The sequence below is a fragment of the Chrysemys picta genome, chromosome 14 (genome assembly GCF_011386835.1).
Source record: "Chrysemys picta bellii isolate R12L10 chromosome 14, ASM1138683v2, whole genome shotgun sequence".
Taxonomy (NCBI): domain Eukaryota; kingdom Metazoa; phylum Chordata; order Testudines; family Emydidae; genus Chrysemys; species Chrysemys picta.
The window spans coordinates 12711607-12855785 of NC_088804.1; the positions used below are offsets into that span (position 1 = coordinate 12711607).

General features: G+C 42.2%; 3 protein-coding genes across 12 annotated transcripts; 1 reads left to right on the plus strand and 2 right to left on the minus strand.

Annotated features, from left to right (window-relative positions):
* Nucleotides 1-12944: 12944 nt before the first annotated feature.
* DUS2 (dihydrouridine synthase 2) lies at nucleotides 12945-61049 on the minus strand. Of its 10 annotated transcripts, XM_065567602.1 has the most exons (18): nucleotides 60813-60906; nucleotides 56778-56928; nucleotides 54346-54488; nucleotides 48814-48859; nucleotides 45652-45781; nucleotides 44360-44451; nucleotides 43291-43334; nucleotides 42161-42221; nucleotides 35159-35206; nucleotides 30551-30616; nucleotides 27193-27263; nucleotides 26552-26638; nucleotides 24886-25054; nucleotides 21956-22077; nucleotides 20143-20283; nucleotides 18321-18408; nucleotides 16378-16451; nucleotides 12945-13919 (listed from the first exon to the last, which is right to left on the minus strand). In XM_065567602.1, exons 5-18 carry the CDS (start codon nucleotides 45656-45658, stop codon nucleotides 13679-13681), a joined length of 1311 nt encoding a protein of 436 aa, XP_065423674.1. In that variant the 5' UTR covers nucleotides 45659-45781; nucleotides 48814-48859; nucleotides 54346-54488; nucleotides 56778-56928; nucleotides 60813-60906; the 3' UTR covers nucleotides 12945-13678. The 10 variants fall into 10 exon arrangements, with proteins under 10 accessions (XP_065423674.1, XP_065423673.1, XP_042708230.2 ...); XM_065567601.1 differs by lacking the exon at nucleotides 56778-56928 and having other exon boundaries at nucleotides 60813-60950; XM_042852296.2 differs by lacking the exon at nucleotides 45652-45781 and having other exon boundaries at nucleotides 60813-60909.
* Nucleotides 61004-71603, plus strand: DDX28 (DEAD-box helicase 28). Its single transcript, XM_005289950.4, has one exon. The coding sequence runs from the start codon at nucleotides 61004-61006 to the stop codon at nucleotides 62672-62674; it is 1671 nt and encodes a 556-aa protein (XP_005290007.2). The 3' UTR covers nucleotides 62675-71603.
* Nucleotides 69167-102978, minus strand: LOC101934214 (galanin receptor type 1-like). Its single transcript, XM_005289750.4, has 3 exons — nucleotides 101910-102978; nucleotides 100021-100086; nucleotides 69167-69519 (listed from the first exon to the last, which is right to left on the minus strand). Exons 1-3 carry the CDS (start codon nucleotides 102609-102611, stop codon nucleotides 69202-69204), a joined length of 1086 nt encoding a protein of 361 aa, XP_005289807.2. The 5' UTR covers nucleotides 102612-102978; the 3' UTR covers nucleotides 69167-69201.
* Nucleotides 102979-144179: the final 41201 nt, after the last annotated feature.

Below are 144179 nucleotides of genomic sequence, written 5' to 3' on the forward strand. Positions count from 1 at the left end.
AGGGTGGGGGGAGCACGCAGCCCCCTTTATGGCGCGATATGTCGGTGCCACTCCAGGGATCGCAGTGGTGCTCCCCTACTACGGATGTTGCTAAGGGGAAAAACTTCCAGCACCGGTGCACGTGGCGAGCACGCACACCTACTGTGAAATACACAGGAACAATCACTCAAAGAACTGCTGCATACAAAACTTATGGATAAGCCTCCTCCTCTATCCCAGTATTCTTTGTCCTTACATAAAGATCACAGCCCTACACCAACGACTGGAGGCCTAGCTGAGAGTTCTGGCCCTGGAATAGAAAAATTTCACACCAGCCACAGATACCTGGTTGGAGAAAGTGCAATTAGAGGATTAGAAGCTCCTTCAAGAAATCAGCCATTTTGCCACTCCTTTTTATTTTGCCTGAAGGGATGGGTTAGTGCTTTGAGCATCAGGCTTGGAACTCTGAAATTTGTTGAGAGAGAGAGAGCTTAGTATCTGTACATATATTTGTGCATGCATATTATTATACAGTCTGAGCCCTGCCAGGCCAGGTAGGATGTCAATGTGGTGAGTGTGTGTGGGGGCACCAGAGCGCAAGGGAAGTGTGAAGGGTGTGAATTGTGTGGGCGAATTGTTCTCTCCCACCAGGTAATTGGTGAGTTCATAGCCTGGGCTCAGAGGGAAATGGGTTAGAATAGTGCTGGCCTAGCACTGATAGGGGAAGATGCAAGCTGTTTTTTAACAGGATGAGGTTAACTCTTCACTTCATGGAAATGTTTCAGCTCTTTCTGGAAAGCCTCCCTTTTACCTAAACTTGCTTACATGTCCTTCTGCTTTTTAATTAAGATGTTAGGTGAAATAAATAAGCTGGCGGGAGGAAGGGAGGGGGAGGAGGAGGAGGGAGTTTCTCTTCAGATTGTTTCTCTCTGAAAGAAAGAACACAAACTCTTTTGCATCAGGCTTTGGCCTCCATATGCTTCCATAGAACTGGCATAGGTGTGGGATACCACATAAAGAACTGGATGGCAGTGTCACCATATGTCGAAGAAAAAAAGAAAAAGAAAAAAAAGGCGGGGGAGAGCCAAATCCTGCAATTGTGGCCTTCGGGGAGAGTCACGGAGAAGTCTATGCATTGGATTTGGGATGAAGATCCTTAGGCCTGGTCATACCGGAGCTCTGTAGTGCCCATCTTTAAAAAAGGGAAGGAGGAGGATCCGGGGAACTACAGGCCAGTCAGCCTCACCTCAGTCCCTGGAAAAATCATGGAGCAGGTCCTCAAGGAATCAATTATGAAACACTTAGAGGAGAGGGAAGTGATCAGGAACAGTCAGCATGGATTCACCAAGGGGAAGTCGTGCCTGACTAACCTAATTGCCTTCTATGAGGAGATAAGTAAGTAGTAAAAGGAAGAGAACTCAGGACAACATGTTCCAGGAGATCCTGTTAGCCAGTGCTGAGAACAAGCACAGAGCCTGGAGGATCACCCTTGCAGACATCAGGGAGGAGAGAGTTAGAGGAGGGTGCAGGAAAAGGAGAGGGACATGCAGCAGGAGATGCTTGTGCTTCTCAGACAACAAACAGAGATGCTGCAGATTCTGGTGGACCTGCAGGTTCAACAATCCCATGCTCGCCTCCTTCTGCAGCCCACAGAGAACTCAGTATCAGGACCTTCCCATGTCCCATTTCCACATTCCACATAACATCAGGGGTCAGTGCATGACCCCTATTACTCCACCTGAGGGGAATTAAAATCACAGCTTCACACACACTGACCTGTGAAAGCCACAGTTGGTGTATGTGTACCTGAAATGGAAATGACTGTTCTTTCCCCTTCGTAAGTTTTTTCCTTAATTTATTAAGTTTTAAATGTTTTTTTTTAAATTGCCTGGTTCATGTTACAGAATAAAATTCATCTTTACTAGTTCACAACATATGCTGGCTGGTGCTGAGCAGGACAGCGACCAATTTTCTATTATTGCACTGTGTCACACAACCCATAACATCATTCACAAATATGAATAGGTGCATTGATAATGTTATATTCCTAAATACACAGCAAATCAATACAAGATTCATAATGGGCTGAAAAAGAGCAAGGCAGGCAGATCACACTACAGCAACATACATTATTCTGTCTCACTATTCAAATGTTCTTTCAAAGCCTCCCTGAGCTGTATAGCTCCACGTTGAGCCTTGTATCTGTTCAAATTCAAAAGAGAGCCACTCCACCTCCGCCCTCCACCCCAGCAGAAACTTTTCCCCCTTTGCTTCACAAATATGCAGGACACAGCAGGACACTATAATCATTGGGATATTTTTCTCACTGAGCTCCAATCTTTTAAGTAAACACCACCAGCAACCCTTCAAATGACCACAGGCACATTCAACTGTCATTCTGCACCTGCTCAGCCTGTAGCAGAAACACTCTTTGGTGCTGTCAAGGAGGCCGGTGTACGGCTTCATGAGCCCTGGGAGCAAGGGGTAGGCGAGGTCGCCTAGGATCACTATTGGCATTTCAACATTCCCAATGGTAATCCATCTGTCAGGAAAGAAAGTCCCTACTTGCAGCTTTATCAACAGTTCTGTGTTCTTAAAGATGCCAGTGTCATGCATCTTCCCTGACCAGCCCACGCTGATGTCAATAAACTGTCCCTGCCAGCAGCCATTTCTGTTCATGTACTCTGTGGCAAGATGGTCTGGTGTTACAGTAGGGATTGGTGTGACTGGCGTGACATCTATCAACTCAGCACAGTTCATGAACCTCATTGCTGCAAAACCATCCACTATGTCCTCCTGCACATTCCCGAGAGTAACTGTGCTGTGCATCCGGAGGCGATTAATGACCCTGCATTCTTGCATGACAACAGCTCCTGCAGTAGATTTCCTGACTCCAAACTGATTCCTGACTGACTGGTAGCAATCTGGCATTGCAAGTTTCCACAGTGCAACTGCCACTTGCTTCTCAACTGCCAGTGCAGCTCTCACTTTGGTGTCCCGCTGTTGGAGGTCTGAGGCGAGTTCAGCACACAGATCCAGGAACATGGCCTTGAGCATCCAAAAGTTCTGGAGCCACTGCTCTTCATCCCACACCTTCATGATGATGCTATCCCACCTGTCAGTGCTGGTTTCTCAGGCCCAGAACTGGCGCTCCACCATCGGCAGCTGCTCCGTGAATGCCAACAACCACCTTGAATTGTTTTTTTGTCCCACAGCAATCTAGCCTCCAAGGAATCATCATGTTCCCCATGGCTCCTCTTGTGGCTCTGCAAATACTGCAGATCATGTGCCCTGTGCTCATGACAACAGCGCAGAGCTGTGCAGGCTCCATGCTTCGGTCAGAGATGGTGGACAGCGAGAAGGGATACCTGGGTTTCTGGGATTTTGAAAAGAAGGCGCAAAAATTATGGGATGAGATGAAATTATGGGATGGAAAACATTGCATAATGGGAACTTGACCCGATGCTCCCAGTCACTCCTGTGAAACTCATTTCAGCCCCATTAGGCATTGCAAGAACTTCCCAAAAGGACCCTGCACTAAATGACAGAGAGTTGTACAGTGGGATACCTACCCACGGTGCACTGCACTCTGCATTGATACCAGCGCTTCTGGTAAGGACACGCACAATCGACACAAGGAGCCAAGTGTACACATAACCGATATAACAACTGCGGCAGCAGTATGCCGACATAACTTAGGTTGACATGATTTTGTAGTGCAGATATGACTTTAGTACAACTTCAGGTAAACAGAAACCACAGGCGAATGCTAAGTCAGTTCTACTCTGTGTGACAAAATGTTGTATATAATCTTAAGAGCTTAGCAGCTATTAGCTCTCACTCTCCCTGCCCTCCTCTTCTCTTCCCCCAATCCATCATGTCCTCACACAGCCATCATTAGAAGATTTCAATTTTGCCATGCTTTGGTGCTGCCCAAAGATCATGTGACTACATGACCGTGTACCAGGTATAGTTGTGGAACTCGATGACCATGAACCCTGGCACAGTGATTTTAAAGAAACATTTTCAAGAAAGAAGGACAGAAGGGTGCATGCAGGTGCAGCAAAAGGATTAAATTAATGCAAAACAGAGTTCAGACCTCTCCCCCTCATCACCCCACCCAGAGTAACAGCATAGAAGCAATGCTCATTGATTCAATGACTTGTAGGATCAGACAGGTCAGTTATGTTTCTGCTTAAGACTTTGAGGCTTTACCCAGGCAGAAAACCAAAGGGAAAACGTGTTTCCTTTCTCTTCCTAGCGAGGAATGTGTTGTACTCATGAAAGATACACAACCTGCAGTTAAAGTTTTATCTTTAACGCTCTCTCAAGTAAATTTAGCAGATCAGGGTGGCCAGTTACTCAGAGAGATCTCACACCTTGTCCTTCCATGACATGATTCCATTCACTGCATAGTCTCAGTGGAATCTATTTGTTTCTTAAGATTTGGTCATATACAACAGATGGCTGTTGTGGAAAGAACACTGGGAGGAATGGAAAAGGTTGGGAACCACTGTTCTGGAGAATGGCATTTGGGGGCAGGCCTCCTAGGTTAAGTCTGCATCTGCCACCAAACCACCATGTGACCGTAAACAAATCACACCTTTTCTGCTGCCACTGTTTCCCCACATTAAACTGTATTCTACTACCACTTACCTTCATTACAAAGTCTTCAGTCATTAAATTATACAGTGCTACAAGCTCCTAGGGTGAATGTCAGTGAAACACATTATAAATTTATACCTGCACTCTATTTGCAACTCAAAATTGCATCATGTGTTTTCTAAATACAATTTGTTAATTAAGTTCCATCATCTCACATTGTTTAGTCTGTACATGTAATTCACCACTAGAAGGAAACTGATACTGATGTTACATTTCTCTTCAACTATGTAATCTACTTTTGACCTCTTTTGCTGGTCTGTTAATGAGTTTGCTGGAAAGAAAGTGTTTTATCAAATACCAATTAATTTAGTCTAAATTATATCTATTCTCACTAATTATTCTCTTATTAAAGTGAAGCTACGCCACAATGAATTGTTTTTAAGACCATTTTAAAACCACATGTGTTTTGTGGTTCTTACAGGTATCTAGCACCCAGCTGTTTACTTATGCTCTACATTGTGTCCAAGTTTTGGCCCAGTTCCAATATAGGGAGGGGATAATAGGGTGATTTCAACTTCTGATTTTCTTAGTTGGATGGGGAGTTACATGGGATGTAAGTGCTGCAGTTTTGTTGCAAGGGAGGTTTTCTCCAAGTTTTATGCAATGATTCAAAGAGCTATAACAGGCAGTGAACTAAATTTATAATTCACATTACTTTCTGGTACCTGAGAATGAAAAGAAAATTGAAGTGCTTAATACCTTAAAATTTAAATCCAATCCAATGCCCACTGGAGTCAATGGGAGCCTTTCTATTGACTAATGGGCTTTGGCTTAGACCCCTAAATAAACATTTACTCAAAAGAAAAACATATTTAAAATGACATTTTTCAAAACTCCTATTTAAAATATACTTGCTACTCTTTTAGTACGTCCATAATTCCAGCCATTGCTGGGGTCTCACTGAGGGACACCGTTTTACTGCTGTTTCCCAGCAGGAAGTTCAAGGTGCAGACCTATGGCCAAATATCAGTATTCCTGTCCAACACCTGTGTGGTGGCAAGGAGCCAGATGTATGTGGCCCATTCAAGATCTGCATGGCTATTCATCACAAAGTAAGCCAGCAAGATGCATGGCAGGAGCCTCTTCAGCGCTCTCATCAGTGTACTTGCTGCTAAGAGTAACAAATGTACTTGATGGATGATGGAACCACTATTCCCGCTTTGTGCATAGTGCTTACCCCATTGCAGTTTTAACTGCCAGCACATTCCTGTGTGCCATGGCAGGATGCTAGCTGGCCAACACTACTGCTTGTGCACTAATGAGCAGCTTTGTACATACTTCTGCTAACTTGTGCATCTGCACATCCAGGTGGAAAGGATTTCACCAATAACTTGTAACAAAGGAACAAAGGAAATGCTAAACAGCATTTTTACAGAGATTTTGTGAAAAAATAAAAAAACCTATTAATTACATTTTACTGTAAGTACCAGTGTCATTTATTCAATTTGCGCAATCTCTCCCTCCGGGGGTTGAATTTTAAATGTGCTTTAAATTTACACAGCTAAACATACTCCAGTAAACTGTGTCCGGCATATAGAGGTTACTCAACAGCGTATCGTGTTTTAATGCATCTCAAATTTCACTTCAGCCTCCAGGACTAACTCAGAGAGTAATCTTAATAAAAAAGCAATTTTCACTTTTTTTTTGTGCATTTAAAAAAAATTCTGAAAATATAGTATACAGACATAGAAGTATTTGGTATATATAAGAATACATACAGAAATTCTATTAATTTTATTATAATGATTGATGGCATTGGTAGACTTCAAACTTGCTTAAAAATTGTAAATATATATAAAAAAAGTCATGTTCAACTGATACCTAAATATATATATCGTGGCTAGGGAAACTAAAGTTCAGTATTGCGTTTTAAATGTGGAAAAACAGATTTTTATGATTTTTAATCAGACAATTTTTTTTTTCAATCACGGAAATCTAGGATCCCAGCTAATCACTGGACATTTCTACTACATATGTATAAAATCTCCTCTTTCACCACAATTTCTCCAATATTTTTCCCCATTCAATCTCTCTCTATATACACATTTTAAATATTAAACCAATTTTAAGTGAACTAAAAAGTTTTTAATGAATGGAGCTTACCTGAAAACCAGCTGCTCTTACTCATTCAAATGCTGGGGCACACTCTTGTCACAAATGTCAGCACAGTCAAGAGAGCAGCTTCATGCTTCTTTAGTAACTGTTACTGTAATTCATTTGTAAAACAAATACTGGCGGTAACGTGACAATTTAACAAATAAATAGCTGTTTTTCTCTAAAAATTAAGGAACTAATTTAGCTACAAATTTGTGCACCCTATATATGCCAGCACATTCTTATTATTGCTCTATTTTACTAAATCTGAACCAGGTTATGAAAGTACAGTTTATGTTGTACTTTTCACATAAATGACTTACACTAGCTGCACAGAATAGTAAATAGTACATCAAAGATTTAAAGAAAAATGTTATATTCTATTGCTTTGAGAAACGTGATAGGTAATTAAAAATCATATGTACAAGGGCAGAGTTAAGACTATGCATGCAATGTTACGTTTGTCTGACCTTAAATATGTACATGGCGTTTCTTAAGTTTGTTTTCAACAAACGAGAATTTAAAAGAAACTTCATAATCTGGAAATACTAGAGAGCACAGGGACACCATCCCAGGCACAGTATGAAGTCTTCAGAAGAGAATCCCTCTCCTATGAACTGGAGAAATTCAAAGTGCATGTCTTCTGAACCCCTTGCCCAGCCAAAGCAGAGCCCCTACACAAGCAGAGCTTACAAACTTTGTGGGATAAGCATGTACTCAAGCTGTAGACCTAACTGGGAGCCCAAAAACAGGGGGCTGGGGGGATTCCCCTTTCTATGCTCTTTAGTATATCTTTGGCTATTGAAACTCCTAGCTGACTGGGAGAGTTTGTGGGTGTAGGACACCAGGGAACCACTTACACTGGGCCCTCATAAAAAACTTTATGTACCCAAGGCATTGAAAATTCTTTGTTGAGTTATATAATTTTTGTTGTGGGAGCCGCATGCTGTTGAAAGTTACGAACTCAGTGCATAAAGGCATCATTGTGGAAAACTTCATGCAGAGGGTCAGAGTATCCCTTGTGAACTAATTTTCAAATTCTGTGGATACTCTAGCTCCAGTATTCCCTAACCACTCTTCTACCAAACACCAGCTCCCCCATCCTCAAACCTCCTTTATCTCTCAAGTTCTTCTCCTATTCTTCCAGAGAACCTTAGGAAGGCCACAGGGACCATTGCTCAACCCCTTACATAGATGTAAGGGTTGAGGTAGATTCCTTTGCTTTAGCTCATTTTCAATATGAAGTGAAATTAGCCATGCACACAAGAAAAAGAAAAATGAAAGACAACAGCCACAGTCCAGGATTAGAGTTGGGCTAAAATTACCAAATTTTGCTTCACCAACACTGGCACACAGAAATTTATATTTGGCCCAAAATTCCTACTGAAGGTAATGTGTGTGTTAATATTTTGCAAATCAACAAAGATATTATTATAAAACAGTCAGATATATGTGCACAGCTCTAATACTAGTGGTTACAGATCAAGATAGCAGATCAGTGTCCAGGTCCAGTTCCATAAGTTGCACCCAGAGCACCAATCAGTTATACATGCCCACAGTTACATGATCACTGTTTCAGTTACAATCACCAGCTAAGCGGAATCTTTTAAAGACAGTAAATCAGCAACCCCATCTTTCACATAATCACACAATCTGGAGTTGTAGCATCATTTGGTCTGGAGTGACTGAAATGGAAAACAAATTCAGAGTGAACAGTGTCACTCAGTACACAGTATTTTGTAAAATACCACAGGAATAAAATAGGAGATTTGCCAGAATAAGACAAGATCATGCTAAAAACAAGGAAAACAGACTCTCCCCCACCACCTGGGGACAGGGGGCAGGCATTAATTTATTGATCCAACAGATATTGAACAGGCAGATTCCCATTAACTGTCTGGCAGTGACATTTTCATTTGCCAGTTAAGTGAATACTATACACAGACATGAATGCCATGCATTTTTTCAGCTGCTATTTCACAGCCATTGAGCTTACTATTTTTCTGAGTAAGGATGGGTGGTCTTGACTCCCATAGCAGCTCATCAACTCCAGTCCTCAACTGACCTAAGGAACTGCTGATCAACAATACAGGCAATCCCCTCTCCTCAATGGCTTCTCATGTTGCCTTCACTATTTTCTATCAGCTCTGTCCTCAGTGAGAGAATAAGACTCAAACATAAGCTTATTCATAGCAGCAGAGGGGTCACCACTAACATTATAAGCCACATCACCAATCTAGAACAGTTCCTCTTGCCTCTGACCCCTTTTGTAAACACTATTACAAACAGCCTCCCTGTTTAACATGATATTTGGCCTCTGAAGGTATGTCTACACTGCAATAAAACACCCGTGGCTCCCCTGGGTCAGCTGACTTGGGCTCATAAGGATTAGGCTGTGGGGCTATAAAATGACACTGTAGATGTTGGGGCTAGGGCTGGAGACCGGGCTTTGAAACCTAACGGGAGGAGAGTCCCAGAGCCCAGGCTCCAGCTGAGCCCAAACGATTACACTGCAGTTTTATAGCCCCATGAGCCTGAGTCAGTTGACCTGGGCCAGCCATGGACGTTTTATTGCAATGTAGACATACCCTCAGACACAATGGGCCCATGGCTTTGACTACAAAACAAGTAACAAAACACTTTTGTGAATGAGAGCTTCTTTAACAAGCCAGCACCTGTTTGTGACCAGTTGCAGGCTTGCTGGGTAAAGCACTTTGAAAACTGTGCTCCTCTGCGGGTCACAACGGGTAAGTGAACCCTCCACTCAAAAAAAAAAAAAAAAAAAAAAAACCAAACAAACCTAAAGACATTTTTACTCTTTGAATCAGACAGCAGCTGAGCTGACACTTGCCAGCTTTCTGAAACTGCAGTACCAGGGAACTCTACAATTTAAATATTCAAACTCTGTGTTTGTACCGCCAACATTTAACCTCACATTCCAGGGCAGGGTTGGGCTTGGAGCCTGGGACATTCCAAAAAGCATTCCACCAACAAGGCCTCAGGAGGTAGTCTACAACTTGGGAGCATCCAAGATAAAAGGCTCAGAAGAACGCCTTCACATTCCCATTCATGTTACAAATAAACAGAGTAGTATTATACGCTCCCTACACACAGAGATCCTGTACAGTTAATCCTCACACGTTGCAGGGTATTGTTACCTATATTTTCTTGTCCCAGTGCCATCAATGTCAAGAATCAAGCATGGCTTCACATATTTTTTATCTTGTGACAGAAAAGAACAATTGTTCATTAAATTCCAAGGACTATTTAGTAGTGAAATTCCTTTACCAAACAAATGCTTAAAACAGAGAATGACTTCTGTCAATATTATCTGACTACCATATTCATATAGCATGGCCACATTAAATTAAGCAGACAATTTCTTATGATTGGTGTTAAATTTCTTCTTGAAATCCAAGCTATGGTCTGGATTGCCATCTTATGCAAGAATGCAGTAGTGCATAGCTGTATTGCTAAGATACATTAGTATAGGAATTGGCATTTGCACAAAAGACATCTGCCATCTTCAGTTTATACAAGGAATACGCAGAAAATAAATCCATTTTTTAGCCAAGAGAGAATGCAGAAAATATAAACGACAAATTGTATTACAGATGAGCCACAGTCTAGATATTTTTTATTTTATTTTATTTTATTTTTTTAAACAAAAGATATGGTTCCAATCCAATACCTTGAATAGAACAGTCTCTAGAAAAAAAGGCATTTTGTTCCCCAGAATAAGAACCTGTTTTAAGATCAAAAGCAAACCTCAGAACTGGTATATGCAGGTGCCACTATCACAGATGTATCTAGCATGAATTCAGTGATGTGAATGGTGCAAAAAGTTACATAGCAGAGGAAAGTGGGTTAGGAGGAATGCAGCAGAAAGAGCAATTAAGGCTGGTCTATGCTGCCCTGCAGTTTGGACTATAAGGACGCGAACAGCAGCGCACACCAAAGTGCTGCACTCTGTAACTCTCCTGTGTGGCCGTTTCAGGAGTGAACTAAAAGGTTCCCTGTTCACATTAACATAGTCCTCTGCAAACAGAAAGACATTAAAGAAAACTAAGAACCTTTTAGTTTGTGACCATGGTGTCCACATAGGGGAGATAGCGCACAGCCCTTTGATGTGCACTGCTGTTCATGCCCTCAAAGGCTGAACCATGGGGCAGTGTAATCATAGCATCAGATAAAGGATTCTCCCTCACAAACACTTACAGACTCCCATTAGTTGCTTTTCCTGACCCACATCGAGGACATCAAATGGCAGCATAAATCACACTTTGTATGCAACCATTTTTTGACCATTTTTCATTTACATCACTGCCAAATTTAGCCTGAAATATTCATTCTAGCAAAGCAGCATCTCACTTTCTTGTTTGCAGATGCTTCACTGTTTATCTTACCATAATTATATACTATTCAACTAACTGTAGTTACTTATACAAATGTCATACTAGATAAATAAAATAATGATTTGTGATCACAGTTATTTAAACACTTACCTTGCAAGCATTAGGTCTTCTAGACAATTTAACTTATTTCAATGATACTTCAGTTTGATTCAGCCAATTCACAATATACATGTTTTGTAGTTGCACACTAAAAATATTGATCATATTTTCTTTGGACATTGATATTAAATTAAGGCAGCACCTTCTCTGATCTTCTATTATTTCCCTATGTTTAATTTTTCCATTCTCTCTTCCCCACAAGAGGCCATATACCAAATAGTCCCTTTCTGACCACCCTCGAACTGGTGCACATAGATACTATAAAAGCAGGGTTAATGTGCATCTGTGTGCTGACCAGCTATGGTTCCCTTCACAATTCTATTTCCCGAGGCATACTGTTTCTGCCAAGAGTAGAGAAAGGTGTAGCTTGTGGGGGGGTGTCATGTATGGCCAGTTGCCAGGACAAGAAAATGGTGTAATAGCATTGCAACACAGGCCATGGCCCTTAGGCTTCCATCCTAGAATGCCCCATGCCTTCAATTGCTGACCTTCTGCTGAGTGACTTCTCTGGGCGCTTCAAAGGGAGTCAGAACTAGGGTACAAACATTCCATTATGCTGCTCCTCTGGTTCTTGTGTTTGAAGACCCTATTTGGCCCAAATATTCCATAAACCTTTAGTGGTGAATGCAGCACTGATACTAAGGCTCATGTGAGTATTATGCAGGCACTAAGGGCCATAAGTTCCCTGGCTTTCCAGGAAAAAAAAGTTTTTAAAAGACTATTATTTTTGACATGCAAACATAAAATGACCTCAAATTATGTCACTTATAAGAACTTTACATTTTACTTATGGAAGAGGACAAGCCTGTGTATGCAAAACCTTTGAATAAACTAAGATTCAGAGGGAGAGAGAAGCTAGGAAGCCGAATCAAAGGCTGCTCCCTTCTTTGATAGGATGCCCTCTGGCTGTCCAACCCCACGGCCTACTGAAGGGAACGCCATAGCAAATGGGACGGAACAGGCAACACTAAAGTGTGGCTGTTAAAAGTCACCTGGTCTCTACTGTCAGCCAGCATCTTCATCCAGGGATACATCACCACTCTCCAGGACACACAGCTTTATTTAAACTAAGAGAATCAAGAAATTCGAGTTTTGGTCAGACTGGGGGTTAATAAACCTTCTCCCAGAGGTGCAGGATTTGCAGTTTGCATCTTCCATTGTGGCAGTTTCCTCCCTGGCAGTAAATGATAGCATAGATGGTGATCCCGCAATATGCCTGGCCACTTCCTGCCAGGAAACTATGGATGGTGATCCAGAAGAGCTCCAGTGGATCTCCCAGGTGCTCCAGTTATGCTTTCTCTCAGAACTGGGGATGCACTGCTCAATTCTGACCTGTCCAGCAGAGCTTGATTGCAGTCTACTTGTGCTGCTTCTTATCACTGGGCCTTGCAACCTGCGTTCTGCCAGCAAAACTCAGAGAATGAATCAGATTCTGGTATAGTATTTGCATGACCATTCCTTGTGACGGTCTAAAAACGCCCTTGACAAAAGCTCCTGCCCCAGACATGAATCTCAGTGAGGAAAGGATTATTCCTGAAGTTTATGGCTTGTTAACTAGACTGCAAATTCTGTCACTGCTCTGAAGTGTTCTGTGACTAAAACCATTGTGTGAAACTGGAACATTTAGTTCTGAAAGCAGCTTTTAAAACTGTTTTAACTGCAGTCTACAAAGTAGGAAACGAATTGCAATTATTTTTCAGTTAAATGCAAACTATACAGATTTATTAAAAATTCAGAAATTTGAGTAGCTGTCACTTTTAATATACACGTACATCTTTTTGATTTAAAAACTCTAAATACAATCCCAGTTAGATATTGCTGTTCCGTTAGAAAACAATGGTTTAGCGAAGACACTTCCATTTAAAATAAAGGTGTATATTATTTTTTAAATAGGGAAGCCACTTTGATTTAGTTCACCAACAATGAATTACGTTTTGAATATCTTCTTCATACAAAATACTTTAGGGATCATGACACAACCTGCTACAGGTATTTTCAGACAAGAGCTGACAACTTCTAACATACTTATCCCTGTTAATGAAAACTACACCAAAACTACAACAGTTGGAAACAATCTATTAAGAACCTCTTTCGTGTGTGTTTAAAACTTTTTTCTACTTATAAAATATATTAAACAAAAACCTCAACACTTCAAAAGCTAAACTGAAAATAGTTTACTATTGAAACAGAATTTAATGTTGGGATCATCTTCTCATTCTTATTTAAAACCCAGGCTGCTAATTTATCCTGTTTGAAAGGCACCAAAGCAAAAAACAAAAACCATTTACCCAGTACAGTAGGTTTTCATAATCGGGCAGAGTTTACCTGTCTCCGACTGATAGAGTCTAGATGAAATATAATAGCAGGATATAAAAAAAAGCAAGTGAATTGGTAGCTGCACAGTTGTGGAATGCTTGCTTTTCATGCTATCGTGGCACCTCAGAAGAGCTGGAGTCAGAAGCTCCCTCAGTAAAATGAGCTCTTTTATGTGAAGCCTCAACAAGGTGGTCATCTTCATGTTCTTTGTTGTTCAGGAACTCCTCGTTCTCTCTCTTGCGTTTGTTAATCAGGTGGTTTTCTCCCTCGTTAAGCTTCCCCTCTGGGAGACCCAGAGTCCTAAGACAGACTATAGCTGCCGCCTGTTCTGCTAGCTTCTTTGACTTGTCCCTGAAGAGTAAGACAGAGCATAGGTAAAAGTAAAAGCAAAGCCTGCATATTGTCAAGTACAATATTTTACATGCCTGAAAGAATTAATTTCCTGTCTCTGCTGCAACACAGTGAAATAAACAGTATGCAAGACCTACGACAGCCTAACAGGTGGAAAAGAAAAGAGCTCAGTTCCAGAGGCACATTCACCTCTCTTTAGGTGCCTGTGTCACTCCAAGTAAGAGAACGCTGACTAAGAATACTGAGCCAAATCCTGCAGTCCCCACAGTCTTGACTCAGAAGGTAGGACATCAATGGGAGTTTGGCCAATTGCTGCAACCCTTACTCCTACGAACATCAAAAGCCCTGAATAAAGCACACGGAGTTTAAAAGAATTTATGGAAAGATCATCAAGTCCAAATTTATCCCTAATGTGAGTGCAATTCCACTGAAGTCAACGAAAATGGGCACAGCTCCACCAGGACTGAAACCCAACAAACTAGCTTTGAGGACAGGGTTATATGTTCTTGAAACTTAAGACATGAAAGGATTCTCTGTTTCTCTTAATTCAGCGAAGGTTGGAATGAGAATTATGGTCTAGCTGGAAGTTTGCTGAAGTCTGAGTACTTCATGGGAATGCTGATGGACAATTATAGCATTGGAAGCACAATGCTAAAATAACCTGCTGTCTGTTGTATATACGTATGAAAAGGGGATTTGTCCAACACTGATCTTCAATTGCAATTTACTAGATGCGATCCTAAGTATATCTGCCTGCGACAAACTCAAGGAATTCCATTATTAATAGATGCTTCTATAAAATATTATTGTGGAACCTTAGTGCATCAATTGAGGCAGCTACTGATTTACTATGTGACTTCCGGCAAGTTACCTAACCCCTCTCTGCCTCATTTTTTATTTGTAAAATGGGAATACTACTTATCTTTGATGGGATCTATGGATGAAGAATGCTTTTCAAGTGCTGAGTATTTATCATCATTGGCATTTCAGATTCAGTGTTTCAATAAATTAATTAGTTCAAGCTATAGACAGATTTCTTCCCAGCTTTAGGTTGTTGTTTTTTTAACATAGTCTTGGGATAAGAAACATTTTAAAAAGTTGCTACCTTCATACCTTTATGTAACATTTCACTTTATTTTATTTATTCATTGAGTTACTGAAGGTATTCACAGTACAATAAGGCAGAACATTTATAAAAATATGAATCTGTAAATATTCCTAAATTGGACTAGGGCTCCAATCTAGCTCCCACTCTAACCAATGGAAAAACTCCTCCTGTCTTCAAAGTGAGAAGGAAAGAGCAGGAAAGGGGGTTTCCAGTAAGCACATGGAAAAGTTTGTGTAGATCAGAGGACAAAATGCCACGGAGCAGTGCGGTGAAATAAAGCTGACTTGTTACACAAATACAAAGATATTTTATAGTCAATATATTTGATTACAATATGTCTGTTTCATTGTGTCTCCTATATTGCAACATACACCCATTTTTGTTAAATCTATTCTATAAAACAATTAAATTAATGTAATCTGATTTTCACTATAAGCTCGAGTATCCCAGGCCTGAACCATTATAAGACTTCGTTCAAAGAAATAGATACATAATATTCCTAAACTCTGGGATGAGTATCATCAGAATGCTGCTGATATGCAACCACCTCTTTCGCTTTATGAATCCAACAAGTTCTGTCGCTGCTCTGGAACAAAAGTTGATAATATTGCCATCTACTTCCAAAAATGTCAAATGTTAACTGATCCAAAGGAAATATTTTTAGTTTTTTATTTCAGCATGAAAAACAGAAAAAAAAATACAGTTTTGGTTAGAAACAAACCAAATTCTTCTGATCAATTATTCACTCAGCTCTAGTTGCCAACTGGATTGTATCTTGTTCTCCATCCCGAAAAAAAGAGAAGTCTTGCTGCTGGGTAAAGGTTATTGTCATGAGAATGGCCAAGTCTTCCCTCAAAAATCCCTTGCTTACTGAGGGAATGTTATGAAAACAGTGGGTAAGATTAGGAAGTATGGCATCACTTTGACAAAGTTTTCCATGCAAAGCTCATAGCTCAAATATTGGTGGGGAAATGTTTTTTCTAGTAGAACAGTTTAAAACTCTTAATGTTAGAGGCCTTTGCCTTATTTGAGGCCACCTTGAGGACTGTCCCAGTGGAAATATGGGCTCACACACTATTTACCTTTTAAGGATCCTACTACTGGAGACAGTCTTTCTGCTATGAAGGGCCCTCAGCTATGGAACTCGCTCCTCCTTGGCATGTCTCAGTTAATCATGTCCCACTTTACAGAAACATTTTAAAGTTTTTTCCTTCCCAGTTATATCTTTATAAAGTAAAGTTTACTTAGTATTTTTTCTCTCCATGTTTACATGTTGCCTTTCCAACAGTACATCACAGAAACAAATATTTTATTAAGGTCCAGTTACAAAACACATCAGAGAAGACTTACCATAAGGTTGATCTATATTTTTGTTCAGCTACTGTGACAACTGAACAGAATAATTTATCTAATGGTCTTTGAACCTAGAGAAAGGAGAGAATTACAGGTGGAACTTACTGCATTTTGTAAAACAAGCAACAACACAGAGTCCTTCCTAGTCTTGTTTTTACTCTGGGAGCATGTAACACTATTAACATTCTAAGCCTTCACACTGCAAAATTCCCCTCACATGTTCAAAATCCTCAAGGAATCTGTTGTCCAAACTAGAGTTGCTTCAAGAACTGCTTGATAGGCACATTGCACTTACCCCTATCTCCAACAACAGCTAGCACCAGATGCAACATAGGCAAGTACAAGAAACCTTGTAACAATTACATCATAACCTGTGCATACTGGAAATTTCTTCCCAACCCTAGTCAGTAACAGATTGAGGGTTTGTCTCTCATATACGTTTATGCCACCTAATAAAACTGTTGATATTATCCATGTTCACATCTAACCCTTTTGAATCCTGCTAAGCTCTTGGATTTAAATCATATCCTGCAGCAATGAATTCCACAGTAAGTTGTGTTGTATTAAAAATTGTATTTCCTTTTATCAGTTTTAAATCCGTTGCCTTTCAATTTCATTACTTGTCTAGTTTTTCTTATATAAAAGAGACTCTAAATCCAAACTTTGTAAAACTTATACTGATAAAAGTTACAGGCCCAAATCACACCACTACAGGGTTCTTTACCTTTGCTTAATCACTTAGAAACCTGATCCTGCAAACATGAACTACCTGGCATAGCACTTATGACATGGAGTAGACTGTTAGAATTTTGAAATTAAGATGTCCTTTTGCAACAGTTGTTTGCACTCATTTTATAAACATGTTTTTCTTGTTTGTCTACCACAGCAGTTGCAAAAATTGCTGCTGCCTAGACAGAAAAGAAAAAGCAGACTTGTGACATCCTAGATGACATTAGCAAGAATGAACACAATTCTAGGAATTCAGTGGTGCTGCATTCTAATATTCCATGTCTCATTTAGCTTTTCAGTATTAGATACAGTATTATTTATCATGTGTTTCCAGAGACACAAGGAAAATTCAGACAGGCAGTGCACACATTTTTTCAGGAACACAGCAAAATGGCATTTTTAAAAATGCTATTAGTGAATTTAAAAATGTTTATAATCTGGACATAACGACAGGGTGGTCCACTGAAGTAAGACACTACTTCTTTCATTTACACAGGAATGAGTTCAAATGTAGGCGCAGTGAAATATAATTAATAAATGTGATGGTTTCATCCATATCCCTTGCTCTGTGTATTACAAAATTACCTCACAATTGACCATTTCCACTTGAGGCGCCCACCGGGGGGGGGGGGGGGGGGGGGGGGGGGGGTGGCAGTGGGAAGAAGTGCAGGTCAGAATTGAGATACATAGACAGAATTGCATCTGAAGAAGTGAGGTTCTTACCCACAAAAGCTTATGCTCCCAATACTTCTGTTAGTCTTAAAGGTGCCACAGGACCCTCTGTTGCTTTTTACAGATTCAGACTAACACAGCTACCCCTCTGATAATAGACAGAATTGTAAGGGGGAAGCTAGCCCAGTACTTGAGTACTAAAACAGATCACTAGTTTCATACAGAAAAAATAATGGACATTTTCATTGGATTTTAAGGGAGGTCAAATTTCACACCTAAAGAGAAATGTTTCTATACTGCAGAAATGTGTTAATTTCATGCTATAACTCCCCGTAATCTACATGTGTGTCCATACCAAACTGTCTAGCAACTGTGTCAACAAAACTCCAGTTTAAAAATAAAAAAGAATTTTTAAACTTTGAGATCATCTTGTTTCAAACCAATCAAATCAGTTTCCTGACAGTCCCCAGTAAACTATGGCATAAATGTATTAGCTAAGGATCTGCCTTGTACTTTTGCTGAGAAATGCAGAGACTCACAGTTTCATAAACAGGTTGTGGGTGCTTCGCCTTCCTACACCATTCCAAGAGATACATTTTGGGAGTAATCTGTGGTGGATATTCTCGCCTAGACAGAAAAATGAAATACAAAATAATCCCACAATTGTAGTGAAAAGGTCTGTACAGAAAATATTTCTATAGAACAGGCCTATATTAAGTTAGACAGGTAATCTCTCTATCAATGCAGGATTAGTTACTATAATATTTTTACTAGTTTTTGTTTCCAGTCTAATTTTAAAACTCCCAAGCGATGGGTCTCCCACCCCTTTTCTCAGGGAACTGTTCAATTAATACATCTTTAAATTGGTATCTAAAAACTAATATTACATACTGTTTCCTTATTAAACACCTCCCACCTTCACTCGGTGCAGTCATACAAGCAGTGACAAGGTACTGATAGGAAAGCTGGGCCAAATTGCTTGCATTCTATTGAGTTTCGGACTGAATCTGACAAGCCACACCACAGGGTTTTTTTTTTGATAATTATCATAAACATTTTCCAATAGTGGTTTAAAAACTTTTCCAGGAATTAATTTATTACTGGGGGGGGGGGGTGGGAAGGGTAGGGAGAGAAAAGTGAGATTGGTTCTATGAGACATTGCTTCTACTATCGAACTGGGAATATGGTTCCTAGGCAGAGAATAGAAATACTGTAGAGACATCATGCTCAGTCTTTAGGGAGTCACTCCTGGTGAGTTTGAAAGCGTAGTGACTGCCTTTGAAAGGCATCTTGCACAATATTCAACCAGTGGGACAGGACCGACAGGTTCTTCAAGAGATTGGATAAACATGAAGTATAAAAAAATTATTCTGCAGGATCACTTCAAATTTAGGTGATCTTAGATCAGGGGTCCCCAACGTGGTGCCCATGGGCGCCATGGCGCCCGCCGGGGAATCCATGTGCGCCCGCCGACTGGTCACCGGACAAGCAGCCGCCGAAATGCCACCGAGAAGCGGCAACGTCATGAAGCGCTACCGCCGAAATGCCACCGAATGTAGGCGGCATTCCGGCAGCGATGCCTCTTGACGTTGCCGCTTCACGGCGGCATTTCGGCGGCTGCTTGTCCGGCAGCCGCTGTCCTCGGTGGCTAGTCATCCGGTGCCCACCCCACGGAAAAGGTTGGGGACCACGGTCTTAGATCAATAACAGAATGTTTACAAACTGTGATTCCCACAGTTCCTCAATTTAATGTCTCATGGAATGCCTGGAGACATCTTCTGAAGATTCCTGGTACATATTAAAGAAAAATTATTAATGTGCTTTCAAGCTCCTGCACAGTACATACGTTTAGGAGAACTAGTTTCAGTAGATATACTTAATATACTTATATGGTTAATATACTTAACTAATCACTAACTGTTATCCCTTAAAAAATATATTTTCTTAATAGGAAAAGCATTTTGAGGCTGCTTATTACTATGTACTTCGTAATTTCCTGCTGGAACTTCCTTGTGTCAGCAGAAAAAAAATACAGTATTTAGAAAAATATACTGAGACTTAATTAAATTTCATTAAAAAGAATTAAACTCTATGAAGTTTTAACACACAAAACAGCTTTGTTTAGATCAATGTTCACGTTCTTTTATGTGTACCTGAAATTTTTCATCATCAATTAACATATTGCACTATTTAATTAAACAGTATATGGACTGTCTCCTCTTAAAAAGTTTATCCAAGATGTTGCTGTAACATCTGAACTGCCGATTTCCACCTATAAAAGTTTTGTCAGGTACCAAAGATCAGACAAAAGTGTAACTGTAAGTTCAAAAAGATGGTGAAGAATTAACTTTGCATGCTTACTTGTCAAATCTAACAGCCATTTTTATCACATCCGTGTCTTCCATCTGCTCATCTTCATCTTGTGTCTTGGCCTTTAATGATGCCTTAGCTTCCAGAATAGCTGTTGTTTCTTCATAGAAACTGCCCATTTCAAAGACTTCACTATTAAAAAATATTACTTCTATTATTAGCATTAGGAGAGAATTTATGTGTGTTCACACACAATTTTAATAATTAAAATAAATATTAAAAATTTATTTCAAATAAGTTACATGTGCTTAGAAAACTAAGTTGAGGTACAGTTATATGCTGCAAAGTAACACTGTCCAGAGTCAAGGGGTTCTATGTTCATCATCTCTTCTTGACTTCTTTCTTGTAAACTGAGCAAGCTTTGCAAGAAGTTCATTCCTCTACCTGCTGGCCTAAAGACTCAACCTGGGATCTGAAAGCCAAGCCAGAAGCCATCACAGATTCTGCCATTTCAATTAAAATTACAACTTTACAGATGCATAAGTCAAAAAAGAACCCAACTCTCTCTCCCAGACCTGTATCAGGTCTGAAGAGCTAGTAGGAACAAGAAGTAGTTAACACTGTCAAAAGAGTAAAGAGACAAGACTCTGAATACACAGAGAGCAGATCTGTTGAGCAAGGTGACATTTTTATAGTCCTTTTTCCGATTAACATCTTATGCATTAGATAGATCATAGGTGCAACTGCACTTGCAAAATTGGAATCCATAATTCCCCACAGGTGGTAGTAACTACAAAAGCTGTAGTGTACACAATATTCAGTATTTTTTTTAAACCACTGTATCATAACATGTCTCATAGTGGGGTTAGGCAACTCAATAGTAAAAATGCATGTGTACACTGTGGTCTCCATTGTTATCAGTAGAACAATACAGGATGAATTATTATGTAAATGAGGAGGTTCCTTAGAGTGAATAAGGCCATCCATATATGCTGAGCCATGTAAACTCTTTTCTGACCTTACTATATTAGAGCACACACTAGCACTTAATCAGAATGAAAACTGTAGCATTCTAAAACTTTTACTAGGGGCAATTTAGCATCAACACCACTAGGTAGCAGTGTTAAATCATATTACTATCTACAGAGATGTTTTCTCATTTTAAAAAGAACTAAATGTTCTTCAGTTATGTAGTGATTAAATAGACTGTTCAAAACATTGCTCCAAAGGCTTATGGACCTGCTAAGACAGGCCTGTGAAACTGCTTTCTGGTCAATCTCTTTTGAGGTGTACAAAAATGCAAAAAAGCTGTGGAACGTATTTTCAAAATGGCATAACATTGCTCTTATACAGTGAAGGTCTGGGTTTAATTATTTCATTTTTATAAACTGTGCCTTTCATTTCTCTAGATGCATCCAAAATTTAACACAATCAGTTTTTGTAAGAGCACCCCTCTCCTCCCCCCACAAGCTTTCCCCTTCCTCCCCCTTCTGCTACTAGTTACACAGGGAGCCCTTAAAGAGACAACAGCCCCATTTTCTTGTGGCCAGACAGACAAGGACACCTTGCATACAGTTGCATTGAGCACATTCTGGCTAACACTGCCACTCATTGCCAGATAACCAAAAGAAAGGGAGGTAAACAGTTATCCTAAAGATGTAAAACAACATATTGCAAACACAGAATTATAGTATGACAGTGGCAGAAAAAAATCCCCTACGAATTAGCTTGAGTCAAGGAAAAGCTCATCCCTCTGGTACCAACAGAGGAAATGCTGGCACCTGCTGGAGACATGATACTGGACTAGATGAACCACAGGTCTGATCCAGTATGGCAATTTCTACTCCCTATATAAAATGCTTACCAGATTTCTTGAGTTGACTGTGCAGCATGCAGTTTCTTTCCCTCTGTGGTTTCTAACTGTTCTCTTAACATCTGACACAGACAGTACTTTGTGTTGGTATAGTGATTATCATATCTCACTGCCTGAAGGAAAGAGACATGTAATATGTAAAAATACACTAAAGAAAGTACTATTCCTATTATCTAACCTTTCACGTGTTTCTGGCTGCATTTCAACATAGTTTAAGGAATGTACAGCACAGCACACACAGTTCTCAATAAAGTAAAGTCTACTCAGTACTCTCATTTATTAACATAGTCCAGAACTCTTTTGGTGTTTTTTTCTGGAAAAAAATCTGAATTATTTTATTGGCTTTTTATACACTTGAGAAAAACAAGAAAGTAGTTGACAAGAATTTCACACCTATACTACTTTACTACTCAAATTGATGGACTTACACCTTTGAGTGCAGTGGAAGTTTGACTAATTTGATTTTTGTCCTTTTCCATTTGTCATTCCTTGATTTTACCCTCATGATTTAAACAGATCAAAGCTGTATTTGGTTGGGGGAGAGGGGAAGGTTTTGTATAAAAATAAATACAGCTTTCACTTACTGCAAATGCAGCCTTGTTAGCCAAGTCTCCAATTCAGCAAGGTACCTATGTGTGTAAGCAGTCCAACTGAAGTCAATGGGACTATTCACATTCACAAATGTCTTGCTGATATGGACATAAGTAAATGCTGTTTTAGGAATAATCTTTGGTACTTAACTGCGTAACACAGGCAACACAACAGACTGGGCCAAATTCATCTCTGGTTTAACACCAATGACAATGGAATTAATAGCACAAACGAATTGGCACACCTTTGTAGGGCTGAAAATATATTTCTTTATGATGCATTTTCGCTGCAGTACAACACTGCAGGCAGTACGGTTGAGTTGAAGAGGCTGGCGCATGTTGCCTTGTTGATTTTTCCTTGAAGGACATCCTTGATAGAATTGAATGCGCACCAACCTGCTTTCTTTCTTTGCGAGAATTCACCTTCCTGATCGTGGCACATGTTAATTTCTTAGCTCAAATAGACATATTGCTCAGCTTCTTCTATTTGTTCACACTTGATTGTTATTTGGGCTTTTGGCAAGGTATCCGACTGCATACATTTTGTTTTGGAGTGGTTAATTTTCAGTCTGACGTGGCTGCTTTTTGTGTTGAGTTCTTGCAGTATTTTCGGCGATCAACACAATACCTTCAACTCAACAGTACTGCCAGCAATGTTATACAGCAGCGAAACATGGGCGCTGACGAAGACAGAGGAGCAACAACTGTCTGCCACGGAGATGGTGATGGAAAGAAGAATTCTGGGAATTTCAATCCACAACCGAGTCCCCAATGAAGTGATCAGACAGCAGTGTGGGGAGTGCAAGACGTCGCCATTGAGAAGCAGGCATAGTAAAATGCGATGGGCCGGGAATGCAGCGAGGCTCACTGACAATCAATGGACTGCAGCTGTCGCTGAGTGGTACCCACAGGAACTGAAACAACCACTCGGCTGATCTCCAAAGAGATGGGAAGATTTTATTGTGAAAAGACATGGCTGCACAAGGAGAAGGAAGGCCAGAATACGAGCAGAATGGAAGACGTGTTGTGATCGGTGCAATCTATACGAGGACTGAAGGACTGATCTATCAAGGTGATGATGCATTTTAGGCCTTAAACTTTAACTTATTTTAAATTGAACTTTTCTAGATTTTTAGTATGTAGCTTTTTCTCATTATGGTTACAAAATTGAATAAGAAAAAAATTAAGACACTGTCAGTCACTGAAGTCCAATTCTTTTCACCTGTTTTTTTTTTTAAATATGCATTTGTGATAGGGCCTTCAGTGGCCAGGCAACCTAGTGGTTAGATCGTTGGTTAGGGGCTGGAGGAGGGAACCTGTCCTTCCTTTCCCTCAGGTCCTGGCTCAGAGTCCTGGGCGACTCACACCCCTGCACTGGGGAGACGGATCGTGCTCCCAGCCGTGAGATTTGGGGTGGGGGGGGGCACTCAGGACCTGCTGTCTGAACTGTTCCCTATGCAAGTCCTTTAGTTTGGGGCATGGCCCTGCTAGTCCAGTTTCTCCACAGTTGGGGCTTGGCGGTAGATTCCCCTTGGCAGGGGAAGACTTACTTGCTTCCAATGGCTGCGCCTTCAGGTAGACACACAGAGAGCTCCTGCCTCTTGTCAGTCAGCCAGCTCCTGACTGAGCCAGGCTCCCTTGTTTTCTCCCCCTTTTAGGCCTGGCATTGGCTGCAGGTATAAGGGGCGGGGCTAGCTGAACCCACTGCTGTACCTGGCAGCCATCTCTCTGCTCCTTCACAGCATCTCTTTGTCAACATTACAGGGTAGATGGCCCACCAATTGAACTATAACACTATAATGAAACAGCTGACTGAACAACCTTCTCTGTATTTTTCTGCCATTTGAAAAAAACCCTAACATTTTCTAGAAGAGGAATATAATTCTCTAGAGTAGTTTACATGACTTTAGAAATCCGTGAAACTCTGCAGCCTGCCTAGACAGAACTCATCTTTCTATGCCTACTTTGCTCCATTCAATATCACATTCACAACATTGGCACTCCTGGCACTAACTCTGCACAAGTGCAGAGATTTTTGAGGGAGTCCCAAAAGCCTGAGAAATCTTCCTAAAACCTGAGCATCAAGAATGAGAATAGGCAAGCACAGTATGTAACCAAAAAAAGGTAAGGCTGTCTACTAGACAAAAATTAAATGATTTATTCACTGAAAAATTGGTAAAAATTGTAATAGTTTTCATCTTATGCAATACGCAAAAATATTACAGGAGCTTTACTAATTGAAAAATAACAAGGAATTAAAGACAGCCTACAGAAACTTGGGTTAACATCTCTAAACTATGTTAATTACAGGTAAAATCTTCCCAAACGTACGTATTTGATGTATTCTTGCATGACTTCCTTCAAGGAACAAAGGCCTTCTCTTCTGAAGATGGATGGGTTCCACATGGCAGCACGAGCTATCATTACCGATGAAGCACCTGCTGCTTGTTGGAAGGCTTCAATGTCAGTATATTCTTTGATGAAGTCATGAGATCCGCCACTGAAAACGAACATCTTTGTTATGATTAACAATGATTAACGTGACACCACCATGCAGAAAATAGTGTATTCTGCACATTAATAGAGCTTGGCATGCATGATAATACAGAAGGCTTATGGACTGTCATGTTATTCATTGTTGGTATAATCTATTTAGGAAATCAGCACCACTCTGGGAGAATGGCTGGCTTAGAGCAGTGGTGTACAACCTACAGCCCATCATTGGCTTACAGGATTATTAGTAATGGGATATGAAAGCCTTCCAAAGTCAGACCAGGCCAGTAGTGCCAAAAGTTGTTAGCATCTGATGACTGATTGGTAGGCAGCCTCTGTAAAATGAGTTAGGTGGTACCAATCCAGTTTCTAGTGAACGGTTCTCCTTAACTCAAGACACCCGCCATAAGCATAAATTGGCTTAGTTTCCCTAAAGGAGACAAGCACTGATTTTGTATGTGCCACCTTCATTAGCGACACAATAGTTTTTTAAAAAGTCAGCTGTTCTGGTAAGAATATGCTGTTTGGTGGCCTGTGCAAAATGAGTTTGAAGATCTCAGTTCAATTCCCAGTGGACCAGGTGCACCTCAGAAAAAGTCCTCCAAAACTGGTACCCCTCGTTGTTAATTGTAGTAGAAAGGCCTAACATTGAATGAGCATAGGCTCAAGTTTGAGGCAAACTGGCAGGGGAACAGTGAGTAAAAGTATGCTCTGCCTCTAGCTATGCTATACCATGTTCTATGGCTAGAAAACATCATTTTCTAAAATTATCAATCTAGCTCCTTTTGTGAGCTAAAAATAATTTAAAATCCTGTTTTCCCCTCCCCACAATTTTCTAACTGTAACAGAACACGCTAACTCACTTTAAAGGTGGACTAAAACTAGTCATAAAAATTCTTCAGGGTCCCCTTAAATGAAGAGTTACTGTCAATTCTGACATATAGGAAAGTTACCCAACATTTTGATAAGAAACCAGAGCTCCCACAGCCAGTGTACTCTGGGGAAATGTATCTAGGCAACAGGGGGCTTGGGAGGGCTGTGGCACTAGTTTCAGGGCCTAGGCCATCAGAGAGCAGGGTCCTATTGCCAAGGGAGGAGTCTGCACCTGGGAGTGTGCCTGAGAAACCCAGAGTTAGGAACAGTAATCAGTCACTACCCAGATGGCTTAGAAGCACATAGAATTCAGCCGTTGGATTCAAACAAAACACTGGTGTCTCTCCAGAGAGGAGGGCTGGGCCATGTCATGACACAACACTAGTACACAGAGGAATAATTAAGGAGCCCTTTTTGCACTGAAACAAAGACAGTGACATTTCAGATGGCCAACTTCTAATACCAAAGCCTCACTCTAACCTTGTGATTTGTAATTATCTCGTTTGCCCTATATGAGGAGACCCTTAGATTCCTGCACTTAATCCCTTCTTGCTCAGTTAGATTTCCTTGGCATAATGTCTACTGCTAGACATGGATACCTTAAAATGATCACCTAACTAATCTAACTTACTTTGCTATTACAGGAACAGAGACTGCCTCAGAGATGGCTTTGATCACTTCACAGTGGACAGGATGTTGAGGCCTCTCCTCCTTCTTCCTTTGCAACACAGAAAGAAAAAGACAAGTTCAAAGATTTTTAGTGGAAATTGTACATAAGTAAACTCTTAGCAGACAATTCCAGTCCTGCAGTGACAAACCTAGTCTGTCTGAGTTTATGTTCATATGCAAGGTGTAAACCTGCTTCACACGAAACACATCTTGAAAAATATTGCTATTTTAGTTCCCTGTGCAGGTGAAGCACCTAATGTTTGGGGTGCACAGCTGTACACCTCACACACCTGAGAATTAAAATCTAGCATGAAACTATTTAATTCCTTACTGTTAGATAATTTTGCCTTTTATTTGGTCTTACCAAGGCTAAGATTTTAGAAAAACAGAAGCATAAAGTTAAGCTGCTAAATCTCTATTTACGCTCCTGAATAAGAAGCCTAATGTAGTAAAGTACTAAACACCCAGCTGCTGTCATTGAAATCAGAACCACTTCCTTGCAGCTGAACTAGACAAGGTGAAGTAAATTAACTAGTCCTAGTTTATTGCTCTCTACCTGCCAACAAACAAACAACAATAATCTTTCCACACAAACATATTTACCTTCCATGGACTGCAATGGCAGCAACACCAGTCTTTTCTATCCTCTTCACCAGGCTTATAGTGTCTTCAAGCTGAGGAGGGAAAAATGTAACACATGTTATTTTAGTTTGATGGAGGAAGAGCTCTTAATCCCATGATCATTATACGAACACATGCAGGAAATCTGTTCTCCCAAAGTGTACACAATTCCTATATTACAACAGTCATACTCAATATGAACATAACCCTTAATATAAGCTTTACTTAGAGAACTATTTATTATGGCTAAAATAGGATTCCAGTCATGCCATTTTTAATACGTCTCTTAGAAATTACAGTTTAAGAACCTGCTTGACCCAGGGAATACAACATTTGAGACTATTTCCCTTCACGCATCTCTGGGCTATCTTTTAAAAGACATAAAAACACACTTGAGTGGCAGGTACTATTGCACTGAATATACTATAAGTCATATATAGTGCTTCTTGGATGGAAGAGAGATCACTCACATTGAATTTGAATTCACCCTCACATCTATTCAGGCATGAAATATTCACAAACATTTCTCTAGGCTATACGTTGAAAAATGCCCCCATGACTGAAGAATTTGATTAGTATCCATACATTACTGGTTGTCTCATGAAATAAAGAAAAAAACCCCTTCTATTCCTTCAAAGAGAAAACATGAGCCTAATGAAAGACAGATGGAATTCAGGACATTGCCAATTTATCCTGCTATGTGCAATTATGCAGCTTTTAGAAAAAGCGAAGGATTTGCTTTCTTTTCAGAAGCTGGGCTAGTAGACTGTGGTTCATCTGAAAGTAGAGTAGAACCTCAGAGTTGCGAACAACAGAGTTACGAATTGACCAGTCAACCACGCACCTCATTTGGAACCGGAAGTACACAATCAGGCGGCAGCAGCCCCCCTCTCCCCTCCAAAAGAAGCAAATACAGTACAGTACTGTGTTAAATGTAAACTACTAAAAAAGATGGGGGGACCATCATTTTCAAAGCTGTATTAAGTCAATGTTCAGTTGTAAACTTTTGAAAGAACCATAATGTTTTGTTCAGAGTTACAAACAACCTCCATTCCCAAGGCGTTCATGTCTCTGAGGTTCTACTGTAGCACATTCAGCCTTTTGGAGATGCAGATGGCATTGAAATAGAGACAGTCACTCACTTGCTGTTCTGCTGGAAGATACATGCTAGGCAAAACCAGCTTGAAACAAGAAGGAAGAGAATCTAGGACAGTTCAAAGTGAAAAGGGAACATGCCAGTTCTTTGATCTCATGATTGTAGAGGGGGTTGTGGTGGAAAATCAGCTGAACACGAGTTCCCAGTGTGATTCTGTGGCCAAAAAGGCAAATGTGATCCCTGAATGCATAAACAGGGGAGTCTCAAGTAGGTTCTCTCTGTATTTGGCACTGGTATGACCACGGCTGGAATACAATGTCCAGTTCTGGGGTTCACAATTCAAGAAGGATGTGGTGGATAAATTGGAGATGGTTCAGAGAAGAATCACAAGAATGATTAATGGATTAGAAAGCTTGGCTTATAGTGATATACTAAAGAAGATCATTCTTTTACCTTAATAAAGAGAAGGTTAAGGGGTGACTTGATTACAGTCTGTAAATACCGACATGGGGAATAAATATTTAATCGTGAGTTCTTCAATCTAGCAGAAAAAGGTATAACATGATCCAATGGCTGGAAGTTGAAGCTAGGCAAATTCATACTGGAAATAAGGTGTACATTGTTACCACTGAGAGTAATTAACCATTAACAACATACCAAGGGTTCTGGTGGATTCTCCATCACTGAATTTTAAAATCAAGATTGGATGTTGTTCTCAACAATATGCTCTAGGAATTATTTTGGGGAAGTTCTATGGCCTGTGCTACACAAGAGGTCAGACTAGATTATCACAATGGTCCCTTCTGGCCTTGGAATCTATGCAGATTGTTGAAGATACACTGATTTTACTTTTTTAATACTTTTTATGCATGATTTTAAAGAATGTGTACATGCCTAATCTGTGCATGCAATCACTGCACATACATCAGTTTTTGCACAACTAGTTACACATTTGTCCATATATACGTGCATACATTCAATTTGCATGTGCAGTCACAATAATTATGCACATAATTAGACAGTAATTTGAAAATAACCAGATGAAATTACCAAAGAGAAGACAAATTGACTACTGGAGCTTAACAACTCTATTCTATGCAAAAGAAATTAGTGACTAAAAGGTAAATTCTAACCAACTACATCAGCGAGGACAGTGTTCTGAGTGAGATTGTTAATGCTGTGGAGTTTGTGGTGAAAGTCTGTAGTATCTTGGAGGAAGCTGGCCCTTTGTGTGGTGCGTGGTTTGAGGATGGTTTTTATGAGTCTCGATATTTCTTTAGTAAGAGTGCTAGGGCCAGATGAAATAGATCAGTCTGGGTTTCCTTGTTTGTGTATCTTGGGAAAAACACAGAAGATCCTCTGAAGTGGGTTCATGGGGATGAAGTTGTAGAGTTTCTCTCGGAATTGTTTGGGGAAGGATTTGATGACATCCTTAAATTCCTGGGTAAACTGCAGTGTAGGGTCTACTTTGAGTTCTTTATAGTAGGTGGAATCAGACAGTTGCTGGTTGGTGTTGTTAAAGAACGCATCACAATTGAGGACTACGATGGTGAACCTTTTGTCTGCTGGTTTAATCACTATCTGGTGGTTGAGTTTCAGAGACTATACAGCTATCCTCTCAGCGGTGGAGAGATTGTGGCGGAAGTGAGGTTTGTTATCCTCGTCAATTTTTTTCCTGAAGCAATCAATGTAATGAATAAGAGTGTGGTGGTCCGCTGTGAGGTGTCCAATCAGGTGATTTTTTTTCTTATGACTGCCGGTGGGGATGTGGTAATTGTGGCATCTTCATTGTTGTGAAAGAATTCTTTGAGGTTGAGTCAGCAAAATTCTTCACCATGAATGGTCCCTTGAAATATGTGTTAACTACTTATGCTAAACAATCTGTTCTACCTTGTATTTACTGTGACACTGAGTACATTACCTAGACCTAAAGAGGAGCTCTGTGTAAGGTTGATAGCTTGTCTCTCTCGCCAACTGAAGTTGGTCCAATAAAAGATATTACCGCAACCATCTTGCCTCTCTAAGAAATTCACTGTCAGTTGCTTTGGGCTTGTCTACTTATGGAATTGTTCTATTGAGTTAATGCATGGACACTCTTATTTCAGAATAAAAGTATATGTTTCTGTATATTTTAATCCATTGGGTTAAAATTATTTAAAATTTCATTCTAATGTTTATGGTATTCTAATCTGGCTACAAGGGTTAACATTAACTGGAACTAAGCATAATAAAACATGTTCTTACCGAAGGCAAGATTCGGATTTTGCAGGTCACTGGTTTACAAATTCCTTTAACCAAGGTACTCAGAATCTAAAGAAAGGAGGGGATAAATACTATTACAGAAGCAACATGAGTAAATCTTGCTCTGTTGAACATATGAAGACATTTGAACACTTCTCTAAAGAAAAATATATAAAGGTTCCTATATGGAACGTTGCTTTTTACAATACATTTAGTTAGTTAGTTAAAGTTTATATGCCAGTTGTGCACCCACCTTATAGTAATTTCATCAAGACCACATTTCTCTAGTTTGCTTATGAGAATGTCATGTGAGACTGTGTCAAAAGCCTTACTAAAAACAAAATATATCACATTTACTACTTGCACTTATTCACTAGACCAGTAATCCTGTCAAAGAAGGAAATTAGGTTGGTTTGGCATGATTTGCTCTTGAAAAATCCATGCTGGCTATTCCTTAAAATTGTTTTATCCTCTAGATGCTTACAAATTCGTTGTTTAATAATTTGTCCCAGTATCGTTCCAGGTATCAGAGTTACCTTTGACTGGTCAATAATTCCTCGGGTCCTCTTTGTCCCTCTTTTTAAAGACAGGTACTATGTTTGCCCTTCTTCAGTCTTCTGGAACTTCACTCATCCTCCATGAGTTCTCAAAAGTAATAGCTAACAGTTCCGAGACTGCTTTAGCTAGTTCCTTAAGTACACTAGGATGAATTTCATCAGGCCCTGCCAACTTACCTAAATATTTTTTATTCTGTTCTTTCTTTATTTTAGCTTGAGTTCCTTCCCCCTTTTTAATATTAGTATCTGGTCACCATTAATCTTTCTAGTGAAAACTGAAGCAAAAGAGGCATTAAAATCTTCACCCTTCATGATATCATCAGTTATTAGCGCTCTTTCCCAGTAAGCAGGAAACACTTTTGTTCGCCTCTCTTTTACTCCTAATGTATTTTAAAAAGTCTCATCTTATTGCCTTTTATGTCCCTTGCGAGGTGTAACACACTTTGTGTCTTAGCCTTTGATTTTTCCCCCTATATTCTTTTGTACTTTTTGTAAGATTCCTTTTTAATTTTCAGGTCATTAAAGCCATATTGGCCTCTACTGTTCTTCCTATCTATTGCACTGGGATAGTTTGCAGCTGTGCCTCTAATATCATCTCCTTGAGAAACTGCCAGCTCTCCTGAACTCCTTTTTCCCTTTAATTTTCTTCTCATGGGACTTTACCTACCAGCTCCCTGAGTCTGTTCAAGTCTGCTTTTTTTGAAGTCCATTGTCCTGAGGTCAAATCAAACCTCCGTAACAACAGGGTGGGAGCTATCTAGGCCAGCCTTTGGATCAAGGTCAAATATTGAGGAACAGCTTTCATTCAAATACCTGGTAAGAAGTATTGATTGCATATATTGAGGATAACAGATGCAAAGGTTATCATTTTAAATGGCAATGGCCAACGGCTACTAAGTCATCCCCTCAGTCACCCCACATGAGAAAAATGTTTTTACACTACACATTAAAAGGTAACCTGTGTGCCTAAATTGCAGACACCCAATAGCAACAAAAGTAGAAGAACTTCTTGCAACACACTTTAGAAGCAATCAACCCATCTGCCCTTCAGTAAATAAACAACATTTTTATCAGCCTATGAAACTTGCTTGCACAAACTTGCATCTTCTCTGTCAAGAAGAGTGCTCTGACTCAGATAGAGTCAAAATTATTGGATATATAAGGACTGCAACACATTTTTGTGTGAGATTAAACACTTTGGACTGAGGTCTCATCTCCTTTACACACAAAAAATACTAATCACTAAATCATAGAATCATAGAATCATAGAATATCAGAGTTGGAAGGGACCTCAAGAGGTCATCTAGTCCAACCCCCTGCTCAAAGCAGGACCAATTCCCAGCTAAATCATCCCAGCCAGGGCTTTGTCAAGCCGGGCCTTAAAAACCTCCAAGGAAGGAGACTCCACCACCTCCCTAGGTAACGCACTCCAGTGTTTCACCACCCTCCTAGTGAAATAGTTTTTCCTGATATCCAACCTGGACCTCCCCCACTGCAACTTGAGACCATTGCTCCTTGTTCTGTCGTCTGCCACCACTGAGAACAGCCGAGCTCCATCCTCTTTGGAACCCCCCTTCAGGTAGTTGAAGGCTGCTATCAAATCCCCCCTCATTCTTCTCTTCCGGAGACTAAACAATCCCAGTTCCCTCAGCCTCTCCTCATAAGTCATGTGCTCCAGACCCCTAATCATTTTTGTTGCCCTCCGCTGGACTCTTTCCAATTTTTCCACATCCTTCTTGTAGTGTGGGGCCCAAAACTGGACACAGTATTCCAGATGAGGCCTCACCAATGTCGAATAAAGGGGAACGATCACGTCCCTCGATCTGCTGGCAATGCCCCTACTTATACAGCCCAAAATGCCGTTAGCCTTCTTGGCAACAAGAGCACACTGTTGACTCATATCCAGCTTCTCGTCCACTGTGACCCCTAGGTCCTTTTCTGCAGAACTGCTACCTAGCCATTCGGTCCCTAGTCTGTAGCAGTGCATGGGATTCTTCCGTCCTAAGTGCAGGACTCTGCATTTGTCCTTGTTGAACCTCATCAGGTTTTTTTCGGCCCAATCTTCTAATTTGTCTAGGTCCCTCTGTATCCGATCCCTACCCTCTAGTGTATCTACCACGCCTCCTAGTTTAGTGTCATCTGCAAACTTGCTGAGAGTGCAGTCCACACCATCCTCCAGATCATTAATAAAGATATTAAACAAAACCGGCCCCAGGACCGACCCTTGGGGCACTCCGCTTGAAACCGGCTGCCAACTAGACATGGAGCCATCACTACCCGTTGAGCCCGACGATCTAGCCAGCTTTCTATCCACCTTACAGTCCATTCATCCAGCCCATACTTCTTTAACTTGGCGGCAAGAATACTGTGGGAGACCGTATCAAAAGCTTTGCTAAAGTCAAGGAATAACACATCCACTGCTTTCCCCTCACCCACAGAGCCAGTTATCTCATCATAGAAGGCAATTAGGTTAGTCAGGCACGACTTCCCCTTCATGAATCCATGCTGACTGTTCCTGATCACTTTCCTCTCCTCTAAATGTTTCATAATTGATTCCTTGAGGACCTGCTCCATGATTTTTCCAGGGACTGAGAAATCCTGCCAGTTTTATCTCCACATCCTCTCTATTACTATGTTAAAACCTTTGGTGGATTCTCTGTAACCTGAGGTCTTTAAATCACGATTTGAGGACTTCAGTAACTCAGCCAGAGGTCATGGGTCTCTTACAGGTGTGCAAGGGGATAAGTTCTGTGGCCCGCAATGTGCAGGAGGTCAGACTAGATGATCATGATGGTCCCTTCTGACCTTAAAGTCCATGAGTGTAAAACGTCATCTCATGCCTTACCTACTGCAACCTCTCCGGTCTTTTCCACATTCCCCCAGTGGATAGAGCACTGGACTGGAACTCAGATCTCTGTACTATTCCCAGCTCTGCCATTGCCCTGCCATCGCCTTAGGCAGGTCACTTCACCGCTCTGTGCCTCAGTGTCTCAGTTTGCAAAATGGAGATAAGGACACTGATCTCCTTCTTAAGGTGCTTTCAAATCAGTCCCCTTGCTCTGCTTCCTCTGACTGCTGGAAGAGAAAGGGATAGCCCCAGTGTACTTAATTCCCCTAACTCTTGCCTTGCATGGAAGCCACACACTTGCTTGGGAGATCTCCCTCCTATTCCACCTCCTGTTTCCTTTCTGTCACCCCACTCCTAACTAACTACTGGATGGAAGGGAACAACACACTGACTTTCAGAAGGGATCCCAGCAGCACCCGTTCTTCAGACCACCAAACCATATGCTCAGTGTGTACTCCTGTGATCTACATTCCACACATTCTGCCCGAGGCAGAGGAAAAGAGGAGTCCACTGCCCAGACCCTTACCTGACAAAAGCCACATGGAGAGCTGAACAAGAGCTCAAGAGCCATTCAATGCCACTGCTCAGAAGGTAATTTGTAACTTTTTGTTGGCATTTGGAACTATAGTCTAAACACATCAACTAAGGTTGATGGCTATCATATGGAAGCAATCTGACTGATATTTAAGGAATGTTATATTTTCACTTGAATACACTCAGTTTTGCCCACTGCTCCTCACTGAGCCAAATCTTAAGGCTATATAAGAATTCTTGCAGAGCTCTACCAACGTGTAGGCCATTGAAAACTAAACATTGTAAAGCTACTCAGGGCAGGGACTGTGTCATGTTGTTGTAAAGTGTTTGCTGTGCTTTGTGCTCGAATTAAACTAAAAATAAAACCAGAAAAATAGGAAATCCAACTACAGCACCAAAAAAAGTGCAAGTGTAAAAATTGAAAAGGAAGTCAGCAGCAATATTGTTGTTCCTGTGGTTATAAAAGAAACTAAACCAGCAGTATAATCTATGTGAATTTCATTTGAACCTGCAAAACTTTAGTCATTATTCCATCCCTTGCTCTCCCAAATCTGCTTTTCACACAATTCTCTCTCACGCCAAATAAATCCAGCAGCTCAAGAATTACTCAATTATTATACATAAGCACCTTATTTTTCTAGGCACAATAAAACCAACAAACTGGATACTTACACACTCAATTTTGTCAGGATCAGACAGCAGCGCTGCTCCCATACCTCCCTGGGGAAACACATGCCAATAGAATAAATTACAGACTGGAAACATTCAAAAAATCAACACTTGCTTCATCTCGTATCTTACCCAATGGCAAACAACAACAAAACTAAATCCTCCCATACAAGAAAAATGTTTTCACGGAAGTGTGAATTACTATATACTAATTAAAAGGTATGGCACAAAGTTATTTACACATCATTTACTGGCTTGGTTACAGAAGGATTTTCATTTAATAAAGAATCCAAATTTGAAATATATTAGGTGAAAGAGCATAGCTGCACCTACTTGGTGAAATAAGAAAACATTCTTGCTAGAATGATGTCAGCAAATGAAGCAGCAACAGCTTAGGGAACTGAATACTGAGAAGTTGTTTTGTTTTCTATTTCTCTGATGAACAGCCAGAAATTCCAAAATCTGTACCTAACCACTATGATTGCTTTGTTTCTTCCTATTAGTTGATAAATTTCATTAATATGTTCTCCCTAGCACCATTCAATTGATTGATGAGCCCTAAATGCCAATGTCTCCCATAATATGTACCTACACAAAAGGAAGTGGCAGCACGAAACAACTACTAATATTTTAAAAATATAACTTTTCCCTCCTCTAATTTGGATGTTCTTCCTCCATCACACTGTCTATATACACACAGCCACCCAGTCAGCTAGCTGTACGTGTTAAAATTAGATCGGTTCAGAAATTTTTGGATGGAATACTTTTCTGTCAGTAAAAGCTGATCTATTGAAATCAAAACTAGGAACACACTGATTGCAGCAAAACTTCCTCCAGACACCATGCAGGTTTCCTGTTGTTTTCCTGCTGTCTTGTCTGTCCACTGTGACAAGCTGTCAGAGAACATGCCAAAAAATTTCTTTTTGCATCTCCTGAAAATAATTTTTTTTCAGTATTTCCCTCCTGAAAATTTTTTAATATTTTTGTTCTTTTGTCATTAGAAAGATATTACAGGGAAAGACTGTTTTCTACCCTGTTTTCTGTAGTTAAGATACAGAAGAAAATATTAAGTAAAAGAAAGCAACACTGAAAATATTATAATGCCATTTTGTAACTCAATCATGCACCATGGCCCAAAATACTGTGCCAAGAAAATACCACCTTATTTAAAAAACACAGCAGGAATGGGCAGAGGTGGGAGTGGGAGAATTGGGCAAGGGCCAGAGATTGGTGATAAAAACAGAGACATAGAAAAGATTAGGACTGTTTAGTTTAGGGAGAAGATGAACCAAAGGGAAGGCACACAAAATAATGTATGGTATAGAGAGGTTCTGATCTACCCTCTCATAATACAAGAGCAAGGGAACAGTCAATGAAATTAAAATGCAACAAGTTTAAAAATAATAAAAACAAGTATTTGTTTGGAGAATACATAATTTACTAGTGGACCTCATTGTCACATGGTATTGTTGAAGCCAAGAGTTTAGCAGAATTCAAACACAAGGATTAGACATTTATATAGATGAGACTATCCACAGTTGCAGTAGATAAAACACACTTTTAGAAGGGCTATAAACTCTCAAGCTTCAATGGATAAGCCAACAAGTTACTGAAAGGGGTTAAGAAGGAACTTTCCCTAGGAACTGGTTACTCTATAGTTTTCCACTATACGTTTTTTTGCACGGTCTTCTGAGTCATATGATATTGACCACTGTCAGAGCCTAGATAAGGGACTAACTGGAGTATTTAAGTTAAGATGCCTTATCTCAAAGCAACTTCTACATTCTTATGTTCCTTAAGTAATCAGTGTCCACAGGGAACAATTTTCAGGATGGGAAAAAGCACTATTCTCATTAATATCCCCTGCAGAAGGTCACTATGTTTCTTTGGTTCATCTACTATAAAACAGACCCATTGCACAACTCTACCTTTCTTCCATGTCATTAAGGTCATGTGGCCTAAAATAAACACCTTTCCCTTTCAAACAGTCTGACAAAAAGAAATGTTCCATTACGGGAAAACAAGAGTCTTTTCAGACATAAGTATCCTACTCCTGTTGCTTGAAAAATAGAAAAAAGAGCTCTACCTGCATTGTAAAATAGAGTCTGTGCAATATCAATGTAATACACATTACGGGGACATGTCTGGCAACGTGAGCCTTGGCATTTTTATTATTTCCCACTTTACTGGCAATGTTTTCAAACCAGATGGAATACTAGAAGGTCTGATTTCAAACAGCTTTCTAAGACTATTCACAGGCTAGCTATAATAAAATACCACAGAAACTGGATCTTTACCTAATGCTTAAAAAATGCTTCATCGTAAACAACTACTGTATGAGCTACTTTGGTCTGCAAGTTAGAGAGCAAGAGGCAGCTGTTACAGGCTTGATGTTTTTATGCTTTTAGATGGAAATAGTTAAGGGTTTTTGTAATATGGCTCTATCTAAATGAACACTGATCAGCAGGTTAGGTCCAGATTTTATTTAATACTCCCTTAACTCAACATGATGATAATCATATGGTAAAATACTCCACATTCTAATATAAATTATACAGAATGACAATGTTTAATTATTACCTGTGAAGATGCTTTGTCTTTTCAGTCTCTGCAAGATGAAGCCTGAAAGCTACATCTCACAGGAGATTTATTAACTATGCCAACAGCATTAAGGACAGCAGGATATAGTGTTTAATACTGCAACCAGGCTCGCTCTCTCTGGAATGAAGTCATAAGTCATTTTTTATGAGTTTCAGCTCTTTGCTATGACAACTGCTGCAACATTTCTGCATTTTCTTCTGCTTGTGCACCTGACATTAAAATGGAGCAACATGGCCTGCTAAAAGCTCTATTTATACTTCAGCTGGTTTAGAAATGCCAAAAAGTTAAAAATTTAATTTAATGCAAATTAACCTTAGATGATTTAGATTATTTTAATGTTGCATGTGTAGGGGTAGTGTTTTGATTTGTTCATTCCCAACATATTTATTAAAACTAACCAGTTACACAAACTCAGGCATCCATCAAGGAATTGATTTGCCTCAATAAAGTGGGAAACTATGTTTTGTAAGGTTGATTTAACTAAAATTCTATTTAAAATGTAGTAGCCAATATTGCAGGTCACAATTTACAGAATTCTTTTATATTCAGTTATATATATATACACTTACATTTTAAAAAAGTTTAATTTCTTGGGCATGCCACCACTAAAAATCAAGGAAATCACCAGTTAAGCAACATTAAATATCCATACCAGCCTCCCTTCAAGACCATGTCCTTTAAGTAAAATATGAGAGCAGACTTGCAAAATACTTAAATTAAGAATATGCTTATGTATTTTGCTGGATCGGGTCAAAATATCCAAAGCACACAAGATTTGTCTATGTTTATAGAGTCTTTAGCGCTGGTTTCACTAAATTGGTTTAAAATCTCACCTTAAGTTGAAACACTGAAATTTTTTTATACCTACAAGAGTTCAGCCCCCACAACTCCACAACAACCTTCCCCTTCCAACATACAATCACACAAAAACACATATCCATTTCCTGAAAATAATGCAAAACCTAAATATGTCCCCAGCAAAATTAAGGTATCTTGCTGATACTCTTCAAATTACACCTGTATATTTAAAGAAGGATCTTACAATTACCATGCAATAGACCAACACAGATTATGTAATTAAAAGACTCAAAACACATGAACAAGGGAGACAAATTAAGGTTGCACCAGCAACCTGAATTTTGTAATTTCCTAACTGTTAAGTGGGCTAAATGTTCTCGTACCATAGGAAATTACACACTTTAAAAATTCAGTTTTTAAAAAAGGAAAATTGAAAAAAAGCAAATTCCATCATGTGGAACCATATCAATCATCTCACATAGATCATCAGCAGGGTTGGGACTTTTAGATTCACAGTACAGAGCTCTATCACCTGAGCTGTTGGAGCAACTGGTATCTTAATAGCAGGCTGTTATATGTGGCTACCCACTAGAAGGGGATGAGTCGTGAACTTTGCCAGCCTGCTTCACAGCTATCTGCTAAACAAGAGAGTAATGTTGGCACTCTGGAATCCTGGGCTCAATTCTGAGGGCTCAATTCTGAAAGAGAATATTTCCGAACTTATGGTCTCTCCAGCCCTGTTCTTTCCCATTTCCTCTTCTGCTCCAGTTTCACCTGCATTCAAGTGAAATATCCTTCTCCAGCCTGCCTGGGCAACAGCAGGAAAGCACTCAGAACCCAGTAGAGAGCATCTGTGCCTTCAGATCTGGGGCCTGGGATCACAGCAGCCAGAAAGAGCAACTGCAGAGAAAGTACTGCTCAGGCACCGCAGACACAATGTTCAGAAAATTTTGTTGCCCGCTACCAACAAATCCCTATCGAACATGTGCAAATGGTGATTTTCAGAGGTTTATAACTTTGCCAATTTTGGGTGAATGATCATGGGGATCCCAAGGTGACCCCTGCCAAATTTTAAGTCCCTGTTCCAAAGCATGGAACTATTGCTTCTCAACAAACTGGGTTGGGTTTTTGTTTTTGGTAGGTTAGTTTTTTTAATATTAGCAAAACACATCCTCCTAACTTTGTTCTTGGAAATAGCTGAATCTTTTTTGATGGAACTTTCCAAAAATATTCAGGTTGAGGCAGATGACCAGCATAGAACATGTCAACCTGAAAGTTCCAACTGAAGTCCTACAATTAAAAAGCATTGGAAAACCTTGACTATAGGCATTGTTACCAGCTGTGTCTCTAATCAATCAATCTTAAACATTTTCTCTGATTACAACATATTCATTTAATTCAACAACTGAATATTATTTCTTATTATAGTTTCAACATGAAATCCACTATCGTGTACAAAAAATATTGTATCTATACTTCTCTTGTAAAGAGATGTACCAATTTTGTTCTGAAATATGCTAACATGTATATCCTAAAATTATTATGATTATCAACATTTGCAATTTTATAGCAGAATGAATACTGTTCACAAATTCAACTACAAACTGCTCAAAGGTATCAAAATCTGATTTCCATATCCAAAATACATAATCTATACTTAACTCTTTTGTTACTCCTGTCCTTGATCTAATTCCAGAGGAGAACTATTACCCGGTTATAAATAACCATAAATAGATTAGCATATGAAAATGTCATATGGACAATAGGAACTGATCAAGAATTGTATTTTAATGAAATTGATCATTCTATTCATATGTTGTGGTTTTACTGTCTTTAAAATATCATTGATTTCCAGTTAATTTCTTATTTAGCAATAATTTTAATGTTAAGGATTATTTGTGTGATTTAACTAATCAGCATCATTTGGTAATAACAAATATTTGGTATTTGTTTAATATTAATGAGCTGTAAAAATAAAAATGAAATTTTCCTCCTCAATAAAATAGATTTTTGGCTCTGAGAACAACAGCATTAATTCTATTTGCTATCTCTTTATTTAATAAAATAATTGTTTTATATGTAAGCATTTTGAGGTGTTCCTTTTTCATATTCGAGTGGAATAAATATTAGTTTTTTCTTTTATAACAGTGGTAACAGCAATTAAAATGCCAGTTAATGTTAATGCTAATTCTCATATCTACAGTTAAAGGATGCTGCAAGTCAGACTCATTTGCATCACCCTGGTACAATAGAAATGATCCAAAAATCCCAATATATTTCATTTAAAGGAAGTTGAAATACCAAACTAAATTTCTTTAGCCAACAACGATAACCAGAAGGCTGAGATTTTGGTGTTTTGTAACCCTTCAATAGAAAACTGTGATGCACTGAAGTCAGGGGTCACCTTAAGCACCTCTGTCCCCAGAAACATTACATCTATTTAGAGCAAAGCTTCCCTGCTTTTCTGTTCATGCAACAAACTAGTTATTCCTGTGAATAGATTGGCCTGATGAACAGCCAGCATGTGCAGCTTTCTGAAGCCGCTGCATACCTAAAGATGAAATATTGTTTAAGCTGAAGAGAACCTTCCAATCATGATGTCATGCTGGAGAGCATTCTGGCAGCCTTTCATTCAGCCTAAGGCCTGGTCTACACGGGGGGGGGGGGGGGGGGGGGGGAAGAAACGATCTAAGATATGCAACTTCAGCTATGAGAATAACGTAGCTGAAATCGACATATCTTAGATCGAATTAGAATTACTTACTTTGCATCCTCGCCACGCAGGATCGATGGCCGCGGCTCCCCCATCGACTTTGCTTCCGCCTCTCGCACTGCTGGAGTTCAGCAGTTGACGGCGAAGAGGCGAGGTTGGGGATCAATTTATCGCATCTACATTACACGCGATAAATTGATCCCGATAGATCGATCATTACCCACCGATCCGGCGGGTAGTGTAGACGTACCCTAAGCGAGCAAGCAATGAAATTCCCTTTTGTTTAGTGATAACAGAAACAGGGGGATTGATTGGATTGCAGTGGAGAAGGGCAGGGGGCACAAAAGCAGATAAGCCAGCAGACAGCAAGAGAAGCACTTTTAATATGGCCCTAGGAGGAAGCCGACAGAGAGATTCTTTCTGAGCAGAACACTGGCTGGAAAGAGACTTGAAATTCTGTTCAAGGAAACTGCCTCCTCTTTGTTCCTACTATGTTCACGGAAAGATGATTGTGTGTACATTTTTTGTAAATAAGCAGGATTGCACCTAGGAAATACCTGATTTTCATTAATTTCTCCTGCTAATTTAAATAGCCGCAAGGCCTCAAATTTTGACTAATAAATCAGAGAAAAGGGAGCAACAATAAAATGACTGGCCTGATGCTTCTAATGATCTGGACAAATACAGTTAACAATTCAAAAATAAGGACAAGAGATCACAGTTGCAGCCAAGAATAGAATGACTCATTGAAACTACAAATAATTGAACATTCACAACATTCAGAACAGAGAAAATCAAATAACTTGCCAGAACCAGAAAAGCAGAACATGTGTTGCATCCTGTGCCTCTTAAGCAGGAAAAGAGAATATTTAAAGAGATTAAAATCAACCTGCCTTAGTAGAATATTCTTTTGGACAGCCCATGTTGACATCAATCCCAGCTACATCATTTTCTCTGAAAAGAAAAGAACAAAAAATCCCCACAAATATTTCAGACTAGAAAAAGGAAAAAAGCATCTTGCCAGAGAGCCTGTTCGAGTGAGTTTTCCATTCCCAAGAAGTTTAGATGAGAATTTGAAGTTTAGAGATTTTTTCCAAACCTCTGAATCTTTTCTTTTATCTCCTCACTAGTTTAAATTTTGTGTATACTTATACAGTGGTCTCCAAAGCCATTTCAATACGTATATAAGAATTTCATTTGCCTTTATTGAAGAATTCAAAGATTACTGAGTCTTAGGGAACAAACATAGTTAGGATGTTCTCCCCACAGACTCAAACTCTGCAACAGACTCTTTTATATCATTTTTCAAAAATAAATAAGAAAAGTGTCTTATGTGGGTTTAAAAGTTATATTCCTCACCACCACAGAAGCAAAACTTCCATTGTTTTTCTTCTATTTAACACACATCTGGTTGAGAGCTTTAAAATCACAAAGAATACAAGAAATTGGTCAATAGGGCTTTATCAGGAGATGTGCAGCACCCAGAAGAAAACACGTTGAGGACAGAGACCTGGCATGCCTATTACAAAGTTGCACAGCAGTCACTCGCATGAAAAGTAATTGCTTGAGCAGCTACTGCCTTGAAAAGAAATCATTACTGCTAATGAGAGCAGGAGTACAGCCAGTTCATGCTGCTCCCCCACTGATCTTTCTAGATGGTGAACTCTGTTGCAACTTGCTGAGCAGCTCCTTTAACACTTAGTGGTATGTGGAACTTTTGTTTACCCTAGTAGCTCTGCTAATCACACAGGACTCTTATTCCTTACTTCTGACCTTTAAAAATATTAGCTTCCCCTTGAAAGACTTATAAATAACTAATAATAATAACTAATGATAATAATAATAGTACAAATAAAGAAGACTAGGGAAAATACATCAAATTGCATCAGAAGTTTTCAATGCTTGGTTTCAAATGATAGCTGCATTTGGCTAAAACTGAAAACTAGTCTTTACAAATTAAATTACACCTCAGCAAGCCACAGGGGAAGAAATTATTTTCAGGTAAGATTCTATGAGAACTTACACAAGCTTGGCTACAGCCAATGCTCTCTCAGCATCTGCTGATCCCTGTGGGGCAAAAAGGATATAATCAATATTTATTCACTTGATTCTGTTTTATAATAAATGTTTTTGTGTAGATATACACCATTTATACACTTTTTAGAGTCGGTATATGTATAATATGACCGAGATCCACTACTAGATAGCAAAATTAGTCAGTTAAAGACATATCTGAAGTCAGCATAGCGTGTGAAGTTAAGAATGTACTTAAATCTTTACAGGATCAGGGCCCATTATATAACACAAATGTTGTCCTGCATTTTAAAAGTCAAGACTGAATTTGTTTTAATCTAATAAAAACATTATAGTCACAATAAATATTGTCCCTTTTTCTTATAAATATGGAAATCTTAGCTGAACCACCATAACAGAGACATGCCTAAACTGAGAACTGGGTGACTGTAGCTCAGTAATCCTTGCCCACCAACCCTTGCTTGCGTTGTCTAAAACTTATATTATTTGGGGCAGGAACAATGTCCTTCTTTCTTCTGTGAAGTGTATGGCATTGTGAAATGTTAAACATCACTGATATTTACAGGATTGACACATGCAAATCAACCAGTTAACTGAATGAATGAACAAGGAAAACAAAAAATGTTGATAAAAATAAGTGCTAAATGTTAGTAAAACTACTAAACACAAATGATATCTAGCTATAAGTTCTATTTAATGAAATTACAAATGATGGTAAGATCACATTTCACTGTAATTTAGTTTTGGTACTAGTATATTCGAACATATAGCTAAAATAACATGGTGTAGAAATAAGCTACATCTGTGGCCCACAATATACACATTGGTCATCTATTCTGTGTATGCTTGTATGTAATGTAGCTTGTATACAATTAGTTTAGAAATCCTGCAATGCAATCAGTGTGAAATTAGAGTCCAGAAAGATTAACCCTAGTTGAGAAATCTGGGAGCTACTTAACATCTGACACAGAGCTACACTTAGACATATCTAAACAGTACAGTGCTAGTAAAATTAATCTACTTTGATATTAGAAATGTAACTGTTCTTGGTTTCTTACCATTTGAAAGACAACACAATCTTTCTCTCTCACACACGTTCTGAAAACAACTCTTTCGTTAGGTGCTACAAAGTCCACTGTTTCAAGCACCTCTACATGAAATAGGAGAGAGACACAAAATTGGGAGAAAATAATATAGCTAAATATAATCACAAAATAAGCCAGGTGAAGCAATTAAAAATATACAGTTTGCATATAAATGAAATTCTACCAAATAAAGCTGTAGACTTCAATGTCAGAATCATAAAGTTTATCAAGAAACAATGCAGAGTTGAGTCATATATGCAAAATCAACTAGACTGAAAAGTTCATTAGGTTGTAATACAAACTAACAGAACGGACAATTAAGTGTTACAACCAATGCTTCGTCCCTCACACAGATATTTGTGAAAAAACAGTGGTTTTAGAATCGGTGTGAAATGCAAGACTTACTGTTGAATGTCCTAGTTCACGAGTCTAAACTATCAACTTGAAGTTATTTAAATTTTAACAAAACTTGTTTATGAAAGCATATATAGAAACAATTATAAATGAGTTATTTCCCTGAATGGCTAGAGCAGTTCTGCTCTGTCTGTTAGTGATGCACTTTGGCTAGCTTTTCTAAAGACAATGTTATGTTGAAATATGTATTTTTTTTAATTCCTTGGTCAATGCTCCTAACATAACTGTAAGCTACTGCAATGCACCTTAAGCCAACCAGGGGGCTGAAGGTGATGCAGAACCAGAGGCAGCCTATTTGGTAGGCTGTGCTTACCAACAGGAACGGACATGGACTCTTATCTTCTGCACTGGCTCTCCAACAGTTTCCTAGTCCAGCTTAAGGTATTTTTTAGGTTTTTAAAAGCCCTAAATGTCTTACAATCAGACTACTGAGGGACTGTCCATCTCTCTCATATGCCATACTGATCCACCCACAATTAGCGCAAGAACCTGAACTGAATCTCTCTTGATTTAGAGGAGAAGCTGATGGTACAGCCTTCATTATGAGGCGGCCTCGGCGTTAAAATCTAGCCCAGGTTCTGGCAAAAACAAAACAAAAAATAGGTCTGTTGATTTTCAGGCCATGCCAAGGCTTTTGGAGAGGGGAAGGCTTAAGGATTAAAGCCTGTGTAAAGATGTGTAGTTCCTGGAGTAAACAACAGTTACTAGTTTTATTATTTGCCTTTGTAAGCTATGTCAAAGACACTTGGAGCTTTAACATTTAGGTTAATAGGTTTAATTTTTTTCAATTTCTAATAAGAGTGAGAAGTATTTTAAAATGTGAACCTTTAATATTCATGAATTTCTCTCACCTTGCATAATGCATGTGAACTAGTCACTTTCACTCTCCAGTTCTCAATCACCAGGCATAATGCTGCAGTGTTGCTTATGGATACCCCAGGAGAATGCTGGACTCCAGACATCTCCTACCGTCACCCTATACTAGAATTAAAATGACTTCAATCCAACTGAAAAAAATTCAATTTTTTTAAACCTTGTTTTTAAAAAACATTCTGAGCCCAAGCTAACCTGATGGCATCTTAAATTTCTGTAATTTACTGGAAGCATACATTGCATTTTTCCTCTCCCCAAAACTCTGCCAGGGTCTCTGGGAAGGACTGCAGTTGAGATTACTGCAAAATCCATGGCTAAATCCAAAAGGATTACTGCAGTATTCTAAAACATTTGTGAAGAGAGGTACGTACAGCAAAACAGTGACTTGTATTAGCCTACAGAAATTACCAGATTCTAAAATCTTCTTGATAAAAGGTCTTAATGAGAATTGCACATGTGTTATGAAGCCTTGAATTTAATACAGTAAATTCATTTGAGTATAAAACAATTGAATTTAACTCCATGACAAGACGAAAACAGACAAGCTACTGAGAAGCTGTAAGTAACATTGATTCAATGTTTTATTTTTCTACTCATTCAGACTGAATATTTTTATAGCTTATTATATATCAAAATACAGTAACTAATTTTTACCTTTACAGAACTGCTGATATTCCTATATTAAAGTGGTCTGGATCAAATACCTCAAACGTCCCCTTCTCTACTCCCATCATGGGGCCAATTAAGCCATGGTTTAAGTAGGAGCAGTTCCATTTTGGTTTCAATGGGAATAACACCCACTTACGCCAAGGCTCACTTTGGCCTATGTTCATTAATGTAGGTGAGAGGTTCTAAAAACATGGCCACAAGCAAATAGCTCTCCTCATCCAGTTTTCCTTAAACACTTGAAAGCAGTCCTCAGATGCCAAACGCACCCATAAAACACTCTACTGGTTCTCATGGAAAATGGCACAAAGGATTCTGAGGTGTAACTGAGGACTGGCTGCAAGTAGTAAATATGGGATCACAGAAAAGAAAAAGTGATTCAGTGAGGGTTAGCAGAAGGATAAAAGGTTGAAAACCACAACTCCAAGTGTTCAAAGTGAAAGCTGTGACTGCATAAATGGTGGAATCTCAAGTAGGAGTAGAGGTTATTTTACCTCTGTATTCGGCACTGGTGTGACTGCTGCTGGAATACTGTGTCCAGTTCTGGTGTTCACAATTCAACAAGGATGTGGATAAATGGGAGAGGGTTTAGAGAGGAGCCACGAGAATGATTAAAGGATTACAAAACATGCTTTATAGTGATAGACTAAAGGAGCTCAACCTAGAGTTTAACAAAGAGAAGATTAAGGGGTCACTTGATTGAGGCTTATACAAGAGGAACAAACATTTAATAATGGGCTCTTCAATCTAGCAGAGAAAGGCATAACGTGATCCAATAGTTGGAAGTTGAAGCCTGACAAATTCAAAATGGAAAAAAGGCAGATTTAAAAAAAAACAAAAAAAAAAACAAAAAACACTGGGAGCAATTAACTATTGGAGCAATTTAACCAGGGGTTGTGGTGGATTCTCCATCACTGACAATTTTAAAATCAAGATTGGATATTTTTCTAAAAGAAATGCTCTAGGAATTATTTTGGGGAAGTTGTACGGCCTGTGTTATATAGGAGATTAAACTAGAGGATCACAATGGCCTTTTCTGGCTTGAATTCCATGAATCTCTAAGTTTGATGGGGGAAAAATTACAATTTTTTAGCCAATAACTTGCTAATATAAAAATTAGCAAACTGACTCCAAGGTTTAGTTGGAACATTAAAGAATTTTATTATGCAGAAGCAGTTTTCATGTGATTAAGCTGACAGATGCCACCGAGAACATCCTAATGAAACATCATTATAAATACAGATGAAATAGATTGACATCTGGTGTCAGTAACTGAGGAAAACAAATGTGGTCTCTTCGCAAAAATATGAATAATATTAGACAAAGTATACTAATACACCACACCATATACAAATTCCTTAGAAATCATAATTGCCAATGTCACCTGGCACCTTTAAGATGAATGTGCCAGTCCCTCTTTATCTCTTAAGATCCACTTTGAAGGGCAGAGAGGTGTATAGATCTTTGTGGTGATCCTTCATACTGGGACGAATCTCATTTCTTGTAGGCATATACTTGTAGACTCAAATTGTATCTGCTTTCAGAAGGGTCAGTTAAGCCCTTCTCATTCAAACTGTTAACAAACTGGGTCATCTTGTAATGATTTACACAGAAAAATTCATTATAGCCAACGGGACCATATTAACTATAAATCTATATAGAATGTGTTCCATCTGGTCCATTAATATCTATGCTCTGCCTTGTTTCTGGTCCAGTTCCTCACCCTTTTCATGCAGTCACTACTTATTATTTGAAATGTATGTTGCAGTAGCACCTAAAGGGCAACCAAGTCAGGACCCCATTGCATTAGGCACTGTACCAAAGTGGAAGCTACTATTTTAGTTGAAGATTCTGAAACCTAAAAATTGACGTACACCTTTGTCACCCCATTTTCATCTTCAAACAATTCAGGTTCATCTTTTCTTTTCAACTAACCGTTACTAAAACCTAAACATTAATAAAACAAAACAAATCAAGACCCAGTTTGCTACATGTTTACATAATGGTCAAAAATTTCAGCATGTGCTTTCTTGGGTTGTACAGCACCATTACTGTGATACTCACCATTATGTACCTTAAAACAGTCTAGAAATTGTAGGTTTTCAGCTTACGAATGGGGAGAGGGGCAAGCCAAACAGCCAAGGCAAGAGCTCAAAAAACTGACCTACGCTGAGAATAGCTCTATGTTGAAGACTACTACACTCCCTTGAGTGTCCCTCTGAGCTACCACATTAAAGAGGAAACTGCTTGGTCTAGTTATTTGTGAACATGAATGTTCTTGTGTTCCAGCGTATGTTCTAATAATTGTGTCCCTCTAACAATTCATTAAATGGAATGGGAATGTTAACACCTCTTGTAGCTACTGCTTGAGAGTCTCTGGCTACCAAATCAACAAAGTAACAGAGCATTTCTCATCATTTACTGAAACAAAAAAAGGGTACTTGAAAGCTTTTATCAAAATATATTGTACTTGCCATTTACAACTCTTTTGCACTGCACCATCTTTATGTCAATCAGCTCCTACGAATAAAGATCAGAAATATATGTAAGTGAATTAAAAAAAACTAAATAAAAATAAACTAGCAAGTTTATCAGAGTAAAATTAGTTAATTTGCCTCTTATGAGAGATACTATATTTCAGCTCTAGAGAAACAGCAGAAAAGGACATGAATGAAAATTAAAGAAACACTATAAAATAGTTTATGACCACAATTAGATTTCATAATCATATGTACAGAAATGTTATAACCGTAGACTAGATCAGTGACCCATCTAATCAACTACCCTATGGTAATTCTACAGCTTGGGATAAAAAGTGACCAGACACCTATAGCCAGGAGACTAATCCTATTACTCAGAGGCTGAAACAAAAAGAGGCAACCTCTCAACAGCAAAGTCCAGGAGCATTACCCTGATGAGAAGTCCAGGACCCACCTCTCTAGATCGGAGAAACTATGCAGTTTCCTGGAGATATTCTCAAATGCTGCAAGAATCAAATTTTACTGACAACTTTTCTCCATTTCTTCACTATCCAACAGCCATTAAACGAGGCAACAACAAAAAATATTTTTTGTCTTTGGTCAAATTATCTAGTCAAGGTCAGACTCTATATCATACAGAAAAGCAACATATTTTAGAAGCCAAAAGAAAGCTAAACAGTTAAGGAACATGGAAGACAAAATTGTATGAAGATTATAATGAACTGAGAGCCTACGTTATCTACAGATTAAAGTTCCCACTCTATTGTGATCGGTCCTTTCTTTTCTAGAAAGACGTTTTCATATCCTGTGATAATTTTGAAAACTATCACAATGGCCATTCCACAATCAACTTAAAGGGTCCGCCAGTATTTCTATTACAAAACCAATTTTTCAGGGCTTTCAATGTGTATGGTAAAGCTACAGGCTGTAACTATAAAAAGTGTCTCAGCCTGGGAATTAAAATGTATAGGTTCTTTTCTGCAGGCTTCTGTGCTGGAAACCCAAGCTTCAAGACGCCAGACAGCAGGAAGCCCAGCCTAAAAGGGCATTTTGGCAATCCACAACACAGGCAATCCACAACACTATTTTGCCAAGGAACCCAAAGCCAGCAGGTACAATCCAGAAAATGAGCATGGGCAGCCAGTAAAAGGGTATGTTTGGGCAGAGCATCTAGAGTATGAACTAATTCAGCATATTCCCCTGGACTGGGACACAAACCTGCATTCAACTCCTAACTCTACCAGACTTTCAGCATGGCCTTGGGCAAGTCATCTGTGTCTCAGTTCCTCATCTATGAACTGGAGATTATTTGTCTTCTCTGGTCTTCTCTACACAGGGACATTCAGAAGAGTGAACTACATTCACTTTTAAAGTGAACTACAGTAAATCAAATTAAGTCCACTTTAATTCTGTGCTTTGGGGGCCAGTGTACAGCACCATTACTGTGATACTCACCATTATGTACCTTAAAACAGTCTAGAAATTGTAGGTTTTCAGCTTACGAATGGGGAGAGGGGCAAGCCAAACAGCCAAGGCAAGAGCATCTGCACATGAGTTTAATGTGGTTTAACTAATCCAATTTAAATTCACACCTTTAATTAATTTGGATTAACTTTCCCAAGTGTCCCTGTGTAGACAAGGCTTCTGAAGGGTATCGTGGGGTATTATAAGGTGTGATGTAACCCTCAAGAGACAATTCTCTGTTGGTGCGACTATATCAAACCAAAGATACTTATTCCAAAATGCTATACTGGAGCATAACCCTCCAAGAATATGACATGAAAACTCTGCATATTAAGGGAAGAAAAAATATTGTGGCAGACAACTGGTCCAGGCAAGAGGGTTATGACCCAAAGCCTATGGAACAGCCAGTGGCTGACCCCGCTGCTTCACTGTAAGAGGGGATGTGTGACCCTCAGAACTTCTTAATGCCAATTGGCAAAGGGCTCACTGTTCTGTAACAGCAACTTCTATCTGGTCAGACAAGCTCACTACACCTAACATACTGCTTTCACAGTATTTATCCATCAATTACTTGTGGGGAGATTCTGCAGGACTGTGCAACCATAGGTGCAGTTTTTTTCGGGGGCTGCCCCCTCCAAACAGAGGCAAGGCATGGGGGGGCACACGGGGTAACATGCCACTGCTCCCCCGTCATTCTGCAAGCGCAGAGCTGCCCAACTGAAGGAGGCCGTCTCTCGGCTCCCACCGACTCTGCAGCTGAACGCTGCCTCCTGGGTCCTAGTGCCAGTCATGCTCCCCTTCTGCGTGCTGGGAATCTTCCTGTTTTCTATTCTGTATAACAGTGAGTGCCCACGGTGGGGCTGGGGGAAATGAGGGAAGGGGGGACAAAGGCAGTGGGGAAGGAAGGAAGGGGGGCTGGAATAGGGCAGGGGGAGGGGGAATGAGGGGAGGGTGATGGAGAGGAAAAGGGGATAGGGGAATCATGGTGGGAAGTTTGAGCCCGGCACGTGGCATCCCCTCGGCAGCAGCTGGGGCTCCCCCATTAAGCAGGCCCATCGAACCCTCACCGTGAGGAGCCCTACCCCCCTACACCTGGACCCCTCCAATGAGCCCCCCACACCCAGACTCCCACCACACTGATTCCCAACCAGCTGCACCTGGACCCCCAACCCATCAAACCCCACTGCCCTGGTACCTGGACACCCCCTGAGCCCCCACACACCCACACCCCCTGCCTAGCTCCATCTCCCCACACCCAACCCCACCCTCCTGAGCCCCAACCACCTTCACCTGGATCCCGTGCAGAGTCCCACTGCCCCTGCACCTGGAACACCCCAATAATCCTCTGTACATCCAGATCTCCACTGAGCCGCCCGCTCCCAGATTGCCACAGAGAAACCTCTCACCCCACACACTAAGCCCCTCCACACATGGATCCTGCTGGGCTGAGCCTGCCCACCCACACCTGGTGCACCCGGCGCAGAGGGACAGGGCCCTGGGGTGTTTCTGGGGCAGGCCCAGCCCTTGCACTGTGTCAGGGTCAGGTGAAGCCTCACTGCCGTGTCTCTGTAGCAGTGGAAGTGGGGGCTTCAGGGTGATCTCCCCCCTCAATGCAGCCAGTGGCCTGTGCTGCCCACTGCCATGCTGGACCCAAAGTTATTTATTGACAAATAAAATTTGCAGCATTTTGCAGAGTTTTAAAATATTGTGCGCATAATTTTTAGGCATGGAATGCCCTCAGGAGTAATCAATAGTTTCTTGTAAGGTATCAAATGAAAGCTGGTGACACACTCTTCATTAATATCACTGTGAAATGAATGTATACATGCTATATAAGGAGTTACACTTACACACTGAAAATATGTTTTAAAATCTGTAACATGGCAGAGTTCATAAACAAGTTCTTTGCCAGACAAAACATGTTTAGTCACCTCTGTTTCAGATGTAAACTAATTATTATTATTCAATACAATGGAAGCCCCATGTGCATATGCAACCAACAAGGGGATGTGAAATCATCGGGGAAGAGCAGATTAAAACCAAAGAGCATTACAAAAGGTTTACTGAACTATAAGTATGAAATTTTTGTTATCCATTCACAGAGGAAATTCCTTGAAGGGTGGGGGTATTTATGAAAGTTCAGATCCTTGTTTTACCTGAAAACAAGAAACTCTGTCAAAAACTGAATTCTTGGGAGAAAATCTACTTTATTAAATAGGAAATGGAACTACTAATAAGTATAGACCTAAGATTTCATTGTATGTTTTGTTTTATATATGTAGCCATTTCTGTTTCCATTTATCAGCCTTATTCACTATCTTTTAAAATTTAACCTTTGATAATAAACTTAGATTGTTTTACTATAAATATATTTCAGTGTTGTAATGTTATTAAGGACCTGAGTTGTACCAGTCAAGGGAGGGCTAACTCAGTGGTTTGAGCATTGGCCTGCTAAACCCAGGGTTGTGAGTTCAATCCTTGAGGGGACCATTTAGGGCTCTGGGACAAAAATCTGTCTGGGGATTGGTCCCGCTTTGAGCAGGGGGTTGGACTAGATGACCTCCTGAGGTCCCTTCCAACCCTGATATTCTGTGATTCAAGCTGTGTGTACACTATCTCTTTGGGGCCAGTTTATCTGGTAATTTCTGAGAGCGTCCAGAGATGGGGTTGGAAACTGCAACTCAAGCCAACATAGCGCAAGTCTCTCTACTCAGCCTGGAAGGCTCACTCTCAGAAGTACTATAGACAAACCCCATAAGGCTCGCCCACTTCAATCCTTTGCCTCTACGCCAAGAATGCTAGCAAGTGTGAAAATTAGAGCTAGTTCTGATGATGGCTTTTGTTCATGGAAAAATTGTCTATTTGCAACTAAAATGAAACTACCATGTTCCTTTCATTGAGGCTCCCAAACAGTGATCAAATAAACATTCATGACAAACCTGTCCTAGATTCAAATGGCAACATAATAATCAGAGGATCTATATCTACCAATATCCTGAGCCATCTATTCCCTCTTAACGTTATTTTTTTAAATTAAGGGAATGCATGTATAGCCAATTTGTCCATTTTATCATTCATTTATTGAGTGTTGTGTGGTGTTATAATTAACTCATATCATATCAATCACAGATAATCATTGTATGCTACATAGATTTAAATTGTAGAATTATAGACGTATAAGATTGATCAGTAATTAGAAGTGATAAGTATGTATTAGATATCTAAGTAGGGCTGAAATGCAAGGCCTACAGGCTGAGGCCTGTAAAATGTCAGCTTAGTTACTAGGCCACTAGCTTAAGAAATGCTTGACATAAGTAAGTGACCAAAGAATGACCCTATGACACAAGATTACAGGAAAAGATGTACCTATGGGTGATCTTGCAAAAAATTAACATTAAAAGTAATTTTTTGCTGACAAGATACCCGGTAGTCACATTTTTCTAACACATGCCCTTACCACAAGGTGCACTATTTGTGTAAATGCTAATGAAGTATAGTCCGAACATATTATAAAAAGAGGTTGTCTAGATTAGAAAAATTGAGCTTCCTATGGAAAACTCCATCAGGAACCATCCCTCTACTAGTGATCAATTGGCAAGGCAGCCATCAGACCATAAGAATATTGTTAAAGATGTGAGTATAACTATATTCGTAACTTGTGCACAGGTCTTCATAGAATTTTTATATATATGCATAATCATAACTTTAATAAAACTTGTAAAACAGGCTTATACTTGTAAAATGTATGAGTGGTCACTATCCTTGGTCTTTGTGTGTTCCTAGAGGAGCTAAATCTTGAAGCAAATAGCAGAAGTGTCTTTCACTCCGCTGAGCTTGAAACTGTAGCCACCAGAGAGACAAACCCACAGTGGTGTAATACCACATTACAAAATTCACTTTAAATAAAATAAAAGGCTACATGTGAAAGTTTGAAGACCATGCAGTAACAATGCTAAGCCCTTTAACATCTATGAGGCTATGACTACTGAGAAACCAATATTGTTCATAAAACTGCCATATCATAAGAAAACAGAGCCTCCCCCATTTCTGTAGCCTTCATACCTCACAGTACACAATATCAGCACCAAAATCCAAAGCCAAAAGACGCATGGGTAATGTTCCAACCCGCACCATGGGAGCAAGAATTTTCTTGCTTCTGAAACAGAGCGCTGGAGTGTTCACAGTCATTCCTTTTGTTGTATGCTCTGAAACAGAAAGTGAAACAAATGAGAGAAACATTCTCTCTGCCAGTGGACATATAGAATCAAGATTTCCTTTCCCCACTGCCATCAAAATTCATGGGTGTATTTTTAAAACCTACAATTTATTACTAAAAAAGTTGCCAGCTTGCTTTTTCATTTTGATAGAAAATGGATCTAGTTAAAGGGATAAATCTCACTTTCTCAGATGAGTTTCTTCAGAATCCCTGCATTTGACTGCTAAGGAGCAAAGTAGACTGTTTTATAAGACAACCATCTAACAGAAATACAGGTGAGCCTTCATTCCCAGCCTTATAAGTACTACTGTGTACTTATAACTAGAGTCCTGTGCAGAATTATATCTGCAGATGAGGATATCCATGGATATAAAGTGGATGTCCACGGAGCTGCAGGGCTCTACCAGGAACCACAGCAGCATGTCGGGCTGCTGCTCACAGGAGCCAGCACCCAGCCCGGTCAGCTCCTCCAGCACTGCTGTACCGCTCCCAGCCCTGCCCACTGGCATGGACACCAGGCTCACCAGCAGCTGTCCTTGCTCACTCTAGTGCATGCAAGTGTCTCTCACACTCCCAGAGAGGAGTCCCTTCCGTGCCGCAGTGTGCATCTCTTGTCTGGGAGCACAGTCATTGTTGATGAGGCATGGTGGCAGAGAGGGGTCAACTGGACACCAGGAGGAGGATGGAAGAAACAGACTGGACAAGGAGCTGGGGAGGGAGGAACTGAGACTGGCTGGGTAAGACAACACGGGACAAGGTGGAGGAAGGCTTTAGAGCAGGGGTCAGCAACCTTTCAGAAGTGGTGTGCCGAGTCTTCATTTATACACTCTAATTTAAGGCTTTGCGTGCCAGTAATACATTTTAATGTTTTTTAGAAGGTCTCTCTATAAGTCTATATATTATATAACCAAACTACTGTTATATGTAAAGTAAACAAGGTTTTCAAAATGTTTCAGAAGCTTTATTTAAAATTAAATTAAAATGCAGATCTTATCCGTTTAGTGTGATCCTTGCCCTTGTTTTTCCTTGCTGAGTTTTCCAATGTCTGGCACGTATTTGGATACTTTAAGCTGCACACAGGCTTCTGAGTGATCAGTTGTTAACCGGCTGGCAGGAAGTCAGCGGCTGGAACCCCAGATCGGCAGCTGAGGTGAGTGGAGTTGGCGGCTGGTAGGGCTGAGCAGGGCCGGAGGCCTGGATCCTGTCTGGCAGGGGGCCTGTGCTGGAACTCCAACCGGTAGCAAGGTGAGTGGGGCTGCAACGGGGACCCCAGCTGGCCAGGGGCCAGCAGCCGGAACCCCAGAGCAGCGACTGAGCATCTCAGCCTGCTGCCGCTCTGGGGTTCCAGCCGCCGGCTCCTGCCAGCCAGCCTGGGGTTCCTTCACCCAGGCCAGCAGTGGGAACCCCAGAACAGCAGCGGGCTGAGCAGCTCAGCCCGCCCCCGCTCTGGGGTTTCGGCCGCTGGCTCCTGCCAGCCGGGGTCTCAGCCCGCTGCCAGTCTGGGGTTCTTTCACGCAGGCCAGCAGTGGGTGCTGAGTAGGACCGACAGCGGGACCCTGGCTGGCAGGAGCCTGCTGCGGAAACCCCGGTGGAAGCCCTGGCTCAGCCTGCCACCGTGTGCCATCAAAAATCGGCTTGCGTGCCACCTTTGGCACGCGTGCCGTAGGTTGCCGGCCCCTGCTTTAGAATGTCTGGGCAAACAGACTGGGATGAGAAGCCTGAGAAGTGGAGAGTGGAAGTGGCTGTGTGAGGAGAATAGGACAGGAACAGGGAACAAGGCAAGAGGGTAAAGCTTGGGAGGCATGAGCAGAAGGGTCTGCGCCCATTGCAGCACAGACCCTTCCAGAGCCTGCAACAGGACCAAAGATTTCTGCCTGAGTCTAACCATTCTTCTGCTGTCACCAAATACTCGTGAAACCCTCTGACAAAGTGTCTTCTTCCTCTCTACTGCTAGTACACATATAGGATTACAATCAACTATCAGTTACTCCATTAGCTCAAGGGGCAGAGGTGTGTATGGTAGATCTAAAGGTTCTGACTCTACTGGTGACCCATGTAGGGGTCGATAAGATGTCACAGGATGGAATTTGTGCTTTTTTCAGTGTAGTTTTTTATAGCCTAAGAAATTACACAGAAACCCAAAAACATTAGATGAAAGCATTACAGTTGCGAAGTCAAGGTCTCAAGATTTAGGAATTGCCAGAATTAAGGTTGCCTGGGAAACCTTACTTTGACTCCTTTGAGCATATGCATTATGATACAAACTTTAATTACATACCATTTTTTCCAAAGCACTCCTGCCTCATTCAGTGTACAGGATAGACTTGCTCTGGGGATGAATCAGGGGTGTGTAATGAAGGAGACTTGTCTGTAGGAACCCTGCTTCGTTTGTTGCAGAAGCTGGAAGCTGTATAGTCACTGAACAGGGGCTTGCGGGAAGAGAAAGGATTATCTCATGGTTAAGGCAGTTGAATGCTGCCCTGGTGAACTGGATTCTCTCTGCCACAGAGTCCCTATGTGATGCAAGGCAACTCATTTAAAATCAAACCTTTCAGAGGTGGTCACTAATTATGTGTTGCTTATTTTCTGGATACTTGACTTGAGACTTTGGTATGTGATCTGCAAAAGTGATGATTACTTACAATTATAACTGAAGTCAATTGGATCTGTGAACACAGAGTCCTACATAATGTTATGGGCCCTGTAAAACTCAGTCCTAGTCTCCAATTGGGTACCCAAACTTAATGGATGCTTTTGACCATAATCTCAGTCCCCACATCCATGAAATTGGGATATAATGCCCTCTCATTTCACAGATCTCCTGTGAAAATAAATTCATTAGTGTCTGAGTGCTTCACAAACATTATAGTGATCAGGTACCACAGAAAAACCCATGCAGGAATTATTAATTCTGTCTTCAGAGGAGGATTGCAGTAATGTGCAATAAATAAGGCCTGGGCGACAGTGAACAATGAGAAAACAAAATACTGAATAGCTGCCAAGAGTACCATCCATTATGTGCATTTAATGAGGTAGGAATCATATGGGAAAAAATACCATGTGACTAATTAAAGACTATCACAACTCATATGCACAAGAGAGGGGTGAATTAAAGTTATGCAGACAACTTTAATTCCAGCATTTCCTAACTTCTGAGCGCTTCACTTTGCAACCTTAATTATATGTTATTTCAGTTTATTTTGTGTGTTTGATGTACACAGTAGAACTCAGTTTATCTGACTAAAAGAAGTGGTATGGAATTTATATGAATAAACAGTCCACGCCTTTGAGACTTCTAGACTGGAAAACTGCAACACTCTCCTGCTGGGGCTATACTTCAGGGTCACTTTCAGCTGATGCAGAAAGCATCCATTAGACATCAGCTACGGAGATCACATCACACCAATTCTTCAGCAATTGCACAGGGCTTCCTACATGATGCTGGGTGCAACAGAAGGTGCAGAGTTCAAGCTCTGAAGCCTTATCATGCTTGTGTACTGTCTGTCCTGGTGCCGTTACAGCAGCTGGGGGAGTCAGCTACATACTACTCCTGAGGGAATTCTGCACCAACAAAATTAAAAATTCCATGCACACTATTTTAAAATTCTGCAAAAATTTGCAATTTTTATTTGTCAATAAATAAATAAATGTGGAGGCTCCAGCATGGCAGTGAGGAACACAGGCCACTGACAGGGAGATCACCCTGCAGGTCCCCCCATCCCTGGTGGTGAGGCACATCCCGGGGCCTTGCCCTTCTGTGCCAGGAATACCAGGTGTGGGCAGGCAGCTCAGCAGGATCCAAGTGTGGAGGGGCTTAGTGTGGGGGGAGAGAGGGGTTCCAGGTGTGCGGTAAGAGGGTTCTGTGTGGGGCAATCTGAGTGCAAGTGGCTCAGTGGGGGGAGGATCTGGATGCACAGGGGCTTGTTGGTGGGGTTCTGGGTGCAGGGGCAATGGGACACTGCAGGGGATCCAGATGAATGTGGTTAGGGCTCAGCAGGGGAGTCTGGGTGCGGGGGGCTTGGGCCGCCAGGGGAGTGGCTCCCCCGGGGCTAACTAGTGATGGGGGCAGGAAGCAGGAGATGGGGTGCAGCATTTCCTGCAGCCAGGGAAAGTTTCTGGGGGTGGGTCTGACCCGGTCACTCCCTGCAGGGGAACTGTGCTCCTTCCCCACCCCCAGCCCAGCCGGGACTAGCAGCTGAGCCCAGCGCAGGGTATGAGCCACCAGCCAAGGCATCCCTAATGCTGGGTAAGACTCGGTGGGATGGGTGTTCGGGAGGCTCGGGGGGGGGGGGGGGGGGTTGGGTATAGGGGGCTGAGGTTTGGGAGGAGGAAGGGTCTGGTACAACAGACTGATCTATCCTAGCATTCCCTGACATTTTCCTACCATTTTGTTTCATCTTTGGATCTCACTGTTGTGAGAGTCCCTCTTTATCTTTCCTACTGGCCTCTCATTATTAAGGTTTCAGTTGTCTGTCTTGTGGGTATAAAGTCAATTTTTCACACAACTGACTGGTTAATTTTAAGTCAGTCACAGACAAAAGGTGACACATTAGCAGAGCCTGAGTGAATAACCTAAAGAAGAAAAGCACCCAAGCAGTTCCTCACCACAAAAGAAGCTACAAACGCAAGATGATAATTCATGGTAAGAGGTCTGGGGGATAGTTTTTCTTCTTTGCCTACTGGGTCAGCGTATCCTTAAGATTGATCTACAGTTGGCAACTAGAGTTTGGACTAATCACAAAAACAGCATATTTGGAATAAGGTGCTCCTTTCATATATAGTTTAAACTATCTAGGTGACCTGGCTAATTAGAAACAACTTGTAATGTATATTATAACATCTGCATCTGTTCTAACTTTTAAAGCTGCAAGTATGCCAGGAGCCAGTGTCCTAGAATAAAAACTGGGAGAAGTTGTTGCAACTGTCTTCAGCACCTTTAAAAATGATTTGCCTTCAGATATTTTGTAGCATACTTTGCTACTCTCTCAGGACCTGACTTAAAGTCCATTAAAATCAATGAGTCTTTCCATTGACTTCAATGGGCAGTGTATGAGGCCCTTATTGACCAGATCTTATTTCCGACCAATTTTAATTACAAACAAGGGACCTGCTTCTGCTACCAGATAAGTCAATAAGAGTTCTGCATAGACTTCTGTCAATACATCCAACACCCATTAGCATTATTAACACTTATCTGCGCATGCATCTGAAGAAAACAACCCTATGGTTTAAAAATTGGGCAGATATCTACTAGTTAGAGGTGACTACGAAACCTCCTAGTTAGAAGCTGATACAGCAAGATCTGGGGGTGGAGAAAGAAGCCATTAGGGAGAGAGAAAATTTTGTCTTACTGCATGAGGCAGGGAGTGACTGGAAAGTGCCTGGCACATGCTAGGCACCACTGTAATCTCTATCTCTTCAAACTATCCCCATGGTGCCCTAGGGGGCAGCTCCATCTTCTCAGTACTGGCTCCCACCCAATAACAAGGATTCCTACCAAGGGATTGGTCCCAGGATGGTGCTCAAGGACCTGCATCTTTTGTACCGACAATTCTGGCAGCTCCTTGACTAAGGAGACCAGGAGGTAGGAAGGGAGAGAAGCAGACACTGGAGCAGGTATAAGAATGGGGAGAAATAGAGCCACTGAAGCAGCCATGGAGATGGGGGTAACAGCCCAGGGGCCAGGGAAAGGAGAAGGGGACATTATAGCAGCTGTGAGGATTTAAGGATGTTAAAAGCCCAGGGGGGTATGACAGTGAGGTGGCCATAGCAAAAAAGGGGGCAAGGGGAAGGGGTACTGGGGCAGCCGCAGGAAGGGGTTGGACCTGGGAGGGAGAAGATGGGCTTGGGGGGAGAAGGGGGAAGGGAGCACGGTGAGGGCACAGAGTCCACTGTGGGTGAGCCTAGGGACGGGGGGGGGGGGGGGGAGGAGGCAGAAGGGGCTATGAGGATGGGGAAGGGGGGCCTATAGGGAAGGCCCTGGAGCAGAAGGTGGGGGAGAGAGCCTGAGGGACATGGGGTCAGCTGTGGGGGCTGGGGACCCGGGGAGGAGAAGGGACCCCTGGGCCGGCCGTGAGGGGAAGGGGACCCGGGGAGGAGAAGGGACCCCTGGGCCGGCCGTGAGGGGAAGGGGAGAGCCCTGGAGTAGGTGAGGAGGAAAGGGGAGCCTGGGGGCGGGGGAACGGGGCATTGGGGCAGCTATGAGGATGGGGCAGCGGAGGGAGCGGGCGCGCATCCCCATCCCCATCGTGGAGAACCAGCCTGCCACGGGCAGGGCGCACCTATGGAGACACCACCCCCAGCTCCCGCTCACCTGCCCAACAGATCCTGGCCAACGGCACCTCGCTCGCCCTCGCGCTGCACTGCTGCAACCACACACCTACCCTGCACCGGCTCCCACTGCGCATGCGCCTCCCCTCCCGGCACTCGTATCACACGTCATCAGGGGGCGCCCCTTCTCTTTCCCCCCACGTGGGTGTTTCTCCCGCAAGGTAGCCGCCCGGGATGGCGCTGAGCAAGGCCGGGGCGCTGATGGTGACTCCCGGGGAGCTGGTCCTGGGCGGGACTAGAACTGCCGCAGTGCGGCGACTCCTGGTGCGCTGGGTGCAGGGCCCGGCGGGCGGCGGCGGGCCGCCCCCGGAGAACGTGGTGCGGATCTCCCGGGCCATGCAGCTGCGGCTGGCTCGGGAGCCGCCCAGGCGGGGCGGGAAGGTGCCGGTGGTTCCGACCCGGGCGGGGAAGCTGGTGTTGCGGAGCCGGCGGCCGCAGCTGAGCCAGCCTCGCTGCCTGACGCTGGGGCGCTGGGAGCGGCCGCTCCTGGTTTCGGCGGGCTGGAAGCACCGGCGCTCCTGCGGGGACTACTTCCAGCTGGAGCGCTCCCAAGAGCAGGCGCCGGCCCTGCGGCCTCCCAGAGCCACGGGAAGGGACGGCTCCTTCCAGGCGCTGGGGCTGGGACCGGCGCTGGTGTCCGCCCTGCAGTCCCTCTCCATCACCCAGCCCACGGCCGTGCAGCGCCGCGCCATTCCCGCCCTGCTGCGCGGGGGCAACGCGCTCTGCGCTGCCGAGACAGGCAGCGGCAAGACCCTGGCCTATCTCCTCCCGCTGTTCCAGAAACTCCTGTCTCGGCCCTCCATGGGCCCGACCTGGCCGCCCTCCCCTCGCAGCCTGGTGCTGCTGCCCTCCCGGGAGCTGGCGGAGCAGGTGCGCACCGTGGCCTCCTCCCTGGGCCGTTCCGTGGGACTGCGGGTGCGGGAGATTGGCGGTGGCCGGGGCATGGCCAGCGTAAAAAACCAGCTCCGCTCGGATCCCGATGCCGACTTGCTGGTGTCCACGCCTGGGGCCCTGTGCAAGGCGCTGCGGAAGCGGATGGTGAGGCTGGAGCGGCTGTACTGTCTGGTGCTGGATGAGGCTGACACCTTGCTGGACCCCACTTTCCTGGATCTGGTGGAGGAGGTGCTCATGCAAGCCCCCATCGCCCACAGCCCCAAGGAGGTGGCCGACCAGTGGGACACCAAAACCCAGCTAGTGATCGTCGGAGCCACCTTCCCTGAAGGGCTAGGTCAGTTGCTGAGCAAGGTCACCAGCATGGGCCACTTCACCACCCTCACCAGCCAGAGCTTGCACCACCTCCTGCCCCATGTCCAGCAGAAATTCATCCGCATCAAAGGCAGCGACAAGGCATCTGAGCTACTGCAGCTCATCAAAGACCAGGGCCCCTCTAACGGAGCCCTTCTCATCTTCTGCAACAATGCCAGCACCGTCAACTGGCTAGGCTACATCCTAGATGATCACAAAATCAAGCACCTGAGGCTACAGGGACAGATGCCTGCAGCAATGAGAGCAGGCATTTTTAACACCTTCCAGAAGGGACAAAGCGATGTCCTCATCTGCACTGATTTAGCCTCCCGTGGACTGGATACCAGCCGTGTGGAGCTAGTAATCAACTATGACTTCCCATCCACGTTGCAAGACTATCTCCATCGGGTAGGGCGGGTTGGGCGTGTAGGCAGCAAGGTGCCTGGGACTGTGGTTAGTTTTGTAACCCATCGTTGGGATGTCGATCTGGTGCGGAAGATAGAGACTGCAGCCCGGAGAAGGACCAGTCTCCCTGGGATGGAGTCTGCCATTAAGGAGCCTTTGCCTAAAACAGACCTGACTCAGGCTAACAAACAATGAAATGCTAATGTTCAAATTGGATTTAGGGTGCTGATAATGACTTCTATTGAAGACTAAATCAGCTAAACTTCGTTTCGTGAGTCAGAATGAGGATATGGGCAAAGAAACAACATAACAAAAGTGTTAAAGTTGCCAGTTCTGCCTGGTTAGTTACTGGCAAGTGCACTGATGCATATCAGTATGACCTGCTATTTCATGCTTTTCTAAATCTAAACAAATGTAACAGACCCCACAACTAACAAATAAATGCTAAATTTTTCCTCTGTTTAGTAAGGGCTGCATTGCATTTGTTCTGTTCCTGAAATCTAGTAATTTTCATTTCAATTTAAATTGGGCATGAGTTGAAGGAATTACATATTTGATTTATTATAGTCTTGAACATGGAACAGGGTAAGGTATCCGTGCATAATTACAATATTCCCCATTATCCTCAAGTTGGCAGTGATTATTAGAGGCAACTTATTTAAAAGTTGCAGAAATAACAATTGACTTCTTTAGAGTGTTAATGTACTTTCTTTGAATGCGTTATTTCATGGGTGAAGGTGTTTGGCTTGACTGTGGAAATTAAGTCCTGTTTATCTACAGAATAGGTAAAACAGAGGTTGATGTAGTGTAGCCTTGGTCTATTTTCTTTCTCAACCCTCATGGAAATACTCAGATCTGAATGTGGTTTTGTTTTGAGATCCTTCAGAGAAGTTGAGACCAGCTATTTCTAAGGGGAAGGAGCAACATAAAATGAGAAAGGAAAACACCTTTCAAGTTTGCGTTCTACATCACTTTTAGGTTACCTTCCAGTGGGAGAGGAATGAGGGGGTGAATTTAAGTGCTACTTGTTGCACGAAGGTAAGGTGACCATATTTCCCTAAACTGAAAATGGGACAATGGTGTATTGCCACCTTTACTTATGTGCTGCTGCTGGTGTTGGCACTGCCTTCAGAGCTGGGCTGTTGGAAAGCGATGGCTGCTGGCCAGACACCTGGCTCTGAAGGTAGTGGCAACATCAGGTAGCTCAGGCCAGCCCTGCGGGGGCTGCTGACCTGGGAGGGCTGGTGTCACTACTGGCCAGAGGGGCTGCTGCAACTCTTTTTTTTGCAAAACTGGGCATTTGTCCTGTTTGCTCTTGCCCAAACATTGATCTTACCCCACAGGGGCGCAGAGGAAATAGGACAAATGCCCATATTTACCAAAAATGTCATGATGTCCGGGACAGAGCTTAAAAATGGGACTGTCCTGGCAAAAACAGGATGTATGGTCACTGTGGCAGGCCCTAATGCCCCCTGATTGAGGCCTCGCGACCCTGCCATACCTCACCCTAGAGAAGGGCTATGGAGAGGGTCCTCCAAGCTGCTTAGAGTGGTTGTGTGGGGAAACAGCCAATCAGAAAGGGGCTGCAGGGAGCAGCCCATCAGGGCCCAGCAGTCTAGTGTAAGAAGAGCTGCAGGGCCAGAGTGAGATTAGCTCCTTGCTGGAGTTGGAGGAGTGTAGATGGTGTGCTCGGCTGGCTGAAGGAGCTCCGTGCTGGTGGCTGAGACTCAACCAGGATAAGGTCCTGAGGTAAGGATGAAGAAAGTGCTGGGCCATGGGGAAGTGGCCAGGGAATCATAGCAGCAACGCATCTTAGTTAAAGGGGCATGGCGGACAGCTGCTATCTTTAGGTTCCCTGGACTGGGATCCGGAGTAGAGAATGGGCCTGGGTTCTCTCCCCCCCCCCCCCCCCGCAGAATCCACTAGGAAAGTGTCCTCGACTTTGATGCATCCCATAAGGGGAAATGAACTCTTTTAGAGCCCCAGCAGGACAGCTGGGGCCCAAAAGGGCAGAGAGGGCGAGGACATTGCCTCCAGGGAGAGCCTTAAAGCAGTGGTTCTCAGCCAGGGGTACGCAGAGATCTTCCAGGGGGTACATCAACTCATCTAGATATTTGCCTAGCTTTACAACAGGCTACATAAAACACATTAGCGAAGTCAGTACAAACTAAAATTTCATACAATGACTTGTTTATACTGTTCTACATACTATACACTGAAATGTAAGAACAATATTTTACAGTTTGATTTATTTTATAATTATATGGTAAAAATGACAGCAGTTTTTCAGTAATAGTATTGTGACATTTTTTTGTATTTTTATGTCTGATTTTGTAAGCAAGTAGTTTAACAGAGGTGAAATTTGGGGGGATTCACAAGACAAATCAGACTCCTGAAAGGGGTACAATAATCTGGAAAGGTTGAGAGTCACTGCCCTATAGTACGGCTCAATACCAGGGCCGAGGCCATTTTAAAGACTGATGGACTAATTAAGGGCCTGAGCCCAGGGAGGGCTACCAGGAAAGAGAGGCCAACTGAGGGGTACTGGGATAGGTCCCCCCGGTTGGACTGTTTCCCCAGAAGGGTTTTTTATTTCACATACAGACTGTGTGTGACTTGGCCAGAGGGCTGAGTCACCATAGACCCACCACAAACTTAGAGAGTGAATGCAGTCACATGCACTTGGACATGGGGCGTTTGCAAGAGATGAATGCGACCCCCATTACAGTCGCCCTACGTAAAGAAAGCCTATAATTCTATGTTTCATGTCACAGTCTGTAATAATAATGTGGTTCTCTAAGAAAAATAGGATACCGCGATTCAAGTTTAATGATTTTTTAGATAAGGAAAATGCAGTTAATATAGTTGGACTTCAGTAAAGCATTTGTTGTGGTATCACATGGGAAATTAGTTACATTAGAGAAGATAGAGATTAGTGAACAAAATTATAAGGTGGGTAAGAAACTGGCTAACTGGCAGAAGGGAGTGTGTTGTGCTGAAAGGTGAACTGTTGGACTGGAGGGATGTTACTAGCGGAGTTCCTCAGGGATTAATCTTAGGGCCAGTCTTATTTAATGTTTTCATTAGTGATCTTGGTACAAAAAGTAGGAGTGAGCTGAGGCATTGTCAATACAGAAGAGAATCAGAATATTGTACAGGAGGAACTGGATGACCTAGAAGACTGGAGTAACAGAAATGGGATGCAACTTAATAGGCAAATGTGATCCTAGGATGTATCGTGCAAGGCATTTTTAGTAAAGATAGGAAAGTATTAATGCTGTTGTATAAGGTACTGGTAAGACCTCATTTGGAATACTGTGTACAGTTCTGGTCACCCATGTTCAAGAAATATGAATTCAAACTGGAACAAGTGCAGAGAAGGGCTACTTATGTTCAGGGGAATGGAAGGCCTGTCTTATAAGAGGAGACTGGAAAGAGCATGGCTTGTTTAGTCTAGCAAAAAGAAGGCTGAGAGGGGATATAATTGGTCTCTATAAATACATTGGGGGATAAACCTCAGAGACAGTGAAGAACTTTTTAAGCTAAATGACAACACTGGCACAAGAACAAATAGGTATAAGCTGGTCATGAACAAATTCAGGCTGGAAATTAGTAGGTTTCTAACCATCAGAAGAGTGAGATTCTGGAGTAGCCTCCTCAGAGGAGTTGTGGGGGCAAACAACTTAACTAGTTTTGAGAGAGCTGGACAAATTTATGAGTGGGATTGTGTGATGGTGGGAGGCAGCCCTGAGGGTTCCTTCTGGTTTATGTCTGATCCTAAAAACTCATGTTTCAGGGCTTCAGCCAGTCACGCACGTGCTGGAGTTATCTCCATTCTCTGACGCATCAGATGGCCACAGCTGGCAGCGGGATTCTAGATGGGGTGGGCTGGTGTGCTGAGGTGGTAGTGAGCATTTACACTCTCAAGTGCTTAGCTGACTGGTTCTTGCTTGCATTCTCAAGATCTAATTGATCGCCATATGTGAAGTCAGGAAGTAATTTTCCTTCAGATGAGATTGGCAGTGACCTATGGGGCGTTTTCACCTTCTTCTACAGGTTGGTGTGTGGGTTGCTTGTCAGGATCATCTGAGTATATCTCATTTAATCCCTTGTTACTGCAATGCCTCCAGCATTGGTGCTCCTCGGTCCTATTCTCTGCCTGTGGTATATAATAGTTTAGTCTTCTTAGGGGTGTAATTAACTTGGTCTAAGTTTTTGTTGCTGGCTTGGTGTGCAGATGCTAGAAGGTGTTGGTGGTCTCTGATACATGGGAGATCATATTAGATGATCTGGAGGTCCTTCTGGCCTTAGATTCTATTATTTGGTTTCAAACTTCTCCTTTTCAGATTCCTGTTTCCAGTGCTTTGTGCTCTATTAAAAGATTACAAGTCCTGTTCTACAGGACCGATGTACCATCAGCATTAGAATGTCTGATGCTAAAGAGGGAGGCTGTATGTTTATTTGCTTGGACAATTACATGTCTCTGAAGGCAAAACGCTTAATTAATGCCTGATTCTCTATTACAGTCTATTGTCAGAGGTTCACTGAGAAAGGGAGCCATATTCTGAAATTCATGTAGTATCTAAATGTCTTTGATCTAATACAAGACAAGGGACAAGGCTATATTGTAGCAGCTTACTTCATTAGCCTGTATATTCAGCTGGCACCAGTCTAATGGAATGTATTGTCCCTCTTAGGTTTAATGGCTATGTCTACCAGCTGAGCAGATGAAGTAGACTTTTTACTTTTAGTAAAGGCTTTTGTTTTGGATTTGTGATACCAGAGTTTGAATCTTCTTCCCATTATGTAGATCTTGCACACAATGGACTAAACTTCTCATTGTGGAATTAAGTTCTCAGGACAAAATTCATCATTCTTCACTGTTGCAAATCTTGGTTGTGTATAGAACATCTTGTATATTAGCTAAGGCTCTTGAAATTAACCAGTTTAAGCTCCCACCAGGCACTATGGAGGTATATAGCATCCCCATTGTTACAGGGGAAAATTGAGCTACCCTGACTCTCAGTTTACATGAGTTTTGACTCTTACTTCCAGTCTCATGCTGGAACTACTAGATAATGCTCTTTTTTTCCTCATTACACACATTTCCTTGATATCAAGAGTTCTTCAAAGGAAATGAGCGAAGAAGTGTAATAAGGTATCCACTTTGTGGGTCAGAGAAGATAATTCTGCCCTCAGGTTATGATGAGGGAAAGTGAAGAGAGCCTTAGTTTTTTGGTGTGGTCTTAAGATCCCAGTAAATTTATGAAGGATGTTTTGCTCCCATATTAAGGTATAAACTGTAAAGGGTTAAGTGAGGTCCCTTCCAACCCTGATATTCTATGATTACATTTCCTCTATGATTGACAGGTATTATAACCATATTACAGACATTAGTCTATGTTATGATTATAGCAGTAGAAGCTTTTATAGGTGGTTATAAGCAACCTGTTTGGCGCACAGGTTAATTAATAAACCATTTATTAACCCTTTGAAAATCATACATGAAACCTTAATAAAGATAGTTGTTAAAATAAAATCCTTTTCATGAAACATTGCAAGTCCCTTGAGCAGAATACCCTTCTCTTGGGTCATTTCAACACAGCTCAATCTGAATTGCAGGTCACAACATTTAATGCAATAGTTTTCAAATTACATAACAATGAAAAAAATAAAATTTTCAGCCACACAGTGTAAAAAATGAACTAGCATGGCACTTGGTATATTTACAAACACCAGGTTTATACAGCAATAATGCTCAGTTCAAAGGCCTCAAAACGATGGTTGCTACGATACAGTTGATGCTTTGGCAAGGCATGCTCACAGTATGTGTACAAACAAAACCTTGTGTAAACAATACCTTTGAACAGAAAGACACTGACACTTAACAATATACTCTTTTAAGAGTTTTAGTTTTAAATCTTGCGCTCTCCCCCTCGCTGGTTCTAAACAGACCAGCATTAGAGACAATGATTGATAACGTTCTCCTGAATGTAACTGGTACTAACATTCAAACCAGGAAATATACAGGGCGATAAGAAGCAGACAAATACAAATGCTCAGACCTCTGAGACGTAATTTGTGACTTTAGTCAATTACATGAATGCACTGAGCTCTTTTACTCTGTCAAAAGAGGGCTAGGAAAACCTGTCATGAAGAATGGAGACCGAATCACAGCAAATTAATTAAAAATAAATCCAGTTCACATACACTAGAAACACTGACATCCAGATGTGATTTAAGATACAACAGTAACATTAGAGACTTTGCAACAAGACATTTTCCTAACTACTTCAAGCAATCGCTCCAAAATAAACCACACCCCAGTTTGTATTCAGCCCCATCAGTTTGACTGCTCTTCGAAGGACACAGAACTGGATTATTTTCTTATCAGATAAAACTCCACCTTCCATCTAAACTTAGGCCTCAGCCTCTTTGTGCGAATCTGGAAGTATTTAGGAGCTTGTGTGGTGTGTCTGAGCACCGCTGCTGTATAGAATCTAGTGGTTAGCAGGCTACAACTGGACCAGCTGTTCCTGTGTGAAGTATGCTAACAGCTGCATTAAGGAATGCACATGATTCCATTGACATGATGAATGAGTCACTCTTGAGGCACTCTGCTCCATAATCTCATCTATACAAGTGGGGCCCCCCTTACTCTCCCCATCTTCTGTTTTTCCAGTAGAGTCTACTGAAATGTATTTTCATTTTTTATGCCCAGGTCACACATTAGTCGTTGAGTGGGTGGTAGAAAAGTTCTCCATGCGTATTCTCACAAGCTTCTCAGCCGGAACTGGCTGCAGGAGGAACTTGCAGGTGAAGACTTGCCGGCAGGCTTTGCGGAAGTTCTCCGAGAGGAAAGCATAGATGATGGGGTTAATGCAAGAGTTCCCGTAGGCTAAGCAGTGAGAGATGATGCGAAAAGTGAAGGAGATGTTGTTCAGGGGAAACTGACCAAACTCTGCCCACATGGTGATGATGTGGTGCGGCAGCCAGGAAATCAAGAATACAGCAACCACGAGTAGCACTGTCTGCGCTGTCTGGAAAAGACAAAGCCACGTGTTAGATACAGTCAGTGCCGGAGATGATCTGTTGTGTGCATGAATTATAAGGTTTCTTTTCCCCCTGGCCTGCAGCACTGGCCAGTGATGGACCAGTGATCAAATCCAGTAGGACAAATCCTATGCTTTCAAAATGCCAAAAACAATACCACATTCAGTTCTGTTTCATTTTCTTTGAACTCCGCAGAGCATTAATGTTACCACTATGCAGATCTATAGTGCTTGCCTTTCAAAACTCAAGTGCTTACTAATAGGTATTGTACGCAGTGCACCACTTCATCCATCACTGAAATGCAGCAGCTGTGTAATGAAACACAGGAACACAATTTTGGATAGGTGGAATGGAATTGAGGTGGACCAACAGACCCAGGTTAAATAATGAGATTTTATTACCGCAGGTCAGGATCTTAGTGTTTTTTGTTTTTGTTTTTTTATTCTCTGACAGAAATTCAAGCCAACATAACCCTTAATACACTGCTGGAACTCTGGTTCAATATATTCTCAGAAGGAAGAATGCAACCTGATAGGCCACCACCTTCACATCTTTCTGTATGCTTTCAGGATGCCTCCTAAATAAGTTGTCAGGATCTTCATCCCTACTTGTGAAGGCTCACTGACAGGAAAAGGGTTGTTGTGTTTTTTAGCACCGGCTGATAATTACTGTGTATTACTATCCCTCTGTGGAAACAGGAGACAAGGCACTTGCATTTTACTGCCATGTAAACTAGGTGAGGTCAAGCCGAGATGGAGGTATAGTGCTGACCTTGTTTAGCTACCTCAAGGTAAACCCCTCCAGTGCTTTGTCTCCACCTAGCTCACTGTAAAATTCTATCACTTGTTTGTTTTTTCACTGTAAATAAAAAACAAACCTTGAATTGATGAAGACAAAGCCTTAAATGGGGAGGATGGTCTTCCAGTCCAAACACACTTGGACTTGGGTAAAGGAGGTTCTGTGTTCAGTTCTGCCACAAACTTCCCATGCAGTCTTAGAGTAAAGTTATTGGCCTAACATGAGGATCCAATCTATAAAAGTGGGAATAATACTCCAGAGACAGAGGTGTTGCAAGGATAAACTTATTTAAGTATTTTGAGATCTGTGTCGGTGAAGGTGCTGTAAAAGTGTTAAGTAATTACTGTGAAATCTGTCAGGATCATCACCCGTGCTGCTTAGAGGCAATGAATACACAATGAAATTAACAAGAAATTAAGACTTGAGGGGAGGACATAATTTGCACAGTGGCTAACCCCTGGAACTACTGCCACACGAGAGGCCAAAAGATTAGCAGGATTGAGAGGATGAGACTATGATGTTGCACTCTATGAATTTATGAAAATACGCTAATGTGTGAATATAATGTAACTGGAATATGCTTCATGCAAAAGGTCTCTTGTAAGGTATCATTACAAAGCTTATAACCTACTGAGTGTGGTCATCCTATTTGTATGAATGTATCATTCTTGTATCTGAAACTAGAAATATGAAATAACTATGAGGTCCTATTGTAATTATGCAAAGTGTGGGACATTAATGGTGCTTTGGAATCTTGATGGCTCCCATTAACCAGGACAATTGACTGTAGATGGTTTACTTATAAGTCTTCCTGTATATCTGTATTCTGGCAAGTGAGTAATGAAGTCTTACAGTGACGTGATCATGTCACCTGAACTGGAATCCATCTTTAACTGGTGCTTTTCCATTTAGAAGGAGGGTGGGAACCCAGAGAGGGACAAAGGATTCCTGCCTTGTGCAAAAGCTATATAAGGGGGTGGAACAGAACAAAGGGGGTTGCAATCATGAGAAATCCCCTAGCTACCACCTGAGCTGGAACAAGGACTGTACCAGGGGAAGGGATTGTGCCCAGACTAGGAAGGCATCCAGTCTGTGATAGAAGCTTATTGAAACGTCTCTGAGGGTGAGATTTTTATCTGTTTTCTTACTGTATTAGGCTTAGACTCATGTGTTTTATTTTATTTTGCTTGGTAATTCACTTTGTTCTGTCTGTTATTACTTGGAACCACTTAAATCCTACTTTTTGTATTTAATAAAATCACTTTTTACTTATTAATTAACCCAGACTATGTATTAATACGTGGAGGGGGCAAACAGCTGTGCATATCTCTCTATCAGTGTTATAGAGGACAAACAATTTGCATTTACCCTGTATAAGCTTTATACAGGATAAAACAGATTTTATTTGGGGTTTGGACCCCACTGAGAGTTGGGTAGCTGAGGGCTGGAGATAGGAGCACTTCTTAAGCTATTTTCAGTTAAGCCTGCAGCTTGTGGGGGACGTGGTTCAGACTTGGATCTGTGTTTGCAGCAGGCAAGCGTGTCTGGCTCAAACCAGGCAAGGGACTGAAGTTCCAAGCTGGCAGGGAAAACCGGCTCAGAGATTGCCGTCCCAAAGGGAGTTTCTGTGATCCAACCTGTCACAGAGACTTTTATATAAGTTGTAGCATGAGGAATATCCTATCCGCAGTTACATTATGTAGGATCAAAATTGAAGTGATACAAACTGTATCATAAAATAAGCCAACCACATAAACTTAGGAAGAAATATACTGCCCTAATGGACAGGTTATTCTATAAAAATGCAAAAAAACATACAAGGTGCCTTCCTAGAACACATCTAATACAAGACACTGTCAGAGACAGAATACTAGATTTGATGGAGAATTGGTCTGTTTCAGTTCAGCAGTTCATATGGTATGCCAGCCCGCAATGACCTGTACACAAAGCCATTTCTCCCCAGAACTTTGAAATATCCTTGACCTAACTGAAAACAAGATATGGATAGTAAGTTGGTTATTCTGAATTACAAATAAGATAGGGCAGAGAGAGAGATTTCCTCACTAGCTCACAGCATCATACATTAAGTAATACTAACCAAGAGAAAAAGATTACAAACAAGACCAAAGTAAAAATATGCTTTCTAGTATCTAAAACGTAGCAATTTACAATCCTGGTCTCAGGCAGCTTCTTGTCTACAACCAGTTCTCAGCATCTTTACCCCACCTGGGCTGAAGGATCTACGTTTACACAGATTCCAAGAGCGCTGGCCTCTTGTCCCTTAAGTGATGGATAACTCAGGGGTTCTCTTCGCTTCTAATAGTCCAGTAAACCTTTCAAATGTATTCTTTTGAAGTGTATCATCAGATAAAATTTTCCTATGCTCATGTGCAATGTATATTCATTGTCTCTGGCTTACAAAATTTGACCTGGTAGACTGGTGAATCCACATTTCTTCGTTTAGGACAAACCTGTTTATACGCTATACTTGCAGTGCTCAGTCTAGGGTGACCAGACAGCAAGTGTAAAAACTTGGGACGGGGTGAGGGGTAATAGGTGCCTCTATATAAGAAAAAGCCCCCCAAATGGGGACTGTGTCTCTAAAATCGGGATATCTGGTCACCCTAGCTTAGTCTGACCATATTTAAGGAACATATTTCCAGCACACTTATATAACCGTACATACATAATACAATATTGTTAATGATTAAGGCTACGATTTAGTCATGGAGGTCACGGAATCCATGGGCTCCCGTGAGGGCTGGGAAATGCAGGGGTTCCTCCACTACCCCGAGCTTGGGGGTTCCCCAACCGCCCACAGGGGCAGGGAGCTGCAGGGTACCCTGCTGCCTGCAGAAGCTTGGAGCTCTAGGGACCACCACAGGTGGCGGGGGTATTCTGCAGCTCCCTGTCCCTGTGGGCGGTTGGGGAACCCCAAAGCTCGGGGTAGTGGAGGAACCCCGCATTTCCCAGCCCTCACGGGAGCCGGTGGGTATCCCCAGAGCTGGAGGTGGCAGAGGTACCCCTAGCCCCTGTGCAACTGCCGGCTTCAGGCAGTGGGGGGGACCCACAGATCCCCATTTTGTCCCAGATATTTTTAGTAAAAGTCTACTATGGTTTTCTATATGTATTACAAAGTAGGCACACTAGTTAAATATACATTTCTTTGTTTTAAAGTTTAGTAAGTAAGAGACAGGATCTTAGTATTGTGTCTATGTTAAGGAGATTTGAGGAACATTGAAGGCCTGGGCCCCAATGTGAATTGTTTTGATTATAAGATTTAGGAAGGCTTAATTTACTATGCCTTTTGCTCAATATAAAATGCGGCTGTTTGTATTCTCAAAGGCCTCTGTAAAAGACTGTGTGAATGAGGAATGCATGCATCAGGAAAAGATAAGGTGTGAAGGCCATTGTTATAGCCAAATGGTCACGGAAGAAGGAGTGAAGAGACTTAACGACACTAGAGAACCATCAATGCGTTTCCATAATTAAGGAAGGGTAGATTGACGACCCTGAGGTGGAGGCTGGCACCCCTAAAGACAAGATAATTGATTAAATCAAAACCAGGACAGGATGACCCTCTGCGAGGTGTTTTGGAATGTTAACATCAAAAGATAACACCAATTAAGTAACCGGTCAGAAACTGACAGCAAAATCCATAGACTTCAACAGAGAAAAAGATTATAAGAACAGGGTGCTTGGCCATGGAACTTTGGGTTCGTCTTGCCACACTCCAAGAGCATCGGATCATGACGACAGAGCCGAGCTCCCCTCTGCAACCAATCTGGCTGGCCACTAGATTGATCCAGACTCTGGACTGGTAACTATAAACATCAACTGGCAGGACTGTGTGCATGGTGTGTGTAACTGAAAAGCATATGCTAACTGCTGTATTCTCAATAAATGCAGTGCTTTAGCCTTCTCCCCATAAAAGATCTTGTGTGCTTTGTATAACATAACAGGCGGTGGTGACAGAACCCCTTACCAGTCTGGGTGAACCCCCAAAGCATCACAATCCTACCACATGCTGTCTAAATTAAGTTAAAGTAACCATTTTTTTAACCCATAAAGGGAAATGTAAGGCATCTTCCCCTTCAATTGCATAATTTTAGTATTATATAATTATTTACACCTTTTAAACCACCTTAATACCTTATACAACATTGTTTCTATACACACAAACATTGAGTTGTCATAAGACACATCATTTTTTTGTGAACAGCAAAGCAATGCTTATTAAAAAGCCAGGTCAGCTAAGCCCGAGCCTTCACTTTGGCTTGATAATATTTAATGCACTGGCCTGATGCAACTTCAATATCCAGTTTCACTGTTCTTTGTTAACACAGATCCCTATTATGTGTTCAAGTGGATTACATGTAATTATTTTCCTAGAAAGGGGGTAATTTTCTAGTGAACTGATTACAAGCGGTGTCATTTACTAGCTATATCTAGTGGCTCTTTAGCACGCTGGAGCAGCATCACTATACCTTAATCTCTAGTATTTCACGTGAAACTGTGGGAGGGGCTTGCTATGTTCCTGCCATTAGTTGAAATCTTTAAATAGAAATATTTGAGGAGGCAAAAAGGAACCACAGCTTTAAACTCCACTGACATACTCTGGACTAGAGCTTTTTGGGAGAAGAAAGTGAACAATGTGTATTTTGTTAATGCTGTATAGGAGCCAAGATTTTAAGTAGTGAAGTGATTTTGGGGTGCCAATTTTCCAGACGTGCTGACCACTAACCCTCTGAAAATTAGGGCTCTTTTAAGTCTCAAGCTGCACACCTACGAATTTGGGGCACACAACAATCACTTGTTGCATCCGAAGAAGTGAGGTTTTAACTCACGAAAGCTTATGCCCAAATAAATCTGTTAGTCTTTAAGGTGCCACCAGACTCCTTGTTGTTTTTGTAGATACAGACTAACACGGCTACCCCCTGATACACAACAATCACTAGTCCTTTTTAAAAAATATGGGGGCAACTAAAGGCAATTTCTGAGGTACTAAATTTTGCAAAAAAATTTCACAACAAATGCTAGGAGTGCATTTTGCAAACCCATATAATGTCTTCCATTTCAGTAAACCTGTTATTTTCCAACTTTTCATTTCAAACTTTTTTTATAGCCACAAAATGTTCATCTAGATGTACTATTCAGAGCAGAATTTACTCTGCTTACAATTAACAGTCTAAGCTGAATGAGTATTTGATGTTATGAAATATTTGGAGCGAAGAAATAACTGAACGAGCATGGACCTTATCAACATTTTTTTTTTCTCAGAATGAATGTTAGACGTGTTCAGTGTTTTATAAGCTAGTTCAGAACACTAATTTACTTGGGGGGGGGGGGGGAAGGATCCTCCATTCTGAGAGTGGGATGTGTTGCTGTTGAGTCAGATGCTTGTGGTAATGACTGCAGCACACCTAAAGTACTTTTATTGTTTAACTATTTCATGACTTTAAAAAGTGTCACCACAAAAATGTCCCAATTTTATTTTTAAGATATGGTCATTTTACATACAGGTTGAATGCAGTTAGTTGTGCATGTAAGTTATTTCTGTAAGCTTAAGGATTCCCATTAAATCTTCCCCGAGCTGTCTATTTACGTTCCACTGAACAGCTGCTTGGAAACTAATCCCGACCACAAATGGTCTAAAAGAGCTATAATTACTGCATTATGTTCTGCAAATGTAAGTTTGATTTTAAAGCTATGCAAATCTTTCTCAGAGTCATATGCATTTATGTATTTATTAAAATGAAAGTCAAGAAGTCAAGTAAACATTCTAGCATGCCTTCTGGCAGTGACTATATCAGGGCTTGTCTATACCATGGAATAGCCTGGAATAGATGTTGTGGAATAGCTCCCTGTGTGGACACTCGTACTCCATTCTGGAAGTAGATTAAGTTTTCTGGGGTACTCATTTTATCTAAATTTCAATTCAGATGAAGACAGCAATATGTTTCAGCCAGGTTATTCGCTCTTGAATATTTGTCTGACATCACTTGAATGTAACATCTGAAACAAATAACCTCTCATTTCTGACTTATCATGAGCCAAGAAATGAAATTAAGACTCTCTCCACTCTCGTCTACCTTACAGAACAGAACCATACAAGGAAGTAAAGAACAGATGGACCCCGAGATTCCAACCCCAGGAGATTTTAAGAAATGTGGACATTCACATGGACAGCACCTCCTTTAGAAAAGTCTCACACTAAATCAATTCCCTTTCCATCTGTGGAAGGTAACTCAACTATCAATCTGTAAGTCTTACGCACACCCAATGCTTGCTATAAGAACAAAATTAGGGATGTGTTTGTGTTCAGTTCTGTTCCTAAAGCGAAAACATGAGAGAGAAGGGGCATGAGTAGATGAGTAACAAGAGTGTCACCTCCACAACATCTGTCTCCAATTCTTTAATTTTGAATCTGGAAATAGCGAATGCTGTGTGTTCTGTAATGGAAGATAATTTTTCCCTAACTTTTTTCTCTCTCTCTTTTTTTGTTTTAAACCACTGAGAAAAGTCACATGAACTCTTGGTAGAAGCTATCCTAGAAAAGGCTTTTCCCCCCCAGCATTACTAAACAATTCTCAGCTAGAGACTGTTTTGAACATTTTACTCAGCCCCGACTCACATTGTGTGCCATGATTCAATACGCTGCTTTCAGGATGAATTGCTTGAATAGGCTGCTAGGGGCAACCAAGAGCAACACAATTACAATCTTCTCCCCAGAGATGGAGAGCCTTAGGCCTTGTCTACACTGGCAAGTTTCAGCGCAGTAAAGCAGCTTTCTGCGGTGTAACTCTTGAGGTGTACATGCTGCCAAGCCACTTAGAGCACAGAAACTGAACAGTTGCAGCGCTGTAAAAACAGCACCCCAACGAGAGGCATACAGCTTCCTGCGCCGGGGCTACCGCGCCGTGGTGCCAGTGTAGGCACCCTGGTTGATTACAGTGCTGCAATTGGCCTCCGGGAGGTGTCCCACAATGCCTGTTCTTGCCTCTCTGCTCATTGGTTTGAACGCTACTGCCCTGCCCTCAGGTGACCAACCGTGAGCCCCACCCCTTAAATTCCTTGGGAATTTTGAAAGTCCCCTTCCTGTTTGCTTGGTGATGTGTGCGGTGGTCTGACCGCATCTTTCCAGGTGATCATGCCTGCTCCACGCACCAGGCAATCCCCCGCTTGGAGCAATGCCAAGCTGCTGGACCTCATCAGGATTTGGGGAGCGGAAGCTGTCCGTCTCAGCTGCACTCCAGCCATAGGAATTATCATACCAACGGACAGATTCACAATGCATGACAGAAAGGGGCCATGACCGGGACACACTGCAATGCAGGGTCAAAGCGAAGGAGCTGCGGAACGCCTGCCACAAGGCACAGAAGGCAAACCGCCGCTCTGGTGCTGCGCCCACGAGCTGCCGGTTCTACAAAGAGCTGGATGCGATACTCGGCGGTGACCCCACCTCCATTGCGAAGGCCAGTGTGGATACTTTGGTGGCTCACGTGCCAGTCTAGAATGGACCAAGCCAGGAGGGGGAAATCTTGGACAAGGATGTGGAGGGGAAGGGGGACCCAGAGGCAGAGGACGACTCAGAGGTCAGAGACGCTTGCAACCAGGAGCTCTTCTGTACCCCGGAGGAGGCTAGCCAGTCACAGCTGTCGGAGCTTGGCAAAGCGCAAACAGGAGACGAGGCCCCTGGTAAGTGGCTTTGATTTTGAGAATCGCTGAAGCAAGTTGTTGGGGGCAGGCGGGTTGCAGAAAGCAGGCTTGTGACTGTATGTTGTACATACACCACGTGCCTAGTCTGAGCGGCGGAACAGGGTGTTGATTGACTCCCTCACTTCACGGGAATCTGCCTCAGAGATCTCCACGAAACTCTCATGGAGACACTGGGCAATCCGCTGCCGCAGGTTCTTTGGCAGAGCTGCTTTGTTTCTTGCCTCATTAAGGGGTAACCTTCCCATGCCACTCTGCCGTCACTGGGGGGGAACATTGCTGCACACAGGCGAGCCGCATAAGGGCCAGGGCAGAAGCTGCAGTCTTGGAGAAGACCCTCCATTGATTCCCTGCTCACCCTCAGCAGTGAGATATCTTCCATAATGAACACATTATGTAGAAAGTGTGGGGACAGTAATGATTATAAGGCCCCCCCCTACAGTGCTGGCTCTCTCCGAGAGCCACGTGTACAGTACAGTCCTGGAACACTGATTTCCCCTGCCCCTGCAGTTACTCACCATTTTGGGGGTCTTGTGGCTCATGTGTGCTTGCCTGGGGTCAGCCAGTCAGTGACAGGTATGTGACTAGTGGCTGTGTTTTAAATCACTGAATCAGTGATCTGTGTGTTGCACACAGTACTGCTTCAGTAAAATGTTGCATTTTGGCTTTGCAGATATGACCTTGGGAGCCCAACCTCCCTCTTTATCACCGTGAGCTGAACGGCTGCGCAGAATTAGAAAGCGTCCACGAAGAACTAAAGAGGACATTCTGTGTGATGTCATGATGCACTCCACTGATGAAAAACAAGAATTGAAGGAGTGACGGAACAGCAAGAAGAGGGACTGAAAGGAGAATGTGGCGTGCCAGAATGAAGCCACGGAGCGGCTCTTAAAAGTTATGGAGCGCGAAGCGGACACGCTCCAGGCACTACTAGAACTGCAAACTGAGCAGCTCTGCCCTCACCCTCCCTAGCAGCCGCTATCACAAAACTCTTTCCCATGCGCCCCCCAGACACTGCCAACACTCTCTTATCAACCTGCTGGCTCCAGTCTGAACCCGCTGCATTCCACTCGTGCCCCATCACAGTCCAGCCCTAGGGACTCCCAGTGCAGTCAACACCTGTCCCTCTGCAGTTTAGTCCTGCTGAAGTACAGTCCCCGCTGCACTGTACTCAAAGGACAAGGCTGCATGATACCTGGACATACGCAAATGTTTAACCGTCCCAGGACCCCACCTCCTCCTGGGGCCCTCCCTTCCCCAATCCGCCACAGTGCTGATGTGTTTTTTTGTTTGTCTCTCTCCTCCGATTGTTGTTTTTTAATAAAAGAATTGTTTTGGTTTGAAAGCAATCTTTATTCCATTAATTGAAAGCAAACAGAGCCCTCCAAATCAACAGGCAGTTTTCTTAAACCTTCACAGTGCATCATCTGCACCAATCACAGTCACTTCCTAGCATTACAATCACTGCATCCTAGCATAGAAACAAATATTAGTGGCTTTCAGCTTCAAATTGCTGCCTCAAGGCATCTCTGATCCTTATGGCCCCGCCTTGCACCCCTCTAATAGCCCTGGTCTCTGGCTGTTCAAATTCAGCCTCCAGGCACTGAGCCTCAGCAGTCCAGGCCTGAGTGAAGCTTTCACCCTTCCCTTCACAAATATTATGAAGCGTACAGCACGCGGCTATAAGCATAGGAATATTGTCATCGGCCAGGTCCAGCCTCCCACATAGGCAGCACCAGCGAGCCTTTAAATGGCCAAAAGCACACTCAACAGCTATTCTGCACTTGCTCAGCCTGTTGTTGAACCACTCCTTGCTGCTGTCAAGGTGCCCCATGTATGGCTTCATAAGCCACGGCATTAACGGGTAGACAGGGTCTCCCAGGATCACAATGGGCATTTCGACTTCCCCTATGGTGATCTTCTGGTCCAGGATGGAAGTCCCTGCTTGCAGCTTCCTGAACAGGCCAGTGTTCCAAAAGATGCATGTGTCATGCACCTTTCCGGACCAGCCTGCATTAATGTCTGTGAAACAGCCACAGTGATGCACAAGCGCCTGGAGAACAATCGAGATATACCCTTTCCAATTAATGTAATCGGTGGCTAGGTGGTCTGGTACCAGAATTGGAATGCGTGTCCTCTATCGCCCCTCCACAGTTACGGAAGCCCATTTGTGCAAAGCCATCCACAATGTCATGTATGTTGCCCAGAGTCATGGTCTTTTGGAGCAGGATGCGATTAATTGCCCTGCGCACTTCTATCAATATGAGTCCAACGGTCAACTTTCCCACTCCGAACTGGTTAGCGACTGATTGCTAGCAGTCTGGAGTAGCCAGCTTCCACAGTGCAATCACCATGTGCTTCTCCAATGACTGGGCAGCTCTCATTCTTGTGTCCCTGCGCCACAGGACTGGGGCAAACTCTTCACATAATCCCATGAATGTGGCTTTCCTCATCTGAAAGTTCTGCAGCCACTGCTCGTCATCCCAGACATCCACCACGATGTGATCCCACCACTCAGGGCTTGTTTCCCGAGCCCAAAAGTAGTGTTCCACTGTGGTCAGCACTTCCGTGAATGCCACAAGCAATCTCGTGTCGTAGCTACTACACATGGCAAGATCAATGTTGAACTGCTCTTGCCTTTGTAGTTTAAGGAATAACTTCACTGCCATTCGTGGTGTGTTAGTAAGAGCAAGCAGCATATTGGTCAACAGTGCGGGATCCATTCCTGCAGACCGAAGAGGCAGAGCATGCAGTACACACCGTTGAAAGATGGTGCCAAATGCGGACAGAAGCACAGGGATTGCTGGGATGCGAAGCAGTGCATCACGGGGCATTGGGATAGGACCCCCTCCACCTTCCCAGAACTCTTTGCGGCAGAAGAGGAAGAGATGCTCTGTGGGATAGCTGGCCAGAGTGCACCGCTCCAAATACCCATGCAAGTGCCACAAGTATGAACACGCTATTGAACAGGCAGCTGACTGTGAACACACAACAGCGGTTTCCATTCAGCGCTCTCTGAGCGGCGCTGTAACTGCCAGTGCTGTAACTCTGCCAGTGTAGACGTGCTCTTAGTAGCATTTAACCCACTCTGGTATGCCTTTCTGGGAAGGCAACAAGACTTCCAATTTCATTCTTGCGATGAGACCACTGAATTTCCTAGCACTATGCTCCGACTGTTAACTTTGTGCTTCATGATTACAACACTTGATAAGAGAGAGAATATAGCATTGTGTTGTCCAAAAAAGTTGTTTCAAAGTGTTGAGGGCCTGTAGTGTGAACACCTCCTACTGCTAGTCAACACAACTATTATATTTATAAGTATGCCGGAAGCAGTGGGACACAGCACAGGCGTCAGTCTGTCAGAGAAGAGGAACACATATGGTGGTAGAAGGGCAAGTGACTGCTAACTGCTTTCACACTTAACTCTGACAAATGTGTTCCTTACAGCAAATTTATAGTGGTCACTTGGGTGATGTGCGCCGGACACGCATTTTACAAATGATGACTTGCTCATGGTTTCAGTCAAGATTGGTGGAACTAGTAAAACCCCTAGGTCATCCAGCAGGCCAATGGCCATGTTTTAAGTTTCTGAAACCCTCCCTGCTCCTACCTAGATTGTCTCACATCAGGATAGCAGGGCTAGGAAGGATGTGGCTGTTGTACGCCAGCTCACTGGTAGCCATTAGTACTGAAGAAGTATTTATTAATGTAATGAATTGTCAGATTTGACCACATCCACCGTGGTTGAATGCCCACAATCAACACTGAAACTCAAGTCCTGGCCTAGCAAGGTCTTGGGAAAAACATGGAATGGATTCTTTGGCTGGGCAGGTATCAGGGTCCAGGATAAAGACAAAGAACCAGATTTTGCTGTTGGCTGATGAAAAAGCTCCAGTGAAGTACACCATACGTTTTAAGGAAAATAATAACAATAATACCATAATTATACAGCACTTTTCATTCATAGATCTCAAAGCACTTAAAGGAGGCCAGTATCATTAACCCCATTTCACAGATTGGAAAACTGAGGCACAGAAGGAACCTGGAATCATAGAAATGCAGGACTGGAAAGAACCTCCAGATGTCATCAAGTCCAGTCTCTTGTGCTGGTGCAAATTTAGACCATTCCTGACAGGTGTTGTTCCAACCTGTTCTTAAAAAGCTCCAGTGATGATACCACAACCTGCCTTGGATGTGTGTTCCAGTGCTTAACTATCTCTTTATAGTTAGAATTTTTTGTCTAATATCTAACCAAAATCTCCCTTGCTGCAAATTAAGCCCTTCTTAATTTGCAGACTTCTTGTCCTACCTTCAGTGGATATTGGAGAACAATGGTCATAGTCCTCTTTATAATGGATATTCACATATTTGAAGACTGTTACCTGGTCCCCCATAACTCTTCTCCCACCGACATAGCTACCGTTTCTCATGGAGGCAGGAGTTATTAAGCTGACAGGAGAGCTCTCTGGTCGGCTTAGAGCGTCTCCATCCAAGCTGCGCTGTTGTAAGTGCTGTAGTGTACATGTAGCCTTCATAGGCAAAGCAAAAAAGGCCTGTTGCTGGATTTGTGTGTCTACCACAATGAGCTACTAAAATACACACCTACTTGCTACACACTGAACCGAGCCAAGTATCAGAGGGATAGCCGTGTTAGTCTGAATCTGTAAAAAGCAACAGAGGGTCCTGTGGCATCTTTAAGACTAACAGAAGTATTGGGAGCATAAGCTTTCGTGGGTAAGAACCTTACTTCTTCAAATGCATCTGAAGAAGTGAGGTTCTTACCCACGAAAGCTTATGCTCCCAATACTTCTGTTAGTCTTAAAGGTGCCACAGGACCCTCTGTTGCTTTTTACTGAACTGAGCAATGATCTTGCCTTTGGTCTAGAAGCTCTACACATCTGTACTTTGCTAAATGAAAAACAGAGGTAAATTTGAAAGATTTATTGGTAATCTGTACTGCTATATTTGTAGACTGGCTAAGAAAAATCCTCATCAGAACCTGTTCCTTCTTACAAAAAAGGAGAGAAATTAATGCAATATTTTTGGCAAGCTGCAACCATTAATACTTTGATAGAACACCAGCTGGTATATATTTTGTTGTTCCTGAACAAGGATGTGGAATCAGATACCCGTAATACTGTCTGTAAGAAAGTTTTATGCCAAGTACAGTTCTGCTGCCCTCAATTCACAGAACAAGGATAACAACCCTTTATTCCTCCTGCCCCAATGACAAGGAGACTGGAGGTCCAACACCAGCCAAAAGTGATCATTTGGGCAAGCAAGCCCATCATGCTGAGCACCTAGGCAGGGTGAGTGTGTTCATGCAAACGAGATCAGCTCCTGAAGTCGTCCTCCACAGCTCATCACTAGATGTCAGCGGAGAGCTCTGCTTACAGAGCTATAAAAGAGACAATAAGAAGAACAGGAGGACTTGTGGCACCTTAGAGACCAACAAATCTACTAGAGCACAAGCCCTCGTGGACTACAGCCCACTTCCTCGGATGCATATAAAGAGACAATGGAATCTTTGAGCACGAGGTGTCTGACATCAAGGAAGGCCAGTCATACTGGGAGAATTGCCTAATGGTAGAAACACTAAAAGTGCATCTATGGGAGTCCTGCTAGTTTTCTATACAAGGCATTGGTGTATTCATCACATGTAGTGGAAAACGGATACAACATTTAGTAAACAAACCAGAATTTGTTAGTCTCTAAGGTGCCACAAGTACTCCTGTTCTTCTTTAAACCAGAATGAGTGAGGTGAGGCTTCCTTTTCTCTTGGGCAGCAATAGCATTTGGAAAGCAGATCTGCAGTTTCAAGCAGACTCATATAGCAGCGGCAATAAGTCCTAAAAATCACATACTTCAGCAGGAAGTGTTGGAAAATGTAGTTATCAAGGGCAGTCCAACTTTCATGAGATTGAGCTTTCCTTATTGTGACAAAGTGAGAATTTTCTGTAATATTTATTATGCCTGTGTGTGCCTCAGTTTCTCTCTGTACTTAGCATTGTTACCCAGTCAGCGCAAAAGGGTTAAATTTGCTCTTGGGGCTGAACAGAGACCGAGGCGACAGAGTTTTTGTCATGTAACTGTCATGGACAGGCTGAATGGGTCCTGGCTCAAAACTGACCCATATCAATGGAGAATCCAAAAAGACAGCAGAAGCCACAATGGCCAGAGCACTCATATCTAGCAACCACGTGGAAAGAGATTTCCCCCTGATCGCTCCACAGGGAAGTTGAACTGAGGCCGCAGCTTGAGAAGAAAGGGGAAGGTGTCAGACGATGCGGTTAAATGCTTCCCTCTAGAGAGACACAGAGTTCTCACCTTGGACTGACAAAGACAGAGACAGAGCCTGAAATGGAGTCCATAGCAGCTTGGATGGCTGATTGCAGTGATTGCCCAGAATGGATTATGTCTTAACCTTTATTTCTCTGTGCTAACCTAAGGCCTTCTGATGCAGTGCTCCCGTATACTAAATCCTATTCTGTTTTGAAAATATCTGCTGAGGTGCATTGATCCCTGAAGAATGTAAAAGCCTCTGACCAGGAGTCTGTGTCAGTTGAACCCACTGGGCAGAGCTCATGATGTGAAGTAGGAGTGCTACAGCCCCTAGGCTCAGTCTTGCCGGCCACAGGCATGACCCAGTAGAACGGTGTAAACGCTTGGGGTTTTGCACATTAAGGGTTGGGGGGGGGAGGGGTCACTCCCAAGGGCCTGGTTACAGGCTGGGGCATAGACCAGACCCTGTGGATCTGTGAAACTACTCTGCTCAGGATACTTGCAAATTAACTCACTGAACTGATTTCAGGGTAGCAGCCGTGTTAGTCTGTATCCTCAAAAACAACAGGAGTACTTGTGGCACCTTAGAGACTAACAAATTTATTAGAGCATAAGCTTTCGTGGGCTACAACCCACTTCTTCGGATGCATATATATGAACTGAACTGAGATCCTTGACTTTTATTTTTTTGCTGGGACCAGGTTGTGCGACCCAATGTACAGGAGTGACTTCTCAAAGACTCCCTACTGCTGTTTGAGGGCTGCCTTTGGAATAGGAGACTGAAAACACTTGAAAATCAGTACTGTAAAGTGACTAATATCCATCATGTGAGACCCTTCAAAGTCCCCCCGTGCCTTAAATTTGAAATGAAGTATCTGAATAGAAAGACCTTGAGATGTTTCTCTTACATTATATGGATGGACTTATGCTTTCAGGTATGCTGAGCTAAAGTATTATTCAGTATGAAACACATCTTCGGGCTAATTTCAAAGTAAAACTGGAACTGAACACAAGGCCCTTACTCTAATCACTCTGTGTGTTGTGCTCCCACCTGTACATGGCAATTGTGCAGAATCAAGCACACAATTTGCTAAGCAGCCTACTTGGTGGTGCACAGACAGTGACTTGTCACGGTCTGTGTATATGTATAAATGTTCTTACAGAGTTGTAGGATTTACTTGCATTATGCAGGAGGGCAGCTGGAAAGGGACTTTCTGACATTCAACAAGATTCACAGCTAAGTCTCCAGAAGTAAAGGAAAGAATACATTTTACCATAAACTGCTGCTGTCAGACCTGACTTATATTTGAGTTTGACCTCATTCAGTCAGGATGGTTACAACAATACTATTACTTCCTGGAGAATGTTCTGTCCTGCAGAAACATGATCAGGTTTTCACAAATACCTTTCACTGGGTGGGGAAAAAAAGGCTCATGCTGATTTTGCTGCTTCATGATGTGTAAAAACTTTCTTGCTTATCTTTTACATTTAAAAAGTTGGGTCTTGCTGGCCCTGACGAACTAGTGAAATTATGAGTTTGCAAATCAAGAAGAAAAACTAAGCCTTTGAAGAGAAAGGGATTTTTATTCACTGTTTAAAACACTTCAGTTGTGGGGAATTAAACAGACGTTAAATTACTGAACTGTTAAGAGGTTTAGAATGTTTCAGTTTCAATTATGTGGGTGTTGGTGGAAGCAACACGTATCAGAAAAGCACAGTCACTGTATTAATACTGTGTGCACCTTCAGAAAGTCAGATATGAATGAAATTCCAACATAATCATAACCTGACAACTCTCTTGAATTCGAGAGCAGTCCTTCAATTATAGGGTCAGGCAAATAAAGTGAATTCCCAAATAACTTTTTGGATGGATAACTGGAGATAAATATTTGAACAATGTCAATCCAGACTGTTGTGAAAGGAATCTAATTAAAAATGATGAAGAAAAATGTAGATTTAATAGCAGTAAGATGTGTAGAGCATTTACAGCTCTGGTGAACAGTTTAAACAAAATACTAAATGGAAATAATGAAGTGGAACTGCTTCACAAACACAAAGAATTGCGTAAATAGGGGAGTTCCTATACATACCATACACAACAACGTGGTATTATCCAAACTTGGTATTATCCTTTCAAAATAATAGTAGTGCTCTCTGGTACGTCTGTACTTACGAACATAAAACGTCTTTTCTTAACTGGATTCCAAGTCCCTCTTTATTGCTTTCCCTTCCCCAGAGAGACACTCAAGCTCTCTCAAAGCTAGATTCTAAGGGTGAGTTGGTAGAATAGTGCTGCAAATACCTTGGAAAACTCTAAATTCTGGCCGTGCTGGGACTTTGCACAGTTTGCTGAAGTGTAAAAAGTTGTTTGTCTTTTGGGGAAAGAATAGCCATCCAAGATCGCCTAGTCAGAGCCATCCTGCCACCTGTAGGGAAGGTGGCCATGAACTCTGCCATCCCCAGAACCGACAGCCATCTGTGACTGGACATCGTCATTACCAATGAGGACCAGAAGAAGATCATGATAGTAGACATTACAGTGCCCTTTGAGAACAGGACCCCGGTCTTCTGCAACGCCCAAGCTCGAAAGGTGGAGAAATACGCCCTTATGGCCAAAACCTTGAGAGCTCAGGGTTACCAGGTTCAGACACATGTGCTGATTGTCAGAGCCCTGGGCACATGACCCCAGTAATGAGGGAGTGTTGAGAGAATGCGGAATCGGTCAGTGCTACATTCGACTGATGCAGCAAGTCATGGTGTTGGATGCTATCAGGTAGTTGAGGGACATCTACATAGAACACATCACTGGACATCGGCAATACCAGGAGGGATGAGCTGGAGTGCCGATGAGAAGTGCAGTGGGGAAAGTCACTGAAATACTTTTCTGAGGGAATGTATTTTCTAAATGGACAACCTACGCTATATTCTCAATTACTGAGGGACAATCTTCATTCATTGCTATATTTGCTTTCTAAAACCAACTCTCTGTATAACTTTTCATGAGTGATGTACCTGAATACTTGGATGCTAATATCTAAACTGTATACTTAAAGTTATTCACCTAAATTTGGATTATTGCTGATTATGCACTATATGTATTTTATAACTTTAAAAATAAACTTTGTATTTGTGGATAATCTAAGCACTATACCCAGATGTACAGACGCTCTTTTCTTAACATAATTTTTTAACATTAGCTTTAATCTTGCTATGATGAGGTTACAGTACTGATATGTAGTCCAAAGGTTCTGATTACGAAGGACATGATTTTCAAAAATTTACACCTAACATGGGTACATGATCATTGTAAGTACATGCGCAAAATGGGTATTTGCTCTTCAACAATGTGAATAGAGGATGGCATGGTCCACTGGTTAGCAAACTAGCCTGGGACTTTGGAGACGTAGGTTCAGTTCCCTGCTCTGCCCCCTATTTCCTATATGAACGTACACAAGTCACTTATTCTCTGTGCCTCAGTTCCCCATCAGTAAAATAGGGGTAGTAGCACTGCCCTACCTCACAGGGATGTTGTGAGTTTAAATGTGTTAAAGATTCTGTGGCCTGCGTTGTGCAGGAGGTCAGACTAGATGGTCTATGATTCTTGACTACTATGGTAATGGGGGCTATAAAAATACCGTAAATAGGATAGCTCAGTGGCCCTGTTTTATGTCTCATCCGGGGCCAATAGAACCTACTAGGAATAAGTTCCAGGGTCCGCTCCATTCCTAAATGTCCAAAATCATCATGCAGGGCCCTCATGGCCAGGGCTTTCTACTCTTACTCTGGTAGCACTAATTGCATTCGTTGCTTTTGTAAAGAGTCAGTGGTAATTCAGTGCAGCACTCCCTGAATCAGTTTTAGTTTGTTCCATTCTCTCCATAGGCAGGACAGGGTTATAAGGCTAGTAAGCCGGTTAAGTTATGATGCACCTGGGGTGACTAGTGACACTTAGTTCACAGGTTTGTGAAAGTCATAGTGGGTTTCCTGAGGCCCTTTGAGGGAACTAATGAATTTGGTATAATATGGAGTGTGATTTGTTGGGATGACAAATTCTTGGCATGTGGGAGGATGTAAGCAGAGTCCGTGAGCTCTCCACTGACATCTAGTGATGAGCTGTGGAAGAGGACTTCCAGAACTAATCTCGTTTGCATGGGCACACCCACCCTGTCTAATGCTCAGCATGATAGAATAGCTTGCCCAAATGATCACTTTTGGCTGGTGTTGGATCCCCAGTCTCCTTGTTATTCGGGCAGGAGTAATAAAGGTTGTTATCTTTGTTGTGTGAATTGAGGGCAGCAGAACTGTACGTGGCATATCCCTATGGAGGGACTCACCCTCAACTTAATGGCATTCGCTAGGCAGGGGACATGGGTTACAAAGCCCAATGAGTTGAGAGAGGTGGAGGGGATAGGTACTTGTACCTGATGGTGTGGGCCCTGCTTAAGGGTCATAGGCACCACTTGACCCTGCCTCTCTCCACTGTGTAATAAGAGAGTTAATTTAGACTCAATTGAGAGGCGTGTGACACGCTGCAGAGCTGAAATCACGGATACTCAGGTCTGACTATTAGACCTGCTGTGGGACAGTATCTCTGATGCAAGAGACTGCCCCGTGTGCACCAGCAGTGAGGCTTCCCCACTAAAAGCTGAAATCACTGAGAGCTGTGAAGTGGGGGGCCCTGAAGACATCTCGGCGAGTGGCCAGCAGGGTGGCTGATGGAGAGGCATGGCAATGTGCCAGCAAGGCATCTGGCAGAGAGGGCCAGAGCAGAGCCCTGCAGAGAGGTGTGATTGGCTGGTAGAAAGGGGCAGCGAGCGAGTGCCTGAGCAGCGGAGCGTGTAAGGTACCTCCTTACTCCCCACCCAGGGTGGGCGGTGAACTCTGCAGCTGCACCTCAGAACTCTGGCTCTGCACTGACCAAGGACAGCAACTGTGAGTGGGGTGCAGCGAAGGGACGGGAACATTAAAGGGACTTTTGGGTTGCTGGACTTAAGAACCTGATGGGAAAAAGATACTGCCCAACTTATTTGGGGGGTGGGTCTTTTGCTCATGGTTTATGTTTATGAACCCTGTTTGGGGTGTTTTCCCAAATTAATGCTGAGTTACTTCCCTCCTTTTATTAAAAGTTTTTTGCTACACTCAGACTCTGTGCTTGTGAGAGGGGAAGTATTGCCTCTTAGAGGCGCCTAGGGGGTCACAAGCCCAAGTCACAGGGTGAGGGCTCGAGCTGGTTTCGTGTTGAATTGTTGAAAAGGACCCTCTAGATACTGAACCCGGCCCTTGTTGCTGCTGGCTCCATCTGGAAGATGGGTTACAGCTCTGAATGGAAAGCCCAGTGATCCCTGTGGCATGCCCAATCCAGGTATTGCCCTCTCTGAGAACATGAGGTCACCTTAGTAGGGTTTTTGGGTTTTTTTTACAACTAAACCTAGTAATAGTTTCTGCACCTCACCCTTTGTTTTTAACCTTGCCTTTCCTCTCACTACTAGTAGATAACTGATAGGGACTCAGCACAACCTCCATTTCTCTTTTGCTGATTTGCATGCTTTCCATAGGCCTTCCCACCCAGCTCAATCTCAGTATGTTTGATTCAAGGTGTTTTAGTAAACAGTTTGCCTTCAGCTGTACACCCTGAACATCAAAGTGAATTGAAAGAGTGCTCACAAATATTACATTTGAAAACTCCTGTCTCAATTACTTCATGATTTGATGAGTGGGAGCATGCACTAATCATTTTGGAAGCTAAATGGAATAGAGGATGATGAACAAGCTTTGTACAATAAAGATCCATTTGTTATTCAGAGTACTTCATATTATGTATAGCTCTCTAGTACATTGAAATAAATTATTCTAGCTCTTTTGAATATTAGGAGTTGGCAAAAATGCTGTATGAACAGTATACATCAGAGACCCTTCAATGAGGCAAATAAAGCATAAATCTAGAGACAGAGAGGGCTTGCATCAAAGCTGCCCTCAAGTATGCAGCAGTTTTAGTTTTCAAATGATCTCCATGAATCTAAAAATAACCTGTCAAGGTTCCTTCCCCACTCTGAACTTTAGAGTAGAGATATGGGGACCTGCATGTGAACCCCTAAACTGAATTACCAGCTTAGATCTGGTTTTGCTGCCACCACTCCCAAGTACTAACTCCCTTCCCTGTGTAGCCTTGAGAGACTTCTTCACCAATTTCCCAGTGAACACCGATCCAAACCCTTGGATCTTAACACAAGGAGAATTTAACCATCCCCGCTCCTTTCCCCCACCAATTCCTGGTGAGTCCAGATCCAATCCCCTTGGATCTTAAAACAAGGAAAAATCAATCAAGTTCTTTAAAAAAAGGCTTTTAATTAAAGAAAGAAAGGTAAAAATCATCTCTGTAAAATCAGGATGGAAAATAACTTTACAGGGTAATCAGATTCAAAGAGCCCAGAGGAACCCCCTTTAGCCTTAAGTTCAAAGTTGCAGCAAACAGAGGTAAACCCTCTAGCAAAAGAGACATTTACAAGTTGAGAAAACAAAGAAAAACCTAACACGCCTTGCCTGGCTGTTACTTACAAGTTTGAAATATGAGAGACTTGTTCAGAAAGATTTGGAGAGCATGGATGGATGTCTGGTCCCTCTTAATCCCAAGAACGAACAACCCCCAAAACAAAGAGCACAAACAAAAGCCTTCCCCCCACCAAGATTTGAAAGTATCTTGTCCCCTTATTGGTCCTTTGGGTCAGGTGTCAGCCAGGTTACCTGAGCTTCTTAACTCTTTACAGGTAAAAGGATTTTGGTGTCTCTGGCCAGGAGGGATTTTATAGTATTGTACACAGGAGGGCTGTTACCCTTCCCTTTATAGTTATTACAAAACCCTAGCTATATAACTAATGCACATTTGCCACTGTGCACAGCTTTGCCCAAATATCAGGTACTATTCCTCCCCTACGATGCAGATTGCACATAATAGGCAAGATGTCAAAGACGAGAATCAATTCAAAGAGCAGCAGTGAAGGAGCAGACACAAGAAAACCACGGAACTCCACACATGACAAAGTAATGGAGGAAGAACTCAGGAAAGGTGGCAAAACAGCAGATGTAGAATCTGTAGAACAGAAAGATGTGGGATGAGCAACAAACATTTAGCAATATTGACTGCCAGAAAGTTTCTAAAGAAAAAAGCAGAATTTTTCTAAAGGACACTGATATATACTGCTACAACCATCTGCATTGTTTAAGTGATAGTGGAGGGAAAAGGCTGGTCTGCACTGATATAAGTGTCCAGCACTATTACTGTGCTTCACAACTGATATCAACTTAAATCCATTATTACATAAGAAGGGTGTAAAAAAGTTGGTGTAAAAAAAAATTAAGGAAGTCAAGTATTTACTTGCCTATTTGAAGAATATAAGCAGCATGTGATGAATAACCATTTTACAAGTGTTTAATGTCTCTATTAACAATTACCCCAGATCAAACACCTTCTTTCATTCTGATTTGTGTACATTTGCTCCATCCGGATTTAGATATTGATCTGTATTTCACTGGCAAGGCCCAGCTGAGATCTTAGGCCAAATCTCAACTCTCTTCTGACCTTTCCAGCCGTTTGGATACAGACCCAAGTTTAACAACTCAGGACCCAGCTTTTGGGTAGCTTTGAAGCGTTCCCCTCCTGCACACATTCATGCACATGAACTTCTTAAGTCAAATCGGGGGCTGATCCTTTGTTAGAGATGGAGGCAGCTATCCCCCCTAAACCTCTTCTCCTTGCTCTCCTTGCCTTCTTTTCAGGGATGATGGACACAAATTCCACTTAGGTCACCTACAGCTGCAGATATTTTCAGGGTGCTAGATAATGCCCCTGAAAAGCATGGAAAGGAGTCTCTGACCCAGCACTGAGCTCTTGGCAGCAACCACTGGAGTTCCATTGGTCAGTGCTCTGAGTGGTGTCCCTCGGCACCCACTTCTCTCCTTACATCCCTTAGGCTTATCTTCCTTAGTGTGCTTTTATGGTGTGTTGGCTGTATCCTGCCCTCAGTGTGTTCCTAATCTGAAAGAATATTACCTATGGAATCCACAGTGTTAAACATCTCATTTTGGTAAACTATTGGAATTTTACACTTATCAATGAGTTTTGTTTTAAACAGTAATTCAGGTGAAGATTTGTCCTAGTAAGCATTGCAAGGTTTTAGGCCTGATCCTGAAGCCCTTACTCATGTCTAGACTCACTGAGGTTTGTGAGACTTGCATGAGTAAAGGTTCACAAAGCCAACCCTTTGTTTTCCCACAAAATCAAAAGGGAAGGTTGGATTTTTAAAATTATTTATTTTATTTTATTTTTGCTGGTTCTGCACAAGGGAGGAAAAAACATTGAGCAAAACCACTCTAGCTAATATTGGCTGAAATTATGGTAGTGAGGCAGCAAGGCAGAAGGGAGTTGAGAGTGTTGGTTGGAGTTAAGATGATTGCACTTTGTTTTCCATCTCAATGTGCTACCGGAAAATGCAAATCGAGTCTAGTAATATGTACATAAAACTGTCACCTCATTCAAAGAGACCATGTTATTATGCTAATTTTACATTTGATAAATCAAGGCAATTAGGCTTTGATCACTGTGAAATTATAAGCATATTTTATAAAACTACAGGTTTTGCAGCTTCCAAATTATACTTAGACTTTCAGACATGCAGCAAGCAGCTTTGTGCAGACAGCATGAAACAAAATAGTAAAGTGAAAGCTGTTCATTTTTAGAGTTGTTGCTTTTTTTTTTTTTTTGCTAAGACCAGGTTTGTAATAAATCCACTTGTCGCTCTACCAGACCAATTAGTTATATAAGAGGGAAGCTAGTTTAATAAAAACTACAAGAAGTAATTCAATTTCTATCAAGGCCTTTTGTGAAGTGTTCTTTGCAATACCTACTGTGCCAGTGGCTGACACTCTACATGTTTTAAATACATTTTGAAAGAACATGCAGGAATTGAGAACGCCTGAGAGAATTGCCTAGTATCAACTGCTTATAAGGGGATAAGAGAAATGGCTGAATCAAAATGGGAAAGAAAATGACAATGCAATCCTGCTTGTGAAAAGAATAGAGATGTGAGAGCACTTGCTGAGTGAAAAGTACCAAAATGAGAAAGTAAAAGGTGTCATACCACAAGACTGGACTCACATTGAAGGGTAAGTCTGATTTCATGTTAAGTACTAATAGCATAAAAATGGGTGATCACTTTGTGACACTTTTTCAAGGTGCCCAGGACTGCGTGTCACTGTTTCCACCATCTCCTTCCCCCGCGCACACACACCATAGTGAGAGAGAGACTTGCTGGTGCTTAACTGGATATCAGCTCCCTGACCCTTTCAGTCTGTTAGCCACCTAAACAATCTCCTCAGGGATCTGCCAGCCCTTCCTTTGCCTTGCAGGTTAACACTTGTTGTGCTCCAGTCCTTAAGCACCTCTGAAGTGTCCCCTGTAATGTTCAGCCCATCACTGGACATGCACAGAAGTTATCAGGTTCGCTATTTCCAAGGGAATAGAACACATGCAGTTTGATTAGTACAATTCGGGATCAGGTCCTTTATAACATCACAGCACTGCCACACAATTAGTAACCAACCATAAGTTTATTATCAAAGGGTAAGTTTTAAGAGATATTGGGTAGGGCTAATAGTGGCAACAGAAATAATTACATCTGAAACAAAAGCAAAACACGCTTCTTAGAATCTCAATTTAACTTTGTCAGGTTAAAATCCTCGTCTAAAGTAGTTTCTCATCTAAAGCGATCTTCCATCATCACAAACCCACCTGGCTGGGATCCAGTGTTCATGGATACAAAAGCACTGTCCTTTTTGCTTCCTCAGTGATGGATAACCAAGAAGATGTATATTGCAATCACACCACGACTTTCTATAGCAGGAGCTACTGCTGCCACTCTATGGTATGGCACACGCTTTTAGAATGAGAAGTTACCACACTTGTGTGCATAGCTGAGCATTTTACATACACACGCTATCACTGCTATTTGTTCCACTCTTCACACTACATGTAGTTTAATCAGTCACTGTTTGAAACTTCAGAATAACCAGCCTTATTAGGTCCTATGAGCCTTTTCAAATTGCCATGATAGCATGGCAAATGGAACCCCTGTGGACAAAATGTAAGAAAGCAGAGGAGAAAGAAATAGGATAAAAAGGGTATTGGCAAGGTGATTTGTATATTTCCTAGGCACCCATTGAATAGCATCTGTTTACTTATGTTTCTGATTCAGCTTTCAGAGCTATGACTGAAGAGTGGAGCAGTACATTTAGAATAAGGAGAAGAGACTCATGGTCAGAGTGAAAGAAAAGGAGTCTTTTAGCTTTTAAATAGTGAAACTATACTTCAAGTCAGAAACTTGTCCAGTCACTGTTACACTAGCCACCATAGTTCACTTTTGTAAGTAAGAAGGTTCCTGACTACTTAGACAGGACTGGCTATAAAAGCACTATTAAAACAAACACTTAATTCTAAGATAGAATGGATAATAAAATGCAGTTAGCAGTATACAGGCTATTTCTAATAGTGGGAAAACAGCTTGCATCTGAAATGAGCAATTTACTTTAATGCAGCTATTAAAAGCTAATTGCGGGGGGGCCGGGGGGGAAGGGAAAGATCCCATAGAGAATTATTCTAATATAGTTACTGATCTTCCTTAGCTTCACTTTAGGGAAATTAAGATCATTACCAACCAGTAGGTAAACAGAATTCCCAGGAAACTGGTTGTGTATATTACAGTACTTCTAGAGGATAAGTTTATAAGTCATTTTATACTCAGCATTACATTTTCAAACCTGGATGCAGTTGGTACCCCTTCAAGTCTGCACAATTTTACACATAACAGGGGTAAACGTCTACACAAGTAACTTAATTCAACTTGGACTGTAAACTGTTTGGGGTAGGGATCATGTATGTACAGCACCTAGCTACACTGGGGCCCCCAGGCAATATCGCAGTGCAAATAAACACCACATATACGTAACACTGACTTGATACAAGCTTTTTCCAATTCTCAGTCTCTTTGGGCTGTGAACAGTCAGCACCTTTCCTCCTGCAAGGTGGAGGTCTATCCCTTCATACCCAGTATTCCTCCTTGACAATGGGCAGGAGATAAGCCATGGGTCTTAAGTTTTTGCTCAGATAATTTATGCAGTTTCATATCAAGAAGGAGCAAACCACAAACCTAAATCAGTGTAACTGGAGAAATCTCTCACTGCAGATGGGAGAGTGGCAATTGCTCAATTTGCGATAGGATGTGATACAATTTTAATGCCAATCCATTATGTGAAAGGAAATAGGTTGAACCATGGAGTTACACTAAGGAAGAATTTGACCTCTGATGTCCAGTCACGGCAGGCCAGAAAGTTCAGTCTTTCAGCACTTAAGCCAATCTAGCTGAACAGAGGTAAGATAAGGGGGGTGCTCTATTAAGTAGAAAGAGTTGTTTTCTAATCATGGACCAGCGTTGTCCAGTGCACATACAGTACCCAAACAGATTGAAGTTTCCCTGAAGTGAGTTTGCTACTGAAAATATGGAATACAAATACAAAATATGGAAAACAGTAGCTATATATAATGGAAATAATAAGTGCTACATATAGTTAAATGAAAATGGTTATGATGGTTGTGGATTAAAGCCCCAACTCAACAATTTATTCACATAAAAGACTGGCAGAATCTCTGCAATAGCTTCAAATTATGTACTGGTGGGACAGCGGCTGGTTTTGTTTGAATCAGTAGAAATGCCGAACTACAGGTCTAAAACTCAACTAGAATGTTGTTTTAAGCCTTCATAAACTTTGAGTTTCCACTATAATTATACCAGTGTCATAAAATGATGTAGAGGCAATATGATATTTTCTGTCTTATTCTCTATCCCTTTCTTAACGATTCCCAACATTCTGTTCGCTTTTCTGACTGCCGCTGCACATTGAGTGGATGATTTCAGAGAACTATCCATGACTCCCAGATCTCTTTCTTGAGTGGTAACAGCTAATTTAGACCCCATCAATGCCACACACTCAGATCTCTCACTGACTGATATTGGCAGCACTAATTCAGGTAAAGGGTGCTTTTATAGTACCATTTGACTTGCATTTTGAGTAATTTTCCCATTATCTCCTGAACAAATGCACTAGCAACACCAGATAGCAATGTTCTTCTCTCTATTATAAGGGAGGGACTCTAAGTTTAAAAAAAAGCTAAGGTGGGGCATGACTCAAAGGTTGACGAAAACCCTGGTGTAGACATAATGATTGCTGAGACTTCAAGCTTGTATATAAATTTATTTCTAATACAGATAATTTTGTTGATTCCTTTCTTCTCTAAAAGTGTTTAATAAAATAAGCACTCTGTGTAAACTCAGATTGCACATTCTTTTTCAAAAAATATATCAGCAACAACTGTTTGTTTTAAGGGTTGCCCATCTATAAAGAAATCCTTCCACTTATTATAGGGATATTTGTCCCAATATCTAAAATCTTCCTTATTCAACGTGGCTTTGAAAGCTCTATTTATTATTTTTGGTATTTTTGTTTGGTCAAGTGCCTCACATATGCCCAATTAGTCAGTGCACTTTTAAGTAGTGAGTGATATTTCATTGGTGCTAGAATTTTGGGATAAGAGTCCAGCACACAATTATGTGAGATTGGGTTTTGCCATTTTCTGTTCTCTCTGTATTCGTGATGGATTTTCTCTGTGAAATCATAGAATCATAGAATATCAGGGTTGGAAGGGACCTCAGAAGGTCATCTAGTCCAACCCCCTGCTCAAAGCAGGACCAATTCCCAACTAAATCATCCCAGACAGGGCTTTGTCAAGTCGGGTCTTAAAAACCTCCAAGGAAGGAGATTCCACCACCTCCTTAGGTAACGCATTCCAGTGCTTCACCACCTTCCTAGTGAAATAGTGTTTCCTAATATCCAACCTAGACCTCCCCCACTGCAACTTGAGACCATTGCTCCTTGTTCTGTCATCTGCCACCACTGAGAACAGCCGAGCTCCATCCTCTTTGGAACCCCCCTTCAGGTAGTTGAAAGCAGCTATCAAATCCCCCCTCATTCTTCTTTTCTGAAGACTAAACAATCCCAGTTCCCTCAGCCTCTCCTCCGGCTGTATCAGGCTAAATCCCTTCCCGTATCAGTCTAATGTGTGCTATAATATCTCTTGAAGTCTGATAGCACCAAGGACGTTCCAGCCATTCTATTTTGATTCTTCGTTTCCAGTTTGACGACAGGAATCTTTGAATAGGTATTTTTTTAAATTTCCTGACTAAATTTTTTTGGAGGTGTAAAGGGAACCATGGGGAAAAAAGAGACAAGACCCTGGACAGGATATTCATTTAAAATACACAATTCTACCCGTCAAAGTCAATGGTAATGCCTACCTTTTTAAGTCTTTTTAAATAATTTTCATTAATGACTCAATATTTGATTTAATACCCCCTCACTCCACTTAAGGTGATTAAAATTACATATATAGTAATTAATGTATCATCCACTACTTTTCTGTGGGAATTTATCATTTAGTGGGTATCTTCTGAAGCCCAGGAATAGTATCTGATCTGGAGTAGTTTAGTCTGTATCCTGATTCCTAACCAAAAGCTTTGATTATTTCTTGTGATACTAGCCAACTTTTATTTATATCTCATATAAAAAGCATAAGGTCATCAGCATAATGAAATTTTGTTTTCTGTTCCCAGAACACTGATTGCCTGAATTTCTTCAGTGCCCCTCAAATAATAAGAGTGGTAAGGAACACCCCTTGTCTTGTTTCTCTGTAGAATGGTATCAATAGAGCCTTTTTGATATTTCCCCAAATACATGCTATAGGATTTTTTCTAGATTTCAATCCACTTCTGAAAGTGTTTGCCAAAACCGTATTTTCTAAACAAAAAAAGGTGTTCTACCAAGTTAAAAGTCTTTTCTGCAGCCATAGTTAGAATGCAGGCATCTTTATTAGCACTCTTGGGACGCTATACCACATATAGGAATTGTCTATGTTATTTAAGGGGCTTATTCCTTTTTTATAAAGGCAGTTTTGCTTTGATGTACTAATTTAGGCATAATTGTCTCTAATCTGGATGCTAATATTTTAGTTAAAATAGTACTACCTATGTTTAAAGAAATGAGCCTGTAAAATGCTTGATCTGATAAGTTCTTATTTTGTTTAGGTATCAAAACTATATCTGCTTGATAAAAGGTATTTGATAAGCACTCTGTTGACCAAGAAGACTGAAATACATTTGCTAACAATGGAGTTACCCGTGTTTTAAACATTTTATAGAATTCAATGTGAATCTATCTGGTCCAGGATTTCCCCCCGATTTTAGTGATGAGATTACCATCTTTATTTCTTCCTGTGTTGTTGGGCCATGTAGTACTATTCTTTCATTATGTGTCAGTCTGGGCATTTTAAAATCCTGCAGTACATGCTCCCAGTTCTTCCATGTTTGCATATTTGCTAGTATTTCTCTCTTGGGAATATTCCACTAGCACTTTGTTAATAACCCTTGTTTTTTGGAGTATTCCATTTTTTGTCCTTAAGGCTGTTCTAGATCTTCTGTTGGAAACCAGTCTGACTAGTAATCTGCCAGATTTGTTCCCTCATTCATAAAACCTTTGATGGGCAAATATGAGAGCTGTCTGTATTTCTTCCCTGTTGTCAGTGCTTCTAAATCCTCCTTTTGCATTCTTCATCTCTTGGAATAAATCTGCATTATTAGTTAAATAATATTGCTTCTGCAAACTATAAATTTGCTCCTAGAAGTCTACCTGTTTTTGCTTATGTCCTTTTCTCTTACTAAATAATGTGTCCCCTTATTCTGATGTGTAAAGGCCTCCCACCTAGTTTCCAGGGATATATCCTGTAGGGGATTATCCTTAATATAATTATCAATATGGGAATGCTCCTCCAAGCAGAATGGATCTCCCAGTCACTCCATCCTCAGCTTTCTGACAGGAGAACGAAGCCTGTCTCCTGCTGCTGCAGCACCAGTGAATTCAGAAGGAAAGAGAGGGAGAGAGTCCTGTCAGGTCTGCAACTCTGCTGCTCCTTGCAATCCTCTCCAGGGACCCAGGGGGAGGATGGGGGCACCCCATTCATTTCTCCTTTCAGCTTCCCAGCAAATAAAGAGAGCTTGACTCCTGCTACTGCCTTTTCAGGGAATTCCAGGAAGGAGGGAGGCAGGTGAAGCCACAGCCTTGCACTGTGTATAGCCCAGCAGTGAGGCGTCTCATCCTCCCATTCGCCTACTGAAATGCAGGGCCGCCCGGGGGGGCGGGGGCGGGAAGGGAGCAAGTGGGGCAATTTGCCCCAGGCCCCGGGCCTCACAGGGGCCCCCACGAGAATATAGTATTCTATAGTATTGCACCTTTTTTTTATGGAAGGGGCCCCCGAAATTGCTTTGCCCCAGGCCCCCGAATCCTCTGGCCGGCCCTGCTGAAATGCTGACAGTGTCACTCTGGTGGGTGGAGCTCTGATCTTCTCTGCTCCTGCCCCTTCCATTCTTTTCTCACCTGTGCTCCTGGACTGCCCCAGTCTAATCACAGGTATAGCATATAGAGCCATTAGTCAGTTTAAAGATCTGTCCTATGTATTACACTATATTCAGGGTATGATAGAAGTAAAGTTTATAATTAATTGCTTCCACAGACTTAAGGAAGTGTTTTTATTTTACCTTTTTCTTTGATCTCTCCGACTTCTTGGAAATGTTCTTCACTTTTTTATGAAGATGATATAAAACCTAAACAAAATAAAAAGAAACTATTCAGCGGGCGACGCCACATGCACAAATGCTATTCCATGCTGTGTGTGTTTGTATATCGACTTGCAACTTGTAGAAACATTTACGAATGAAAAGAACTGATTTGTAAAGATGTTAGATTTCAACAAAAGTCTACTTCAATGCTTTATTAAGTACATTTTGAAATTTTCAGCTCCAGATTTTAACCCTTACCGTTTCTTCTAAAAGCTTGTTTCCTGGGGAAAATTATGGGAAAAAAGCTAAGTTTGGACAAGGAGTTGCTCATTATACGTAAACAGCCTGATGCAAAGCTTGTTGAAGTCCATGGCAGTGTTTCCATCAGCTTCGATGGACTTTGGATCAGGTTAACTCAACTACGTTTCTACGTCCCATCAAGATGTAACATGGTCAGTACCCCACTGTCAGTTCTGTATCCAGTCAGTCTATGCACTTACTGCAGAACTGTTAACTGGGCACTCTGAAGTGGTAACTTGAATTTAAAGTTACTTATCTAGGTCTGGTCTACACTAGAAAATAAGGTCAATTTCACTACGTTGGTCAGGGGTGTGAAAAATCCACACCCCTGAGCTGCGTTGTTAAGCCAATTTAAGTCCCCAGGCAGACGGTGCTAGGCCGATGGAAGAATTCATCCATTGACCTAGCTATTGCCTCTTGGAGAGGTGGATTACCTTCACCGAGGGGAGAACCCCTCTCGTTGGTGTAGGTAGAGTCTACACTGAAGTGCAACAGCAGCTGTAGCATTTTAAGTGTAGACATACCTGTAGGTTCTGACTTCAAAGAGATGTAGGACTATAAAAAACCAAAACAAACTATTAAGAAGATAATTTCCATTCAATGTTCTAACAGAATTTAAATTAACCTTTTAAAACACAATTACAGCACTGCTGTAACTAGGCAATTATTATACTCTGGCTATTGGAGCCAGGAGACTAACGTACCTAAATCAATTATTTATAAGAAAATCCATCTATTAAATGTCATTCACATGCCATTTGCCAGTACACACACCATAAGCAATGAACTGGAAAGAAACCAGCATCAATTTAAGCTACCATAGGGGAAGCTAAGCACTTTATTGAAATATGTTTGTATATTAGGGCTTTTTTTCCCCTCACACACACAAGGACAGAGATTAGAGATTTCAGTATAAACACAGTAGAAGAGTTAAGTACCTCTTTCTAATGTAAATCCTATTACTGAAATTTCAAGCCTACACTTTAAAAGAAGATTTGTTATACTTGTAGAATATTCAGTTAATCTTAAAGGGACATCAACTTAAGTTGCTTTTATTGGAAGCGTTACCTAATACTTTAACTTAACGGTCTGAGAAAAAGGCTTTTAACTGTATTTCCCTTTTATTGTGGGTCTCACCCAGCAACACAGGGAGGAATATTTTACAAAAGTAGGAAAACGATTGTAAAGCTACAAGAATCAGCATTGCAGTTGGGGTGGCTGGTAAGGGATGAGTCTCCATCAATCCTGGAGAAGGCAAATGCGGGGATTGTTCCAGTCCCCTCACCCATCAATCCTGGGGAGGGAATAGGCAAATAAATATTTGGAGATCTGTTATGTTACCCCAATTTTGCCCACTCCCCTCTTTTCATCCCCTCCCAACCTGGTGTGGAATTGGTATCCTCAGCTTTAGGAAAGGAACAAGGAGTGGTGGGGGTTATTTCCATCCGTCGGGAACATGGGGTGGATGGATTGATCATGAGTCCTGGTGTAGCAAGTAAGGGAAACTGGCAATTTTGGAACCCCTTATAAGACCGCCATCCACCTCCCCCTCCTCTCCCTTCACCCACCTTGGCATAGCAGCAGGTAATGAGCACCAGGGGCAGCAGGTACCCCATCACCAGGATGGTCACCTTGTAGGTTTGCTTGGCAGCTGAATCATCAGCCCACTGCTCCCAGCAGAAGGAGCTGTTGGGTGCCTGCTGGTGGCCACTCATGAGGGCCTGGTGCTGGGCCACGGGGATGGCAATGAGCAGCGACAGCAGCCAGATGATGCCCACACCCAGGGAGGCATTGCGTTTGCTGCGGATGCAGGGCGAGCGCTTGGCGTGCACCACGGCGATGTATCTGTCCACAGACATGGCCACTAGGGTGAAGATGCTGACGAGCATGGTGGCCATGGCCAGGTAATGAACCCACTTGCAGAAGAAGGCGCCGAAGACCCACTCTGGCAGGGAGTAGATGGTGGCTTGGAAGGGGACGCAGAAGAGCAGGAATGAGAAATCGGCGATGCTCAAGTTGAGGATGAAGATGTTGGTGGCGCTGCGTGAAGGGCGTCCCCCAGATCGGATTCGCCCCAGCACCACAAACACCAGTGTGTTCCCCACCATGCCCAGCAGGAAGATCAGCCCGAAGAGCACAGGCACAATCACTACCTCTGGGCCACCCCCAGACACTTGCAGCCAACACACGGGGGAGCCTGTCCAGTTAGCCCCGACGCTGCACTCAGTGCTGTTAGCCCTGGGAGACAGTACAGCCTCCTCCTCCTCCATGGAGCCAGGGTAGGTACAGGGGAGAGACTGGATCCTCTGGGGTGCCTGCTAGGGACCACTCCTGGTGCCCACAGTGGCAGGCTGTCTGAGTTATTTGGTGCTCAGTGGCCCTGCTTCAAAGAGCTCTCTCCTCCCGGGGTGTCTCTGCCTGGACCCTTTCTTCAGGGGATGAAGAGAACGGAGGTTCCTCCAGTTGCAGTGTTTGGGCTCCGGGGGGCTTCTTCTCTGGGGCTCTGACCCAGCTCCTGGTTGCTGTTGACAGTGCAGGGGTCTCAGCAGCTGGCGGTGATGTGGCAGAGGGACTAGAGAATGGAGCACATGCCAGAGGGCTGCGGATGCACTGGGAGCTTTGAGTGCAATCCGCTCTGCTCCACTCCTCCTCCCCTCTCCACCCACCCTTCTCCACAGGTCCGCTGCCGCCTCCCTCCTGTCCCCGGCTGCGCTCACAGCAATGGAGCTAAGTTAACAGGGGAGCTGTCCGGGACCTGATTCCTGTAGAGGCGAAGCCCCGATCTCCTCCACCTCAGCAGGCATGCACGTCAGGAAGGGGGAGGACAGCAAAGAGGAGTGCTGATTTAAAGAGGCTGATCCAACCGCAGTTGCTCAGGGAAAGTCTGCATGGATCTCCCAAGGAGTAGAGCTGGGGGTGGGGAGAGCACCTGTTGCAAGGACAGGGAAAGAGGTAAGAGCCGGATTTTATAGCTGTAAAACCTGGATTCTGCCAGCTATTTCTCCCCCTCACCTCCCCTTCCCCGCCGCCGCCCTTAAATTGTACTATCAAAACGGACGGGAATTACCTGATACCAGTGCACAAAATATCTGGACCTTGCTCCATCCACGTGTGCAGCAAAAACCCGCAATGAGCAGCTGGCTTCTGACAGTTCTTGGATGCTCGCAAAATTCTAACGCCTAAATAGAGCATAGGTATAACTGCTCCTAGAGCAAACACATTCAGACCTCAGTGCAACGGGGTCACAAAAATCGGGTAGCTGGAAGCATAGAGCACCTTTTGTTTGCTGGACCAAATTCTGGTTCTCCATATAGGCAGTGGAATTTGCGGTTAAAATTTTTGCTCTGTCCAAGAGGAGCCAACTTTGCCTGCACCCCATGGATAGTCCATACAGGATCTCCTGCACAATGCAACACAGACAGGCACAGACATGCGAGCGCAACAGGCTCCTGCTGGAGTTAATGGCAACTTGATTTCACTGGGAGAAGGCTGGGGGTCCCTTAGTTTCCAGGAGTGTTAACTGTTGCAGTTTAGAACTGACTTGCTTTGCTGGCTCGTCTCTAATAAGTTACTGAGCTCAGATTGGGAAACCTGGTGCCCCCACACTGACATGCCAGCATCACCTTCCCTTTCTGGGACAATAAGGAATTAAGTTCCTGATGACATTTAATCGGTATTACTCAGAACCAGGGAAACCTGTTCTTTATCCTTAATACCAATGGGAAGGGTCCATGATTAGTATGCGTTTCCCTCGAAGGAGAATCTATGCCAGAGAAGCAGATATGGAGTTTTGCAAAACGCCACTGCACCGAAGGATCAACTGACAGTGGCAGCCCATGGCATAGTCCTGCAATCTTCTGGGGCCCACTGTTAGAATCAGTATAGCAGGTTACAGGGAGCTGACAAGTAGTTTATTCTCAAGTGCATACATGAGGAGAGGCAAATGCCTGAGCAGCTATGAGGCAGTTCAACTATGTGAATGAAACTCTTTAAAAAGTGACTGTATTTAATTTGAGTGGTACGGTATTTTCCATTTATTGATTTCTAGAAGTGTGTAAAAAATCTTGAGTTTCAACATGAAGGACCCCATCCTACACTGCTTTTCTGAGCAATCAGTACAGGGGTGTGCTCATTAGCAGCACTATAATAGACAATTCCTTAATTATAAAAGGTGGTTGATGCTAATATTAGCATTTATTGTACAAGAGAAATTTGAAGTGGGTGCTAAAGCAATTGATGTTTGTTTTTAGGATGAAGGGTCCTCCGTTCAGCAGATTTAAACCTTGCAATCATTTCCTAGGAGCTAGATACCTGATACTTGCCTTTAAAACATCCCTTGTAAATCAGACATGGAAAAGACCTCAAATTACTTGTCCTGTAGTCTAGTCCACTGGATTGCTCCCTTTATATTTTAAGGCTTTGTCCATTCTAATTTTAAATCACTCAAGACCTAGGCTTTCTGCTTCTCTTCAGAATAAAAGCAGATTTTGTTAGGATATTTTTCTAATAATTCCTCAGTTTTTTGTTTGATTTCATCCCATCTGTCACAGTTACAGGGATAACTGCACCCCGTTCTGGGTTGAGTGCACCTCCTCAGGTATTACGTAAAGGAATAAGGCCCATCTTAATGGAATTTTGCAATTTCCCACTTCTAGACTGGTCCGGGGGCATCCACAGTTCTTATCCTGGAGGTCCAACTGAGTTTGGAAACCTGCGATTCTCCCCTCTGGGAGTTGGAGCAGTGGTACATGGAGATCCGACAGCTGTCTTAAAACAAAAGACTTGTTTGTTTTAGCAGTAGGAACAAAGCTTTTGGAGAAAGATGCTTTAAAAACAAGAAAAGGCTACACATGTCTATGTTACCTAAAGGTCTGTGTCCTGTGATAGTGTACTAGGGAGGCTGAATTTCTTCAGACACCCCCAACAGGGTTCTATTTCTAGGTCTGATTCCCCCAAACAACAATCCCCCTTCTCTTGAGAGAGCCCCTTTTTAAACCCTGGTATCCTTGTTAGGTTCTTCTGTGCTCCCAGGCTTTTGATCCTACCTGGTCCAAACCAGTTTTGCTGGGTGGCTCAAGATGAAGGTGAAATCAAAGCTAATCTGGCATTGTCCCTTAACTCTTCAATATTTGCTTTTTTGACCCATTCTTTTTCTCCCTGCCTTCTTTCCTCTCTAAAACGAAACCAATATATTTATACAGTAAACATCCCAATAACTAGGCCAACCATACAGTATTTGTAAGTTACAGGGCAGTTCCAAATCCATCACACCATCCTCAACTTCACTGTAAAGACTTTCAATCCCCTACTCCTTCCCCTCAAGAGGGGTCTTCCCAGACTCCCCTATTTGCTACTAACTCCTCCAAAAGTCAAGAGCCCCATGGAAGGGGCTGCCTACCGGCAGCTGTTTGCAGTGTGCAACAAGATTTATGGAGCCCACCAAACCCAAGAACTACACTACGTATTCTTGAGCGCTATCTACTGGCACTGTCTACTCCCAGGCATACCGACAGTGCTTTTTACAGTCTCCTAAAATCACCCCACCCCAAGTGTTCAGAAATGATACTTTCACTTTTCCTCCTAACTTGGGATGAGAACAAAGATTAAAGTATCAGACTATCCTGTGGGACAAAAATTCCAGTTTCCACCCAGCTGTACTTGATACAAACTCATTCCTGTGGAAAAAACAATTGGAGCCTTAAATCAGCATCCATGAAAGCTAAGACCCAATTACATACAATGCTCATTGTACCACTTTATTCTACAGTTGTGAAATGTGGGTACTGACAAAGCATCTAGAGCAAAAGCTGCAGCCATTTGAATGAGGCATTCTATGCATGGTAAGGCTAGCTGGACTAACAAATGATGACCTCAGTAGAAGGTTGAAAGCACAGTGCATGGCTTCAGTCATTAAAACGCTCCAGTGACAGTGGTTTTGCCATGTTGCCAGAATGACCAACTGCCTAAAGTTGTTCTTTATAGAAGAGTACATGGAGAGAGAGGCTATGGACATCCAAGGAGACAGTGACAGAACACACTATATGTGACAATCAGGGTCCATATACCCCAAGGGGAGAATAGAAGGTTTAAAGCCCCCCTAAAAACAGTTAAACCAGCTGATTACGTACTACTTCATTGTGTCTTTGGTAAGAAACTTTATCATGTTTAAGCATGACACAGACTCAAGATAGATGACATGGTGACGATGCCTGGCTGGTCAGTTTATGCAAAAAGTTGAATTAGTGTGTTGTAGTTAAGCTAATTTTTGTAAGTGTCTCCCTTGATATCTCCCCTACCTTATGTTTGAGCAGCCTGGTTATTACAAGCATCCAGAGATTGTTGTATTACAATGGCATCTAATGGCTCCAAATGAGATCAAGACCCCATTGTGATGAATACTTTATAAACAGTGAGAAATTCTCTACCCTCAAGACCTTACCATTTAAATAGAGGGTGGGGAAACTGAGGCACAGAGTTGAAGTGACTTGCCTCAAGTCACAGCCATTCAGTAGCAGAATCAGGAGTAGAACCCAAGTGTCTTGGCTCTTGTTTGGTTCCCTTACCACTATACTATGGTGCCTCACTAAGGCTTGTGAGTTTCAGCACTTAAGATGTTAAAGTGCATTTGAAATAAAATTTGTGAATAGTGAATCATAGCCATGTCTGTAGAATCTGGAGCAAAGGGATCACAGGATATGTCATTTTTCTTTACTGGAAAATATTAACAGCAGGATGAGATGCAATGTCTGATTTGCCGTGAGTAGCTAGAGGGTCTAATGATTTTGTAAATTGTGGCTGTTTAATCTAAAATCCACTTAGTGCAATTAATATTGCATTAGTTGCCATTGCAAATAATTACTTTATTTATCTCGTTTATGCCATTATGCTTCAGAAATTCCAAAATAACAAAACCTGTACTGGATCAAAATTATGATCTGTTATATTCATTCAATTTGAAATTGCAAAGCAAAAGGAAAAATTACCTTCCTAGGTGGGAGAATGAGAAGGTGAGCGATTGTGCAACTATCCTCTGAGACTAGATCGAGAGCATGATACTGGTTGGGAGGCAGCTGCAGCTGTATAGCTTCAGGTTGATGCCAGGGTAAATAAGACTATTAATCTAGACGGCAAGCTCCTTGAGGCAAGGATCTGTGTGCAAGGTGCGTTACAGACAAGGAAGACAATGTTGGAACTGTATAGGTCACTGTGAAGGGACATCCCCTCGCTCTGGCAGAGAAGAGGCTAATGAGTGCCTGTGGGCCTGTTCGACATCACCAAGGCATACCTGCAAGGCTTGTTCTGCCTGGATGGGGAAGCTTAAAAGGAAAAACCTGCCGCAGGAAGGGGTGATAAATAGGAACATGGTTGCTCTGCCTCAGACAGTAGAGACAGCTGTGCTGAGAGGAAGGCAGTGGCAGGCCTCACTGCTCCCAAAGTGACATGACCCAGAAGGAAGGGCTGGAAGTAGGCCCCATTTTAGACTAGGCCTAAAGGGCTAGCCCAGGAAGACTGTTACCTTTGCTTCTCTTTGTTTTTCTATGGACTCCTCTCTTTCATAAGGGAAACCAGAGGGGAAAGGACTTTTCTTTTGTTTGTTTAATTGATTGAAGACCCCCCCCCACCCTTGGGTGTCTGTTGGGGGTAGAAGACATAAAGGAGCAGAAGTGGGTTCTGGAGGGGACTTGAGGGAGCCCCTGCTGCAGGGGCACTGGAACACTTTGTATAGTGGGGGGTGCTGAGAGCCATTGAACCAAACTGTAAACCTTGTATATGATGGAAACCACGTCAAGCCAAGGAGTGCAGCATTCCCAGCAACCCTAGTTCCAGCACCTATACCCTGCCTCCAGTCACAACAATGCATACAACATTAAGAAGGGGAAAAGCAGCATGCCTGTGTTTAAAAAAGTAGTAAAAGTTGAGATCAGATTGGTAGCTTTCATGCAGCCCGTGAATAGGAGTACAGAATCATTTTCCTAGTATGTGAATGTTAATAGGAGTAACATCTCCTAATTACATTGAATATGAGGTACCTAACAAACCACTTCTTACATTGATGGCTGTGGTTAAATTGTCTGATACCTGTACGTTAGCATTTTAAACCTCTAGACTCTTGGAAAAGCACTTGTAATATAATGACAAGCGCTTGTCCTCTATGTTATACTCTACTTGCTTTCTCTGGGAAAGATAAATCCCTACTAAGGGGCCTTGATCATTTCCCCCTAGTCCTGCTAAGGGGTTATTTAATTTAAAATCCAGTTCTAAGAAAGGGGTTTTAAATTAGGAACAATTGCTGAGATTTCAACCCTTCAAGCTTTTTATTAATGACAGTTGACAGTAGAACTGATTCCCCCCCTCCCCCTTAATTATTGCAAGAGGTTATCATACAAGGGCAAGGTAAGACAGCAGAGTTACAGTACTTTTATTTTTTTACTCGACTCATATAACGTGGCCCATTTTTTCTCAAATCATTAAGTTAAGCAGACACGGACATGAAGTGTCATTAATAGTACAGCTGATTATGGAATTGAAATAAATGTATTTTGCATTGGTTCTTTGGATATGTTTATACAGCAGCTGGGAACAAGCCCCTGGCTCCCACACTGGGTAGACCGACTTCTGCTAGCTTGGCTTGAGCTAGTGCACTAAAAATATCAGTGTGGACATTGCGATTCTGGCACAGACTCAGGCTAGCCACCCAAACTCAGACCCGAGGGAATGGGTTGTCTTGAGAGCCAGAGCTGCTGCCGGAGCTGTAATGTCCACACTACTATTTTTAGCATGCTAGCTGGAGCCTGTCCATGGGGGCTAGGAGGCATGCTCCCAGCTGCAGTGCATACCCTTTGAGTTGCTTACACACTGTAGGAGTTACTGGCAGATGGCAAGTCTTACTACATCCATACACGAAGGGCAAAATACTTGCCTATTTATTGTGTAGTGCTAGAACAACCACCCTTCATTTGGGGTAGATTAAGAAACAGTTAAACTTCTTCCTGGAACCACCACCCTTCATTTGGGGTAGATTAAGAAACAGTTAAACTTCTTCCTGGAACCACCTAGCTGAAACAATAACAGCCTCTGCTCAGTACACAGGCAAATGTTACTGCCCAAAACAAAGTCCTATGCAGTGCGCCTGGAGGGTGAGGGGTTTCCCTGGGTATTGTTGTGTGAAGGTTTATGGCTGTGAAGGTGAGTTAGACCAGAGAAGCTGAGAGAAGGAAGCACCAACCAGCCACAGAAGCACTGGAAGTATGACACTGAGGGTATGTCTATACAACCCGCTGGATCGACAGGTAGTGTTCGATGTATCGGGGATCGATTTATCGCGTCTCGTCTAGACGCGATAAATCAATCCCCGAATCCACGCCTGTATTCCACCTAGGCAGGAGGAGTAAGTGGAGTCGATGGGGGAGCCGCGGTGGTCGACTCGCTGCCGTGAGGACAGCTAGGTAAGTCAAACTAGATACTTAGACTTCAGCTAAGCGAATAGCATAGGTGAAGTTGCGTATCTTAGTTCGAACCCTCCCGCTAGTGTAGCCCAGGCCTGAGAGAAACCTCAACGTGTCCTTTGATTAAGTGCTGTCTGAAAAAGTCTTGGAACTATGAACACAGAAACTCTCCTGGTTTGATTCCTCGTGCCTTAAAGGACACAGGGCTTTATACATTCTTTATTTATAAACAGGATTGCATCAAAGTAGTAACTATAATCACCCCCTAATTAGGGTGACCAAAGAGCAATTATGAAAAATTAGGATACTTTTTTTTTCTGGGGGGGTGGAGGGGGGTTGGGGTGTGTGAGGGGGAATAGTTGCTTATGTGACACACAGCCCCTAATATCTGGATGTCTGGGCACCCTACTTCTAAAGGACTTTAACTCAGAACCTATACTGTCTCAACTCTTTTGTTACCTTGCTCCTGTATGATAACCTCTTGCAATAATTAGGAAAATCAATTCTAATGTGTAACTGTGGCTGAAACCAGTTAATCTCTACACTCTGGAATGAACTTTGTGATACAGGAGGGCCAAGGAGCAGTGGGAGAGGGGAAATATTTAAGCCGTAGGCTAATTAAGGCGTGGTTCCCTATAGACTAGGGAGGGTTCCTACAGGTTAATTGGAGCTCCCGTAATCAATTAAGGCCCTGTCAGGCACCCAATAAAACCCCCTGCTTAAGGCAGTCAGGGAGGAGGAGGAGGAGAAGGAGAGAGGACTGGAGTTTGGAGGCGTATTGCGAGATTTGAAAGACCAGAGAACCAAAGTAAGGGAGCCCCTACCCTGGCAGGGCAGGGAGACTTCCTCCCCCGGCATCTAAGGACTGAGGGTAAGAAACCCGCAGGGGTTGAGAGGGACTGGGGCTCAGAGTGAGGAGCAAACCCAGACCCCTCCTCTACCACCTTCCCGGGGGCCTTGGCACTCAAGGGCAAAGGGTGATGTCTTAGCTGTCCCCTGCCCCCCAAGAAAAGCATGGGACCCACCGTATGAACATTGGCCATCTTGTCACACTTGTACAGAAAAATAATCAAAAACACCATATCATGTGTCTGGGCAAACACTTTTCACAAAGTGCTCACTCCATTTCTGATCTTTCAATGCTTGTCATCATGGGAAACCTACACCACATCTTCAAAAGGTGAGCCTGGGAACTTAAATTCATAGCTCTGCTAGACACCAAGAGTCATGGACTGAAACTGAAAGTGGTTTTATGGCTCATTACAACAATTTGTAACACACCCTGCTACCCTTAATTTGCTCTTCAAATCCTTTATGCATAATTTAATCTCCAATTGCCCACTTCATGTCAAGTGACCATCTCCAACATGTGTTACCCCTTCTACTGTCCCAACTTGTATTTAGCTCAGACACTGCTTCTTTCCCCTGTCCTGAAGAAGAGCTCTGTAGCTTGAAAGCTTGTACCTTCCTTCCACCCACAGAATTTGCTCCAATACAAGATATTACTTGTCTCTTTCATATCCTGTGACCAACACACCTCCAACAACACCGAAAACAAGAATTCCCAGTAACTAGGAGCACAATTTAACACCCTCTCTAAAACAATGCTGGGTATTCAATATTACCTGTCTAAATTCACCAGATTTGGAATAGAGGGAACAGCAGTAACCACTATAGAGAAGTATTTTCATCATCTGATTCAGCAGCTCAGCTTTATTAAGTTTATTCAACTTCTCAGGCTGAAATGGTCTAGACATGGCTTCTGCCAAATTTGAACAAAAGATGTTAGCTATTTAAGTATGAATAGTTAAAATTCTTTCTCTGTACAAAAACAAAAAACCTCTTGATAGTGTTTAAACAGCCTCAGTGTCAAAATAGCTACAGGTAGAAAACTTTCATGCCAGGTTTTAGTAATCTTTGAGCAAGTACCACTGAGTCTTGTAGTGCAGTAGTTCTCAACCGGGGTACATGTACCCCTGGAGATATGCAGAGGTCTTCTGGGGGTACATCAACTCATCTAGATATTTGCCTAGTTTTACAACAGGCTACATAAAAGCACTAGCAAAGTCAGTACAAACTAAAATTTCATACAGATGATGACTTGTTTATGCTACTCTATATACTGTATACTGAAATGTAAGTACAATATTTGTATTGCAATTGATTTATCTTGTATGGTAAAAATGAGAATAAGCAACTTTTCAGTAATAGTGTGCTGTGACACCTTTGTATTTTTATGTCTGATTGTGTAAGCAAGTAGTTTTTAAATGAGGTGTAACTTGGGGGTACGCAAGACAAAGCAGACTCCTGAAAGGGGTACAGTAGTTTGGAAAGGTTGAGAGCTACTGTTGTAGTGAAAACTGATTTTGAATTGATAGTGGTGACTGTCACGCTATCTGGAGTGGCTCATGAATATGGGTGCCAACCTTAGGGCAGATTGTTAAATCAGGGCACAAACTCAATATCAACTGTGAACTCAAGTGCTATAACGGCCTTAACATGGAGTCACAGACTGTCCCCTTGGGCACTCTGGTCTAGCTTGCCACCAAGGCAAGCCTGCCTTTGTGATAGATGGTCCCTTACACCAAAAATCATGACAATGTTCAGGTTATTCCCAGTCCCAAAGGACCAATCACTTATCCCTGGTAAATTGTACCTTAGCTTTCTCACCAAAGACAATGCTTGTAGCCAATCCTGTAATAAACTACCGAGCTATTTACAACATTAAAACAGGTTAAAATTTACACACACACACACACACACACACACACACACACACACACACACACACACACACACGAGTTACGGTCTTAGGTTTCAGAAGGTTCTAGAAGCTGCAGTAATGTGCAAGCTCTATACGTCCTTTAGGGCTAACCCAAAGTAAGCAGCTTGAGGATCCCTTGCTTAAGCTTAGAAATATCGCCCTCCCCAAATTCTAAGCAGCATCGTGGGGACTCGTCCGGGATTTCAACTGGGAAGTCTCTGAAGCTCCGGACGCACTTCCTCAGCTAGGGGAAGTATGTAACCCACACATCTCCTGGGTGTGGTGTTCTGTCCCATCTAATGGCATTGAGAGATAAAGATTAATGAGTCTGCTCTACAACCTTAGCTAACAGTCAGTTGGCTTTTAGCTCATGCATTGAGGTCCCAGGTTCGATCCCGCCCGCCCACGATCAGGGTCTGTCGGCGTTCAACTGGCACCTGATCTGCCAGCATCAGTGACCAATTACATTGTACCTGCACATGTGTAGTACATGCTGCATGGCATTCACACTAATCTGATAGCATATACATCTAAGGAAGGCTGTGCTATATTTTCATGCATAGCTATCTTCATTGCACAATGAAATTAAGTGAATTAGGGACCAGTACTGTCTTCTATTGAAGTGAACGAGCACTTTTCCATTAACTTCAATATAACAAGATTAAGCTTTCACTATCTGGTAAGGTACAAAGTCCAGTGTTGCCTACTGCACTAGAACCTCAGAGTTACAAACCCCTCAGGAATGGAGGTTGTTCGTAATTCTGAACAAAATGTTACGATTGTTCTTTCAAAAGTTTACAGCTGAACATTGACTTAATACAGCTTTGAAACTTTACTGTGCAGAAGAACCATGCTGCTTTTAACCATCTTGCTTTAAATGAAACAAGCACAGAAATATTTCCTTACCTTGTCAAAAAAAATGTTAATTTCCCCCTTTTTTAGTAGTTTACATTAACACAGTACTGTACTGTGGGTTTTTTTGTTTGTTTCTGTTGCCACCTGATTGCGTACTTCTAGTTCCATATGAGGCATGCGGTTGACGGGTCAGCTTGTAACTCTGGGGTTCGTAACTTTGAGGTTCTTGTGTATCATGTTTTTAATGTGAGACCATGTCTACCCTTACCAGGCATTGACGCTGCTGTGATCAACTGCAGAGCACACTCTGGTCAACTCCAGCACTCCATCGGAATGAGAGGAGTAAGGTAAGTTGATGGGAGAGCGTCTCCCATCGACGCAGTGGGGTATAGATACCGTGGTAAGTCGACCTAAGCTACGTCGACTCCAGCTACATTATTCACGTAGCTGGAGTAGTGTAACGTAGGTTGACTTACCCTAGTAGTGTAGACAAGGCCTGAGTCATGATACCCGGTGTGTGGGTTTTTTTTGTTTGTTTTGTTTTTTTAAACCTGCAGCTGCTGGGATCAGATAACATGTCCATTGTCTCATTTAAAAAATAAGTTTCTACCTCTCACGTTTACAGAGGGGAAAAAAGCTTGAAAACATGCAGCAAGAGTTCTCTAACATCTCAGGAATGAGAAAGCACTTCACTTCCCAACTCCTTTTCCTATTTACTTGGCGTCAGAGGTGCCCATGATTCTTGGCCACTCCTCTTGGTCCGTGCCACATGTTTGTAGTTCTTGGAGTTCTAGTCCTTTTCTCTTCAAACTTCTGACAGAACCTTTCCTTCAGATACTTGCTCTTCCATGTCTTTTCTTGCTGTCCTCTTCCTCCCATGCTATCTTTGCTTCCTTTTCCCATTCTTATCACATGTTCAGCCCTTCTCAAAACTAGAAGGCAAACGATCCACTTTTAAAACATCTCATTTTGGGGGCCTGATTTGAATTTTGAACATTTGGGGTTAACAATACTGAAAGCCCACTGGAAAGGGAACTTTTCCTTGTGACTTGCTAAGAAGTTCCCAGTACTATCTAGCAGATGATTTTTTTAGAAAGAAAATCCCAGACTTGGAATGTTATGGTTACAAAGTGAAGCACTCAATCGTCAGGAAGTCACATAGAAGGATGCAGGTGTCACCTCAGCTCTGCCCCTCAGACAAGTATATTACACTATTGCATGCTTTCAAGTACAAAATAGTGTAACATTGCACTCTATATGATTTTATGAAAATATGCTAATGAGTGTGAATATAATGTAACTGGAATATGCTTCATGCAAAAGGTATCTTGTAAGGTATCATTACAGAACTTATAATCTACTGAGTGTGGTCATCCTATTTGTATGTATGTATCATTCTTGTATCTGAAACTAGAAATATGAAATATAACTCAGAGGGCCTATTGTAATTGTGCAAAGTGTGGGCCATTAATGGTGGTTTGGAATCTTTATAGCTCCCATCAACCAGAACAATGACTGTGGATGGCTCTGTTTGCTTGCAGGCCTTCCTGTGAGTCAGGCTGGGAGGAACGAAGGCTTGGGGTCTTTCAGTGACGTGATCAAGTCACCTGAACTGGAATCTGTCTTTAACCTGGTGCTTTTCCTTTTAGAAGGAGGGGTGGGGACCCAGAGAGACAAGATTCCCGCCTTGTGCCAAAGCTATATAAGGGGGTGGAACAGAACAAAGGGGGCTGCAATCATGAGAAATCCCCTAGCTACCAACTGAGCTGGAACAGGGCTGTATTGGGGAAAGGATTGTGCCCAGACTAGGAAGGCGTCCAGTCTGTGATAGAAGCTTATTGAAACATCTGAGCAGGGCTTTGGAGCGGAGCCTGGAGCTGGAGCGCAGAGCAGCTCCGGAACAGTGGAGCTGCAGGTTTTTGCCTGGAGCTGGAGTGGAGCCAGAGCACAGCTCCAAAGCCCTGCATCTGAGGGAGAGGTTTTATCTGTATTCAGTTTTCTTACTGTACTAGGCTTATACTTGTGTGTTTTATTTTATTTTGCTTGGTAATTCACTTCGTTCTGTCTGCTATTACTTGGAACCACTTAAATCCTACTTTTTGTATTTAATAAAATCACTATTTACTTATTAATTAACCCTGAGTATGTATTAATACCTGGGGATGGGGGAGGGCAAACAGCTGTGCGTATCTCTCTCTATCAGTGTTAGAGGGCAAACAATTTATGAGTTTACCCTGTATAAGCTTTATACAGGGTAAAATGGATTTATTTGGGGTTTGGACCCCATTGGGAACTGGGCATCTGGCTGTTGGAGACAGGAACACTTCTTAAGCTGTTTTCAGTTTAGCTGGCAGCTTTTGGCGGATGTAGTTCAGACCTGGGTCTGTGCTTGTAGCAGGCTAGCGTGTCTGGCACAACCAGGCAGGGTTCTGAAGTCCCAAGCTGCCAGGGAAAACGGGCTCAGGGGTAGTCTCAGCACATCAGATGGCAGTTCCCCAGTGGTTTTCTGGGATCCAAATCCCAGACTCGGAACGTTATGGTTACAAAGTGAAGCACCCAACTGTCAGGACGTCACATAGAAGGATGCAAGTGTCACCTCAGCTCTGCCCCTCAGAAAAGTATATTACACTAATGCATGCTTTCATATACAAAATAGAACTTCTAAAATTAGGATATATGCATCATCTTGTCATGACACTTTAACTCTTGTACACTTTTTATAATCCTGGATTATTTTTCAGCAGCCTAATACTTTCTGATATTTGGTGTCAGAAGTTTTATTTTAAAAACTTGAGCAAGAACTGTTCAATAATTTTCAGTACAGTGAAGGAAATTCTCTTCAATTTAAGATTTGTGGTATAAACTCAGTTTATTAGGGACAGAATTACTAGGTTGCTGCTAAGCATCTCAATTGTCTAATAAAAGTGAGATTTGATTTGGCAGAAATAAGGTTATTGAAGTATTTATGTATATGTAGCAGTAGGTTAGTAAAACTCCTTAATTTCTAAGACCTAATGTTTTATTAAATTCTACACATGTGTGGGTAAAAGTTGAGTGCAATTTCTCATTTAGCGCCTAATCCAGCAGAGATTTATTCAAATGCAAAGCTTTAGGCACAGTGAGTAGATCTATTGACTTCAGTGGGACTGCGCAGTGCATAAAGTTAAGCACATGCTTAAGTTTTTCAATATGCTGATGTGTGGAATGATCTATGTGCAACCTGCTGAAACAGGACTCTGCCGAAGCCTTCGCATGTGGTCTCTTTCAGGCCACTAGTGTAAAATAAAGACCCCAGTGACACTTGAAGTAAATCTAATACAGGAACAGTAATCCTGTTCTGCGAATTACAGTGTTCCACTGCAAAACATTAATCTTGCAAACTTCTGCAGTTTTATGTTGACTCAATATTTAGTATTTTCCTCAAAGCTCCAGATCCTGAAATGAATTGGTGAGAATCTCTACTTTCATGTAGAAGTTTTCTAGCTCTCATGGTTGTGAAGAAAAGCATGTGAGTGTAATCCAAGGGTTTGGCTACATGGTGTATTAGTTTGCACCAGTGTAAATGCTACTGTGCACTAGCATGTCACACACTAAATGGCCCTGCTAGTGCACACTAACAGTTCCTTAGTGCGTGCTGATGTAGTATGGTGGCACTCTCTCAGTGTGCACTAGGGAATTTTTAGTGTGCACCAGCAGGGTCGCCTCAGCCAGCTAATGCGAGACATGCTAGCACACATTAGGATTTACACTGCTCTGGTCTGGACTAATGCACCATGTAGACAAATGCCAACAAGTGTATCCTAAACTCCCCAAACCCACAAGGCAAATCAAGAGCCATTTTTTAAAATGGCATTTTAAAATCTTGTGGTTTTTAAATGCTCAAGGATGGCAGTTCTAAACCATCCCTGCCAACCCAGTAAAAACAGCCCCCCCCCCTCCCGTGGATATGCACATTTATGCAAATGTGCATAAATATACCTATGTACAGCCTGGAAGAATGAAGCAAGGAGGGAGAAACCCCAGGTTTAATTTAGCGCCCCCCCCCACACACACGGTATTTAATTTTAGCACCCCAGCTGGAGTATTAGAGGTGGGAGGAGAAAAGAGACTGCTGCAGAACCAGTAGGAGCTGATGCACCCTAACCAGGCCTGTGCTGGGAGGGAAGAAGGGTCCTTTGCCTGCTGCAGCTCTGACAGCACGTCTGGACAACGGGGGAGGCAGCAGAGTGTCACTCACAAATTCCCACAGCCCATTCTGATGGGATGTCATTCATCCAGCTGGGCTTGGCACCAGCAGCAGGGTGCCAGCTGTAGTGTAGCCTGGCAGCCACCACAGGCTGAGACTTAGTGCCCAGCCCAGGAGGGTGGGGGTGCTGGGAGAGCTGGGGCTTTTGGGGAGCTGAATGGGGTTGACAGGACAGAGCTAATCTATTTATCTCTATCTAAGGGTTTATCCTGCTGCCCATCATCCTAGTATTGGGGTGTCTCCCATGTAAAATCAGCCTCAGTAGCTAGTTCCCCGGTGCCTTCACTGAGTCTCCAGCACTTCTCTCCTTATGGAGTCAGAACTCTGCTTGAGGTAAGTTTTTAGGATTTTGGGGTGGGTTTCGGAGGGGGAGGAATAAAAGGTCTGTTCATATTGTGTGTCACTTATGGTGGAAAGGCTTTCTCAGACAGGATGGCTTTGCAAGATTCCTAAAGATGATCAGGCTCTGGGTTCTTCTCATCTCCTCTGCAAGTTGGATCTAGAGCCCATCCACTCGACTGAGAACACTTTGCCCCTAGCTCACATCCTTCATCCTGGGTAGTGGTGGTGCCAGACATAAGCAGACTAAACAATTGCTTAGGGACCCAAGCTGCTCAAAGAGCCCCCGATTTAGTATTACCCCCCAAATACCATTCATCTTATTTAATGTGGATATTTTAACAGGTGTATTAGCATATATTTTGGTTTGTGGAAATAATACAATTATTGTATTAGGGTGTGTGTAAAGGTCAGAGGGGTCCCGATAATATTCTTGCATAGGGCCCCCAGTGGGCTAGCACCACCTGTGATCTGCTTTGCCCCAGAGAGCACAGCTGGCCTAAGAGGACATGGGCTGATGGGGCTACTGCCAGCCTCTGGCAATCCTAGTATGTACCCCCTGCCCAGTAACCATTCCCTCAGCCTCCCCTGGTTATCCCATCTGTAGGATGCAAGGGATAAGGTCCTGCCTCCCTTCACATGTTCCCATTGCTCTGAAAGAGAAATAGAGACTCAAAGGACAACTTTCACCAGCATGAAATACACAGTTCTACCAAAATTATTTGTGGTCATATGCAAATTTGTAAATGCTACTTTGCTAATTAAATAACTTGTTACCATCATCCTAATGAAACTGACAGAACTATTCAATGAAGTTTGGGAAAAAGAGACCCCTGCTGACCAGTGCTCAAATGATGGGTGGGAAGGGGGGAACTAGGGGGCCCTTAATAAATGTGGGCAGTCCTGGAGGTTGTGTGGAGCAAGGTGCCAGGGTCTCCCTTGGCCAGTGCCTGTGTTAACATCCTCTATGTTGCTGAGCTGAGCCGAGCTGCAGCAAGAGTGTCTTCTCCCTTCTGCCATGATCTCCCCATAGCCTTTTCCCCTATCTTCTCTCCTTCTGCACCCACCACAACATCCCTTCTACCTGCTGTAATAGAATGCTGAACTGTATTATACTGTTCGGCCACTACATGGTGCTGTGTGTAACACACCTTATTTAAGCTAACCTCAGCCATACCTGGCAGTGCATTAAAAAAAATCTTATGAAAGACATATCTCTGGTGTATCGCTCTGACAATGAAGCTCTGTAGCCAGCCCTGCATCTTACCATGTACAATGTGTATATGACATGGTGTCTAAAGTAAAACTAGTGCCAGAGGAGAACAAAAACAGAAGGAAAGCAGCAGAAAAGGATGGAACAAAGGAGCAAAATTTGCAGGATCAATCTAATCAACGTTCCACTCTTCAGTGCTCCAGAGAACTTCAGTTTTGAGACACCATCAGAGTGGATAGAATGGAAACAATATTTTACAAGATTGCACGTTGCTACTAAACTCCACAAGGATACTGGAGATATTCAGGCATCATCATTAATTTATGCTTTGGGGAAGCAGGGAGAGTATATCTTTAAATCCTTTGACTTTACTGAAGACAGTCACAAAAATGCCGGTGAAAGGATTTTGGCAATGTTTGATGCATACTTTATACCTCAGAGAAATGTGGTTAATGAAAGAGCATGTTTTCACCAGAGAATTCAGGAAACAAGAGAAAATTGTTGAATTTTTTAATAAGAGCATTACATATACTGTACTGTCAATAACTGCAGTTTTGGGAATGCAAATAATGAAAATATCTTAGGCTAATTATGGGTCTTGTAGACAAGAACCTTTCACAGCAACTACAATAGAATACAGACTTAACTCTATGCACAGCTATGCAAATATCAAATCAGTCTGAATTTAAGAAACGAAACTAGTTTAGACGTGGCAAGTGCTAAAAGTAATTATCATAACTCTAATTACGGAAGAGTAGTGTCTGCCCTTTGTGTCAACATTGGTATGGGAAAGATGCAGTAATAATAATAATTAGGAAAGGCTTGTTGTTGGGAGCTGTGGGCCTGGCGAGTTATAAGGGATTATGTGATAGTGGAGAACCAGATGGACTGTTTGCCTGAATGCCTGATAACATACGGATTTTTAAAAAACACTAGTTACTTCATAAAGTGTAAACCTGGCTTCAAAGTGTCAACTGGACTTCACTGAAAAATACTTTGTCTTCTTAATGTTTTTTGCTAAAAAATGTAACATGTTGACTGAACAACAGTGGCCACAATTTGATACTGATTTTTAGTCAAATATTTTCATTTCACTTGTAAAATTATGTCCCTAATCTTGCATAATTCCAAGTGTTTTCATCTGTTTCATGTTGATAGTTCGATGAAAGAACAGCCAGTGTTATTCAGCACTGAGAGACAGCCTTTTATGAGCCATTCAGCAACTGTAGAAAAGACAGTAATGTCTCACCATTCAGTCACTGAGCTAGCTTCAGTGCTAAGTAAGGTCACTGAGAATTAAACACCAGACTGTGGGGAAATGAGAGCTATCACTGCCATCAAATTAGCAAGACAGCCATTGCCTGAACACATTAAATTATGCCTGGAATTTATTGATGCGTTAACTGAAGCAAATAGTCTTCCTTTAATTACTGTATAAATAAATCTCATTAGACTTCCAAACTTGGAAGTGACTAATTACAGTGCTCTGTAAAAAGTCCACCTTTTCAGTGGGATGCATGTTTTAAGTGCCCAATTTAGTAGGCCCTTCCTGAGCACTCCCATTAACTCATGAAGGTACTGCTGTAGTCAAGGGATTGCAGAATCAGAACCTAAAGCAGGATGTAAGTTTTGGCCCTAAGTTTGTAGATCCTGTAAGTCATATTCATTAGTATTATCATTCAGTTCAGGGGGGCTCTCATGTGAGTAGGACTACTAGTGTGTGTAGGACTACTACCTGCGTTGTAGGTGTTAGGTCTTCATACCAATAACAAGTCATGAGCCAATAAGTTAAACTTGGATGAGGTAGGAGAAACATAAGTTCTGAGTAACTATTTTATACAAATTTTTATATGTGCCTAAGAACTAAAACTTTTTGTGGGGGGGGGGGGGGGGGAGAGGGGAGGGGAATTAATCTTTTCAGTGAGATCTGACCTGAACTCTAATTTCTCAGCTACTTCTTTGCACGATTATTACTCTTTGCTCTTCTGTCTTCCTGCATTGATGAATCCTCTTACTACGCATATAAAGAGGCCTTATCATGTCAATCCCTTGTCCTCTCTGCACACTGAATTTTCATGGGTTAGGGGAGGTAACTGTCCTGTAACTGTCCTAGAGATCTGACAGGCTGTCCAGACGTTCAAGCCCTGTGAAGAACAACCTTTTAGGCCTGTGCCTCCCTGTCTTTAGTTCTACAAGAAGAATCATTCATAGCTGTGTGAAGGTTCTGATCTACCCTGCTGATTGACCCTGGGGGCCTCCAGCTCTTAATGAAGATGAACTTTGCCTAGAACCATGATTTAACTATGCTTATCATGTATATACTGTTATTTGCATAAACACAAATTGATCATGGAAATTAGTCAGTCCCTAAATTCTGCTAAAGTGGTTGACTGTGACCCTCTGCTATAATTAATTAATTCCGCCAATTGACTGCTGGTTACTTAAAGTACCCAATCAGCTACAAGCAGTTAATTTTAAAGACTAAATCTTCTGATTTAAAACTTCTAATTTAAAACATGTAAAACTGGTTTGTTTTTGCTGGAGAAAATCATTAATTAGTCAAGGCAAAATTCAAATCTTGTTTGCATAAGTTTCTCATTTTTCAAGGAAATTAAGCCTATTGTAAAATCTATTCCCTGCTTTCCCTATTTCACCACTAATTGGTTCAAAATTCTGGTGTCACAGAATCATAGGACTGGAAGGGATCTTGAGAGGTCATCTAGTCCACTCCCCTGCACTCATGGCAGGACTAAGTATTATCTAGGCCACCCCTGCCACGTGTTTGTCTAATCCAGGGGAGGGGATTCCAGCCCCGTGGTGCAGCGGGGCTAAGGCAGGGTCACTGCCTGCCCTGGCCCTGCGCCACTCCCGGAAGCGGTCGGCACCATGTCCCTGGGGAAGGGGGCGGGCAGAGGGCTCTGTGTGCTGCAGGCACCACCCCCTGCAGTTGCCATTGGCCAGGAACGGGGAACCGCAGCCAATGGGAGTTTCGGGGGTGGTACCCACAGGCGAGGGCAGCGTGCGGTGGAGCTGCCTGCCCTCAGGAGCCAGCCCCCGGGAGCCACTGCTGGACATGCTGGCCACTTCCAGGAGCGGCATTGGGCCAGGGCAGGAAGGGAGCTTGCCTTAGCCCTGCTGCGTGCCGCTGCCACCCCGGAGCCACTCGAGGTAAGCAGCTCTGGGCTGGAGTGCACACCCCAACCCCCTGCCTTGAGCCCCCTAACCTCCTGACTTGAGCCCCCGCTGCACCCCTTCCTGCACCCCAACCGCCCGCTCTGAGCCCCCTCCCACACTCCGCATCCCCTCCTGCATCCCAACCCCCACCCTGAGCCCCATCCTGCACCCCACACCCCCTCCCACACCCCGTACTCCCTTCTGCACCCCAACCCCCTGCCCCAGCCCTGCATACAATTTCCCCTCCCAGATGTGGCCCTCAGGCCAAAAAGTTTGCTCACCCCTGGTCTAACCTGATCTTAAAAATCTCCAGTGATGGGGATTCCACAACCTCCCTAGGCAATTTATTCCAGTGCTTAACCACCCTGACAGTTAGGAAGTTTTTCCTGATATCCATCCTAAGCCTCCCTTGCTGCAATTTTAAGCCCATTGCTTCTTGTCCTATCCTCAGTGGTTAAGAACAACAATTTTTTCCCCTCCTCCTTGTAACAACTTTTTATGTACTTGAAAACTGTTATCATGTCCCCTCTCAGTCTTCTCTTTTCCGGACTAACAAACCCACATTTTTCAATCTTCCCTCATAGGTCAAGGGTAGATAAAGGTAACAGCAACTGGCAAGGTGTCATTGGGAAAAATGGTAGTGGAAAAATGAACTTGCTACTCCTAAGCAAGTGTGGCAGAACATAGTCTGACAATTACAAACACCATTTTCAGACAGGCAGACAAATATAAAACTACACAGATGCACCCCCAGATCCAAACAATGGCATCTAATAGATTACATTACCGATAATGTGACATAAGGGCTGTCAGGGTCACCAGAGCCATGCGTGGAGCAGAATATTGGATGGCTCATAAAATGATTAGGTCAATACTGAATCTACACATTGTACCCACACACCTGAAACACCCAAAAACAATCAAGACGCCCCCTGATATTGTTAAACTAAACCATGCATCCTATCGAGACAAGCTACAACGTGCACTAGAAATCAACCTTGGTGCTAACCCTGTCTCATGGGAGGAATTCAGAGAGACATTACAAAAAACTGCAACTGAAGTACTTGGATGGAAGAAAAGGGCTCACCATGACTGGTTTGAGAAAATGATGAGGAAATTGCAGTTCTCTTGAAATTAAAAAATTAGGCTTTCCAAATCTGGCAAAATTATATTCAGTCCACCTCAAAGAGAAACAGATTTAAACACCTGCAAAGCAAGGTTCAAAGATAACTATGCTTAATACAAGATTAATGGTGGAAAAAGGTAGCAAGAGACACTCAAATGTATGCAGAAACAAATGAAACAAAGAAGTTCTTTGATTCCTTGAAGCTAGTCTATGGACTTTCAAAGGGCACAGGTTTGCTCATGTTGGCTGCTGGCAGGACAGTCATCAAAGACAAACATGGCATGGAACAGAGATGGGTTGAACATTTCAGCCAACTGCTGAACAGACCATCCTCAATTGAAACAAGTGCTATTAATCAGATACCTCAAAAGCCTATTCAGCAACTCCTTGACTCATCACCCTCACCTGAAGAAACAGAAAAGGCAATCAGTTTGATGAGCTCAGGAAAGCCCTTGGGCAGAGATGGAATACTGGCAGAAATATATAAATCTGCAGGTCCAAAGGTGGGAACAATACTCCAGAAGATCCTTACTGACATCTGGAACAACAAAGAAATGCCACAAGACTTCAAAGATGCCACAATTATTCCTTTAATTAAAAATAAAGGCAGCAAAATGGTTTGTGATAACTACCATGGGCTATCTCTCCTATCTGTTGCCGGAAAAATCTTTGCTCGTGTCCTCTTGAACCGACTGATTTCATCTGTCTCAAAAGCCAATGTACCCGAGACTCTGTGCAGATTCAAACCTGGTCGCAGCACCATAGACGTGATTTTCAGTATCAGGCAAATACAAGAAAAATTTATTTAACAAAACATGAATCTGTTCAGTGTTTTCATTGATCTGACAAAATCATTTTATACAGTCAATAGAGAAGGATTATGGATGATCCTCAGCAGACTTGGTTGCCCACCAAAACTAATAAAGATCATTCATTTATTTCATGAGGGGATACAAGGTTAGGTACTTTTAAATGGAGATCTCACTGACTCCTTTCCCATTTCAAATGGAGTCAAACAAGGCTGTGTCCTTGCCCTTATACTGTTCAACCTCTTCTTCACCCAAGTTCTCAACCATGCTACAAATGGGCTCAACAGAGGCATATACATCAGATACAGACACAATAGCTCAATCTTCAATCTTACAAGGCTTAAAGCAAAAACAAAAGTAACAGAACTACTAATACGAGAAGCACTCTTTGCAGATGATTGTGCCCTCCTAGCGCACACAGAGAGATCTCTAGTGCATCTTATATCACTTCACTGAAAAATCAAAATTGTTTGGCCTCACAATCAGCCTGGAGAAAACTGTGGTGTTGCACCAATCATCTTCACCGCTCCGTGCCATATCCTCTAGCATATCCATTAGTGGAATCCAACTAAGGTAAAACTGTCAACTTGGTTATCTCGGCAGCAACATCTCCAGTGATGGATCTCTTGACAAAGAGATCACGAACAGGATATAGAAAGCGTCTCAGTCATTAGGAAAGCTACCTAACAAAATCCTGAAATCCCGCAACATAACCCTCTCAACAAAAATAAAACGTTATAATGCTTTTGTGCTCACATCTCTCCTCTACAGCTCTGAGACCTGGGCCTGGACAAATGGCATATCAAATAGCTAGAGGCCTTCCATATGTGGTCTCTGCATGCCATTATGGGGATACACTGGCAGGACAAAATTACCAACTTGGAGGTTCTCCAAAAGTCAAATGCCATAAGCATCGAGGCCATGCTGATAAAAAAAAGCCCAACTACGCTGGGTTGGACACATCATTAGGATGCCTGAATATCGACTCCCCAGAAAAATTTTCTATGGAGAATTGACACAAGGACACCAGAATAAGGGCTCCCCCAGAAAGCGCTCCAAGGACAGCATCAAGAACAGCATACACTTTGGTGCACTAAAACCGGATGATCTTGAGAAGGCTGCATTAAATAGATCAGCATGGCAACATGCAACACTCAGAGCTTTCCAAGCCTTTGAAGAGGACACAAATAACCGATTGTTAGCTGCAAGGGAAAAGCGTCATACTACTGCTATAGCTACCAAGATGCTCACCAATGACTTTATCTGCCCAATCTGCTCACGTTTTGGATTTCAGTCACTTCAGAACCTACAAAAAGAGAGCGCATGAAAACGTCATCGTCGAACTGACGGACTACACACACATACCTTGCATCTAAAATATTTGTAAATATATATACCAACTAGTTGGGTATTATTATTTATTTTATTATTGATTTGATTCAACACAAGATAGACACAAATGTTTGCTTAGATATTTCAGGAGCTATGTTGTGTTGTGGAAGTTGGAGGCAAACTTAAGACTGGAGATGTGATAATCCTTTTGTTAGATGCCCAGGTACTGTGCTGGTGTGAGCAACATAGATACCCAGATAAATAGAAGTAGTGATGCTATTTAAAGTTTCACTTAAAATGCTGAGATTTTCCCTTCACTTGTGATTCTGACTTCTGCACCAGCTTTCTGGTGTGGCCTGTCCTGAATGTTGCACTTTGGTCAGTGCAGGTGCACTTGTGCTTGAAGTAGAGGATCAGGCTTAGTCAGTATTGACTCCAGAGCAGGACTTTTTCTGATAGCTTAAGCAGTGATGAAAGCCACAGCAGGTCCATAACATCTGCTTTAGTTGAGACAGCAGCGATGGCAAAAGGTTACAAGTTTTTGTGGTAATTTGTCAGGTATATTTTTTGCTATTCACATAGTTAAAGTGTGAGCAAAAAAATCTTTCCTGCTTGTGTTCTGGGCTCCCATTCTTGGATTAATTTGGAAATCATGAAACTAAGTGCATATACTGAGTTAGGCCATAGTACTAACATTAATATATGGTACCGAAGACGAGCATCCGCTATCCCATTCCTCTGTTAAAACTTCCCTTTCTTGCAACAGGATATATCCTGGCAACTGTCTGTCTTTGAAACATAATAAAATTCTGTACTAACTCCACTAAATAAGTGACAGGCTTTTACCATGTAACTAATCCTTTTATTCAGTTTTTCCAGACAATACCACAATATACTACTTAAGGCAAAAAGATACAGATATAAGTGGTCACGCTGTGCTTTAATGGCTTCTGCACTGAAAAGTTACCATGGTGACTATCTCGGCTACATTTAAGAGGGAGCTTTGCTTACAAGGGACCCACTGCAATTTTCTATCCATTTTCCTATTCATGTTAGTGGTGAGTAAAGTAACCTGCTTCTATACATCACTAGATAATGCACAGATGATGAGGTACCTCAGAAGTAATGCAGACACTGCATAGCGGTGAATTTTGTTGACCCAAAAAAGACACACACCCCTGACACACACACAATCATAAATTAAAGTCTTTTAAAGTCTGATGTCTGTAACACAATCTTAACTATGCTGTTGTGAAAAACTCCCACATAATGCACATTAACCCTTTTTTATACATAATTCCCATTATAAGAGCACAGGTCTGGTTCCTTTAATATTTAGAACAGTAGCTATCAGAGCTGCCTGACTTTTCACTGTGAGTTATCTGAATTTTACCCTGAATTGGATGAATAATTTAGAGTTTATGCCAAATTTTTACCTTATTTGCTGCAGGCTATAAGTCATGGTGTGACTAGTCACATCATTTCAGGTCCCTGATTCAGTCAATGAAACTTTCTAAATAGGAGAATAACAAATGACTTTCCGCACAAATACCCTTGTTTGCATGAAGGTATTAGAATCAGTGTAAAGACCAGCCATTTCCCAAACACCTGTGTGGAAAAAAAAAGCTAATCAAATGGCACCAACATGAAACCAGTGAATAATGTGGAAATTGAATGACCATTCATGAACAGCTTTGAAATAGTGAAATAATCCAGTAAGAATATATTCCTAAATGGAGAATTTGCCTGATGTTTTAGCTATATCATGCAATTTTTGTGGGTCAGAACCAAATATAAAAAATACTTTGTAGTTTTTGATAGTGATCTGGCCAAATAAGGGAAATCCCTTTAGTTTTATCCTTGCTGTGTTCTTTCCACTTCAAATCCTGTGAAATGCATTAGCTCAGTTTCTTAAACTGACACCATTGGGTTTTATATTCCTTATAGTATTAACTTCTGCATATTCACTGCTCTGTGATAAATAGCAGTGCCTGCATTTTCTAGTTAATTGCACTTAGGTTTGATATTGTGCCCTGGTTCTTGAACTTACTCTGACCAATTAGGAATAGTTTCTCATTGTGAATTATCAAATAATTTGATAATTTATGAATAAATCTTCCCATAAGAATCATCAGCCACAATGACTTTCTCCCTGACAAAATTATTCAGGGTAGATCCTGAAGAGCCTGAACCCCCTAAACTTCTGTCACAGTCAATGGGAATTAAGTGCCCTCACCATCTCACAGATTTGGCACTAGAGAAGTGAAACAGCTCTCTGATCAGCTCTTTTTTGCATTGATAGTGTAAACAACATTGGAGCTTTTGTAACTCAAGTCTTGGGCTACATTTGATACGTGTAACGTTTTTAGTTTGCTAGTGTTCTCTGTTGCATCTTGTAACCTGCTACAAATATCATAGGAGCTTCTACTCTTGGCTCAATGAGTCTGTACCATGCTGCATTAGATTATTAGTAAACATTTATATTAGGATATAGTTTAAAGGCTTTAACTGAGTTTGGGAGCCCTTTTGTGCTTGGAGCCTTACAAATAAAGATGAAACAATCCCTGTCCCTGGAAGGCTTAGTTTGACTCAGAACTGACTCTGGGAAGGGGAGGAGGATATAACATACAATTATATTGGTTCAGAATTTACATGTTTTTGGTTTTGTTAATTTTTTTTACATTGGAGTAAAGGTAGGGTGAGGAATGGCTGTAAGAATAGGAAGGGAGATGGAAACGCATGGCTCCTCATATGTCCACCATAGATTCACAGAGGCTATGGCCATTACATTTCACCTAGTTTCCTCTGTACTGAGCCTAACTTGTGTTTGAATCAAATATATCTTTCAGAAGGGCATTAAGAGATGGAGAATTCATCACTTCCCTTGGAAATTTGTTCCAATACTTAATCATTTGAGCCTTATTTCCAGTTTGAATTTGTCTGGCTTCAGCTTCCAGACGTGGTTCTTGTTATGCCTTTCTCCACTAGATTAAAGAACCACTTAGTATTCAGTGTTTTCTTCCCATGAAGCTTCATATGCACTGTAATCGGTCACCCCTCAATCTTTTTGATAAGATAAACAGATTGAGCTCTTTAAGTATTTCACTGCATGGCATTTTTTCCAGCTCTCAAATAATTTTGTGGCTCTTTCCTGTCCCCTCTCCAGTTTTTCCGACATGCTTTTTAAAATGCAGACACCAGAATTAGTCTCAGTATTCCAGTATTGGTTCCCATCAATGCCATATACAGAGGTAAAATCACCTCCTGACAATTTTTCACTCCTCTCCTCATTCAAGAATTGCACATCCTTTTTGCCACAACATTGCACTGAGAGCACCTGTTGAGTTGCTTTTCCATTGTGACCCCTAAATCATTTTCAGAATCGCTGTGCTCCAGGATACAGTTCTGCATTCTGTAGGTATAGCCTGCATTCCTTGTTCCTAGATGCATAACTTTGCATTTGACTTTATTGGAACGCATTTGGTTTGAATAAGTCCAGCGTACTAAGTGAACCAGATCACTCTTTATGATTGCCCTGTCCTCATCATTTACCCCCCATCAATCTTTGTGTCTTCCAGAGATTTTATTAGCAGTGATTTTATATTTACTTCCAGATCATTGATGAAAAATGTTGAAAAGTGTTAGACTTAGTATGGATGTGTGAAAACATTCTCCCCACCCCCGACTATTGTCAGATCGGTCAGATAGCCAACTCTTCATCCATTTAACTTGTGCTGTATTGGTATTTTATAGTGCACATTTTAAAATCAGAATGGCATGTGGTACTAAGTCAAATGCCTCACAAAAGTTTATAAAATCCACTCCATTACCATGATCAGTGCAAACAGATATTTCTTGCTCTTGTTACTTCAAGTGGTTTTCTGCTTATTAAATTCCTGTATCCTTCACATGAGGAAATTGTTGACATTTTTGGTAAAATAACTTTCCTTATTTTATTAATCATGACTGTATTTCACTGTCGTTCCCCCAGGTGGTCTGTGAGAACCTGGCTTTTGTATGCACTTATTCTAGCACACAGGCAATGCTAACGTGAGCATGATTTTGGTGTGGCTAGCTGTTGGCATATAACTGTAGTGCCTTTCATGTCTGATTTGTTCAGGTCAGCATTTAGGATGGCTCCATGTGGTGACATTAGGCAGCACAAGTTGTGTTATCTGGGATCTGGAGAGTCAAAGAACAAAGGGTGCAGTAGCATGAATAAATTTACTTTTAAACTGGTTAGACCTCTCTTTCTTTCCTACGGGGAAGAATCCTACAAAAGGAACCCTCTTTGCTCACTGTTAACTGATTGCATAGCCAGCATGTAGGATTTCTTTGCAAGTAACAGAAATACATTGCATCCAAAGAAGTGAGGTTTTTACTCATGAAAGCTTATGCCCAAATAAATCTGTTAGTCTTGAAGGTGCCACCAGACTCCTTGTTGTTTTAGAAATACATTAAAATCAGACGTTTGGAGAAGATTACTGGGACGACTGCAAAAAAACAACAAAATCCTTACATTTTGGAAATATTTTCTCTTTATCAAGGTCAAGATGAGAAACAAATTCCTCTCTTACCTCTTGAGGATCCTTGGAGCTGAGGCTGCACATTTGGTAAAGACTTGAGGCCTGGTTGCCAGTTCATACTTGTTTTTTGTCTTGATTGGTGTAGGTACAAGTCTCAGATCCACTTCTGTCAAGGCACTAGAGGAGGCATGAAATTGAGAGATTGCATAAGAATCATCTTCTTGAAAGAAGCTAAAGGAAATGGCCTATTGCTTTCTGTCTGTCTCCCGTTGCTGGAAGAGTGACTGACTTTTTAGCATTAAATGCAATCTGGAGAACCATAAGGAGATCATCCCTCTCTGTCTTTTGTCTACTGACTTTCAAAACTTCGTCCTGTTTGTCTGGCTCTTTCTCTTAACTTAAAGCTGCAGGGACCATTGCTGGCACCGTATAGTGTGAAAGGATGCATAACATCAGACAGTCATTTGCGGGTCTGGAGGATGAGGGAAATGATAACGCAGTATGCTGTCTGAGCAGTTGTATTTTCTTTCTCCACAAAAAAGCTACCCATGGCTGGGTGAAACGGCATTACCAGGGTGGGATGGAGAAAAGGAGCTGCTCTAAGCGAAAGGCTCTCTCTCAAGAACTGTGGAAGAATGAGTATAAAAAGCTGTGGAAGGTTAAAGATGCTTGAAGCGCATTAACTGCCCCGCATACTCTGCTCTTCACCTCTCAGGGGTTTCAGAGCACTGTGGAAAGGGCAATAGCCAGTGGCAACATGCCTACTGGCATGGCTGGGTTGCAGAGCAAAGTGGAGATGGCTCTTGACAGCTGCATGGCCTGTGGCTTTTGACATCTCAACATCCTTGAGGACCCAGATGAGGAAAAGGAACTTATGGCTCTGAAAGCTAACAGATTGTATGTTGGCTTGTTATCACAATGTGTTGCCCAAGGGGCTCATGTGGGCCTTCCTGTGCCTCTTCACACCAGACCAATTCAGTCCGGCCTAGTGAAATGAAAGCAATGGCAAGCAGAAGGCGCAAGATGCCTAATCCAACATAGCACATAGTCCTGTGATGCAGAATTTTGCAGCAGTAAGAACTGCAAGCCCACCATGGGGAATAAAGGCTGGTCTATACTTAGAAGTTTACCAATATAACTCTGTGGGTTAGAGATGTATAATAATAATAAATAATAATTTTATTTATTATTTATTTGTTAGTATGGTTATACCAGTAAAAGCCCCAGGGTGGATGTAGTTATATTTGTATAAAGGTACCTTGTACCAGAATCGTTTGTTTTGGTTCCTGTACTGGAATGAGCTATACTGCTATAAGCACTCTTATACCAGTAGAACTGTGGGCATGTCTACACTTGCCATTTAAAGTGGAAAAATTCCCTTTTTTGCGCAGAAACCGTGGGAGCATCTACACTTGCCAATGACTTTTTGCAGTGAAACTCAGAAGTTTCACCACAAAAAGAAAACCACCTCCATGAGAGGCGTACAGCTCTTACTGGTGATGTGCAAGTGAAGACACGTTCTTCCTGTTTACAGAGCTTTTAGCCTCCGCAGGATATCCCCCAGTGGCTAGGTGACCACTCTGGCCAGCAGCTCTGCTGCTCTGATGCAAGGTAAACAGACAGACACCCCTCCCCCGGTGAAGCCCTGGGAACTTTGAAACTCCCCTTCCTGTTTTCTTGGCAAGTGCTCACTTATCATCTGGCCAGGTGACAATACCTGCTCCACGGAGCAAATGATCCCCTGCTTGGAGCAATGCTGAGCTACTGGAACGGATCAGTGTTTGGGGAGAGGAGGCTGTGCAGGGACCCAGGATGCCCCGCAATCACGCCCCCCTTTCCCACAAGACCTATTGTCAAAATGGAGAGGAAGTGGAAGTAAGTGAATACACAAACCAGTGCTTTTCTTTCACCAAAAAGAAGAACAGGAGGACTTGTGGCACCTTAGAGACTAACAAATTTATTAGAGCATAAGCTTTCGTGGACTACAGCCCACTTCTTCGGATGCATATAGAATGGAACATATATTGAGGAGATATATATACACACATACAGAGAGCATAAATAGGTGGGAGTTGTCTTACCACCTCTGAGAGGCCAATTAATTAAGAGAAAAAAAACTTTTGAAGTGATAATCAAGCTAGCCGAGTACAGACAGACAGTTAGATAACAAGTGTGAGAGATTCAATGTTTGTAATGGCTCAACCATTCCCAGTCCTTATTTAAACCGGAGTTGATTGTGTCTAGTTTGCATATCAATTCTAGCTCAGCAGTTTCTCGTTGGAGTCTGTTTTTGAAGTTTTTCTGTTGTAATATAGCCACCCGCAGGTCTGTCACTGAATGACCAGACAGGTTAAAGTGTTCTCCCACTGGTTTTTGAGTATTTTGATTCCTGATGTCAGATTTGTGTCCATTAATTCTTTTGCGTAGAGACTGTCCGGTTTGGCCAATGTACATGGCAGAGGGGCATTGCTGGCACATGATGGCATATATCACATTGGTAGATGTGCAGGTGAACGAGCCCCTGATGGTATGGCTGATGTGATTAGGTCCTATGATGATGTCACTGGAATAGATATGTGGACAGAGTTGACATCGGGGTTTGTTACAAGGATAGGTTCCTGGGTTAGTGGTTTTGTTCAGTGATGTGTGGTTGCTGGTGAGTATTTGCTTTAGGTTGGGGGGTTGTCTGTAAGCGAGGACAGGTCTGTCTCCCAAGATCTGTGAGAGTAAAGGATCATCTTTCAGGATAGGTTGTAGATCTCTGATGATGCGCTGGAGAGGTTTTAGTTGGGGGCTGAAGGTGACAGCTAGTGGTGTTCTGTTATTTTCTTTGTTGGGCCTGTCTTGTAGGAGGTGACTTCTGGGTACTCGTCTGGCTCTGTCAATCTGTTTTTTCACTTCAGCAGGTGGGTATTGTAGTTTTAAGAATGCTTGATAGAGATCTTGTAGGTGCTTGTCTCTATCCGAGGGATTGGAGCAAATGCGGTTATATCTTAGAGCTTGGCTGTAGACAATGGATCGTGTGGTGTGTCCTGGATGGAAGCTGGAGGCATGTAGGTAAGTGTAGCGGTCAGTAGGTTTCCGGTATAGGGTGGTATTTATGTGACCATCGCTTATTAGCACAGTAGTGTCCAGGAAATGGACCGCTTGTGTGGATTGATCTAGGCTGAGGTTGATGGTGGGATGGAAATTATTGAAATCATGGTGAAATTCCTCAAGGGCTTCTTTTCCATGGGTCCAGATGATGAAGATGTCATCAATGTAGCGCAAGTAGAGTAGGGGCGTTAGGGGACGAGAGCTAAGGAAGCGTTGTTCTAAGTCAGCCATAAAAATGTTGGCATATTGTGGGGCCATGCGGGTACCCATAGCAGTGCCGCTGACTTGAAGGTATATATTGTCCCCAAATATGAAATAGTTGTGGGTGAGGACAAAATCACAAAGTTCAGCCACCAGGTTAGCTGTGACATTATCAGGGATACTGTTCCTGATAGCTTGTAGTCCATCTTTGTGTGGAATATTGGTGTAGAGGGCTTCTACGTCCATAGTGGCCAGGATGGTGTTTTCTGGAAGATCACCGATGGATTGTAGTTTCCTCAGGAAGTCAGTGGTGTCTCGAAGATAGCTGGGAGTGCTGGTAGCGTAGGGTCTGAGGAGAGAGTCTACATAACCAGACAAGCCTGATGTTAGGGTGCCAATGCCTGAGATGATGGGGCGTCCAGGATATCCAGGTTTATGGATCTTGGGTAGCAAATAGAATACCCCTGGTCGGGGTTCTAGGCATGTGTCTGTACAGATTTGTTCCTGTGCTTTGTCAGGGAGTTTTTTTAGCAGATGGTGTAGTTTCTTTAGGTAATCCTCAGTGGGATCAGAGGATAATGGCCTGTAGAATGTGGTGTTAGAGAGCTGTCTAGCAGCCTCCTGGTCATATTCCAATTTATTCATGATGACGACAGCACCTCCTTTGTCAGCCTTTTTGATTATGATGTCAGGGTCGTTTCTGAGGCTGTAGATGGCGTTGTGTTCTGCATGGCTGAGGTTATGTGGCAAGTGATGTTGCTTTTCCACAATTTCAGCCTTTGCACGTCGACGGAAGCACTCTATGTAGAAATCCAGTCTGTTGTTTCGACCGTCCGGAGGAGTCCACGCAGAATCCTTTTTTTTGGAGTGCTGGTAGGGAGGATTCTGTGGGTTAGTATGCTGTTCAGAGGTATGTTGGAAATATTCTTTGAGTCGGAGACGTCGAAAGTAGGATTCTAGGTCACCGCAGAACTGTATCATATTCATGGGTCTGGAGGGACAAAAGGAGAGGCCCCGAGATAGGACAGACTCTTCTGCTGGGCTAAGAGTATAGCTGGAAAGATTAACAATATTGCTGGGTGGGTTAAGGGAACTACTGTTGTGGCTGCTTGTGGCATGTAGCAGTTTAGATAGTTTAGTGTCCTTTTTCCTTTGTAGAGAGGCAAAGTTTGTCTTGTAAATGGCTTGTCTAGTTTTTGTAAAGTCTATCCATGAGGAAGTTTGTGTGGAAGGTTGGTTTCTTATGAGAGTATCCAGTTCTGAGAGCTCATTCTTAATCTTTCCCTGTTTGCTGTATAGGATGCTGATCAGGTGATTTCGCAGTTTCTTTGAGAGTGTGTGACACAGTCTCTCAGCATAGTCTGTGTGATATGTAGATTGTAATGGATTTTTTACCTTTAGTCCTTTTGGTATGATGTCCATCTGCTTGCATTTGGAAAGGAAGATGATGTCTGTCTGCTAGACAGCTCTCTAACACCACATTCTACAGGCCATTATCCTCTGATCCCACTGAGGATTACCTAAAGAAACTACACCATCTGCTAAAAAAACTCCCTGACAAAGCACAGGAACAAATCTGTACAGACACATGCCTAGAACCCCGACCAGGGGTATTCTATTTGCTACCCAAGATCCATAAACCTGGATATCCTGGACGCCCCATCATCTCAGGCATTGGCACCCTAACATCAGGCTTGTCTGGTTATGTAGACTCTCTCCTCAGACCCTACGCTACCAGCACTCCCAGCTATCTTCGAGACACCACTGACTTCCTGAGGAAACTACAATCCATCGGTGATCTTCCAGAAAACACCATCCTGGCCACTATGGACGTAGAAGCCCTCTACACCAATATTCCACACAAAGATGGACTACAAGCTATCAGGAACAGTATCCCTGATAATGTCACAGCTAACCTGGTGGCTGAACTTTGTGATTTTGTCCTCACCCACAACTATTTCACATTTGGGGACAATATATACCTTCAAGTCAGCGGCACTGCTATGGGTACCCGCATGGCCCCACAATATGCCAACATTTTTATGGCTGACTTAGAACAACGCTTCCTTAGCTCTCGTCCCCTAACGCCCCTACTCTACTTGCGCTACATTGATGACATCTTCATCATCTGGACCCATGGAAAAGAAGCCCTTGAGGAATTTCACCATGATTTCAATAATTTCCATCCCACCATCAACCTCAGCCTAGATCAATCCACACAAGCGGTCCATTTCCTGGACACTACTGTGCTAATAAGCGATGGTCACATAAATACCACCCTATACCGGAAACCTACTGACCGCTACACTTACCTACATGCCTCCAGCTTCCATCCAGGACACACCACACGATCCATTGTCTACAGCCAAGCTCTAAGATATAACCGCATTTGCTCCAATCCCTCGGATAGAGACAAGCACCTACAAGATCTCTATCAAGCATTCTTAAAACTACAATACCCACCTGCTGAAGTGAAAAAACAGATTGACAGAGCCAGACGAGTACCCAGAAGTCACCTCCTACAAGACAGGCCCAACAAAGAAAATAACAGAACACCACTAGCTGTCACCTTCAGCCCCCAACTAAAACCTCTCCAGCGCATCATCAGAGATCTACAACCTATCCTGAAAGATGATCCTTTACTCTCACAGATCTTGGGAGACAGACCTGTCCTCGCTTACAGACAACCCCCCAACCTAAAGCAAATACTCACCAGCAACCACACATCACTGAACAAAACCACTAACCCAGGAACCTATCCTTGTAACAAACCCCGATGTCAACTCTGTCCACATATCTATTCCAGTGACATCATCATAGGACCTAATCACATCAGCCATACCATCAGGGGCTCGTTCACCTGCACATCTACCAATGTGATATATGCCATCATGTGCCAGCAATGCCCCTCTGCCATGTACATTGGCCAAACCGGACAGTCTCTACGCAAAAGAATTAATGGACACAAATCTGACATCAGGAATCAAAATACTCAAAAACCAGTGGGAGAACACTTTAACCTGTCTGGTCATTCAGTGACAGACCTGCGGGTGGCTATATTACAACAGAAAAACTTCAAAAACAGACTCCAACGAGAAACTGCTGAGCTAGAATTGATATGCAAACTAGACACAATCAACTCCGGTTTAAATAAGGACTGGGAATGGTTGAGCCATTACAAACATTGAATCTCTCACACTTGTTATCTAACTGTCTGTCTGTACTCGGCTAGCTTGATTATCACTTCAAAAGTTTTTTTTCTCTTAATTAATTGGCCTCTCAGAGGTGGTAAGACAACTCCCACCTATTTATGCTCTCTGTATGTGTGTATATATATCTCCTCAATATATGTTCCATTCTATATGCATCCGAAGAAGTGGGCTGTAGTCCACGAAAGCTTATGCTCTAATAAATTTGTTAGTCTCTAAGGTGCCACAAGTCCTCCTGTTCTTCTTTTTGCGGATACAGACTAACACGGCTGCTACTCTGAAACCTTTCTTTCACCAGTTCACTATCACAGTTGAAACCAACAGCACAAATCTCTGCAAGGGTAGACATAGCCTATGTCCAGGCAAGAAGGGGTTTGCTGCTTTACCTGTATCAGTATAGTTAAAGCAGCAAAACTTTCTAATGTAGTCAAGCCCTAAATTTTAGCATTTACAGTGCTTTACATCTTCAAAACAAGGTACACGTAGTAGCTAATTAAGACGCTCATTAACTATTACAAATCATTCAAGGAGTTAAGCTTCTGTATATAACTTTGAGTACAGTAAAACATGCTAAATGAAATCTTGAACTTTGCAAATATATTTGTAATGTTCTTCAGTTCCATCAGTTTTGGATCCTCAGCTAGACCTGTGCAAAACTAAACATACTGTGTTCACTGGGACTTGTGTGAATTTTTCAATTTTGATTCACTTGAGTTGCTGAGAGGCCTCTGGGTTGTTGCAAATAAAGTATTGATTGGCTTCCTTGCCTGGTCTTGAGGAGGTGAGTGTTTTCTGCCACCATACTTCATCATATTATCCAGTTCTTGGTTTTAGCGTTTATGGATAATGTTCCTTAGGTTTCACTTAACTAAATGCAGCAGTTTTCCTAAAGCAGTGATTTGCATGCATAGCAAATGTGCTGTTTATCTCTGCATAGGTGGAGAATGAATTTTCATAAGACAAATTATTCAGGTTTGTATTTTTTCCCCATTACTGTTTTTATTACTCTGCTTCCAATGTGAATCAGGCTTCGGATTTAGTCATATGTGCTGTGAAACAGCATGTGGTAGTGAGTTTTGAAATACCATCGCAGCAGTTATAAGTAAACACCCTAATCCTAATGCTTTTCACTCAGATATTCTTGCATCAGCAGGACCATGCCTATTCCTTGCATCACTCAGGTTGGACTTAGGTAAGGGCATGAACTACTCAGAGTATCAGAGAGAGAAAATAGAATACTATAGCAAAGGTGTTAATGAAATGTGTGTTCTAAGTACTCAATGTGAAACACTCTATAGAACGGTGGTTCTCCACCAGGGACACGTATAACCCTGGGGATACGCAGAGGTATCCCAGGGGGTACATCAACTCATCTAGATACTTGCCTAGTTTTACAACAGGCTACGTAAAAAGTACTAGTGAAGTCAGTACAAACTAAAATTTCATATAGACAATGACTTGTTTATACTGCTCTATATACTATACACTGAAATGTAAGTACAATGTTTATATTCCAGTTCATTTATTTTATAATTATATGGTAAAATGAGGAAGTAAGCAATTTTTCAGTAACCGTGGGCTGTGACACTTCTGTATTTTTATGTCTAATTTTTGTAAGCAAGTAGTTTTTAAGTGAGGTGAAATTTGGGGTATACAAGACAAATCAGACTCCTGAAAGGAGTACTGTAGTCTGGAAAGGTTGAGAGCCACTCCCATAGAAGATTTAAGCATAGAAGGAGCCCTAGAAGACTGTGGGCTAAGCAGTCTCTCACCTCGATGGGGACTAATAGAGGAACTCCTTTGTCACAGCACAGCTGCCCACAAAGGAAGGCTAACACTCACATCCGTCCAAAGTAGTCCACACAATCAAGAGTTAGTGACTAAAGGGTTTCCTAGGAGAAGAGGACAGAGAACACACAGGAAAGAACATGTTCTAACAAGATAGTGATCAAGGGAGGCAGAAAATTGAACTGTTTCTTGGCAACAGGATTAATTTGATGCTTTAGCTGGAGTTTCTGCAACTGGAATTGACTGAAACTGCACTGTTCAAGGTAACCCAAACTTCTGTACATCTTGTAAATTACCTTAGACAATCCTGTTACTAATTTCTCTTCAGTTGCAAACTGATGAACTGCAAAGTGTCCAAATCCTATATTGCCTCTTTCCATTAACTCTTGAAAATATTATCCTCAAAACAATTTACTATAAAACCATATTCCAAGTACTCTTTGAATCTTCCAAATAAAAAAACCTAGTTAGCCAAAGCATTAAATAAAGTTTCTAAGCATCCCATAATAAAAACTGTAATTACTAAGGTTAAATTAAATTAAATTAAATTAGGCTTGAATAAAGACTGGGAGTGGATGGGTCATTACACAAAGTAAAACCTATTTCCCCATGCTAATTTTCCCCCCACACACTGCTACTCACACCTTCTTGTCAACCGTTAGAAATGGGCCACCCTGATTATCACTACAAAAGGTTTTTTTCTCCTGCTGATAATAACCCACCTTAATTGATTACTCTCCTTATAGTTAGTATGGCAACACCCATTTTTTCATGTCCTCTGTGTATATATATCTTCCTACTGTATTTTCCACTGCATACGTCCGATGAAGTGGGATTTAGCCCACGAAAGCTTATGCTCAAATAAATTTGTTAGTCTCTAAGGTGCCACAAGTACTCCTTGTTCTTAAGGTTAAGGTTAACTATGTTGGCGCAAAGGCCATTGTCTTCATCGCAGGTCATTGACTAATAAACCAATCACAGCTGCAGGCTGTTGCCTGTTTTCCATGCTAAATTATTGCACAGAATAATGAATACTAAGAGGGAACTATTAGTTTTTGTCTCCACTGTCTACCAATTAATATTCATAAGGTTTAGTGCACCCTGTATTAGATCATTCCAACAGGTGATCATTCCAACATCTTCATCTCTGATGTGACACCACTGAAATCAATAGTTAGGAATGAATGGAGACCTATAATGGGAGTTCTAGTACATAATGTAAATTATGTACCTATTTCACATAGACAAGTGTGGTTTTTGAGTTAATATATCAACCATTTTATTTTCAAACATTAATGTGCACAACATATCTATGAAGTACTCATTCCCACGGTCCAGCCACAAGGGAAGAAAGACAGGTGGCAATGGATGTGATTTAATTAGACTGCAACTTTATTCACTCTAAATACCAGGGAGTGCCTGGCAATAAATTGTACAGTGTCATTGTCATTTCCACATGGTCCCCAACCAGGTCCCAGCCAGCCTGTTGCAGCGAACCTGCCATCTTGTATGACATGAAAGGAGGCCGGTTGGCTCCCTGCTATACCACTCATAGGAGTCCTGAACCTGCCCCCTTTGTTAGCTCCGTCAAGGAATGCTTTCCTTTAAATCCCTTTCCAGTTGAGTTTATCTGATAACCATATTCCTTCCGTACTGAGTACCTGCACTGGCCAGTAGCCACAAGTTTTATGTCTGGTCTGAAACCTGCTGTGGGGAAGGAGAAAAAACCCACCCTGCCTTGTCCAATCTGGTGGTGAGGGAAAAATTCCTTCCCAGCCCTCCAAGGAAAAAGGATGAGTAGCGTAATGCCTGCATCGGGTCAGGAGGAAACCCGGTCCTTGTGCAAATTATATGGCTGAGTGGGTGCTGCCAGCCTGTCTCCTGGTAAAAAGAAGGCTTATCCAGGGCTTCACAGTGTATAATTCTCCCCATCCCCTTTTTGGTCAAGAGTAAGGGACGTGACCTCCCTCTAGCCTGGCCCAGCTGCTTTCTTGTTCTGTCCCTGTACATTTTTCTCTCCTTCCCCCTCTACCACTTGTTGTAGGTGAGGAGAGTTCTTTTCTTCCAGCCAGCTGGTTAAGGACCCACCACTTGGAATTGCGGTGAGCAAATTTCACTGAATGGTTTGTATATGCAGGAAGACAAAGGTGAAATGACTTGTCTCAGGTCAGAGTTGGTGTCAGAGCTAAGGTAAGAACTGAATTCCTATGTCCCATTCCATGCTCGTTCCACTGCACCTTTCACATTTCTGTGAAATGATACAAGAAAAATAATTTTATAATATGAGTCATGATTCTGCAAGTCACATTACCCCAGATATTGTAGGCAAATTGTGTTTCTCCAGTTATCATACTGGTATAATATCTGCAGATTGCTAATCTGATGATATCCCCTGTCTGTGGATAATTTATGAATAGAACAAATTGCGATTTTTTTTATGGAACTGTCAATAATTGGAATAGCTTTGAAAATTTTAGCAACTGGCTTCTTCATGAATCAGTATTTATGCCATGTGATTAATTACCTAAGTTGCCTGGGATTTCTGTTTGCTGAATGATTTATCCTTAAACTTCAGAAAGACACATAGGCACCGACTCTGTGGGTGCTTCGGGGTTGGAGCATCCATGGGGAAAAATTAGTGGGGCACCCACTGGCAGCCAAGCTCCCCGCCCCACCTCACCTCACCTCCGCCTCCGCCCCTGAGCACGCTGCATCTCCGCTCCTCCTCCCTCCCTCCCAGCACTTGCCGCCACCAAACAGCTGTAGCAAGCTCTGGGAGGGAGAGGGTAGGAGTGGGAATGTGGTGCGCTCAGGGGAAGAGGCGGGGCCAGGGTGAGGATTTGGGGAAGGAGTCAAATAGGGGCAGGGAGGGGGCAGAGTTGGGGCAGGGACTTTGGGGCAGGGGTTGGAATGGGGACAGGATGGGACAGGGCAGGGGTGGAGTCGGGGGCCTGGGGCAGAAGGGGATCGAGCACCCACTGGCACCAGAAACAGTCGGCACCTATGGAAAGAGAAGATCAGATTCTGTTTGTGAATCTGATCATTTCTAACTGTGGATATCTATTGTGTGTTTGATCAGGTACCATTTTATTCTAAGACTGAAGGGCTGTGCATCCATCACAGTGAAGACCAGTGTGGCGTTTTCTGATAAAATATGACCATGTAGATCATTGTTGCTAACACTGTTCTAGAATTGCAACAGATCTCAGAGAAAGTATGTCAAGTAGTAAGGTGTCTATGGAAAAGTTAAGATTTGCTGAATAAGATTAGGCTGTTTGTATGCATTTATCATTTTTGTACTTGAAGTTATGAGTATTGGCTCTATACCTGTATTTCAAATATGTTTGCTCCTGTGGTAATCCCCACAAGGTATTTAGCCTACACATCTTGAAGGGACTATTCAAGTTAAGTGGCCTATCAAAGAACAGTGAACTCACAATGGACCATGGAAGACACCCATTAGCGCCTGATGGACTTTCATGTGAACAACTAGAATATGGATAATGGCTTCTGCTGTGACTAAGCGAAATCGTGCATGGATCTGTGACTTGCCCATGTGATTTCAACAGGGCTGGCTCCAAAGTTTTTGCTGCCCCAAGCGGCGCAAAAAAAAAAAAAAAAAAAAAAAAAGCCGCGATCGCCATCTGCGGCGGCAATTCGGCAGGAGGTCCTTTGCTCCAAGCGGGAGTGAGGGACCGTCCGCCGAATTGCCGCCGAATAGTTGGATGTGCTGCCCCTCTCCGGAGTGGCCGCCCCAAGCACCTGCTTGGCAAGCTGGTGCCTGGAGCCGGCCCTGGACTTCAAATACCATCTTGCTACCTGTAATTTTCCACAATGAGAACAATGGGTTTCCCTTCGCTTGAGAGAAGTTATAAAAGGCACTGGAAACATCTCCATTTTGCCTCTTTCCTGCTCAAACCTCTGGACTATGAATTTACACTAATGGGAGCATTCTGACTGAGGACTTTCCAATGATTTGGAAGCAACCAGAGACTTAGCAAGCCAGCAGTTTATTCCATCACTGCTACAAGCCTGATCCAAGAACTTTGCCTTTATTGTATATATTTGATTCTTTTAGCCAATTTTAACTCTCTTCTTTCTTTCTATCTTTCTTTCTATAAATAAACCTTTAGATTTTAGATACTAAAGGATTGGCAACAGCATGATTATTGGGTAAAATCTGAGTTGTATATTGATCTGGGTGTGCGGCTTGTCCTTTGGGATCAGAAGAACCTTTTATTTGATTAAATTGGTTTTAAAGTACCACTTATCTTTAAGTCTACTGTTTTTGGTGGCGATACAAGGACTGGAATACCTAAGGAACCTGCTTTTCTGACTTCTTGTTAGCCAGTGTGATGAAACAGAAGTTTACTTGTGTTGCTGGTTTGGTATATCTTATGGGAGAACAACCACCAGTTTTTGGGGTGTGTCTGCCCTATTTCTCAGGAGTTTGTCCTGAATTTGGTATTCTCAGTTGTGACCCAGGAGGGCACGGTGATAGCCAGTCAAAAATGATAGCCTGAAAATAAAAGGATAAATATGGCCCACTTTTGAGTAGTAGGGACTTAAGGGATAGACCCTGAAAACCCCAAAGTGTTTTACCACTGTTAAATTAAGTACAATCCTTTTTTTACATCAAGCCTGATATTTCATAGCAATCACCTTTATCCACTAAGAATTGTGCACTCATAACTTAGTTATGTCTCATGTTGTAATAATTGTGTCCTTTTCACACACTCGATGATTTGTATCAAAGGTATTCTGATTACTCTGCCAACCTTTTTGCACCTACATAATCAGTGCTGATTTCCTGTTGTGCATACAACTTATTTGCCAGTACTGTCTATTAGCATAATTTCATAGCTTTCTGCGCTAAACACTTAATGGAAATGGATATGTTTACTCCCCCCAAACAGCTGTTTTTCTACATATTAAACACCATTGTAGTTGTTGAGCAAGTTTTTCAACTTGCCACAGACGAACTGAAATTTTAGTTGGCATACTGTGACAGATTTGTAGAAGTGCTCTAGGTTTTTGTTTTACTTTTTACATGAAGAACTGTTACTTGAATAGAACAGTCATTTTTGGCTTAATGTCTTGATAATCAGCATCTTAAAGTGCAGCTTGTATGACCATTTCTGTGAAATCAATCTTTATGCTGCCAGTTACTGAAGGAAAACTACAGAAAATATCACAAGTCCAGTTAAGTATGGGATATATACTGAGCTAAGTTTTGATCCTAAAAGTAGGCTAGAAGTCACATTTGAAATGTCTCATTCTAATTCTTTTTTGCTGGGTTAGAAATACTGCAGTGTCCTCTTTATCTTCCTGTCTCAGCCAGACTCGTCTCTCAAATTCAACAAATTTGGGGAAGGGTTGGTATGATTATTTCACCTCCTGTAGTACAGTAATTCCTGGATGCAGTCTCTAAAGTTTTTTCCCTATGTGTAAAAATTACAGTTCTTAAATACACTTCCATGCAGAAAAATAATATAATCAAAGGCTATGCAACATTCAATTTGCCGGTCTTTTGACCAGCCAGACCTAGGTGGCATATTGTAATAACTTGTTTAGCATGAACAACAGAAACCAGATATCAATTTCAAGGTGATAATAATTGGTCCAGCCACAATTTGAGAAGCTACTTGATGGAAATGGATTTGAATGCATTTTTTGTGATAGTGTTACAGACCCTGTGCTATTTTAAGGTAATG

Excerpts from the sequence above, each read along its gene's own strand:
- DUS2 (XM_065567597.1), bottom strand. The coding sequence starts at position 60,906 with ATGCGCAGTGGGAGCCGGTGCAGGGTAGGTGTGTGGTTGCAGCAGTGC. Across the intron at positions 48,860-54,345 it reads CTGATATTGTGTACTGTGAG|GAGCTGATTGACATAAAGAT; the intron begins GTATGAAGGCTA and ends CTTTATTCGTAG. Across the intron at positions 27,264-30,550 it reads AAATCCGAATCTTGCCTTCG|CTTGAAGACACTATAAGCCT; the intron begins GTAAGAACATGT and ends TTCCCTCCTCAG.
- DDX28 (XM_005289950.4), top strand. The coding sequence starts at position 61,004 with ATGGCGCTGAGCAAGGCCGGGGCGCTGATGGTGACTCCCGGGGAGCTG.
- LOC101934214 (XM_005289750.4), bottom strand. The coding sequence starts at position 102,611 with ATGGAGGAGGAGGAGGCTGTACTGTCTCCCAGGGCTAACAGCACTGAG. Across the intron at positions 100,087-101,909 it reads TTACCTGCTGCTATGCCAAG|GTTTTATATCATCTTCATAA; the intron begins GTGGGTGAAGGG and ends TATTTTGTTTAG. Across the intron at positions 69,520-100,020 it reads CGGAGAGATCAAAGAAAAAG|ACAGCGCAGACAGTGCTACT; the intron begins GTAAAATAAAAA and ends TGTCTTTTCCAG.